Source organism: Phalangium opilio, unplaced genomic scaffold, assembly GCF_054372755.1.
Source record: "Phalangium opilio isolate 3A_F unplaced genomic scaffold, DU_Popi_V2 ptg001170l_1, whole genome shotgun sequence".
NCBI classification, from domain to species: Eukaryota; Metazoa; Arthropoda; class Arachnida; order Opiliones; family Phalangiidae; genus Phalangium; species Phalangium opilio.
Window position 1 is genome coordinate 5,110,743 of NW_028324255.1, and position 138,302 is coordinate 5,249,044.

The window sequence follows — 138,302 nt, forward strand, 5'->3', positions numbered from 1 at the left end:
ATATGTTCCAAGCTCTTTGTTACTTATAACACTTCACACTAACGCTCCAGCGTGGGCTCTAACCACCAACCTTTCAGTTAACAGCCGAACGCGCTAACCATCGCGCCAGGAAGCCTAAAAATTAAATGGTCGTCAGGTATTGTGGAAAAACTTTTATATTTTGGGTTACATCTGACACCTCACAACACTGCTCCCGGGTGGGCTCGAACCAACAACCTTTCGGATAACAGCCGAACTAGCTAAAAATGCGCCACAGAAGCCCGAAAATTAAATGGTCGTCTGGTATTGTGTAAAAACTTTGGCTTTTTACCTTACATCTGAAACCTCACAACACCGCTCCCGGGTGGGCTCGAACCACCAACCTTTTAAATAACAGCTGAGCGCGCTAACCATTGCACCACGGAAGCCCAAAAATTAAACGGTCGTCAGGTATTGTGGAAAAACTTTGACTTTTTACGTCACATCGGAGACCTCACAACACCGCTCCCGGATGGGCTCGAACCACCAACCTTTCGGTTAACAGCCGAACGCGCTAACCATTGCGCCACGGAAGCCCAAAAATTAAATGGTCGTCAGGTATTGTGAAAAAACTTATGACTTTTTACGCTACATCTGAGACCCCACAACATCTCACCCGGGTGGGCTCGAACCACCAACCTTTCGGTTAACAGCTTAACGCGAGGTTTCAGATGTTACGTAAGAAGTCAAAGTTTTTCCACAATGCCTGACGATCATTTAATTTTAGAGCTTCCGTGGCTCAATGGTTAGCGCGTTCAGCTTTTAACCGATAGTTTGGTCGTTCAAGCCCATCCAAGAGCGTTGTTGTGAGGTCTCAGATGTAACGTAAAAAGTCAGTGTTTTTCCACAATACCTGACGAACGTTTAATTTTTGGGCTTCCGTGGCGCAATGCTTAGCGCGTTCAGCTGTTAACCGAAAGGTTGGTGGTTCGAGCCCACCCGGGAGAGATGTTGTGGGGTCTCAGATGTAGCGTTAAAAGTCATAAGTTTTCCACAATTCCTGAAAACCATTTAATTTCTGAGCTTCCGTGGCTCAATGGTTAGCGCGTTCGGCTGTTAACCGAAAGGTTGGTGGTTCGAGCCCATCCGGGAGCGGTGTTGTGAGGTCTCAGATGTAACGTAAAAAGTCGGTGTTTTTCCACAATGCCTGATGATCACCTAATTTTCGGGCTTCCGTGGCGCAATGGTTAGCTCGTTCAGCTGTTAACCGAAAGGTTGGTGGTTCGAGCCCACCCAGGAGCGGTGCTGTGAGGTTTCAGATGTTTTTCTCAATAATAAATCGTTTTTATTATGTTATTAAACGTTTAAAAACTATATTTAAACATGTAGTGTATTAAACTAAAAGCACTTTGAAAATGTTTCATTTTCGCGCAAAAAATCAAATATAGAAAATTCTAGTTATGCGCCACACACATAGATGGCGCTACCGACGAATGATAAAGTATACTTGTTGAAAAAACCGGGCGCGCGAAGCGTAGATTTGATGTGTAATTCTAGGGGCTTATATGTTCCAAGCTCTTTGTTACTTGTAACACTTCACACTAACGCTCCAGCGTGGGCTCTAACCACCAACCTTTCAGTTAACAGCCGAACGCGCTAACCATCGCGCCAGGAAGCCTAAAAATTAAATGGTCGTCAGGTATTGTGGAAAAACTTTTATATTTTGGGTTACATCTGACACCTCACAACACTGCTCCCGGGTGGGCTCGAACCAACAACCTTTCGGATAACAGCCGAACTAGCTAAAAATGCGCCACAGAAGCCCGAAAATTAAATGGTCGTCTGGTATTGTGTAAAAACTTTGGCTTTTTACCTTACATCTGAAACCTCACAACACCGCTCCCGGGTGGGCTCGAACCACCAACCTTTTAAATAACAGCTGAGCGCGCTAACCATTGCACCACGGAAGCCCAAAAATTAAACGGTCGTCAGGTATTGTGGAAAAACTTTGACTTTTTACGTCACATCTGGGACCTTACATCACCGCTCCCGGATGGGCTCGAACCACCAACCTTTCGGTTAACAGCCGAACGCGCTAACCATTGCGCCACGGAAGCCTAAAAATTAAATGGTCGTCAGGTACTGTGGAAAAACTTTGGCTTTTTACGTCACATCTGAGATCTCATAATACCGCTCCCGGGTGGTCTCGAACCACCAACCTTTCGGTTAACAGCCCAACGCGCTAACCATCGAGCCACGGAAGCTCAGAAATTAAATGGTTGTCAGGTATAGTAGAAAACTTATGACTTTTTTACGTTACATCTGAGACCCCCACACCTCTCCAAGTTGGGCTCGAACCACCAACCTTTCGAATAACAGCTGAACGCGCTAACCATTGCACCACAGAAGCCCAAAAATTAAATGGTCGTCAAGTAATGTATAAAAACTTTGGCTTTTTACGTCACATCTGAGACCTCACAACACCGCTCCCGGGTGGGCTCGAACCCTGGTCTCAGATGTTACGTAAAAAGTCAGTGTTTTTCAACCATACCTGACGACCGTTTAATTTTTGGCCTTCCGTGGCGCAATGGTTAGCGCGTTCATCTGTTAACCGAAAGGTTGGTGGTTCCAGCCCACCCGGGAGAGGTGTTGTGGGGTGGGGTCTCAGATGTAGCGTAAAAAGTCATAAGTTTTCCACAATACCTGACGACCATTTAATTTTTGGGCTTCCGTGGTGCAATGGTTAGCGCGTTCAGCTGTTATTCAAAAGGTTGGTGGTTCGAGCCCACCCGGGAGCGGTGTTGTGAGGTCTCAGATGTAACATAAAAAGCCAAAGTTTTTACACAATACCTGACGACCATTAAATTTTCGGGCTTCTGTGGTGCATTTTTTAGCGCGTTCGGCTGTTATTCGAAAGGTTGGTGGTTCGAGCCCACCCGGGAGAGGATTTGTGAGGTCTCAGATGCAACGTAAAAAGTCACAGTTTTTCCACAATACCTGACGAACATTTAATTTTTGTGCTTCCGTGGCGCAATGGTTAGCGCGTTCAGCTGTTAACCGAAAGGTTGGTGGTTCCAGCCCACCCGGGAGAGGTGTTGTGGGGTCTCAGATATAGCGTAAAAAGTCAAAGTTTTTCCACAATACCTGACGACCATTTAATTTTTGGGCTTCCGTGGTGCAATGGTTAGCGCGTTCAGCTGTTATTCAAAAGGTTGGTGGTTCGAGCCCACCCGGGAGCGGTGTTGTGAGGTCTCAGATGTAACATAAAAAGCCAAAGTTTTTACACAATACCTGACGACCATTAAATTTTCGGGCTTCTTTGGTGCATTTTTTAGCGCGTTCGGCTGTTATTCGAAAGGTTGGTGGTTCTAGCCCACCCGGGAGAGGATTTGTGAGGTCTCAGCTGCAACGTAAAAAGTCACAGTTTTTCCACAATACCTGACGAACATTTAATTTTTGTGCTTCCGTGGCGCAATGGTTAGCGCGTTCAGCTGTTAACCGAAAGGTTAGTGGTTCCAGCCCACCCGGGAGAGGTGTTGTGGGGTCTCAGATGTAGCGTAAAAAGTCATAAGTTTTCCACAATACCTAACAACCATTTAATTTTTGGGCTTCCGTGGTGCAATGGTTAGCGCGGTCAGCTGTTATTCAAAAGGTTGGTGGTTCGAGCCCACCCGGGAGCGGTGTTGTGAGGTGTCAGATGTAACATAAAAAGCCAAATTTTTACACAATACCTGACGACCATTAAATTTTCGGGCTTCTGTGGTGCATTTTTTAGCGCGTTCGGCTGTTATTCGAAAGGTTGGTGGTTCAAGCCCACCCGGGAGCGGTGATGTGAAATCTCAGATGTAACGTAAAAAGTCAGAGTTTTTCCACAATACCTGACGACCGTTTAATTTTTGGGCTTCCGTGGCGCAATGGTTTGCGCGTTCGGCTGTTAACCGAAAGGTTGGTGGTTCGGGCCCATCCGGGAGCGGTGTTGTGAGGTCTAAGATGTGACGTAAAAAGTCAAAGTTTTTCCACAATACCTGACGACCATTTAATTTTTGGGCTTCCGTGGCGTAATGGTTAGCTTGTTCGGCTGTTATCCGATAGGTTGGCGGCTCAAGCCCAACCGGGAACGTTGGTGTTAAGTTTTATAAGAAACGTAAAAAGTCAAAGTTTCAAAGTTTCAAAGTTTATTTGGTATTTCCATGATACCTGACGACCATTTAATTTTTGGGCTTGCGTGGCGCAATGGTTAGCGCGTTCAGCTGTTAACCGAAAGGTTGGTGGTTCGGGCCCATCCGGGAGCGGTGTTGTGAGGTCTAAGACGTGACGTAAAAAGTCAAAGTTTTTCCACAATACCTGACGACCATATAATTTTTGGCTTTCCGTGGTGCAATGGTTAGCGAGTTTAGCTGTTATTCAAAAGGTTGGTGGTTCGAGCCCACCCGGGAGAGGATTTGTGAGGTCTCAGATGCAACGTAAAAAGTCACAGTTTTTCCACAATACCTGACGAACATTTAATTTTTGTGCTTCCGTGGCGCAATGGTTAGCGCGTTCAGCTGTTAACCGAAAGGTTGGTGGTTCCAGCCCACCCGGGAGAGGTGTTGTGGGGTCTCAGATATAGCGTAAAAAGTCAAAGTTTTTCCACAATACCTGACGACCATTTAATTTTTGGGCTTCCGTGGTGCAATGGTTAGCGCGTTCAGCTGTTATTCAAAAGGTTGGTGGTTCGAGCCCACCCGGGAGCGGTGTTGTGAGGTGTCAGATGTAACATAAAAAGCCAAAGTTTTTACACAATACCTGACGACCATTAAATTTTCGGGCTTCTGTGGTGCATTTTTTAGCGCGTTCGGCTGTTATTCGAAAGACTGGTGGTTCAAGCCCACCCGGGAGCGGTGTTGTGAAATATCAGATGTAACGTAAAAAGTCAGAGTTTTTCCACAATACCTGACGAACATTTAATTTTTGGGCTTCCGTAGCGCAATGGTTAGCGCGTTCAGCTGTTAACCGAAAGGTTGGTGGTTCGGGCCCATCCGGGAGCGGTGTTGTGAGGTCTAAGATGTGACGTAAAAAGTCAAAGTTTTTCCACAATACCTGACGACCATTTAATTTTGGGCTTCCGTGGCGCAATGGTTAGCTTGTTCGGCAGTTATCCGATAGGTTGGCGGCTCAAGCCCAACCGGGAACGTTGGTGTTAAGTTTTATAAGAAACGTAAAAAGTCAAAGTTTCAAAGTTTCAAAGTTTATTTGGTATTTCCATGATACCTGACGACCATTTAATTTTTGGGCTTGCGTGGCGCAATGGTTAGCGCGTTCAGCTGTTAACCGAAAGGTTGGTGGTTCGGGCCCATCCGGGAGCGGTGTTGTGAAGTCTCAGATGTAACGTAAAAAGTCAGAGTTTTTCCACAATACCTAACGAACATTTAATTTTTGGGCTTCCGAGGCGCAATGGTTAGCGCGTTCAGCTGTTAACCGAAAGGTTGGTGGTTCGAGCCCATCCGGGAGCGGTGTTGTGAGGTCTAAGACGTGACGTAAAAAGTCAAAGTTTTTCCACAATACCTGACGACCATATAATTTTTGGGCTTCCGTGGTGCAATGGTTAGCGAGTTTAGCTGTTATTCAAAAGGTTGGTGGTTCGAGCCCACCCGGGAGAGGATTTGTGAGGTCTCAGATGCAACGTAAAAAGTCACAGTTTTTCCACAATACCTGACGAACATTTAATTTTTGTGCTTCCGTGGCGCAATGGTTAGCGCGTTCAGCTGTTAACCGAAAGGTTGGTGGTTCCAGCCCACCCGGGAGAGGTGTTGTGGGGTCTCAGATATAGTGTAAAAAGTCAAAGTTTTTCCACAATACCTGACGACCATTTAATTTTTGGGCTTCCGTGGTGCAATGGTTAGCGCGTTCAGCTGTTATTCAAAAGGTTGGTGGTTCGAGCCCACCCGGGAGCGGTGTTGTGAGGTGTCAGATGTAACATAAAAAGCCAAAGTTTTTACACAATACCTGACGACCATTAAATTTTCGGGCTTCTGTGGTGCATTTTTTAGCGCGTTCGGCTGTTATTCGAAAGACTGGTGGTTCAAGCCCACCAGGGAGCGGTGTTGTGAAATATCAGATGTAACGTAAAAAGTCAGAGTTTTTCCACAATACCTGACGAACATTAAATTTTTGGGCTTCCGTAGCGCAATGGTTAGCGCGTTCAGCTGTTAACCGAAAGGTTGGTGGTTCGGGCCCATCCGGGAGCGGTGTTGTGAGGTCTAAGATGTGACGTAAAAAGTCAAAGTTTTTCCACAATACCTGACGACCATTTAATTTTGGGCTTCCGTGGCGCAATGGTTAGCTTGTTCGGCAGTTATCCGATAGGTTGGCGGCTCAAGCCCAACCGGGAACGTTGGTGTTAAGTTTTATAAGAAACGTAAAAAGTCAAAGTTTCAAAGTTTCAAAGTTTATTTGGTATTTCCATGATACCTGACGACCATTTAATTTTTGGGCTTGCGTGGCGCAATGGTTAGCGCGTTCATCTGTTAACCGAAAGGTTGGTGGTTCAAGCCCACCCGGGAGCGGTGTTGTGAGGTCTCAGATGTAACGTAAAAAGTCAGAGTTTTTCCACAATACCTAACGAACATATAATTTTTGGGCTTCCGAGGCGCAATGGTTAGCGCGTTCAGCTGTTAACCGAAAGGTTGGTGGTTCGAGCCCATCCGGGAGCGGTGTTGTGAGGTCTAAGACGTGACGTAAAAAGTCAAAGTTTTTCCACAATACCTGACGACCATTTAATTTTTGGGCTTCCGTGGTGCAATTGTTAGCGAGTTCAGCTGTTATTCAAAAGGTTGGTGGTTCGAGCCCACCCGGGAGCGGTGTTGTGAGGTCTCAGATGTAACATAAAAAGCCAAAGTTTTTACACAATACCTGACGACCATTAAATTTTCGGGCTTCTGTGGTGCATTTTTTAGCGCGTTCGGCTGTTATTCGAAAGGTTGGTGGTTCGAGCCCACCCGGGAGAGGATTTGTGAGGTCTCAGATGCAACGTAAAAAGTCACAGTTTTTCCACAATACCTGACGAACATTTAATTTTTGTGCTTCCGTGGCGCAATGGTTAGCGCGTTCAGCTGTTAACCGAAAGGTTGGTGGTTCCAGCCCACCCGGGAGAGGTGTTGTGGGGTCTCAGATATAGCGTAAAAAGTCAAAGTTTTTCCACAATACCTGACGACCATTTAATTTTTGGGCTTCCGTGGCGTAATGGTTAGCTTGTTCGGCTGTTATCCGATAGGTTGACGGCTCAAGCCCAACCGGGAACGTTGGTGTTAAGTTTTATAAGAAACGTAAAAGTCATAAGTTTTTCCACAATACATAACAACCATTTAATTTTTGGGCTTCCGTGGCGCAATGGTTAGCGCGTTCATCTGTTAACCGAAAGGTTGTTGGTTCAAGCCCACCCGGGAGCGGTGTTGTGAGGTCTCAGATGTAACGTAGAAAAGTCCGAGTTTTTACACAATACCTGACGAACTTTTAATTTTTGGGCTTCCGTGGCGCAATGGTTAGCGCGTTCAGCTGTTAACCGAAATGTTGGTGGTTCCAGCCCACCCGGGAGAGGTGTTGTGGGGTCTCAGATGTAGCGTAAAAAGTCATAAGTTTTCCACAATACCTAACAACCATTTAATTTTTGGGCTTCCGTGGTGCAATGGTTAGCGCGTTCAGCTGTTATTCAAAAGGTTGGTGGTTCGAGCTCACCCGGGAGCGGTGTTGTGAGGTGTCAGATGTAACATAAAAAGCCAAAGTTTTTACACAATACCTGACGACCATTAAATTTTCGGGCTTCTGTGGTGCATTTTTTAGCGCGTTCGGCTGTTATTCGAAAGGTTGGTGGTTCAAGCCCACCCGGGAGCGGTGTTGTGAAATCTCAGATGTAACGTAAAAAGTCAGAGTTTTTAAACAATACCTGACGAACATTTAATTTTTGTGCTTCCGTGGCGCAATGGTTAGCGCGTTCAGCTGTTAACCGAAAGGTTGGTGGTTCCAGCCCACCCGGGAGAGGTGTTGTGGGGTCTCAGATATAGCGTAAAAAGTCAAAGTTTTTCCACAATACCTGACGACCATTTAATTTTTGGGCTTCCGTGGTGCAATGGTTAGCGCGTTCAGCTGTTATTCAAAAGGTTGGTGGTTCGAGCCCACCCGGGAGCGGTGTTGTGAGGTCTTGATGTAACATAAAAAGCCAAAGTTTTTACACAATACCTGACGACCATTAAATTTTCGGGCTTCTTTGGTGCATTTTTAGCGCGTTCGGCTGTTATTCGAAAGGTTGGTGGTTCGAGCCCACCCGGGAGAGGATTTGTGAGGTCTCAGCTGCAACGTAAAAAGTCACAGTTTTTCCACAATACCTGACGAACATTTAATTTTTGGGCTTCCGAGGCGCAATGGTTAGCGCGTTCAGCTGTTAACCGAAAGGTTGGTGGTTCGAGCCCATCCGGGAGCGGTGTTGTGAGGTCTAAGACGTGACGTAAAAAGTCAAAGTTTTTCCACAATACCTGACGACCATTTAATTTTGGGGCTTCCGTGGTGCAATTGTTAGCGAGTTCAGCTGTTATTCAAAAGGTTGGTGGTTCGAGCCCACCCGGGAGCGGTGTTGTGAGGTCTCAGATGTAACATAAAAAGCCAAAGTTTTTACACAATACCTGACGACCATTAAATTTTCGGGCTTCTGTGGTGCATTTTTTAGCGCGTTCGGCTGTTATTCGAAAGGTTGGTGGTTCGAGCCCACCCGGGAGAGGATTTGTGAGGTCTCAGATGCAACGTAAAAAGTCACAGTTTTTCCACAATACCTGACGAACATTTAATTTTTGTGCTTCCGTGGCGCAATGGTTAGCGCGTTCAGCTGTTAACCGAAAAGTTGGTGGTTCCAGCCCACCCGGGAGAGGTGTTGTGGGGTCTCAGATATAGCGTAAAAAGTCAAATTTTTACCACAATACCTGACGACCATTTAATTTTTGGGCTTCCGTGGTGCAATGGTTAGCGCGTTCAGCTGTTATTCAAAAGGTTGGTGGTTCGAGCCCACCCGGGAGCGGTGTTGTGAGGTCTCAGATGTAACATAAAAAGCCAAAGTTTTTACACAATACCTGACGACCATTAAATTTTCGGGCTTCTTTGGTGCATTTTTTAGCGCGTTCGGCTGTTATTCGAAAGGCTGGTGGTTCGAGCCCACCCGGGAGAGGATTTGTGAGGTCTCAGCTGCAACGTAAAAAGTCACAGTTTTTCCACAATACCTGACGAACATTTAATTTTTGTGCTTCCGTGGCGCAATGGTTAGCGCGTTCAGCTGTTAACCGAAAGGTTGGTGGTTATAGCCCACCCGGGAGAGGTTTTGTGGGGTCTCAGATGTAGCGTAAAAAGTCATAAGTTTTCCACAATACCTAACAACCATTTAATTTTTGGGCTTCCGTGGTGCAATGGTTAGCGCGGTCAGCTGTTATTCAAAAGGTTGGTGGTTCGAGCCCACCCGGGAGCGGTGTTGTGAGGTGTCAGATGTAACATAAAAAGCCAAAGTTTTTACACAATACCTGACGACCATTAAATTTTCGGGCTTCTGTGGTGCATTTTTTAGCGCGTTCGGCTGTTATTCGAAAGGTTGGTGGTTCAAGCCCACCCGGGAGCGGTGTTGTGAAATCTCAGATGTAACGTAAAAAGTCAGAGTTTTTCCACAATACCTGACGACCGTTTAATTTTTGGGCTTCCGTGGCGCAATGGTTTGCGCGTTCGGCTGTTAACCGAAAGGTTGGTGGTTCGGGCCCATCCGGGAGCGGTGTTGTGAGGTCTAAGATGTGACGTAAAAAGTCAAAGTTTTTCCACAATACCTGACGACCATTTAATTTTTGGGCTTCCGTGGCGTAATGGTTAGCTTGTTCGGCTGTTATCCGATAGGTTGGCGGCTCAAGCCCAACCGGGAACGTTGGTGTTAAGTTTTATAAGAAACGTAAAAGTCATAAGTTTTTCCACAATACATAACAACCATTTAATTTTTGGGCTTCCGTGGCGCAATGGTTAGCGCGTTCATCTGTTAACCGAAAGGTTGGTGGTTCAAGCCCACCCGGGAGCGGTGTTGTGAGGTCTCAGATGTAACGTAGAAAAGTCCGAGTTTTTCCACAATACCTGACAACCATTTAATTTCTGAGCTTCCGTGGCTCAATGGTTAGCGCGTTCGGCTGTTATCCGAAAAGTTGGTGGTTCCAGCCCACCCGGGAGCGGTGTTGTGAGGTATCAAATGTAACGTAAAAAGCCAAAGTTTTCCACAGTACTTGACTACCATTTAATTTTTGGGCTTCCGTGGTGCAATGGTTAGCGCGTTCAGCTGTTAACCGAAAGGTTGTTAGTTCGAGCCCATCCGGGAGCGGTGTTGTGAGGTCTCAGATGTAACGTAAAAATTCAGGGTTTTTCCACAATACCAGGCGAACATTTAATATTTGGGCTTCCGTTGCGCAATGGTTATCGCGTTCGGCTGTTAACCGAAAGGTTGGTGGTTCGAGCCCACCCGGGAGCGGTGTTGTGAGATATCAAATGTAACGTAAAAAGCCAAAGTTTTTCAACAATACTTGACGATCATTTAATTTTTGGGCTTCCGTGGTGCAATGGTTAGCGCGTTCGGCTGTTAACCGAAAGGTTGTTAGTTCGAGCCCATCCGGGAGCGGTGTTGTGAGGTCTCAGATGTAACGTAAAAAGTCATTGTTTTTCCACAATACCTGACGAACATCTAATTTTTGGCTTCCGTGGCCCAATGGTTAGCGCGTTCAGCTGTTAACCGAAAGGTTGGTGGTTCAAGCTCACCCAGGACAGGTGTTGTGGGGTCTCAGATGTAGCGTAAAAAGTCATAAGTTTTCCACAATACCTGACAGCCATTGAATTTCTGAGCTTCCGTGGCGCAATGGTTAGCGCGTTCGGCTGTTAACCGAAAGGTTGGTGGTTCGAGCCCACCCGGGAGCGGTGTTGTGACGTCTCAGATGTAACGTAAAAAGTCAGTGTTTTTGCACAATACCAGACGAACATTTAATTTTTGGGCTTCCGTGGCGCAATGGTTAGCGCGTTCGGCTGTTAACCGAAAGGTTGGTGGTTCGAGCCCATCCGGGAGCGGTGTTGTGAGGTCTCAGATGTGACGTAAAAAGTCTTTGTTTTTCCACAATGCCTGACGAATATCTAATTTTTGGGCTTCCGTGGCGTAAAGGTTAGCGCGTTCAGCTCTTAACCGAAAGGTTGGTGGTTCGAGCCCATCCGGGAGCGGTGTTGTGGGGTCTCAGATGTAGCGTAAAAAGTCATAAGTTTTCCACAATACCTGACAACCATTTAATTTCTGAGCTTCCGTGGCTCAATGGTTAGCGCGTTCGGCTATTAACCGAAAGGTTGGTGGGTCAAGCCCACCCGGGAGAGATGTTGTGGGGTCTCAGATGTAGCGTAAAAAGTCATAAGTTTTCCACAATACCTGACAACCATTTAATTTCTGAGCTTCCGTGGCTCAATGGTTAGCGCGTTCGGCTGTTAACCGAAAAGTTGGTGGTTCGAGCCCACCCGGGAGCGGTGTTGTGAGATATCAAATGTAACGTAAAAAGCCAAAGTTTTCAACAATACTAGACGACCATTTAATTTTTGGGCTTCCGTGGTGCAATGGTTAGCGCGTTCGGCTGTTAACCGAAAGGTTGTTAGTTCGAGCCCATCCGGGAGCGGTGTTATGAGGTCTCAGATGTAACGTAAAAATTCAGGGTTTTTCCACAATACCAGGCGAACATTTAATATTTGGGCTTCCGTTGCGCAATGGTTATCGCGTTCGGCTGTTAACCGAAAGGTTGGTGGTTCGAGCCTTCCCGGGAGCGGTGTTGTGAGGTATCAGATGTAACGTAAAAAGTCAGTGTTTTTGCACAATACCTGACGAACGTTTAATTTTTGGGCTTCCGTGGCGCAATGGTTAGTGCGTTCGGCTGTTAACCGAATGTTCGGTAGTTCGAAACCACCCGGGAGCGGTGTTGTGAGGTCTCAGATGTGACGTAAAAAGTCAAAGTTTTTCCACAATACCTGACGACGATATAATTTTTGGGCTTCCGTTGCGCAATGGTTATCGCGTTCATCTGTTAACCGAAAGGTTGTTGGTTCGAGCCCACCAAGGAGCGGTGTTGTGAGATCTCAAAAGTAACGTAAAAAGCCAAAGTTTTTCCACAATACCTGACGAACATCTAATTTTTGGGCTTCCGTGGCGCAATGGTTAGCGCGTTCAGCTGTTAACCGAAAGGTTGGTGGTTCAAGCTCACCCAGGACAGGTGTTGTGGGGTCTCAGATGTAGCGTAAAAAGTCACAAGTTTTCCACAATACCTGACAGCCATTGAATTTCTGAGCTTCCGTGGCACAATGGTTAGCGTGTTCGGCTGTTAACCGAAAGGTTGGTGGTTCGAGTCCATCCGGGAGCGGTGTTGTGAGGTCTCAGATGTAACGTAAAAAGTCAGTGTTTTTGCACAATGCCTGACGAACATCTAATTTTTGGGCTTCCGTGGCGTAAAGTTTAGCGCGTTCAGCTGTTAACCGAAAGGTTGGTGGTTCGAGCCCACCCGGGAGCGGTGTTGTGAGATATCAAATGTAACGTAAAAAGCCAGAGTTTTTCAACAATACTTGACGACCATTTAATTTTTGGGCTTCCGTGGTGCAATGGTTAGTGCGTTCGGCTGTTAACCGAAAGGTTGTTAGTTCGAGCCCATCCGGGAGCGGTGTTGTGAGGTCTCAGATGTAACGTAAAAATTCAGGGTTTTTCCACAATACCAGGCGAACATTTAATATTTGGGCTTCCGTTGCGCAATGGTTATCGCGTTCGGCTGTTAACCGAAAGGTTGGTGGTTCGAGCCCACCCGGGAGCGGTGTTCTGAGGTCTCAGATGTAACGTAAAAAGTCAGTGTTTTTGCACAATACCTGACGAACGTTTAATTTTTGGGCTTCCGTGGCGCAATGGTTAGCGCGTTCGGCTGTTAATCGAAAGATTGGTGGTTCGAGCCCACCCGGGAGAGATGTTGTGGGGTCTCAGATGTAGCGTAAAAAGTCATAAGTTTTCCACAATACCTGACAATTATTTATTTTCTGAGCTTCCGTGGCTCAATGGTTAGCGCGTTCGGATGTTAACCGAAAAGTTGGTGGTTCGATTCCACCCGGGAGCGGTGTTGTGAGATATCAAATGTAACGTAAAAAGCCAAAGTTTTCAACAATACTAGACGACCATTTAATTTTTGGGCTTCCGTGGTGCAATGGTTAGCGCGTTCGGCTGTTAACCGAAAGGTTGTTAGTTCGAGCCCATCCGGGAGCGGTGTTATGAGGTCTCAGATGTAACGTAAAAATTCAGGGTTTTTCCACAATACCAGGCGAACATTTAATATTTGGGCTTCCGTTGCGCAATGGTTATCGCGTTCGGCTGTTAACCGAAAGGTTGGTGGTTCGAGCCTTCCCGGGAGCGGTGTTGTGAGGTATCAGATGTAACGTAAAAAGTCATTGTTTTTGCACAATACCTGACGAACGTTTAATTTTTGGGCTTCCGTGGCGCAATGGTTAGTGCGTTCGGCTGTTAACCGAATGTTCGGTAGTTCGAAACCACCCGGGAGCGGTGTTGTGAGGTCTCAGATGTGACGTAAAAAGTCAAAGTTTTTCCACAATACCTGACGACGATATAATTTTTGGGCTTCCGTTGCGCAATGGTTATCCCGTTCATCTGTTAACCGAAAGGTTGTTGGTTCGAGCCCACCAAGGAGCGGTGTTGTGAGATCTCAAAAGTAACGTAAAAAGCCAAAGTTTTTCCACAATACCTGACGAACATCTAATTTTTGGGCTTCCGTGGCGCAATGGTTAGCGCGTTCAGCTGTTAACCGAAAGGTTGGTGGTTCAAGCTCACCCAGGACAGGTGTTGTGGGGTCTCAGATGTAGCGTAAAAAGTCACAAGTTTTCCACAATACCTGACAGCCATTGAATTTCTGAGCTTCCGTGGCACAATGGTTAGCGTGTTCGGCTGTTAACCGAAAGGTTGGTGGTTCGAGCCCATCCGGGAGCGGTGTTGTGAGGTCTCAGATGTAACGTAAAAAGTCAGTGTTTTTGCACAATGCCTGACGAACATCTAATTTTTGGGCTTCCGTGGCGTAAAGTTTAGCGCGTTCAGCTGTTAACCGAAAGGTTGGTGGTTCGAGCCCACCCGGGAGCGGTGTTGTGAGATATCAAATGTAACGTAAAAAGCCAAAGTTTTTCAACAATACTTGACGACCATTTAATTTTTGGGCTTCCGTGGTGCAATTGGTTAGCGCGTTCGGCTGTTAACCGAAAGGTTGGTGGTTCGAGCCCATCCGGGACCGGTGTTGTGAGGTCTCAGATGTGACGTAAAAAGTCAAAGTTTTTCCACAATACCAGACAACCATTTAATTTCTGAGCTTCCGTGGCTCAATGGTTAGCGCGTTCGGCTGTTAACCAAAAGGTTGGTGGTTCGAGCCCACCCGGGAGCGGTGTTGTGACGTCTCAGATGTAACGTAAAAAGTCAGTGTTTTTGCACAATACCAGACGAACATTTAATTTTTGGGCTTCCGTGGCGCAATGGTTAGCGCGTTCGGCTGTTAACCGAAAGGTTGGTGGTTCGAGCCCATCCGGGAGCGGTGTTATGAGATCTCAGATGTGACGTAAAAAGTCGGTGTTTTTCCACAATACCTGACGAATATTTAATTTTTGGGCTTCCGTGGCGTAAAGGTTAGCGCGTTCAGCTGTTAACCGAAAGGTTGGTGGTTCGAGCCCATCCGGGAGCGGTGTTGTGAGGTCTCAGATGTAACGTAAAAATTCAGGGTTTTTCCACAATACCAGGCGAACATTTAATATTTGGGCTTCCGTTGCGCAATGGTTATCGCGTTCGGCTGTTAACCGAAAGGTTGGTGGTTCGAGCCCATCCGGGAGCGGTGTTATGAGATCTCAGATGTGACGTAAAAAGTCGGTGTTTTTCAACAATACTTGACTACCATTTAATTCTTGGGCTTCCGTGGTGCAATGGTTAGCGCGTTCGACTGTTAACCGAAAGGTTGTTAGTTCGAGCCCATCCGGGAGCGGTGTTGTGAGGTCTCAGATGTAACGTAAAAATTCAGGGTTTTTCCACAATACCAGGCGAACATTTAATATTTGGGCTTCCGTTGCGCAATGGTTATCGCGTTCGGCTGTTAACCAAAAGGTTGGTGGTTCGAGCCCACCCGGGAGCGTTGTTGTGAGATATCAAATGTATCGTAAAAAGCCAAAGTTTTTCAACAATACTTGACGATCATTTAATTTTTGGGCTTCCGTGGTGCAATGGTTAGCGCGTTCGGCTGTTAACCGAAAGGTTGTTAGTTCGAGCCCATCCGGGAGCGGTGTTGTGAGGTCTCAGATGTAACGTAAAAAGTCATTGTTTTTCCACAATACCTGACGAACATCTAATTTTTGGCTTCCGTGGCGCAATGGTTAGCGCGTTCAGCTGTTAACCGAAAGGTTGGTGGTTCAAGCTCACCCAGGACAGGTGTTGTGGGGTCTCAGATGTAGCGTAAAAATTCATAAGTTTTCCACAATACCTGACAGCCATTGAATTTCTGAGCTTCCGTGGCGCAATGGTTAGCGCGTTCGGCTGTTAACCAAAAGGTTGGTGGTTCGAGCCCACCCGGGAGCGGTGTTGTGACGTCTCAGATGTAACGTAAAAGGTCAGTGTTTTTGCACAATACCAGACGAACATTTAATTTTTGGGCTTCCGTGGCGCAATGGTTAGCGCGTTCGGCTGTTAACCGAAAGGTTGGTGGTTCGAGCCCATCCGGGAGCGGTGTTATGAGATCTCAGATGTGACGTAAAAAGTCGGTGTTTTTCCACAATACCTGACGAATATCTAATTTTTGGGCTTCCGTGGCGTAAAGGTTAGCGCGTTCAGCTGTTAACCGAAAGGTTGGTGGTTCGAGCCCATCCGGGAGCGGTGTTGTGGGGTCTCAGATGTAGCGTAAAAAGTCATAAGTTTTCCACAATACCTGACAACCATTTAATTTCTGAGCTTCCGTGGCTCAATGGTTAGCGCGTTCGGCTGTTAACCGAAAAGTTGGTGGTTCGAGCCCACCCGGGAGCGGTGTTGTGAGATATCAAATGTAACGTAAAAAGCCAAAGTTTTCAACAATACTAGACGACCATTTAATTTTTGGGCTTCCGTGGTGCAATGGTTAGCGCGTTCGGCTGTTAACCGAAAGGTTGTTAGTTCGAGCCCATCCGGGAGCGGTGTTGTGAGGTCTCAGATGTAACGTAAAAATTCAGGGTTTTTCCACAATACCAGGCGAACATTTAATATTTGGGCTTCCGTTGCGCAATGGTTATCGCGTTCGGCTGTTAACCGAAAGGTTGGTGGTTCGAGCCTTCCCGGGAGCGGTGTTGTGAGGTATCAGATGTAACGTAAAAAGTCAGTGTTTTGCACAATACCTGACGAACGTTTAATTTTTGGGCTTCCGTGGCGCAATGGTTAGTGCGTTCGGCTGTTAACCGAATGTTCGGTAGTTCGAAACCACCCGGGAGCGGTGTTGTGAGGTCTCAGATGTGACGTAAAAAGTCAAAGTTTTTCCACAATACCTGACAACCATTGAATTTCTGAGCTTCCGTGGCTAAATAGTTAGCGCGTTCGGCTGTTAACCGAAAGGTTGGTGGTTCGAGCCCATCCAGGAGCGGTGTTGTGAGGTCTCAGATGTAACGTAAAAAGCCAAAGTTTTTCAACAATACTTGACGACCATTTAATTTTTGGGCTTCCGTGGTGCAATGATTAGCGCGTTCGGCTGTTAACCGAAAGGTTGTTAGTTCGAGCCCATCCGGGAGCGGTGTTGTGAGGTCTCAGATGTAACGTAAAAAGTCATTGTTTTTCCACAATACCTGACGAACATCTAATTTTTGGGCTTCCGTGGCGCAATGGTTAGCGCGTTCAGCTGTTCACCGAAAGGTTGGTGGTTCAAGCTCACCCAGGACAGGTGTTGTGGGGTCTCAGATGTAGCGTAAAAAGTCACAAGTTTTCCACAATACCTGACAGCCATTGAATTTCTGAGCTTCCGTGGCACAATGGTTAGCGTGTTCGGCTGTTAACCGAAAGGTTGGTGGTTCGAGCCCATCCGGGAGCGGTGTTGTGAGGTCTCAGATGTAACGTAAAAAGTCGGTGTTTTTCCACAATGCCTGACGAACATCTAATTTTTGGGCTTCCGTGGCGTAAAGTTTAGCGCGTTCAGCTGTTAACCGAAAGGTTGGTGGTTCGAGCCCACCCGGGAGCGGTGTTGTGAGATATCAAATGTAACGTAAAAAGCCAGAGTTTTTCAACAATACTTGACGAACATTTAATTTTTGGGCTTCCGTGGTGCAATGGTTAGCGCGTTCGGCTGTTAACCGAAAGGTTGTTAGTTCGAGCCCATCCGGGAGCGGTGTTGTGAGGTCTCAGATGTAACGTAAAAAGTCGGTGTTTTTCCACAATGCCTGACGAACATCTAATTTTTGGGCTTCCGTGGCGTAAAGGTTAGCGCGTTCAGCTGTTAACCGAAAGGTTGGTGGTTCGAGCCCATTTGGGAGCGATGTTGTGGGGTCTCAGATGTAGCGTAAAAAGTCATAAGTTTTCCACAATACCTGACAACCATTTAATTTCTGAGCTTCCATGGCTCAATGGTTAGCGCGTTCGGCTGTTAACCGAAAAGTTGGTGGTTCAAGCCCACCCGGGAGCGGTGTTGTGAGATATCAAATGTAACGTAAAAAGCCAAAGTTTTTCAACAATACTTGACGACCATTTAATTTTTGGGCTTCCGTGGTGCAATGGTTAGCGCGTTCGGCTGTTAACCGAAAGGTTGTTAGTTCGAGCCCATCCGGGAGCGGTGTTGTGAGGTCTCAGATGTAACGTAAAAATTCATTGTTTTTCCACAATACCCGACGAACATCTAATTTTTGCTTCCGTGGCGCAATGGTTAGCGCGTTCAGCTGTTAACCGAAAGGTTGGTGGTTCAAGCTCACCCAGGACAGGTGTTGTGGGGTCTCAGATGTAGCGTAAAAAGTCATAAGTTTTCAACAATACCTGACAGCCATTGAATTTCTGAGCTTCCGTGGCGCAATGGTTAGCGCGTTCGGCTGTTAACCGAAAGGTTGGTGGTTCGAGCCCACCCGGGAGCGGTGTTGTGAGGTCTCAGATGTAACGTAAAAAGTCAGTGTTTTTGCACAATACCAGACGAACATTTAATTTTTGGGCTTTCGTTGCGCAATGGTTAGCGCGTTCGGCTGTTAACCGAAAGGTTGGTGGTTCGAGCCCATCCGGGAGCGGTGTTGTGAGGTCTCAGATGTAACGTAAAAAGTCGGTGTTTTTCCACAATGCCTGACGAACATCTAATTTTTGGGCTTCCGTGGCGTAAAGGTTAGCGCGTTCAGCTGTTAACCGAAAGGTTGGTGGTTCGAGCCCAACCGGGAGCGGTGTTGTGGGGTCTCAGATGTAGCGTAAAAAGTCATAAGTTTTCCACAATACCTGACAACCATTTAATTTCTGAGCTTCCGTGGCTCAATGGTTAGCGCGTTCGGCTATTAACCGAAAGGTTGGTGGGTCAAGCCCACCCGGGAGAGATGTTGTGGGGTCTCAGATGTAGCGTAAAAGTCATATGTTTTCCACAATACCTGACAACCATTTAATTTCTGAGCTTCCGTGGCTCAATGGTTAGCGCGTTCGGCTGTTAACCGAAAAGTTGGTGGTTCGAGCCCACCCGGGAGCGGTGTTGTGAGATATCAAATGTAACGTAAAAAGCCAAAGTTTTTCAACAATACTTGACGATCATTTAATTTTTGGGCTTCCGTGGTGCAATGGTTAGCGCGTTCGGCTGTTAACCGAAAGGTTGTTAGTTCGAGCCCATCCGGGAGCGGTGTTGTGAGGTCTCAGATGTAACGTAAAAAGTCATTGTTTTTCCACAATACCTGACGAACATCTAATTTTTGGCTTCCGTGGCGCAATGGTTAGCGCGTTCAGCTGTTAACCGAAAGGTTGGTGGTTCAAGCTCACCCAGGACAGGTGTTGTGGGGTCTCAGATGTAGCGTAAAAAGTCATAAGTTTTCCACAATACCTGACAGCCATTGAATTTCTGAGCTTCCCTGGCGCAATGGTTACCGCGTTCGGCTGTTAACCGAAAGGTTGGTGGTTCGAGCCCACCCGGGAGCGGTGTTGTGACGTCTCAGATGTAACGTAAAAAGTCAGTGTTTTTGCACAATACCAGACGAACATTTAATTTTTGGGCTTCCGTGGCGCAATGGCTAGCGCGTTCGGCTGTTAACCGAAAGGTTGGTGGTTCGAGCCCATCCGGGAGCGGTGTTGTGAGGTCTCAGATGTGACGTAAAAAGTCTTTGTTTGTCCACAATGCCTGACGAATATCTAATTTTTGGGCTTCCGTGGCGTAAAGGTTAGCGCGTTCAGCTGTTAACCTAAAGGTTGGTGGTTCGAGCCCACCCGGGAGCGGTGTTGTGAGATATCAAATGTAACGTAAAAAGCCAGAGTTTTTCAACAATACTTGACGACCATTTAATTTTTGGGCTTCCGTGGTGCAATGGTTAGCGCGTTCGGCTGTTAACCGAAAGGTTGTTAGTTCGAGCCCATCCGGGAGCGATGTTGTGGGGTCTCAGATGTAGCGTAAAAAGTCATAAGTTTTCCACAATACCTGACAACCATTTAATTTCTGAGCTTCCATGGCTCAATGGTTAGCGCGTTCGGCTGTTAACCGAAAAGTTGGTGGTTCAAGCCCACCCGGGAGCGGTGTTGTGAGATATCAAATGTAACGTAAAAAGCCAAAGTTTTTCAACAATACTTGACGACCATTTAATTTTTGGGCTTCCGTGGTGCAATGGTTAGCCCGTTCGGCTGTTAACCGAAAGGTTGTTAGTTCGAGCCCATCCGGGAGCGGTGTTGTGAGGTCTCAGATGTAACGTAAAAAGTCATTGTTTTTCCACAATACCTGACGAACATCTAATTTTTGCTTCCGTGGCGCAATGGTTAGCGCGTTCAGCTGTTAACCAAAAGGTTGGTGGTTCAAGCTCACCCAGGACAGGTGTTGTGGGGTCTCAGATGTAGCGTAAAAAGTCATAAGTTTTCAACAATACCTGACAGCCATTGAATTTCTGAGCTTCCGTGGCGCAATGGTTAGCGCGTTCGGCTGTTAACCGAAAGGTTGGTGGTTCGAGCCCACCCGGGAGCGGTGTTGTGAGGTCTCAGATGTAACGTAAAAAGTCAGTGTTTTTGCACAATACCAGACGAACATTTAATTTTTGGGCTTTCGTGGCGCAATGGTTAGCGCGTTCGGCTGTTAACCGAAAGGTTGGTGGTTCGAGCCCATCCGGGAGCGGTGTTGTGAGGTCTCAGATGTAACGTAAAAAGTCGGTGTTTTTCCACAATGCCTGACGAACATCTAATTTTTGGGCTTCCGTGGCGTAAAGGTTAGCGCGTTCAGTTGTTAACCGAAAGGTTGGTGGTTCGAGCCCAACCGGGAGCGGTGTTGTGGGGTCTCAGATGTAGCGTAAAAAGTCATAAGTTTTCCACAATACCTGACAACCATTTAATTTCTGAGCTTCCGTGGCTCAATGGTTAGCGCGTTCGGCTATTAACCGAAAGGTTGGTGGGTCAAGCCCACCCGGGAGAGATGTTGTGGGGTCTCAGATGTAGCGTAAAAGTCATATGTTTTCCACAATACCTGACAACCATTTAATTTCTGAGCTTCCGTGGCTCAATGGTTAGCGCGTTCGGCTGTTAACCGAAAAGTTGGTGGTTCGAGCCCACCCGGGAGCGGTGTTGTGAGATATCAAATGTAACGTAAAAAGCCAAAGTTTTTCAACAATACTTGACGATCATTTAATTTTTGGGCTTCCGTGGTGCAATGGTTAGCGCGTTCGGCTGTTAACCGAAAGGTTGTTAGTTCGAGCCCATCCGGGAGCGGTGTTGTGAGGTCTCAGATGTAACGTAAAAAGTCATTGTTTTTCCACAATACCTGACGAACATCTAATTTTTGGCTTCCGTGGCGCAATGGTTAGCGCGTTCAGCTGTTAACCGAAAGGTTGGTGGTTCAAGCTCACCCAGGACAGGTGTTGTGGGGTCTCAGATGTAGCGTAAAAAGTCATAAGTTTTCCACAATACCTGTATGCCATTGAATTTCTGAGCTTCCCTGGCGCAATGGTTACCGCGTTCGGCTGTTAACCGAAAGGTTGGTGGTTCGAGCCCACCCGGGAGCGGTGTTGTGACGTCTCAGATGTAACGTAAAAAGTCAGTGTTTTTGCACAATACCAGACGAACATTTAATTTTTGGGCTTCCGTGGCGCAATGGCTAGCGCGTTCGGCTGTTAACCGAAAGGTTGGTGGTTCGAGCCCATCCGGGAGCGGTGTTGTGAGGTCTCAGATGTGACGTAAAAAGTCTTTGTTTTTCCACAATGCCTGACGAATATCTAATTTTTGGGCTTCCGTGGCGTAAAGGTTAGCGCGTTCAGCTGTTAACCTAAAGGTTGGTGGTTCGAGCCCATCCGGGAGCGGTGTTGTGGGGTCTCAGATGTAGCGTAAAAAGTCATAAGTTTTCCACAATACCTGACAACCATTTAATTTCTGAGCTTCCGTGGCTCAATGGTTAGCGCGTTCGGCTATTAACCGAAAGGTTGGTGGGTCAAGCCCACCCGGGAGAGATGTTGTGGGGTCTCAGATGTAGCGTAAAAAGTCATAAGTTTTCCACAATACCTGACAACCATTTAATTTCTGAGCTTCCGTGGCTCAATGGTTAGCGCGTTCGGCTGTTAACCGAAAAGTTGGTGGTTCGAGCCCACCCGGGAGCGGTGTTGTGAGATATCAAATGTAACGTAAAAAGCCAAAGTTTTCAACAATACTGGACGACCATTTAATTTTTGGGCTTCCGTGGTGCAATGGTTAGCGCGTTCGGCTGTTAACCGAAAGGTTGGTGGTTCGAGCCCACCCGGGAGCGGTGTTGTGAGATATCAAATGTAACGTAAAAAGCCAAAGTTTTTCAACAATACTTGACGATCATTTAATTTTTGGGCTTCCGTGGTGCAATGGTTAGCGCGTTCGGCTGTTAACCGAAAGGTTGTTAGTTCGAGCCCATCCGGGAGCGGTGTTGTGAGGTCTCAGATGTAACGTAAAAAGTCATTGCTTTTCCACAATACCTGACGAACATCTAATTTTTGGCTTCCGTGGCGCAATGGTTAGCGCGTTCAGCTGTTAACCGAAAGGTTGGTGGTTCAAGCTCACCCAGGACAGGTGTTGTGGGGTCTCAGATGTAGCGTAAAAAGTCATAAGTTTTCCACAATACCTGACAGCCATTGAATTTCTGAGCTTCCGTGGCGCAATGGTTAGCGCGTTCGGCTGTTAACCGAAAGGTTGGTGGTTCGAGCCCACCCGGGAGCGGTGTTGTGACGTCTCAGATGTAACGTAAAAAGTCAGTGTTTTTGCACAATACCAGACGAACATTTAATTTTTGGGCTTCCGTGGCGCAATGGTTAGCGCGTTCGGCTGTTAACCGAATGGTTGGTGGTTCGAGCCCATCCGGGAGCGGTGTTGTGAGGTCTCAGATGTGACGTAAAAAGTCTTTGTTTTTCCACAATGCCTGACGAATATCTAATTTTTGGGCTTCCGTGGCGTAAAGGTTAGCGCGTTCAGCTGTTAACCGAAAGGTTGGTGGTTCGAGCCCATCCGGGAGCGGTGTTGTGGGGTCTCAGATGTAGCGTAAAAAGTCATAAGTTTTCCACAATACCTGACAACCATTTAATTTCTGAGCTTCCGTGGCTCAATGGTTAGCGCGTTCGGCTATTAACCGAAAGGTTGGTGGGTCAAGCCCACCCGGGAGAGATGTTGTGGGGTCTCAGATGTAGCGTAAAAAGTCATATGTTTTCCACAATACCTGACAACCATTTAATTTCTGAGCTTCCGTGGCTCAATGGTTAGCGCGTTCGGCTGTTAACCGAAAAGTTGGTGGTTCGAGCCCACCCGGGAGCGGTGTTGTGAGATATCAAATGTAACGTAAAAAGCCAAAGTTTTCAACAATACTTGACTACCATTTAATTTTTGGGCTTCCGTGGTGCAACGGTTAGCGCGTTCGGCTGTTAACCGAAAGGTTGTTAGTTCGAGCCCATCCGGGAGCGGTGTTGTGAGGTCTCAGATGTAACGTAAAAATTCAGGGTTTTTCCACAATACCAGGCGAACATTTAATATTTGGGCTTCCGTTGCGCAATGGTTATCGCGTTCGGCTGTTAACCGAAATGTTGGTGGTTCGAGCCCACCCGGGAGCGGTGTTGTGAGATATCAAATGTAACGTAAAAAGCCAAAGTTTTTCAACAATACTTGACGATCATTTAGTTTTTGGGCTTCCGTGGTGCAATGGTTAGCGCGTTCGGCTGTTAACCGAAAGGTTGTTAGTTCGCAAGGTTCTTAAACTCGCATCCGCTTATATAGGTTGGCTTATAATGGGGGGTAATTTTTCGGAGTTTTGGAACGGATGGTGGGGGGGCACGACACCTATGTTTTCCCTAGGAGAGACGTCACTGAATGTCTTAAAAAATAAAACAAGACGTAGCGTTTTTGCCCTAGATTTTTTTCCATTCCCCTCTCCTCGCCTCTCCCATCCTCTTCCCGAGAGTCTCGAGTAGAGTACCCGTCAGCTTTGGGCCTTCGGCTCGGCCGCCGCTCGGGTTCAAGTCCGTTGCATTTCATATTTATTAAAAATTGATTCACAGCGTTCAACCAACGTAAATAAATAAATAAATAAGTATATTATTTAGTATTTAAATATGAACTTTTCACACTGTCCATGTCACGTTAATTTTAGACTGACAACCAATGTAATCTAATTTCTAAAGTGTAGTTAACCAAGGCTTAATTCTTACAGGTTGATATTTTGTATTTGATTGGGAATTTCCTAAGGCAAATAATGCCGAGTTTACACTGCGCTGTTTAGCAAACCTCAGTTAAACAAATAAATTTTTAAAATATCCTATGGTTGTGTTTTATTTAATATAGTAAGGTATCAATTCACTTTTAATATCTCAGTTTAAGCAAACACCCTTTTTAAGTCCTAAGTTCAATAGAGACAGACAAAGTCATACATACTATGGGCCCGCCTTACACGTTTTGGAGCTAATCCTAGACATTCAGCTACGTCACTCACCCCGTGCAGGCTCGAGTGCGACGAATTTCGGAAGAAAGCCCAAAGTTTGAGAGAGATAGTCCCCCCTTGGTTAGTTCGAGCCCATCCGGGAGTGGTGTTGTGAGGTCTCAGATGTAACGTAAAAAGTCATTGTTTTTCCACAATACCTGACGAACATCTAATTTTTGGCTTCCGTGGCGCAATGGTTAGCGCGTTCAGCTGTTAACCGAAAGGTTGGTGGTTCAAGCTCACCCAGGACAGGTGTTGTGGGGTCTCAGATGTAGCGTAAAAAGTCATAAGTTTTCCACAATACCTGACAGCCATTGAATTTCTGAGCTTCCGTGGCGCAATGGTTAGCGCGTTCGGCTGTTAACCGAAAGGTTGGTGGTTCGAGCCCACCCGGGAGCGGTGTTGTGACGTCTCAGATGTAACGTAAAAAGTCAGTGTTTTAGCACAATACCAGACGAACATTTAATTTTTGGGCTTCCGTGGCGCAATGGTTAGCGCGTTCGGCTGTTAACCGAAAGGTTGGTGGTTCGAGCCCATCCGGGAGCGGTGTTGTGAGGTCTCAGATGTGACGTAAAAAGTCTTTGTTTTTCCACAATGCCTGACGAATATCTAATTTTTGGGCTTCCGTGGCGTAAAGGTTAGCGCGTTCAGCTGTTAACCGAAAGGTTGGTGGTTCGAGCCCATCCGGGAGCGGTGTTGTGGGGTCTCAGATGTAGCGTAAAAAGTCATAAGTTTTCCACAATACCTGACAACCATTTAATTTCTGAGCTTCCGTGGCTCAATGGTTAGCGCGTTCGGCTATTAACCGAAAGGTTGGTGGGTCAAGCCCACCCGGGAGAGATGTTGTGGGGTCTCAGATGTAGCGTAAAAAGTCATAAGTTTTCCACAATACCTGACAACCATTTAATTTCTGAGCTTCCGTGGCTCAATGGTTAGCGCGTTCGGCTGTTAACCGAAAAGTTGGTGGTTCGAGCCCACCCGGGAGCGGTGTTGTGAGATATCAAATGTAACGTAAAAAGCCAAAGTTTTCAACAATACTAGACGACCATTTAATTTTTGGGCTTCCGTGGTGCAATGGTTAGCGCGTTCGGCTGTTAACCGAAAGGTTGTTAGTTCGAGCCCATCCGGGAGCGGTGTTGTGAGGTCTCAGATGTAACGTAAAAAGTCATTGTTTTTCCACAATACCTGACGAACATCTAATTTTTGGCTTCCGTGGCGCAATGGTTAGCGCGTTCAGCTGTTAACCGAAAGGTTGGTGGTTCAAGCTCACCCAGGACAGGTGTTGTGGGGTCTCAGATGTAGCGTAAAAAGTCATAAGTTTTCCACAATACCTGACAGCCATTGAATTTCTGAGCTTCCGTGGCGCAATGGTTAGCGCGTTCGGCTGTTAACCGAAAGGTTGGTGGTTCGAGCCCACCCGGGAGCGGTGTTGTGACGTCTCAGATGTAACGTAAAAAGTCAGTGTTTTTGCACAATACCAGACGAACATTTAATTTTTGGGCTTCCGTGGCGCAATGGTTAGCGCGTTCGGCTGTTAACCGAATGGTTGGTGGTTCGAGCCCATCCGGGAGCGGTGTTGTGAGGTCTCAGATGTGACGTAAAAAGTCTTTGTTTTTCCACAATGCCTGACGAATATCTAATTTTTGGGCTTCCGTGGCGTAAAGGTTAGCGCGTTCAGCTGTTAACCGAAAGGTTGGTGGTTCGAGCCCATCCGGGAGCGGTGTTGTGGGGTCTCAGATGTAGCGTAAAAAGTCATAAGTTTTCCACAATACCTGACAACCATTTAATTTCTGAGCTTCCGTGGCTCAATGGTTAGCGCGTTCGGCTATTAACCGAAAGGTTGGTGGGTCAAGCCCACCCGGGAGAGATGTTGTGGGGTCTCAGATGTAGCGTAAAAAGTCATATGTTTTCCACAATACCTGACAACCATTTAATTTCTGAGCTTCCGTGGCTCAATGGTTAGCGCGTTCGGCTGTTAACCGAAAAGTTGGTGGTTCGAGCCCACCCGGGAGCGGTGTTGTGAGATATCAAATGTAACGTAAAAAGCCAAAGTTTTCAACAATACTTGACTACCATTTAATTTTTGGGCTTCCGTGGTGCAACGGTTAGCGCGTTCGGCTGTTAACCGAAAGGTTGTTAGTTCGAGCCCATCCGGGAGCGGTGTTGTGAGGTCTCAGATGTAACGTAAAAATTCAGGGTTTTTCCACAATACCAGGCGAACATTTAATATTTGGGCTTCCGTTGCGCAATGGTTATCGCGTTCGGCTGTTAACCGAAATGTTGGTGGTTCGAGCCCACCCGGGAGCGGTGTTGTGAGATATCAAATGTAACGTAAAAAGCCAAAGTTTTTCAACAATACTTGACGATCATTTAGTTTTTGGGCTTCCGTGGTGCAATGGTTAGCGCGTTCGGCTGTTAACCGAAAGGTTGTTAGTTCGAGCCCATCCGGGAGTGGTGTTGTGAGGTCTCAGATGTAACGTAAAAAGTCATTGTTTTTCCACAATACCTGACGAACATCTAATTTTTGGCTTCCGTGGCGCAATGGTTAGCGCGTTCAGCTGTTAACCGAAAGGTTGGTGGTTCAAGCTCACCCAGGACAGGTGTTGTGGGGTCTCAGATGTAGCGTAAAAAGTCATAAGTTTTCCACAATACCTGACAGCCATTGAATTTCTGAGCTTCCGTGGCGCAATGGTTAGCGCGTTCGGCTGTTAACCGAAAGGTTGGTGGTTCGAGCCCACCCGGGAGCGGTGTTGTGACGTCTCAGATGTAACGTAAAAAGTCAGTGTTTTAGCACAATACCAGACGAACATTTAATTTTTGGGCTTCCGTGGCGCAATGGTTAGCGCGTTCGGCTGTTAACCGAAAGGTTGGTGGTTCGAGCCCACCCGGGAGCGGTGTTGTGACGTCTCAGATGTAACGTAAAAAGTCAGTGTTTTTGCACAATACCAGACGAACATTTAATTTTTGGGCTTCCGTGGCGCAATGGTTAGCGCGTTCGGCTGTTAACCGAATGGTTGGTGGTTCGAGCCCATCCGGGAGCGGTGTTGTGAGGTCTCAGATGTGACGTAAAAAGTCTTTGTTTTTCCACAATGCCTGACGAATATCTAATTTTTGGGCTTCCGTGGCGTAAAGGTTAGCACGTTCAGCTGTTAACCGAAAGGTTGGTGGTTCGAGCCCATCCGGGAGCGGTGTTGTGGGGTCTCAGATGTAGCGTAAAAAGTCATAAGTTTTCCACAATACCTGACAACCATTTAATTTCTGAGCTTCCGTGGCTCAATGGTTAGCGCGTTCGGCTATTAACCGAAAGGTTGGTGGGTCAAGCCCACCCGGGAGAGATGTTGTGGGGTCTCAGATGTAGCGTAAAAAGTCATATGTTTTCCACAATACCTGACAACCATTTAATTTCTGAGCTTCCGTGGCTCAATGGTTAGCGCGTTCGGCTGTTAACCGAAAAGTTGGTGGTTCGAGCCCACCCGGGAGCGGTGTTGTGAGATATCAAATGTAACGTAAAAAGCCAAAGTTTTCAACAATACTTGACTACCATTTAATTTTTGGGCTTCCGTGGTGCAACGGTTAGCGCGTTCGGCTGTTAACCGAAAGGTTGTTAGTTCGAGCCCATCCGGGAGCGGTGTTGTGAGGTCTCAGATGTAACGTAAAAATTCAGGGTTTTTCCACAATACCAGGCGAACATTTAATATTTGGGCTTCCGTTGCGCAATGGTTATCGCGTTCGGCTGTTAACCGAAATGTTGGTGGTTCGAGCCCACCCGGGAGCGGTGTTGTGAGATATCAAATGTAACGTAAAAAGCCAAAGTTTTTCAACAATACTTGACGATCATTTAGTTTTTGGGCTTCCGTGGTGCAATGGTTAGCGCGTTCGGCTGTTAACCGAAAGGTTGTTAGTTCGAGCCCATCCGGGAGTGGTGTTGTGAGGTCTCAGATGTAACGTAAAAAGTCATTGTTTTTCCACAATACCTGACGAACATCTAATTTTTGGCTTCCGTGGCGCAATGGTTAGCGCGTTCAGCTGTTAACCGAAAGGTTGGTGGTTCAAGCTCACCCAGGACAGGTGTTGTGGGGTCTCAGATGTAGCGTAAAAAGTCATAAGTTTTCCACAATACCTGACAGCCATTGAATTTCTGAGCTTCCGTGGCGCAATGGTTAGCGCGTTCGGCTGTTAACCGAAAGGTTGGTGGTTCGAGCCCACCCGGGAGCGGTGTTGTGACGTCTCAGATGTAACGTAAAAAGTCAGTGTTTTAGCACAATACCAGACGAACATTTAATTTTTGGGCTTCCGTGGCGCAATGGTTAGCGCGTTCGGCTGTTAACCGAAAGGTTGGTGGTTCGAGCCCATCCGGGAGCGGTGTTGTGAGGTCTCAGATGTGACGTAAAAAGTCTTTGTTTTTCCACAATGCCTGACGAATATCTAATTTTTGGGCTTCCGTGGCGTAAAGGTTAGCGCGTTCAGCTGTTAACCGAAAGGTTGGTGGTTCGAGCCCATCCGGGAGCGGTGTTGTGGGGTCTCAGATGTAGCGTAAAAAGTCATAAGTTTTCCACAATACCTGACAACCATTTAATTTCTGAGCTTCCGTGGCTCAATGGTTAGCGCGTTCGGCTATTAACCGAAAGGTTGGTGGGTCAAGCCCACCCGGGAGAGATGTTGTGGGGTCTCAGATGTAGCGTAAAAAGTCATAAGTTTTCCACAATACCTGACAACCATTTAATTTCTGAGCTTCCGTGGCTCAATGGTTAGCGCGTTCGGCTGTTAACCGAAAAGTTGGTGGTTCGAGCCCACCCGGGAGCGGTGTTGTGAGATATCAAATGTAACGTAAAAAGCCAAAGTTTTCAACAATACTAGACGACCATTTAATTTTTGGGCTTCCGTGGTGCAATGGTTAGCGCGTTCGGCTGTTAACCGAAAGGTTGTTAGTTCGAGCCCATCCGGGAGCGGTGTTGTGAGGTCTCAGATGTAACGTAAAAAGTCATTGTTTTTCCACAATACCTGACGAACATCTAATTTTTGGCTTCCGTGGCGCAATGGTTAGCGCGTTCAGCTGTTAACCGAAAGGTTGGTGGTTCAAGCTCACCCAGGACAGGTGTTGTGGGGTCTCAGATGTAGCGTAAAAAGTCATAAGTTTTCCACAATACCTGACAGCCATTGAATTTCTGAGCTTCCGTGGCGCAATGGTTAGCGCGTTCGGCTGTTAACCGAAAGGTTGGTGGTTCGAGCCCACCCGGGAGCGGTGTTGTGACGTCTCAGATGTAACGTAAAAAGTCAGTGTTTTAGCACAATACCAGACGAACATTTAATTTTTGGGCTTCCGTGGCGCAATGGTTAGCGCGTTCGGCTGTTAACCGAAAGGTTGGTGGTTCGAGCCCATCCGGGAGCGGTGTTGTGAGGTCTCAGATGTGACGTAAAAAGTCTTTGTTTTTCCACAATGCCTGACGAATATCTAATTTTTGGGCTTCCGTGGCGTAAAGGTTAGCGCGTTCAGCTGTTAACCGAAAGGTTGGTGGTTCGAGCCCATCCGGGAGCGGTGTTGTGGGGTCTCAGATGTAGCGTAAAAAGTCATAAGTTTTCCACAATACCTGACAACCATTTAATTTCTGAGCTTCCGTGGCTCAATGGTTAGCGCGTTCGGCTATTAACCGAAAGGTTGGTGGGTCAAGCCCACCCGGGAGAGTGGTTGTGGGGTCTCAGATGTAGCGTAAAAAGTCATAAGTTTTCCACAATACCTGACAACCATTTAATTTCTGAGCTTCCGTGGCTCAATGGTTAGCGCGTTCGGCTGTTAACCGAAAAGTTGGTGGTTCGAGCCCACCCGGGAGCGGTGTTGTGAGATATCAAATGTAACGTAAAAAGCCAAAGTTTTCAACAATACTAGACGACCATTTAATTTTTGGGCTTCCGTGGTGCAATGGTTAGCGCGTTCGGCTGTTAACCGAAAGGTTGTTAGTTCGAGCCCATCCGGGAGCGGTGTTGTGAGGTCTCAGATGTAACGTAAAAAGTCATTGTTTTTCCACAATACCTGACGAACATCTAATTTTTGGCTTCCGTGGCGCAATGGTTAGCGCGTTCAGCTGTTAACCGAAAGGTTGGTGGTTCAAGCTCACCCAGGACAGGTGTTGTGGGGTCTCAGATGTAGCGTAAAAAGTCATAAGTTTTCCACAATACCTGACAGCCATTGAATTTCTGAGCTTCCGTGGCGCAATGGTTAGCGCGTTCGGCTGTTAACCGAAAGGTTGGTGGTTCGAGCCCACCCGGGAGCGGTGTTGTGACGTCTCAGATGTAACGTAAAAAGTCAGTGTTTTAGCACAATACCAGACGAACATTTAATTTTTGGGCTTCCGTGGCGCAATGGTTAGCGCGTTCGGCTGTTAACCGAAAGGTTGGTGGTTCGAGCCCATCCGGGAGCGGTGTTGTGAGGTCTCAGATGTGACGTAAAAAGTCTTTGTTTTTCCACAATGCCTGACGAATATCTAATTTTTGGGCTTCCGTGGCGTAAAGGTTAGCGCGTTCAGCTGTTAACCGAAAGGTTGGTGGTTCGAGCCCATCCGGGAGCGGTGTTGTGGGGTCTCAGATGTAGCGTAAAAAGTCATAAGTTTTCCACAATACCTGACAACCATTTAATTTCTGAGCTTCCGTGGCTCAATGGTTAGCGCGTTCGGCTATTAACCGAAAGGTTGGTGGGTCAAGCCCACCCGGGAGAGATGTTGTGGGGTCTCAGATGTAGCGTAAAAATCATAAGTTTTCCACAATACCTGACAACCATTTAATTTCTGAGCTTCCGTGGCTCAATGGTTAGCGCGTTCGGCTGTTAACCGAAAAGTTGGTGGTTCGAGCCCACCCGGGAGCGGTGTTGTGAGATATCAAATGTAACGTAAAAAGCCAAAGTTTTCAACAATACTAGACGACCATTTAATTTTTGGGCTTCCGTGGTGCAATGGTTAGCGCGTTCGGCTGTTAACCGAAAGGTTGTTAGTTCGAGCCCATCCGGGAGCGGTGTTGTGAGGTCTCAGATGTAACGTAAAAATTCAGGGTTTTTCCACAATACCAGGCGAACATTTAATATTTGGGCTTCCGTTGCGCAATGGTTATCGCGTTCGGCTGTTAACCGAAAGGTTGGTGGTTCGAGCCTTCCCGGGAGCGGTGTTGTGAGGTATCAGATGTAACGTAAAAAGTCAGTGTTTTTGCACAATACCTGACGAACGTTTAATTTTTGGGCTTCCGTGGCGCAATGGTTAGTGCGTTCGGCTGTTAACCGAATGTTCGGTAGTTCGAAACCACCCGGGAGCGGTGTTGTGAGGTCTCAGATGTGACGTAAAAAGTCAAAGTTTTTCCACAATACCTGACAACCATTGAATTTCTGAGCTTCCGTGGCTCAATGGTTAGCGCGTTCGGCTGTTAACCGAAAAGTTGGTGGTTCGAGCCCATCCAGGAGCGGTGTTGTGAGGTCTCAGATGTGACGTAAAAAGTCAAAGTTTTTCCACAATACCTGACGACGATATAATTTTTGGGCTTCCGTTGCGCAATGGTTATCGCGTTCATCTGTTAACCGAAAGGTTGTTGGTTCGAGCCCACCAAGGAGCGGTGTTGTGAGATCTCAAAAGTAACGTAAAAAGCCAAAGTTTTTCCACAATACCTGACAACATTTTAAATTCTAAGCTTCCGTGGCGCAATGCTTAGTGCGTTCGGCTGTTAACCGAAAGGTCGGTGGTTCGAAACCACCCGGGAGCGGTGTTGTGAGGTCTGAGATGTGACGTAAAAAGTCAAAGTTTTTCCACAATACCTGACAACCATTGAATTTCTGAGCTTCCTTGGCTCAATGGTTAGCGCGTTCGGCTGTTAACCGAAAAGTTGGTGGTTTGAGCCCACCCGGAAGCGGTGTTGTGAGATATCAAATGTAACGTAAAAAGCCAAAGTTTTTCAACAATACTTGACGACCATTTAATTTTTGGGCTTCCGTGGTGCAATGATTAGCGCGTTCGGCTGTTAACCGAAAGGTTGTTAGTTCGAGCCCATCCGGGAGCGGTGTTGTGAGGTCTCAGATGTAACGTAGAAAGTCATTGTTTTTCCACAATACCTGACGAACATCTAATTTTTGGGCTTCCGAGGCGCAATGGTTAGCGCGTTCAGCTGTTAACCGAAAGGTTGGTGGTTCAAGCTCACCCAGGACAGGTGTTGTGGGGTCTCAGATGTAGCGTAAAAAGTCACAAGTTTTCCACAATACCTGACAGCCATTGAATTTCTGAGCTTCCGTGGCACAATGGTTAGCGTGTTCGGCTGTTGACCGAAAGGTTGGTGGTTCGAGCCCATCCGGGAGCGGTGTTGTGAGGTCTCAGATGTAAAGTAAAAAGTTGGTGTTTTTCCACAATGCCTGACGAACATCTAATTTTTGGGCTTCCGTGGCGTAAAGTTTAGCGCGTTCAGCTGTTAACCGAAAGGTTGGTGGTTCGAGCAAACCCGGGAGCGGTGTTGTGAGATATCAAATGTAACGTAAAAAGCCAAAGTTTTTCAACAATACTTGACGACCATTTAATTTTTGGGCTTCCGTGGTGCAATGGTTAGCGCGTTCGGCTGTTAACCGAAAGGTTGTTAGTTCGAGCCCATCCGGGAGCGGTGTTGTGAGGTCTCAGATGTAACGTAAAAATTCAGGGTTTTTCCACAATACCAGGCGAACATTTAATATTTGGGCTTCCGTTGCGCAATGGTTATCGCGTTCGGCTGTTAACCGAAAGGTTGGTGGTTCGAGCCCACCCGGGAGCGGTGTTGTGAGGTCTCAGATGTAACGTAAAAAGTCAGTGTTTTTGCACAATACCTGACGAACGTTTAATTTTTGGGCTTCCGTGGCGCAATGCTTAGCGCGTTCGGCTGTTAACCGAAAGGTTGGTGGTTCGAGCACACCCGGGAGAGATGTTGTGGGGTCTCAGATGTAGCGTAAAAAGTCAAAGTTTTTCCACAATACCTGACGTCCATTTAATTTTTGGGCTTCCGTTGCGCAATGGTTATCGCGTTCGCCTGTTAACCGAAAGGTTGTTGGTTCGAGCCCATCCGGGAGCGGTGTTGTGAGGTCTCAGATGTAGCGTAAAAAGCCAAAGTTTTTCAGCAATACTTGACGACCATTTAATTTTTGGGCTTCCGTGGTGCAATGGTTAGCGCGTTCGGCTGTTAACCGAAAGGTTGTTAGTTCGAGCCCATCCGGGAGAGGTGTTGTGGGTCTCAGATGTAGCTTAAATTGTCTAGGGTTTTCCAAAATACCTGACAACCATTGAATTTCTGAGCTTCCGTGGCGCAATGGTTAGCGCGTTCGGCTATTATCCGAAAGGTTGTTAGTTCGAGCCCATCCCGGAGCGGTGGCGTGAGGGTATCAGGTCAAAATATCGAAAATAAAATGTCGAATGCTGAAAATGCGTGTTGATTTCGTCGAAACACACAATAGCGAAATGCAATAATAGCGAAAACAACAACAGTGAAATGCAATAATAGCGATAGCAAGGTTAGCGAAGTGCAACAATATCGAGAACAAAAACAACGAAATGAAATATTGAAGAGAAAAACAATAGCGAATTTCATACGGTACCTTAAAATATTTTTAACAATGCATACGTACTCTATACTAAAAGATAAAACACCGAATAATCCCCCGTAACAGGAAATGCAAAAAAGAGGGTATACGGACTAAATACCCCCAAGACAAAAGAACCCCGGTCATAATCCCCCATTTTTGAAAACTTACAAAATCCCCGCTCTCTCATGACAAAATCCCCCGGTCATTTTTCCCCCTATTCGAGGAAAGAGTACAAATTGTTCGTCAGGTATTGTGGGAAAACTTTGACTTTTTACGTCACATCTGAGGCCTCACAACTCCGCTCCCGGGTGGGCTCGAACCACCGACCTTTCGGTTAACAGCCGAACGCACTAAGCATTGCGCCATGGAAGCTTAGAATTTAAAATGTGGTCAGGTATTGTGGAAAAACTTTGGCTTTTTACGTTACTTTTGAGATCTCACGACACCGCTCCTGGGTGGGCTCGAACCGCCAACCTTTCGGTTAACAGATGAACGCGATAACCGTTGCGCAACGGAAGCCCAAAAATTATATCGTCGTCAGGTATTGTGGAAAAACTTTGACTTTTTACGTCACATCTGAGACCTCAAAACACCGCTCCCGGATGGGCTCGAACCACCAACCTTTCAGTTAACAGCCGAACGCGCTAACCATTGAGCCACGGAAGCTCAGAAATTCAATGGTTGTCAGGTATTGTGGAAAAACTTTGACCTTTTACGACACATCTGAGACCTCACAACACCGCTCCCGGATGGGCTTGAACCACCAACCTTTCGGTTAACAGCCGAACGCACTAAGCATTGCGCCACGGAAGCTTAGAATTTAAAATGTTGTCAGGTATTGTAGAAAAACTTTGACTTTTCACGTTACATTTCAGATCTCACAACACCGCTCCCGGGTGGGCTCGAAAGACCAACCTTTCGGTTAACAGCCGAACGCGCTAACCATTGACCCACGGAAGCTCAGAAATTAAATGGTTGTCAGGTATTGTGGAAAAACTTTGACTTTTTACGTCACATCTGAGGCCTCACAACACCGCTCCCGGTTGGGCTCGAACCACCGACCTTTCGGTTAACAGCCGAACGCACTAAGCATTGCGCCATGGAAGCTTAGAATTTAAAATGTTGTCAGGTATTGTGGAAAAACTTTGGCTTTTTACGTTACTTTTGAGATCTCACAACACCGCTCCTGGGTGGGCTCGAACCACCAACCTTTTGGTTAACAGATGAACGCGATAACCATTGCGCAACGGAAGCCCAAAAATTATATCGTCGTCAGGTATTGTGGAAAAACTTTGACTTTTTACCTCTCCGAGTGACGTATGTCACGGAGAGGTTCTGTAACGATCGTGTGTGTCCGTGTGTGTGTGTGGGTGTGTGTGTGTGTGTGTGTGTCTGTTGTTACACCCACGTGACCGCGTTCGCAGTTTCCAAATCGGAGCAAACGTGTTCGCCATTTCCGAACTGCTTTCACAGTCACGGAAATGGCTCCTCTACTTGAGTTCTCACACCACCATCTTCTGGTCTTTGTCCATTCCACACGGACACCAGTCTGTACTTACTGGCTACTCTACATGAGTTCTCACACCACCATCTTCTGGTCTTTGTCCATCCCACACGGACACCAGTCTGTACTTACTGGCTTCTAACACCACCATCTTCTGGTCATTGTCCACCCCGCATGGACACCAGTCTGAACACACTGGCTTCTAACACCACCATCTTCTGGTCTTTGTTTTGTCCATCCCACATGGACACCAGTCTGTACTTACTGGCTTCTAACACCACCATCTTCTGGTCATTGTCCATCCCACATGGACACCAGTCTGTACACACTGGCTTCTAACACCACCATCTTCTGGTCCTTGTTTTTGTCCATCCCACATGGATACCAGTCTGTTCACCTGGCTTCTACACCACCATCTTCTGGTCTTTGTTTTTGTCCATTCCACTTGGACACCAGTCTGTACACCTGGCTTCTACTCCATCGTCATCGTTTGGCTTAAGACATTCGCGGCGATCAGCTAGGGTTACGAGAAACGTCTAGCCTCCCTAGGGTGGGTTGTCCACGATAGGTTTTCGCAATTGCGGTTGTTCTTGCTTTTAGCTGTAGTTCGACACCCTTATATACTACCTATTTGATTAAGGCGAAGCAACCGGCGTATGCTTCATTTCAAACGCCAATATTAGTCAAGTCTCTCAAGAATGTTTAATTGTTCTTTTTTAAAACGATGTAACGTTCAATAAGGCGAATAACTAACGAAGAAAATATTAAATATTAATTATATTTATTTTAATATTTAAGATAATCTTGTTTCTCAATTCAAAATTAATACGGAAAGAGTTAAAAAGCAGTCTATGTTTTGTCTGTGTGTGTCCGTCCGTTGTTACAGTAGTGCGCTGGTTAAAAGTTCGTTTTGTTTTGATGTGTAAAGAAATCCTACAGAACCATAATATTCCCTTTATCCTTAATATAAAGTGAATATGTGGAAATATTTTTCGTAATTATGCTGCATTTAGTACTTTTGTAGCTTTAAAGCTCTATTTCATTTTGATATTCCAAAGATTTTTTTTAATATTATTATTTAAAATGGATGATTATATATTACTTAAGCTATACTACATCTGTTTATAGCATAATCCTTTCTTAAGTGAATACAAGCACAACGCTACTATATTGGTCAAATGAACTTTTATTTGTCAATAGGCTTAGTGAACCAAAAAGTAAACGCTTGGGTTTGGTTTTCGTTTCTGTGATGCAGAGACATTAACGGTTCAGAGTGAGCCGAAAGTTAAATACACTTTTAAATAATTAGGCTTGGATTTTATAATCATGGTGGAAATCTGGGCCGCGTTCAGCAGAGCCCAGCGCTGTTAGCATAACGGGATTTTGTTTTTGAATTTTGACGTCACGGTGTTTAGCGCTGAGCTAGCGCGGTCTTCAAAGAAAATAGTCGGCTTTTTGGATAACGTGACGTAAAACGCGTAGTTCTCAGCTTGGCGAAAAAACTATGGAGGAATTAATACAAATAGCTCTATGGGACTATAGCTATTTAATTGGCGTGAAACCAGTTGATCACGCGAGAACATGGCAACCCTGTTGTGAATATGGCTTTGAACATAGAGAGCATACAGTTGAGGAGTAGAAAATTGGGCCTTTACAAACAGGTAAAGGTATATATCTCTCCAAAGTTATATCTCTTCATTTCCCGTTTTTCCCCCATCGGATGATTTTAATGTGTACAAGTATATCATTATTGGATGTAAAATGTCGTCTGATTTACAGTATATTTGCTATGCTTTGCATACTGCTTTAATATTTCATAAATTTTAACTTAAGAAACAATTCCATATCTGGGTAAATAAGTTTGTAAGTAGTCGTCTTGACTCGGAGAGGTAATATTTTGGTTTTCCCAACTTGTTACGTCTTATCTGAGATCTCATAACACCGCTCCGGGATGGGCTCGAACCACCAACCTTTCGGTTAACAGCCGAATGCGCTAACCATTGCGCCACGGAAGCCGAAAAAATAAATGTTCGTCAGGTATTGTGGAAAAACTTTGACTTTTTACGTTACATTTGAGATCTCACAACACCGCTCCCGGGTGGGCTCGAACCACACACCTTTCGGTTAACAGCCGAACGCACTAAGCATTGCGCCATGGAAGCTTAGAATTTAAAATGTTGTCAGGTATTGTGGAAAAACTTTGGCTTTTTACGTTACTTTTGAGATCTCACAACACCGCTCCTGGGTGGGCTCGAACCACCAACCTTTCGGTTAACAGATGAACGCGATAACCATTGCGCAACGGAAGCCCAAAAATTATATCGTCGTCAGGTATTGTGGAAAAACTTTGACTTTTTACGTCTTATCTGAGATCTCATAACACCGCTCCGGGATGGGCTCGAACCACCAACCTTTCGGTTAACAGCCGAATGCGCTAACCATTGCGCCACGGAAGCCGAAAAAATAAATGTTCGTCAGGTATTGTGGAAAAACTTTGACTTTTTACGTTACATTTGAGATCTCACAACACCGCTCCCGGGTGGGCTCGAACCACACACCTTTCGGTTAACAGCCGAACGCACTAAGCATTGCGCCATGGAAGCTTAGAATTTAAAATGTTGTCAGGTATTGTGGAAAAACTTTGGCTTTTTACGTTACTTTTGAGATCTCACAACACCGCTCCTGGGTGGGCTCGAACCACCAACCTTTCGGTTAACAGATGAACGCGATAACCATTGCGCAACGGAAGCCCAAAAATTATATCGTCGTCAGGTATTGTGGAAAAACTTTGACTTTTTACGTCACATCTGAGATCTCATAACACCACTCCGGGATGGGCTCGAACCACCAAACTTTCGGTTAACAGCCGAATGCGCTAACCATTGCGCCACGGAAGCCGAAAAAATAAATGTTCGTCAGGTATTGTGGGAAAACTTTGACTTTTTACGTCACATCTGAGGCCTCACAACTCCGCTCCCGGGTGGGCTCGAACCACCGACATTTCGGTTAACAGCCGAACGCACTAAGAATGCGCCATGGAAGCTTAGAATTTAAAATGTGGTCAGGTATTGTGGAAAAACTTTGGCTTTTTACGTTACGTTTGAGATCTCACAACACCGCTCCCGGGTGGGCTCGAACCACCAACCTTTCGGTTAACAGATGAACGCGATAACCGTTGCGCAACGGAAGCCCAAAAATTATATCGTCGTCAGGTATTGTGGAAAAACTTTGAATTTTTACGTCACATCTGAGACCTCAAAACACCGCTCCCGGATGGGCTCGAACCACCAACCTTTCGGTTAACAGCCGAACGCACTAAGCATTGCGCCACGGAAGCTTAGAATTTAAAATCATGTCAGGTATTGTAGAAAAACTTTGACTTTTCACGTTACATTTCAGATCTCACAACACCGCTCCCGGGTGGGCTCGAAAGACCAACCTTTCGGTTAACAGCCGAACGCGCTAACCATTGAGCCACGGAAGCTCAGAAATTCAATGGTTGTCAGGTATTGTGGAAAAACTTTGACTTTTTACGACACATCTGAGACCTCACAACACCGCTCCCGGATAGGCTCGAACCACCAACCTTTCGGTTAACAGCCGAACGCACTAAGCATTGCGCCACGGAAGCTTAGAATTTAAAATGTTGTCAGGTATTGTGGAAAAACTTTGGCTTTATACGTTACTTTTGAGATCTCACAACACCGCTCCCGGGAGGGCTCGAACCACCAACCTTTCGGTTAACAGATGAACGCGATAACCATTGCGCAACGGAAGCCCAAAAATTATATCGTCGTCAGGTATTGTGGAAAAACTTTGACTTTTTACGTCACATCTGAGATCTCACAACACCGCTCCGGGATGGGCTCGAACCACCAACCTTTCGGTTAACAGCCGAATGCGCTAACCATTGCGCCACGGAAGCCCAAAAAATAAACGTTCGTCAGGTATTGTGGGAAAACTTTGACTTTTCACGTCACATCTGAGGCCTCAAAACACCGCTCCCGGATGGGCTCGAACCACCGACCTTTCGGATAACAGCCGAACGCACTAAGCATTGCAAAATGGAAGCTTAGAATTTAAAATGTTGTCAGGTATTGTGGAAAAAGTTTGGCTTTTTACGTTACTTTTGAGATCTCACAACACCGCTCCCGGGTGGGCTCGAACCACCAACCTTTCGGTTAACAGATGAACGCGATAACCATTGCGCAACGGAAGCCCAAAATTATATCGTCGTCAGGTATTCTGGAAAAAATTTGACTTTTTACGTCACATCTGAGACTTCACAACACCGCTCCCGGATGGGCTCGAACCACCAACCTTTCAGTTAACAGCCGAACGCGCTAACCATTGAGCCACGGAAGCTCAGAAATTCAATGGTTGTCAGGTATTATGGAAAAACTTTGACTTTTTACGTCACATCTGAGACCTCACAACACCGCTCCCGGATGGGCTCGAACCACCAACCTTTCGGTTAACAGCCGAACGCACTAAGCATTGCGCCACGGAAGCTTAGAATTTAAAATGTTGTCAGGTATTGTGGAAAAACTTTGGCTTTATACGTTACTTTTGAGATCTCACAACACCGCTCCCGGGAGGGCTCGAACCACCAACCTTTCGGTTAACAGATGAACGCGATAACCATTGCGCAACGGAAGCCCAAAAATTATATCGTCGTCAGGTATTGTGGAAAAACTTTGACTTTTTACGTCACATCTGAGATCTCACAACACCGCTCCGGGGTGGGCTCGAACCACCAACCTTTCGGTTAACAGCCGAATGCGCTAACCATTGCGCCACGGAAGGGCAAAAAATAAACGTTCGTCAGGTATTGTGGGAAAACTTTGACTTTTCACGTCACATCTGAGGCCTCAAAACACCGCTCCCGGATATGCTCGAACCACCGACCTTTCGGATAACAGCCGAACGCACTAAGCATTGCAAAATGGAAGCTTAGAATTTAAAATGTTGTCAGGTATTGTGGAAAAAGTTTGGCTTTTTACGTTACTTTTGAGATCTCACAACACCGCTCCCGGGTGGGCTCGAACCACCCACCTTTCGGTTAACAGATGAACGCGATAACCATTGCGCAACGGAAGCCCAAAATTATATCGTCGTCAGGTATTCTGGAAAAACTTTGACTTTTTACGTCACATCTGAGACTTCACAACACCGCTCCCGGATGGGCTCGAACCACCAACCTTTCAGTTAACAGCCGAACGCGCTAACCATTGAGCCACGGAAGCTCAGAAATTCAATGGTTGTCAGGTATTATGGAAAAACTTTGACTTTTTACGTCACATCTGAGACCTCACAACACCGCTCCCGGATGGGCTCGAACCACCAACCTTTCGGTTAACAGCCGAGCGCACTAAGCATTGCGCCAAGGAAGCTTAGAATTTAAATTGTTGTCAGGTATTGTGGAAAAACTTTGGCTTTTTACGTTACTTTTGAGATATCACAACACCGCTCCCGGAAGGGCTCGAACCACCAACCTTTCGGTTAACAGATGAACGCACTAAGCATTGCGTCAAGGAAGCTTAGAATTTAAATTGTTGTCAGGTATTGTGGAAAAACTTTGACTTTTCACGTTACATTTGAGATCTCACAACACCGCTCCCGGATGGGCTCGAACCACCAACCTTTCAGTTAACAGCCGAACGCGCTAACCATTGAGCCACATAAGCTCAGAAATTCAATGGTTGTCAGGTATTGTGGAAAAACTTTGACTTTTTACGTCACATCTGAGACCTCACAACACCGCTCCCGGATGGGCTCGAACCACCAACCTTTCAGTTAACAGCCGAACGCACTAAGCATTGCGTCAAGGAAGCTTAGAATTTAAATTGTTGTCAGGTATTGTGGAAAAACTTTGACTTTTCACGTTACATTTGAGATCTCACAACACCGCTCCCGGGTGGGCTCGAACGACCAACCTTTCGGTTTACAGCCGAACGCGCTAACCATTGAGCCACGGAAGCTCAGAAATTAAATGGTTGTCAGGTATTGTGGAAAAACTTTGACTTTTTACGTCACATCTGAGACCTCACAACACCGCTCCCGGATTGGCTCGAACCACCAACCTTTCGGTTAACAGCCGAACGCACTAAGCATTGCGCCACGGAAGCTTAGAATTTAAAATGTTGTCAGGTATTGTGGAAAAACTTTGGCTTTATACGTTACTTTTGAGATCTCACAACACCGCTCCCGGGAGGGCTCGAACCACCAACCTTTCGGTTAACAGATGAACGCGATAACCATTGCGCAACGGAAGCCCAAAAATTATATCGTCGTCAGGTATTGTGGAAAAACTTTGACTTTTTACGTCACATCTGAGATCTCACAACACCGCTCCGGGATGGGCTCGAACCACCAACCTTTCGGTTAACAGCCGAATGCGCTAACCATTGCGCCACGGAAGCCCAAAAAATAAACGTTCGTCAGGTATTGTGGGAAAACTTTGACTTTTCACGTCACATCTGAGGCCTCAAAACACCGCTCCCGGATGGGCTCGAACCACCGACCTTTCGGATAACAGCCGAACGCACTAAGCCTTGCAAAATGGAAGCTTAGAATTTAAAATGTTGTCAGGTATTGTGGAAAAAGTTTGGCTTTTTACGTTACTTTTGAGATCTCACAACACCGCTCCCGGGTGGGCTCGAACCACCAACCTTTCGGTTAACAGATGAACGCGATAACCATTGCGCAACGGAAGCCCAAAATTATATCGTCGTCAGGTATTCTGGAAAAACTTTGACTTTTTACGTCACATCTGAGACTTCACAACACCGCTCCCGGATGGGCTCGAACCACCAACCTTTCAGTTAACAGCCGAACGCGCTAACCATTGAGCCACGGAAGCTCAGAAATTCAATGGTTGTCAGGTATTATGGAAAAACTTTGACTTTTTACGTCACATCTGAGACCTCACAACACCGCTCCCGGATGGGCTCGAACCACCAACCTTTCGGTTAACAGCCGAACGCACTAAGCATTGCGCCACGGAAGCTTAGAATTTAAAATGTTGTCAGGTATTGTGGAAAAACTTTGGCTTTATACGTTACTTTTGAGATCTCACAACACCGCTCCCGGGAGGGCTCGAACCACCAACCTTTCGGTTAACAGATGAACGCGATAACCATTGCGCAACGGAAGCCCAAAATTATATCGTCGTCAGGTATTGTGGAAAAACTTTTACTTTTTACGTCACATCTGAGATCTCACAACACCGCTCCGGGATGGGCTCGAACCACCAACCTTTCGGTTAACAGCCGAATGCGCTAACCATTGCGCCACGGAAGCCCAAAAAATAAACGTTCGTCAGGTATTGTGGGAAAACTTTGACTTTTTACGTCACATCTGAGGCCTCAAAACACCGCTCCCGGATGGGCTCGAACCACCGACCTTTCGGATAACAGCCGAACGCACTAAGCATTGCGCAATGGAAGCTTAGAATTTAAAATGTTGTCAGGTATTGTGGAAAAAGTTTGGCTTTTTACGTTACTTTTGAGATCTCACAACACCGCTCCCGGGTGGGCTCGAACCACCAACCTTTCGGTTAACAGATGAACGCGATAACCATTGCGCAACGGAAGCCCAAAATTATATCGTCGTCAGGTATTCTGGAAAAACTTTCACTTTTTACGTCACATCTGAGACTTCACAACACCGCTCCCGGATGGGCTCGAACCACCAACCTTTCAGTTAACAGCCGAACGCGCTAACCATTGAGCCACGGAAGCTCAGAAATTCAATGGTTGTCAGGTATTGTGGAAAAACTTTGACTTTTTACGTCACATCTGAGACCTCACAACACCGCTCCCGGATGGGCTCGAACCACCAACCTTTCGGTTAACAGTCGAGCGCACTAAGCATTGCGCCAATGAAGCTTAGAATTTAAATTGTTGTCAGCTATTGTGGAAAAACTTTGGCTTTTTACGTTACTTTTGAGATATCACAACACCGCTCCCGGAAGGGCTCGAACCACCAACCTTTCGGTTAACAGATGAACGCACTAAGCATTGCGTCAAGGAAGCTTAGAATTTAAATTGTTGTCAGGTATTGTGGAAAAACTTTGACTTTTCACGTTACATTTGAGATCTCACAACACCGCTCCCGGATGGGCTCGAACCACCAACCTTTCAGTTAACAGCCGAACGCGCTAACCATTGAGCCACGGAAGCTCAGAAATTCAATGGTTGTCAGGTATTGTGGAAAAACTTTGACTTTTTACGTCACATCTGAGACCTCACAACACCGCTCCCGGATGGGCTCGAACCACCAACCTTTCGGTTAACAGCCGAACGCACTAAGCATTGCGTCAAGGAAGCTTAGAATTTAAATTGTTGTCAGGTATTGTGGAAAAACTTTGACTTTTCACGTTACATTTGAGATCTCACAACACCGCTCCCGGGTGGGCTCGAACGACCAACCTTTCGGTTTACAGCCGAACGCGCTAACCATTGAGCCACGGAAGCTCAGAAATTAAATGGTTGTCAGGTATTGTGGAAAAACTTTGACTTTTTACGTCACATCTGAGACCTCACAACACCGCTCCCGGATTGGCTCGAACCACCAACCTTTCGGTTAACAGCCGAACGCACTAAGCATTGCGCCACGGAAGCTTAGAATTTAAAATGTTGTCAGGTATTGTGGAAAAACTTTTGCTTTATACGTTACTTTTGAGATCTCACAACACCGCTCCCGGGAGGGCTCGAACCACCAACCTTTCGGTTAACAGATGAACGCGATAACCATTGCGCAACGGAAGCCCAAAAATTATATCGTCGTCAGGTATTGTGGAAAAACTTTGACTTTTTACGTCACGTCTGAGATCTCACAACACCGGTCCGGGATGGGCTCGAACCACCAACCTTTCGGTTAACAGCCGAATGCGCTAACCATTGCGCCACGGAAGCCCAAAAAATAAACGTTCGTCAGGTATTGTGGGAAAACTTTGACTTTTTACGTCACATCTGAGGCCTCAAAACACCGCTCCCGGATGGGCTCGAACCACCGACCTTTCGGATACCAGCCGAACGCACTAAGCATTGCGCAATGGAAGCTTAGAATTTAAAATGTTGTCAGGTATTGTGGAAAAAGTTTGGCTTTTTACGTTACTTTTGAGATCTCACAACACCGCTCCCGGGTGGGCTCGAACCACCAACCTTTCGGTTAACAGATGAACGCGATAACCATTGCGCAACGGAAGCCCAAAATTATATCGTCGTCAGGTATTGTGGAAAAACTTTGACTTTTTACGTCACATCTGAGACTTCACAACACCGCTCCCGGATGGGCTCGAACCACCAACCTTTCAGTTAACAGCCGAACGCGCTAACCATTGAGCCACGGAAGCTCAGAAATTCAATGGTTGTCAGGTATTGTGGAAAAACTTTGACTTTTTACGTCACATCTGAGACCTCACAACACCGCTCCCGGATGGGCTCGAACCACCAACCTTTTGGTTAACAGCCGAACGCACTAAGCATTGCGTCAAGGAAACTTAGAATTTAAATTGTTGTCAGGTATTGTGGAAAAACTTTGACTTTTTACGTTACTTTTGAGATCTCACAACACCGCTCCCGGGTGGGCTCGAACCACCAACCTTTCGGTTAACAGATGAACGCGATAACCATTGCGCAACGGAAGCCCAAAATTATATCGTCGTCAGGTATTGTGGAAAAACTTTGACTTTTTACGTCACATCTGAGACTTCACAACACCGCTCCCGGATGGGCTCGAACCACCAACCTTTCGGTTAACAGCCGAACGCACTAAGCATTGCGTCAAGGAAGCTTAGAATTTAAATTGTTGTCAGGTATTGTGGAAAAACTTTGACTTTTCACGTTACATTTGAGATCTCACAACACCGCTCCCGGGTGGGCTCGAACGACCAACCTTTCGGTTTACAGCCGAACGCGCTAACCATTGAGCCACGGAAGCTCAGAAATTAAATGGTTGTCAGGTATTGTGGAAAAACTTTGACTTTTTACGTCACATCTGAGACCTCACAACACCGCTCCCGGATTGGCTCGAACCACCAACCTTTCGGTTAACAGCCGAACGCACTAAGCATTGCGCCACGGAAGCTTAGAATTTAAAATGTTGTCAGGTATTGTGGAAAAACTTTTGCTTTATACGTTACTTTTGAGATCTCACAACACCGCTCCCGGGAGGGCTCGAACCACCAACCTTTCGGTTAACAGATGAACGCGATAACCATTGCGCAACGGAAGCCCAAAAATTATATCGTCGTCAGGTATTGTGGAAAAACTTTGACTTTTTACGTCACGTCTGAGATCTCACAACACCGGTCCGGGATGGGCTCGAACCACCAACCTTTCGGTTAACAGCCGAATGCGCTAACCATTGCGCCACGGAAGCCCAAAAAATAAACGTTCGTCAGGTATTGTGGGAAAACTTTGACTTTTTACGTCACATCTGAGGCCTCAAAACACCGCTCCCGGATGGGCTCGAACCACCGACCTTTCGGATACCAGCCGAACGCACTAAGCATTGCGCAATGGAAGCTTAGAATTTAAAATGTTGTCAGGTATTGTGGAAAAAGTTTGGCTTTTTACGTTACTTTTGAGATCTCACAACACCGCTCCCGGGTGGGCTCGAACCACCAACCTTTCGGTTAACAGATGAACGCGATAACCATTGCGCAACGGAAGCCCAAAATTATATCGTCGTCAGGTATTGTGGAAAAACTTTGACTTTTTACGTCACATCTGAGACTTCACAACACCGCTCCCGGATGGGCTCGAACCACCAACCTTTCAGTTAACAGCCGAACGCGCTAACCATTGAGCCACGGAAGCTCAGAAATTCAATGGTTGTCAGGTATTGTGGAAAAACTTTGACTTTTTACGTCACATCTGAGACCTCACAACACCGCTCCCGGATGGGCTCGAACCACCAACCTTTTGGTTAACAGCCGAACGCACTAAGCATTGCGTCAAGGAAACTTAGAATTTAAATTGTTGTCAGGTATTGTGGAAAAACTTTGACTTTTTACGTTACTTTTGAGATCTCACAACACCGCTCCCGGGTGGGCTCGAACCACCAACCTTTCGGTTAACAGATGAACGCGATAACCATTGCGCAACGGAAGCCCAAAATTATATCGTCGTCAGGTATTGTGGAAAAACTTTGACTTTTTACGTCACATCTGAGACTTCACAACACCGCTCCCGGATGGGCTCGAACCACCAACCTTTCAGTTAACAGCCGAACGCGCTAACCATTGAGCCACGGAAGCTCAGAAATTCAATGGTTGTCAGGTATTGTGGAAAAACTTTGACTTTTTACGTCACATCTGAGACCTCACAACACCGCTCCCGGATGGGCTCGAACCACCAACCTTTTGGTTAACAGCCGAACGCACTAAGCATTGCGTCAAGGAAACTTAGAATTTAAATTGTTGTCAGGTATTGTGGAAAAACTTTGACTTTTTACGTCACATCTGAGACCTCACAACACCGCTCCCGGATTGGCTCGAACCACCAACCTTTCGGTTAACAGCCGAACGCACTAAGCATTGCGCCACGGAAGCTCAGAAATTCAATGGTTGTCAGGTATTGTGGAAAAACTTTGACTTTTTACGTCACAACTGAGACCTCACAACACCGCTCCCGGATGGGCTCGAACCACCAACCTTTCGGTTAACAGCCGAACGCACTAAGCATTGCGTCAAGGAAGCTTAGAATTTAAATTGTTGTCAGGTATTGTGGAAAAACTTTGGCTTTTTACGGTACTTTTGAGATCTCACAACACCGCTCCCGGGAGGGCTAGAACCACCAACCTTTCGGTTAACAGATGAACGCGATAACCATTGCGCAACGGAAGCCCAAAATTATACCGTCGTCAGGTATTGTGGAAAAACTTTTACTTTTTACGTCACATCTGAGACTTCACAACACGGCTCCCGGATGGGCTCGAACCACTAACCTTTCAGTTAAAAGCCGAACGCGCTAACCATTGAGCCAGGGAAGCTCAGAAATTCAATGGTTGTCAGGTATTGTGGAAAAACTTTGACTTTTTACGTCACATCTGAGACCTCACAACACCGCTCCCGGATGGGCTCGAACCACCAACCTTTCGGTTAACAGCCAAACGCACTAAGCATTGCGTCAAGGAAGCTTAGAATTTAAATTGTTGTCAGGTATTGTGGAAAAACTTTGACTTTTCACGTTACATTTGAGATCTCACAACACCGCTCCCGGGTGGGCTCGAACGACCAACCTTTCGGTTAACAGCCGAACGCGCTAACCATTGAGCCACGGAAGCTCAGAAATTAAATGGTTGTCAGGTATTGTGGAAAAACTTTGACTTTTTACGTCACATCTGAGACCTCACAACACCGCTCCCGGATTGGCTCGAACCACCAACCTTTCGGTAAACAGATGAACGCGATAACCATTGAGCCACGGAAGCTCAGAAATTAAATGGTTGTCAGGTATTGTGGAAAAACTTTGACTTTTTACGTCACGTCTGAGATCTCACAACACCGCTCCGGGATGGGTTCGAACCACCAACCTTTCGGTTAACAGCCGAATGCGCTAACCATTGCGCCACGGAAGCCCAAAAAATAAACGTTCGTTGGTATTGTGGGAAAAATTTGACTTTTTACGTCACATTTGAGGCCTCACCACACCGCTCCCGGATGGGCTCGAACCACCGACCATTCGGTTAACAGCCGAACGCACTAAGCATTGCGCAATGGAAGCTTAGAATTTAAAATGTTGTCAGGTATTGTGGAAAAACTTTGGCTTTATACGTTACTTTTGAGATCTCACAACACCGCTCCCGGGAGGGCTCGAATCACCAACCTTTCGGTTAACAGATGAACGCGATAACCCTTGCGCAACGGAAGCTCAAAAATTATATCGTCGTCAGGTATTGTGGGAAAACTTTGACTTTTTACGTCACATCTGAGATCTCATAACACCGCTCCGGGATAGGCTCGAACCACCAACCTTTCGGTTAGCAGCCGAATGCGCTAACCATTGCGCCACGGAAGCCGAAAAAATAAATGTTCGTCAGGTATTGTGGGAAAACTTTGACTTTTTACGTCACATCTGAGGCCTCACAACACCGCTCCCGGATGGGCTCGAACCACCGACCTTTCGGTTAACAGCCGAACGCACAAAGCATTGCGCCATGGAAGCTTAGAATTTAAAATGTTGTCAGGTATTGTGGAAAAACTTTGGCTTTTTACGTTACTTTTGAGATCTCACAACACCGCTCCCGGGTGGGCTCGAGCCACCAACCATTCGGTTAACAGATGAACGCGATAACCGTTGCGCAACGGAAGCCCAAAAATTGTAACGTCGTCAGGTATTATGGAAAAACTTTGACTTTTTACGTCACATCTGAGACCTCACAACACCGCTCCCGCATGGGCTCGAACCACCAACCTTTCAGTTAACAGCCGAACGCGCTAGCCATTGAGCCACGGAAGCTCAGAAATTCAATGGTTGTCAGGTATTGTGGAAAAACTTTGACTTTTTACGACACATCTGAGACCTCACAACACCGCTCCCGGATGGGCTCGAACCACCAACCTTTCGGTTAACAGCCGAACGCACTAAGCATTGCGCCACGGAAGCTTAGAATTTAAAATGTTGTCAGGTATTGTGGAAAAACTTTGACTTTTCACGTTACATTTGAGATCTCACAACACCGCTCCGGGATGGGTTCGAACCACCAACCTTTCGGTTAACAGCCGAATGCGCTAACCATTGCGCCACGGAAGCCCAAAAAATAAACGTTCGTTGGTATTGTGGGAAAAATTTGACTTTTTACGTCACATTTGAGGCCTCACCACACCGCTCCCGGATGGGCTCGAACCACCGACCTTTCGGTTAACAGCCGAACGCACTAAGCATTGCGCCACGGAAGCTTAGAATTTAAAATGTTGTCAGGTATTGTGGAAAAACTTTGGCTTTATACGTTACTTTTGAGATCTCACAACACCGCTCCCGGGAGGGCTCGAACCACCAACCTTTCGGTTAACAGATGAACGCGATAACCATTGAGCCACGGAAGCTCAGAAATTAAATGGTTGTCAGGTATTGTGGAAAAACTTTGACTTTTTACGTCACGTCTGAGATCTCACAACACCGCTCCGGGATGGGTTCGAACCACCAACCTTTCGGTTAACAGCCGAATGCGCTAACCATTGCGCCACGGAAGCCCAAAAAATAAACGTTCGTTGGTATTGTGGGAAAAATTTGACTTTTTACGTCACATTTGAGGCCTCACCACACCGCTCCCGGATGGGCTCGAACCACCGACCTTTCGGTTAACAGCCGAACGCACTAAGCATTGCGCAATGGAAGCTTAGAATTTAAAATGTTGTCAGGTATTGTGGAAAAACTTTGGCTTTATACGTTACTTTTGAGATCTCACAACACCGCTCCCGGGAGGGCTCGAATCACCAACCTTTCGGTTAACAGATGAACGCGATAACCCTTGCGCAACGGAAGCTCAAAAATTATATCGTCGTCAGGTATTGTGGGAAAACTTTGACTTTTTACGTCACATCTGAGATCTCATAACACCGCTCCGGGATAGGCTCGAACCACCAACCTTTCGGTTAGCAGCCGAATGCGCTAACCATTGCGCCACGGAAGCCGAAAAAATAAATGTTCGTCAGGTATTGTGGGAAAACTTTGACTTTTTACGTCACATCTGAGGCCTCACAACACCGCTCCCGGATGGGCTCGAACCACCGACCTTTCGGTTAACAGCCGAACGCACAAAGCATTGCGCCATGGAAGCTTAGAATTTAAAATGTTGTCAGGTATTGTGGAAAAACTTTGGCTTTTTACGTTACTTTTGAGATCTCACAACACCGCTCCCGGGTGGGCTCGAGCCACCAACCATTCGGTTAACAGATGAACGCGATAACCGTTGCGCAACGGAAGCCCAAAAATTGTAACGTCGTCAGGTATTATGGAAAAACTTTGACTTTTTACGTCACATCTGAGACCTCACAACACCGCTCCCGCATGGGCTCGAACCACCAACCTTTCAGTTAACAGCCGAACGCGCTAGCCATTGAGCCACGGAAGCTCAGAAATTCAATGGTTGTCAGGTATTGTGGAAAAACTTTGACTTTTTACGACACATCTGAGACCTCACAACACCGCTCCCGGATGGGCTCGAACCACCAACCTTTCGGTTAACAGCCGAACGCACTAAGCATTGCGCCACGGAAGCTTAGAATTTAAAATGTTGTCAGGTATTGTGGAAAAACTTTGACTTTTCACGTTACATTTGAGATCTCACAACACCGCTCCCGGGTGGGCTCGAACGACCAACCTTTCGGTTAACAGCCGAACGCGCTAACCATTGAGCCACGGAAGCTCAGAAATTAAATGGTTGTCAGGTATTGTGGAAAAACTTTGACTTTTTACGTCACATCTGAGACCTCACAACACCGCTCCCGCATGGGCTCGAACCACCAACCATTCGGTTAACAGCCGAACGCACTAAGCATTGCGCCACGGAAAATTAGAATTTAAAATGTTGTCATGTATTGTGGAAAACTTATGACTTTTTACGCTACATCTGAGACCTCACAACACCTCTCCCGGGTGGGCTGGAACCACCAACCTTTCGATTAACAGCCGAACGCGCTAACCATTGCGCCACGGAAGCCCAAAAATTAAATGGCCGTCAGGTATTGTGGAAAAACTTTGACTTTTTACGTCACATCTGAGGCCTCACAACACCGATCCCGGGTGGGCTCGAACCACCGACCTTTCGGTTAACAGCCGAACGCACTAAGCATTGCGCCGTGGAAGCTTAGAATTTAAAATGTTGTCAGGTATTGTGGAAAAACTTTGGCTTTTTACGTTACTTTTGAGATCTCACAACACCGCTCCAGGGTGGGGTCGAACCACCAACCTTTCGGTTAACAGATGAACGCGATAACCATTGCGCAACGGAAGCCCAAAAATTATATCGTCGTCAGGTATTGTGGAAAAACTTTGACTTTTTACGCTACATCTGAGACCTCACAACACCTCTCCCGGGTGGGCTGGAACCACCAACCTTTCGATTAACAGCCGAACGCGCTAACCATTGCGCCACAGAAGCCCAAAAATTAAATGGCCGTCAGGTATTGTGGAAAAACTTTGACTTTTTACGTCACATCTGAGACCTCACAACACCGCTCCCGGATGGGCTCGAACCACCAACCTTTCGGTTAACAGCCGAACGCACTAAGCATTGCACCAAGGAAGCTTAGAATTTAAATTGTTGTCAGGTATTGTGGAAAAACTTTGGCTTTTTACGTTACTTTTGAGATCTCACAACACCGCTCTCGGGAGGGCTCGAATCACCAACCTTTCGGTTAACAGATGAACGCGATAACCCTTGTGCAACGGAAGCCCAAAAATTATATCGTCGTCAGGTATTGTGGAAAAACTTTGACTTTTTACGTCACATCTGAGATCTCATAACACCGCTCCGGGATGGGCTCGAACCACCAACCATTCGGTTAACAGCCGAACGCACTAAGCATTGCGCCACGGAAAATTAGAATTTAAAATGTTGTCATGTATTGTGGAAAACTTATGACTTTTTACGCTACATCTGAGACCTCACAACACCTCTCCCGGGTGGGCTGGAACCACCAACCTTTCGATTAACAGCCGAACGCGATAGCCATTGCGCCACGGAAGCCCAAAAATTAATTGGCCGTCAGGTATTGTGGAAAAACTTTGGCTTTTTACGTTACTTTTGAGATCTCACAACACCGCTCCTGGGTGGACTCGAACCACCAACCTTTCGGTTAACAGATGAACGCGATAACCATTGCGCAACGGAAGCCCAAAAATTATATCGTCGTCAGGTATTGTGGAAAAACTTTGACTTTTTACGTCACATCTGAGACCTCACAACACCGCTCCCGCATGGGCTCGAACCACCAACCATTCGGTTAACAGCCGAACGCACTAAGCATTGCGCCACGGAAAATTAGAATTTAAAATGTTGTCATGTATTGTGGAAAACTTATGACTTTTTACGCTACATCTGAGACCTCACAACACCTCTCCCGGGTGGGCTGGAACCGCCAACCTTTCGATTAACAGCCGAACGCGCTAACCATTGCGCCACGGAAGCCCAAAAATTAAATGGCCGTCAGGTATTGTGGAAAAACTTTGACTTTTTACGTCACATCTGAGGCCTCACAACACCGATCCCGGGTGGGCTCGAACCACCGACCTTTCGGTTAACAGCCGAACGCACTAAGCATTGCGCCGTGGAAGCTTAGAATTTAAAATGTTGTCAGGTATTGTGGAAAAACTTTGGCTTTTTACGTTACTTTTGAGATCTCACAACACCGCTCCAGGGTGGGGTCGAACCACCAACCTTTCGGTTAACAGATGAACGCGATAACCATTGCGCAACGGAAGCCCAAAAATTATATCGTCGTCAGGTATTGTGGAAAAACTTTGACTTTTTACGCTACATCTGAGACCTCACAACACCTCTCCCGGGTGGGCTGGAACCACCAACCTTTCGATTAACAGCCGAACGCGCTAACCATTGCGCCACAGAAGCCCAAAAATTAAATGGCCGTCAGGTATTGTGGAAAAACTTTGACTTTTTACGCTACATCTGAGACCTCACAACACCTCTCCCGGGTGGGCTGGAACCACCAACCTTTCGGTTAACAGCCGAACGCACTAAGCATTGCACCAAGGAAGCTTAGAATTTAAATTGTTGTCAGGTATTGTGGAAAAACTTTGGCTTTTTACGTTACATTTGAGATCTCACAACACCGCTCCCGGGTGGGCTCGAACGACCTACCTTTCGGTTAACAGCCGAACGCGCTAACCATTGAGCCACGGAAGCTCAGAAATTAAATGGTTGTCAGGTATTGTGGAAAAACTTAGACTTTTTACGTCACATCTGAGACCTCACAACACCGCTTCCGCATGGGCTCGAACCACCAACCATTCGGTTAACAGCCGAACGCACTAAGCATTGCGCCACGGAAAATTAGAATTTAAAATGTTGTCATGTATTGTGGAAAACTTATGACTTTTTACGCTACATCTGAGACCTCACAACACCTCTCCCGGGTGGGCTGGAACCACCAACCTTTCGATTAACAGCCGAACGCGATAGCCATTGCGCCACGGAAGCCCAAAAATTAATTGGCCGTCAGGTATTGTGGAAAAACTTTGGCTTTTTACGTTACTTTTGAGATCTCACAACACCGCTCCTGGGTGGACTCGAACCACCAACCTTTCGGTTAACAGATGAACGCGATAACCATTGCGCAACGGAAGCCCAAAAATTATATCGTCGTCAGGTATTGTGGAAAAACTTTGACTTTTTACGTCACATCTGAGATCTCATAACACCGCTCCGGGATGGGCTCGAACCACCAACCTTTCGGTTAACAGCCGAATGCGCTAACCATTGCGCCACGGAAGCCGAAAAAATAAATGTTCGTCAGGTATTGTGGGAAAACTTTGACCTTTTACATCACATCTTAGGCCTCACAAAACCGCTCCCGGATGGGCTCGAACCACCGACCTTTCGGTTAACAGCCGAACGAACTAAGCATTGCGGCATGGAAGCTTAGAATTTAAAATGTTGTCAGGTATTGTGGAAAAACTTTGGCTTTTTACGTTACTTTTGAGATCTCACAACACCGCTCCCGGGTGGGCTCGAACCACCAACCTTTCGGTTAACAGATGAATGCGATAACCGTTGCGCAACGGAAGCCCAAAAATTATATCGTCGTCAGGTATTGTGGAAAAACTTTGACTTTTTACGTCATATCTGAGACCTCACAACACCGCTCCCGGATGGGCTCGAACCACCAACCTTTCGGTTAACAGCCGAACGCACTAAGCATTGCGCCACGGAAGCTTAGAATTTAAAATGTAGTCAGGTATTGTGGAAAAACTTTGACTTTTCACGTTACATTTGAGATCTCACAACACCGCTCCCGGGTGGGCTCGAACGACCAACCTTTCGGTTAACAGCCGAACGCGCTAACCATTGAGCCACGGAAGCTCAGAAATTAAATGGTTGTCAGGTATTGTGGAAAAACTTTGACTTTTTACGTCGTATCTGAGACCTCACAACACCGCTCCCGGATTGGCTCGAACCACCAACCTTTCGGTTAACAGCCGAACGCACTAGGCATTGCGCCACGGAAGCTTAGAATTTAAAATGTTGTCAGATATTGTGGAAAAACTTTGGCTTTATACGTTACTTTTGAGATCTCACAACACCGCTCCCGGGAGGGCTCGAACCACCAACCTTTCGGTTAACAGATGAACGCGATAACCATTGCGCAACGGAAGCCCAAAAATTATATCGTCGTCAGGTATTGCTGAAAAACTTATGACTTTTTACGCTACATCTGAGACCCCACAACATCTCTCCCGGGTGGGCTCGAACCACCAACCTTTCAGTTAACAGCTGAACGCGCTAAACTTTACGCCACGGAAGCCCAAAAATTAGATTTTCGTCAGGCATTGTGGAAAAGCTCCGACGTTTTACGTTACATCTGAGACCTCACAACACCGCTCCCGGGTGGGCTCGACCCACCAACCTTTCGGTTAATAGCCGAACGCGCTAACCATTGAGCCACGGAAGCTCAGAAATTAAATGGTTGTCAGGTATTGTGGAAAACTTATGACTTTTTACGCTACATCTGAGACCCCACAACATCTCTCCCGGATGGGCTCGAACCACCAACCTTTCGGTTAACAGCCGAACGCGCTAACCATTGCGCCACGGAAGCCCAAAAATTAAATGTTCGTCTGCTATTGTGCAAAAACACTGACTTTTTACGTTACATCTGAGACCTCACAACACCGCTCCCGGGTGGGCTCGAACCACCAACCTTTCGGTTAAGAGCCGAACGCGCTAACCATTGCACCACGGAAGCCCAAAAATTAAATGGTCGTCAAGTATTGTTGAAAAACTTTGGCTTTTTACGTTACATTTGAAATCTCACAACACCGCTCCCGGGTGGGCTCGAACCAACAACCTTTCGGTTAACAGCCGAACGCGCTAACCATTGAGCCACGGAAGCTCAGAAATTAAATGGTTGTCAGGTATTGTGGAAAACTTATGACTTTTTACGCTACATCTGAGACCCCACAACATCTCTCCCGGGTGGGCTCGAACCACCAACCTTTCGGTTAACAGCTGAACGCGCTTAACTTTACGCCACGGAAGCCCAAAAATTAGATTTTCGTCAGGCATTGTGGAAAAGCTCCGACGTTTTACGTTACGTCTGAGACCTCACAACACCGCTCCCGTATGGGCTCGAACCACCAACCTTTCGGTTAACAGCCGAACGCGCTAACCATTGCGCCACGGAAGCCCAAAAATTAAATGTTCGTCTGGTATTGTGCAAAAACACTGACTTTTTACGTTACATCTGAGACCTCACAACACCGCTCCCGGGTGGGCTCGAACCACCAACCTTTCGGTTAAGAGCCGAACGCGCTAACCATTGCACCACGGAAGCCCAAAAATTAAATGGTCGTCAAGTATTGTTGAAAAACTTTGGCTTTTTACGTTACATTTGATATCTCACAACACCGCTCCCGGGTGGGCTCGAACCACCAACCTTTCGGTTAACAGCCGAACGCGCTAACCATTGCGCCACGGAAGCTCAGAATTTCAATGGTTGTCCGGTATTGTGGAAAACTTATGACTTTTTACGCTACATCTGAGACCCCACAACACCTCTCCTGGGTGAGCTTGAACCACCAACCTTTCGGTTAACAGATAAACGCGATAACCATTGCGCAACGGAAGCCCAAAAATTATATCGTCGTCAGGTATTGTGGAAAAACTTTGACTTTTTACGTCACATCTGAGATCTCACAACACCGCTCCGGGATGGGCTCGAAGCACCAACCTGTCGGTTAACAGCCGAATGCGCTAACCATTGCGCCACGGAAGCCCAAAAAATAAACGTTCGTCAGGTATTGTGGGAAAACTTTGACTTTTTACGTCACATCTGAGGCCTCACAACACCGCTCCCGGATGGGCTCGAACCACCGACCTTTCGGTTAACAGCCGAACGCACTAAGCATTGCGCAATGGAAGCTTTAATTTAAAATGTTGTCAGGTATTGTGGAAAAAGTTTGGCTTTTTACGTTACTTTTGAGATCTCACAACACCGCTCCCGGGTGGGCTCGAACCACCAACCTTTCGGTTAACAGATGAACGCGATAACCATTGCGCAACGGAAGCCCAAAATTATATCGTCGTCAGTAATTCTGGAAAAACTTTGACTTTTTACGTCACATCTGAGACTTCACAACACCGCTCCCGGATGGGCTCGAACCACCAACCTTTCAGTTAACAGCCGAACGCGCTAACCATTGAGCCACGGAAGCTCAGAAATTCAATGGTTGTCAGGTATTGTGGAAAAACTTTGACTTTTTACGTTACATTTGAGATCTCGCAACACCGCTCCCGGGTGGGCTCGACCCACCAACCTTTCGGTTAATAGCCGAACGCGCTAACCATTGAGCCACGGAAGCTCAGAAATTAAATGGTTGTCAAGTATTTTGGAAAACTTATGACTTTTTACGCTACATCTGAGACCCCACAACATCTCTCCCGGGTGGGCTCGAACCACCAACCTTTCAATTAACAGCTGAACGCGCTAAACTTTACGCCACGGAAGCCCAAAAATTAGATTTTCGTCAGGCATTGTGGAAAAGCTCCGACGTTTTACGTTACATCTGAGACCTCACAACACCGCTCCCGGATGGGCTCGAACCACCAACCTTTCGGTTAACAGCCGAACGCGCTAACCATTGCGCCACGGAAGCCCAAAAATTAGATTTTCGTCAGGCATTGTGGAAAAGCTCCGACGTTTTACGTTACATCTGAGACCTCACAACACCGCTCCCGGATGGGCTCGAACCACCAACCTTTCAGTTAACAGCCGAACGCGCTAACCATTGCGCCACGGAAGCCCAAAAATTAAATGTTCGTCTGGTATTGTGCAAAAACACTGACTTTTTACGTTACATCTGAGACCTCACAACACCGCTCCCGGGTGGGCTCGAACCACCAACCTTTCGGTTAAGAGCCGAACGCGCTAACCATTGCACCACGGAAGCCCAAAAATTAAATGGTCGTCAAGTATTGTTGAAAAACTTTGGCTTTTTATGTTACATTTGAAATCTCACAACACCGCTCCCGGGTGGGCTCGAACCACCAACCTTTCGGTTAACAGCCGAACGCGCTAACCATTGCACCACGGAAGCTCAGAAATTCAATGGTTGTCCGGTATTGTGGAAAACTTATGACTTTTTACGCTACATCTGAGACCCCACAACACCTCTCCTGGGTGAGCTTGAACCCCCAACCTTTCGGTTAACAGATGAACGCGATAACCATTGCGCAACGGAAGCCCAAAAATTATATCGTCGTCAGGTATTGTGGAAAAACTTTGACTTTTTACGTCACATCTGAGATCTCACAACACCGCTCCGGGATGGGCTCGAACCACCAACCTGTCGGTTAACAGCCGAATGCGCTAACCATTGCGCCACGGAAGCCCAAAAAATAAACGTTCGTCAGGTATTGTGGGAAAACTTTGACTTTTTACGTCACATCTGAGGCCTCACAACACCGCTCCCGGATGGGCTCGAACCACCGACCTTTCGGTTAACAGCCGAACGCACTAAGCATTGCGCAATGGAAGCTTAGAATTTAAAATGTTGTCAGGTATTGTGGAAAAAGTTTGGCTTTTTACGTTACTTTTGAGATCTCACAACACCGCTCCCGGGTGGGCTCGAACCACCAACCTTTCGGTTAACAGATGAACGCGATAACCATTGCGCAACGGAAGCCCAAAATTATATCGTCGTCAGTAATTCTGGAAAAACTTTGACTTTTTACGTCACATCTGAGACTTCACAACACCGCTCCCGGATGGGCTCGAACCACCAACCTTTCAGTTAACAGCCGAACGCGCTAACCATTGAGCCACGGAAGCTCAGAAATTCAATGGTTGTCAGGTATTGTGGAAAAACTTTGACTTTTTACGTTACATTTGAGATCCCGCAACACCGCTCCCGGGTGGGCTCGACCCACCAACCTTTCGGTTAATAGCCGAACGCGCTAACCATTGAGCCACGGAAGCTCAGAAATTAAATGGTTGTCAGGTATTGTGGAAAACTTATGACTTTTTACGCTACATCTGAGACCCCACAACATCTCTCCCGGGTGGGCTCGAACCACCGACCTTTCGGTTAACAGCCGAACGCACTAAGCATTGCGCAATGGAAGCTTAGAATTTAAAATGTTGTCAGGTATTGAGGAAAAAGTTTGGCTTTTTACGTTACTTTTGAGATCTCACAACACCGCTCCCGGGTGGGCTCGAACCACCAACCTTTCGGTTAACAGATGAACGCGATAACCATTGCGCAACGGAAGCCCAAAATTATATCGTCGTCAGTAATTCTGGAAAAACTTTGACTTTTTACGTCACATCTGAGACTTCACAACACCGCTCCCGGATGGGCTCGAACCACCAACCTTTCAGTTAACAGCCGAACGCGCTAACCATTGAGCCACGGAAGCTCAGAAATTCAATGGTTGTCAGGTATTGTGGAAAAACTTTGACTTTTTACGTCACATCTGAGACCTCACAACACCGCTCCCGGATGGGCTCGAACCACCAACCTTTCGGTTAACAGCCGAACGCACTAAGCATTGCGTCAAGGAAGCTTAGAATTTAAATTGTTGTCAGGTATTGTGGAAAAACTTTGACTTTTCACGTTACATTTGAGATCTCACAACACCGCTCCCGGGTGGGCTCGACCCACCAACCTTTCGGTTAATAGCCGAACGCGCTAACCATTGAGCCACGGAAGCTCAGAAATTAAATGGTTGTCAGGTATTGTGGAAAACTTATGACTTTTTACGCTACATCTGAGACCCCACAACATCTCTCCCGGGTGGGCTCGAACCACCAACCTTTCGGTTAACAGCTGAACGCGCTAAACTTTACGCCATGGAAGCCCAAAAATTAGATTTTCGTCAGGCATTGTGGAAAAGCTCCGACGTTTTACGTTACATCTGAGACCTCACAACACCGCTCCCGGATGGGCTCGAACCACCAACCTTTCGGTTAACAGCCGAACGCGCTAACCATTGCGCCACGGAAGCCCAAAAATTAGATTTTCGTCAGGCATTGTGGAAAAGCTCCGACGTTTTACGTTACATCTGAGACCTCACAACACCGCTCCCGGGTGGGCTCGAACCACCAACCTTTCGGTTAAGAGCCGAACGCGCTAACCATTGCACCACGGAAGCCCAAAAATTAAATGGTCGTCAAGTATTGTTGAAAAACTTTGGCTTTTTACGTTACATTTGAAATCTCACAACACCGCTCCCGGGTGGGCTCGAACCACCAACCTTTCGGTTAACAGCCGAACGCGCTAACCATTGCGCCACGGAAGCTCAGAAATTCAATGGTTGTCCGGTATTGTGGAAAACTTATGACTTTTTACGCTACATCTGAGACCCCACAACACCTCTCCTGGGTGAGCTTGAACCACCAACCTTTCGGTTAACAGATGAACGCGATAACCATTGCGCAACGGAAGCCCAAAAATTATATCGTCGTCAGGTATTGTGGAAAAACTTTGACTTTTTACGTCACATCTGAGATCTCACAACACCGCTCCGGGATGGGCTCGAACCACCAACCTGTCGGTTAACAGCCGAATGCGCTAACCATTGCGCCACGGAAGCCCAAAAAATAAACGTTCGTCAGGTATTGTGGGAAAACTTTGACTTTTTACGTCACATCTGAGGCCTCACAACACCGCTCCCGGATGGGCTCGAACCACCGAACTTTCGGTTAACAGCCGAACGCACTAAGCATTGCGCAATTGAAGCTTAGAATTTAAAATGTTGTCAGGTATTGTGGAAAAAGTTTGGCTTTTTACGTTACTTTTGAGATCTCACAACACCGCTCCCGGGTGGGCTCGAACCACCAACCTTTCGGTTAACAGATGAACGCGATAACCATTGCGCAACGGAAGCCCAAAATTATATCGTCGTCAGTAATTCTGGAAAAACTTTGACTTTTTACGTCACATCTGAGACTTCACAACACCGCTCCCGGATGGGCTCGAACCACCAACCTTTCAGTTAACAGCCGAACGCGCTAACCATTGAGCCACGGAAGCTCAGAAATTCAATGGTTGTCAGGTATTGTGGAAAAACTTTGACTTTTTACGTTACATTTGAGATCCCGCAACACCGCTCCCGGGTGGGCTCGACCCACCAACCTTTCGGTTAATAGCCGAACGCGCTAACCATTGAGCCACGGAAGCTCAGAAATTAAATGGTTGTCAGGTATTGTGGAAAACTTATGACTTTTTACGCTACATCTGAGACCCCACAACATCTCTCCCGGGTGGGCTCGAACCACCGACCTTTCGGTTAACAGCCGAACGCACTAAGCATTGCGCAATGGAAGCTTAGAATTTAAAATGTTGTCAGGTATTGAGGAAAAAGTTTGGCTTTTTACGTTACTTTTGAGATCTCACAACACCGCTCCCGGGTGGGCTCGAACCACCAACCTTTCGGTTAACAGATGAACGCGATAACCATTGCGCAACGGAAGCCCAAAATTATATCGTCGTCAGTAATTCTGGAAAAACTTTGACTTTTTACGTCACATCTGAGACTTCACAACACCGCTCCCGGATGGGCTCGAACCACCAACCTTTCAGTTAACAGCCGAACGCGCTAACCATTGAGCCACGGAAGCTCAGAAATTCAATGGTTGTCAGGTATTGTGGAAAAACTTTGACTTTTTACGTCACATCTGAGACCTCACAACACCGCTCCCGGATGGGCTCGAACCACCAACCTTTCGGTTAACAGCCGAACGCACTAAGCATTGCGTCAAGGAAGCTTAGAATTTAAATTGTTGTCAGGTAATGTGGAAAAACTTTGACTTTTCACGTTACATTTGAGATCTCACAACACCGCTCCCGGGTGGGCTCGACCCACCAACCTTTCGGTTAATAGCCGAACGCGCTAACCATTGAGCCACGGAAGCTCAGAAATTAAATGGTTGTCAGGTATTGTGGAAAACTTATGACTTTTTACGCTACATCTGAGACCCCACAACATCTCTCCCGGGTGGGCTCGAACCACCAACCTTTCGGTTAACAGCTGAACGCGCTAAACTTTACGCCATGGAAGCCCAAAAATTAGATTTTCGTCAGGCATTGTGGAAAAGCTCCGACGTTTTACGTTACATCTGAGACCTCACAACACCGCTCCCGGATGGGCTCGAACCACCAACCTTTCGGTTAACAGCCGAACGCGCTAACCATTGCGCCACGGAAGCCCAAAAATTAGATTTTCGTCAGGCATTGTGGAAAAGCTCCGACGTTTTACGTTACATCTGAGACCTCACAACACCGCTCCCGGGTGGGCTCGAACCACCAACCTTTCGGTTAAGAGCCGAACGCGCTAACCATTGCGCCACGGAAGCTCAGAAATTCAATGGTTGTCCGGTATTGTGGAAAACTTATGACTTTTTACGCTACATCTGAGACCCCACAACACCTCTCCTGGGTGAGCTTGAACCACCAACCTTTCGGTTAACAGATGAACGCGATAACCATTGCGCAACGGAAGCCCAAAAATTATATCGTCGTCAGGTATTGTGGAAAAACTTTGACTTTTTACGTCACATCTGAGATCTCACAACACCGCTCCGGGATGGGCTCGAACCACCAACCTGTCGGTTAACAGCCGAATGCGCTAACCATTGCGCCACGGAAGCCCAAAAAATAAACGTTCGTCAGGTATTGTGGGAAAACTTTGACTTTTTACGTCACATCTGAGGCCTCACAACACCGCTCCCGGATGGGCTCGAACCACCGAACTTTCGGTTAACAGCCGAACGCACTAAGCATTGCGCAATTGAAGCTTAGAATTTAAAATGTTGTCAGGTATTGTGGAAAAAGTTTGGCTTTTTACGTTACTTTTGAGATCTCACAACACCGCTCCCGGGTGGGCTCGAACCACCAACCTTTCGGTTAACAGATGAACGCGATAACCATTGCGCAACGGAAGCCCAAAATTATATCGTCGTCAGTAATTCTGGAAAAACTTTGACTTTTTACGTCACATCTGAGACTTCACAACACCGCTCCCGGATGGGCTCGAACCACCAACCTTTCAGTTAACAGCCGAACGCGCTAACCATTGAGCCACGGAAGCTCAGAAATTCAATGGTTGTCAGGTATTGTGGAAAAACTTTGACTTTTTACGTTACATTTGAGATCCCGCAACACCGCTCCCGGGTGGGCTCGACCCACCAACCTTTCGGTTAATAGCCGAACGCGCTAACCATTGAGCCACGGAAGCTCAGAAATTAAATGGTTGTCAGGTATTGTGGAAAACTTATGACTTTTTACGCTACATCTGAGACCCCACAACATCTCTCCCGGGTGGGCTCGAACCACCGACCTTTCGGTTAACAGCCGAACGCACTAAGCATTGCGCAATGGAAGCTTAGAATTTAAAATGTTGTCAGGTATTGAGGAAAAAGTTTGGCTTTTTACGTTACTTTTGAGATCTCACAACACCGCTCCCGGGTGGGCTCGAACCACCAACCTTTCGGTTAACAGATGAACGCGATAACCATTGCGCAACGGAAGCCCAAAATTATATCGTCGTCAGTAATTCTGGAAAAACTTTGACTTTTTACGTCACATCTGAGACTTCACAACACCGCTCCCGGATGGGCTCGAACCACCAACCTTTCAGTTAACAGCCGAACGCGCTAACCATTGAGCCACGGAAGCTCAGAAATTCAATGGTTGTCAGGTATTGTGGAAAAACTTTGACTTTTTACGTCACATCTGAGACCTCACAACACCGCTCCCGGATGGGCTCGAACCACCAACCTTTCGGTTAACAGCCGAACGCACTAAGCATTGCGTCAAGGAAGCTTAGAATTTAAATTGTTGTCAGGTATTGTGGAAAAACTTTGACTTTTCACGTTACATTTGAGATCTCACAACACCGCTCCCGGGTGGGCTCGACCCACCAACCTTTCGGTTAATAGCCGAACGCGCTAACCATTGAGCCACGGAAGCTCAGAAATTAAATGGTTGTCAGGTATTGTGGAAAACTTATGACTTTTTACGCTACATCTGAGACCCCACAACATCTCTCCCGGGTGGGCTCGAACCACCAACCTTTCGGTTAACAGCTGAACGCGCTAAACTTTACGCCATGGAAGCCCAAAAATTAGATTTTCGTCAGGCATTGTGGAAAAGCTCCGACGTTTTACGTTACATCTGAGACCTCACAACACCGCTCCCGGATGGGCTCGAACCACCAACCTTTCGGTTAACAGCCGAACGCGCTAACCATTGCGCCACGGAAGCCCAAAAATTAGATTTTCGTCAGGCATTGTGGAAAAGCTCCGACGTTTTACGTTACATCTGAGACCTCACAACACCGCTCCCGGATGGGCTCGAACCACCAACCTTTCAGTTAACAGCCGAACGCGCTAACCATTGCGCCACGGAAGCCCAAAAATTAAATGTTCGTCTGGTATTGTGCAAAAACACTGACTTTTTACGTTACATCTGAGACCTCACAACACCGCTCCCGGGTGGGCTCGAACCACCAACCTTTCGGTTAAGAGCCGAACGCGCTAACCATTGCACCACGGAAGCCCAAAAATTAAATGGTCGTCAAGTATTGTTGAAAAACTTTGGCTTTTTACGTTACATTTGAAATCTCACAACACCGCTCCCGGGTGGGCTCAAACCACCAACCTTTCGGTTAACAGCCGAACGCGCTAACCATTGCGCCACGGAAGCTCAGAAATTCAATGGTTGTCCGGTATTGTGGAAAACTTATGACTTTTTACGCTACATCTGAGACCCCACAACACCTCTCCTGGGTGAGCTTGAACCACCAACCTTTCGGTTAACAGATGAACGCGATAACCATTGCGCAACGGAAGCCCAAAAATTATATCGTCGTCAGGTATTGTGGAAAAACTTTGACTTTTTACGTCACATCTGAGATCTCACAACACCGCTCCGGGATGGGCTCGAACCACCAACCTGTCGGTTAACAGCCGAATGCGCTAACCATTGCGCCACGGAAGCCCAAAAAATAAACGTTCGTCAGGTATTGTGGGAAAACTTTGACTTTTTACGTCACATCTGAGGCCTCACAACACCGCTCCCGGATGGGCTCGAACCACCGACCTTTCGGTTAACAGCCGAACGCACTAAGCATTGCGCAATGGAAGCTTAGAATTTAAAATGTTGTCAGGTATTGTGGAAAAAGTTTGGCTTTTTACGTTACTTTTGAGATCTCACAACACCGCTCCCGGGTGGGCTCGAACCACCAACCTTTCGGTTAACAGATGAACGCGATAACCATTGCGCAACGGAAGCCCAAAATTATATCGTCGTCAGTAATTCTGGAAAAACTTTGACTTTTTACGTCACATCTGAGACTTCACAACACCGCTCCCGGATGGGCTCGAACCACCAACCTTTCAGTTAACAGCCGAACGCGCTAACCATTGAGCCACGGAAGCTCAGAAATTTAATGGTTGTCAGGTATTGTGGAAAAACTTTGACTTTTTACGTTACATTTGAGATCCCGCAACACCGCTCCCGGGTGGGCTCGACCCACCAACCTTTCGGTTAATAGCCGAACGCGCTAACCATTGAGCCACGGAAGCTCAGAAATTAAATGGTTGTCAGGTATTGTGGAAAACTTATGACTTTTTACGCTACATCTGAGACCCCACAACATCTCTCCCGGGTGGGCTCGAACCACCGACCTTTCGGTTAACAGCCGAACGCACTAAGCATTGCGCAATGGAAGCTTAGAATTTAAAATGTTGTCAGGTATTGAGGAAAAAGTTTGGCTTTTTACGTTACTTTTGAGATCTCACAACACCGCTCCCGGGTGGGCTCGAACCACCAACCTTTCGGTTAACAGATGAACGCGATAACCATTGCGCAACGGAAGCCCAAAATTATATCGTCGTCAGTAATTCTGGAAAAACTTTGACTTTTTACGTCACATCTGAGACTTCACAACACCGCTCCCGGATGGGCTCGAACCACCAACCTTTCAGTTAACAGCCGAACGCGCTAACCATTGAGCCACGGAAGCTCAGAAATTCAATGGTTGTCAGGTATTGTGGAAAAACTTTGACTTTTTACGTTACATTTGAGATCCCGCAACACCGCTCCCGGGTGGGCTCGACCCACCAACCTTTCGGTTAATAGCCGAACGCGCTAACCATTGAGCCACGGAAGCTCAGAAATTAAATGGTTGTCAGGTATTGTGGAAAACTTATGACTTTTTACGCTACATCTGAGACCCCACAACATCTCTCCCGGGTGGACTCGAACCACCGACCTTTCGGTTAACAGCCGAACGCACTAAGCATTGCGCAATGGAAGCTTAGAATTTAAAATGTTGTCAGGTATTGAGGAAAAAGTTTGGCTTTTTACGTTACTTTTGAGATCTCACAACACCGCTCCCGGGTGGGCTCGAACCACCAACCTTTCGGTTAACAGATGAACGCGATAACCATTGCGCAACGGAAGCCCAAAATTATATCGTCGTCAGTAATTCTGGAAAAACTTTGACTTTTTACGTCACATCTGAGACTTCACAACACCGCTCCCGGATGGGCTCGAACCACCAACCTTTCGGTTAACAGCCGAACGCACTAAGCATTGCGTCAAGGAAGCTTAGAATTTAAATTGTTGTCAGGTATTGTGGAAAAACTTTGACTTTTCACGTTACATTTGAGATCTCACAACACCGCTCCCGGGTGGGCTCGACCCACCAACCTTTCGGTTAATAGCCGAACGCGCTAACCATTGAGCCACGGAAGCTCAGAAATTCAATGGTTGTCAGGTATTGTGGAAAAACTTTGACTTTTTACGTTACATTTGAGATCCCGCAACACCGCTCCCGGGTGGGCTCGACCCACCAACCTTTCGGTTAATAGCCGAACGCGCTAACCATTGAGCCACGGAAGCTCAGAAATTAAATGGTTGTCAGGTATTGTGGAAAACTTATGACTTTTTACGCTACATCTGAGACCCCACAACATCTCTCCCGGGTGGACTCGAACCACCGACCTTTCGGTTAACAGCCGAACGCACTAAGCATTGCGCAATGGAAGCTTAGAATTTAAAATGTTGTCAGGTATTGAGGAAAAAGTTTGGCTTTTTACGTTACTTTTGAGATCTCACAACACCGCTCCCGGGTGGGCTCGAACCACCAACCTTTCGGTTAACAGATGAACGCGATAACCATTGCGCAACGGAAGCCCAAAATTATATCGTCGTCAGTAATTCTGGAAAAACTTTGACTTTTTACGTCACATCTGAGACTTCACAACACCGCTCCCGGATGGGCTCGAACCACCAACCTTTCAGTTAACAGCCGAACGCGCTAACCATTGAGCCACGGAAGCTCAGAAATTCAATGGTTGTCAGGTATTGTGGAAAAACTTTGACTTTTTACGTCACATCTGAGACCTCACAACACCGCTCCCGGATGGGCTCGAACCACCAACCTTTCGGTTAACAGCCGAACGCACTAAGCATTGCGTCAAGGAAGCTTAGAATTTAAATTGTTGTCAGGTATTGTGGAAAAACTTTGACTTTTCACGTTACATTTGAGACCCCACAACATCTCTCCCGGGTGGGCTCGAACCACCAACCTTTCGGTTAACAGCTGAACGCGCTAAACTTTACGCCATGGAAGCCCAAAAATTAGATTTTCGTCAGGCATTGTGGAAAAGCTCCGACGTTTTACGTTACATCTGAGACCTCACAACACCGCTCCCGGATGGGCTCGAACCACCAACCTTTCGGTTAACAGCCGAACGCGCTAACCATTGCGCCACGGAAGCCCAAAAATTAGATTTTCGTCAGGCATTGTGGAAAAGCTCCGACGTTTTACGTTACATCTGAGACCTCACAACACGGCTCCCGGATGGGCTCGAACCACCAACCTTTCAGTTAACAGCCGAACGCGCTAACCATTGCGCCACGGAAGCCCAAAAATTAAATGTTCGTCTGGTATTGTGCAAAAACACTGACTTTTTACGTCACATCTGAGACCTCACAACACCGCTCCCGGATGGGCTCGAACCACCAACCTTTCGGTTAACAGCCGAACGCGCTAACCATTGCGCCACGGAAGCCCAAAAATTAAATGGTCGTCAGGTATTGCTGAAAAACTTTGGCTTTTTACGTTACATTTGAGATCTCGCAACACCGCTCCCGGGTGGGCTCGACCCACCAACCTTTCGGTTAATAGCCGAACGCGCTAACCATTGAGCCACGGAAGCTCAGAAATTAAATGGTTGTCAGGTATTGTGGAAAACTTATGACTTTTTACGCTACATCTGAGACCCCACAACATCTCTCCCGGATGGGCTCGAACCACCAACCTTTCGGTTAACAGCCGAACGCGCTAACCATTGCGCCACGGAAGCCCAAAAATTAAATGTTCGTCTGCTATTGTGCAAAAACACTGACTTTTTACGTTACATCTGAGACCTCACAACACCGCTCCCGGGTGGGCTCGAACCACCAACCTTTCGGTTAAGAGCCGAACGCGCTAACCATTGCACCACGGAAGCCCAAAAATTAAATGGTCGTCAAGTATTGTTGAAAAACTTTGGCTTTTTACGTTACATTTGAAATCTCACAACACCGCTCCCGGGTGGGCTCGAACCACCAACCTTTCGGTTAACAGCCGAACGCGCTAACCATTGCGCCACGGAAGCTCAGAAATTCAATGGTTGTCCGGTATTGTGGAAAACTTATGACTTTTTACGCTACATCTGAGACCCCACAACACCTCTCCTGGGTGAGCTTGAACCACCAACCTTTCGGTTAACAGATGAACGCGATAACCATTGCGCAACGGAAGCCCAAAAATTATATTGTCGTCAGGTATTGTGGAAAAACTTTGACTTTTTACGTCACATCTGAGATCTCACAACACCGCTCCGGGATGGGCTCGAACCACCAACCTGTCGGTTAACAGCCGAATGCGCTAACCATTGCGCCACGGAAGCCCAAAAAATAAACGTTCGTCAGGTATTGTGGGAAAACTTTGACTTTTTACGTCACATCTGAGGCCTCACAACACCGCTCCCGGATGGGCTCGAACCACCGACCTTTCGGTTAACAGCCGAACGCACTAAGCATTGCGCAATGGAAGCTTAGAATTTAAAATGTTGTCAGGTATTGTGGAAAAAGTTTGGCTTTTTACGTTACTTTTGAGATCTCACAACACCGCTCCCGGGTGGGCTCGAACCACCAACCTTTCGGTTAACAAATGAACGCGATAACCATTGCGCAACGGAAGCCCAAAATTATATCGTCGTCAGTAATTCTGGAAAAACTTTGACTTTTTACGTCACATCTGAGACTTCACAACACCGCTCCCGGATGGGCTCGAACCACCAACCTTTCAGTTAACAGCCGAACGCGCTAACCATTGAGCCACGGAAGCTCAGAAATTCAATGGTTGTCAGGTATTGTGGAAAAACTTTGACTTTTTACGTCACATCTGAGACCTCACAACACCGCTCCCGGATGGGCTCGAACCACCAACCTTTCGGTTAACAGCCGAACGCGCTAACCATTGCGCCACGGAAGCCCAAAAATTAAATGGTCGTCAGGTATTGCTGAAAAACTTTGGCTTTTTACGTTACATTTGAGATCTCGCAACACCGCTCCCGGGTGGGCTCGACCCACCAACCTTTCGGTTAATAGCCGAACGCGCTAACCATTGAGCCACGGAAGCTCAGAAATTAAATGGTTGTCAGGTATTGTGGAAAACTTATGACTTTTTACGCTACATCTGAGACCCCACAACATCTCTCCCGGGTGGGCTCGAACCACCAACCTTTCGGTTAACAGCTGAACGCGCTTAACTTTACGCCACGGAAGCCCAAAAATTAGATTTTCGTCAGGCATTGTGGAAAAGCTCCGACGTTTTACGTTACATCTGAGACCTCACAACACCGCTCCCGGATGGGCTCGAACCACCAACCTTTCGGTTAACAGCCGAACGCGCTAACCATTGCGCCACGGAAGCCCAAAAATTAAATGTTCGTCTGGTATTGTGCAAAAACACTGACTTTTTACGTTACATCTGAGACCTCACAACACCGCTCCCGGGTGGGCTCGAACCACCAACCTTTCGGTTAAGAGCCGAACGCGCTAACCATTGCACCACGGAAGCCCAAAAATTAAATGGTCGTCAAGTATTGTTGAAAAACTTTGGCTTTTTACGTTACATTTGATATCTCACAACACCGCTCCCGGGTGGGCTCGAACCACCAACCTTTCGGTTAACAGCCGAACGCGCTAACCATTGCGCCACGGAAGCTCAGAATTTCAATGGTTGTCCGGTATTGTGGAAAACTTATGACTTTTTACGCTACATCTGAGACCCCACAACACCTCTCCTGGGTGAGCTTGAACCACCAACCTTTCGGTTAACAGATAAACGCGATAACCATTGCGCAACGGAAGCCCAAAAATTATATCGTCGTCAGGTATTGTGGAAAAACTTTGACTTTTTACGTCACATCTGAGATCTCACAACACCGCTCCGGGATGGGCTCGAAGCACCAACCTGTCGGTTAACAGCCGAATGCGCTAACCATTGCGCCACGGAAGCCCAAAAAATAAACGTTCGTCAGGTATTGTGGGAAAACTTTGACTTTTTACGTCACATCTGAGGCCTCACAACACCGCTCCCGGATGGGCTCGAACCACCGACCTTTCGGTTAACAGCCGAACGCACTAAGCATTGCGCAATGGAAGCTTAGAATTTAAAATGTTGTCAGGTATTGTGGAAAAAGTTTGGCTTTTTACGTTACTTTTGAGATCTCACAACACCGCTCCCGGGTGGGCTCGAACCACCAACCTTTCGGTTAACAGATGAACGCGATAACCATTGCGCAACGGAAGCCCAAAATTATATCGTCGTCAGTAATTCTGGAAAAACTTTGACTTTTTACGTCACATCTGAGACTTCACAACACCGCTCCCGGATGGGCTCGAACCACCAACCTTTCAGTTAACAGCCGAACGCGCTAACCATTGAGCCACGGAAGCTCAGAAATTCAATGGTTGTCAGGTATTGTGGAAAAACTTTGACTTTTTACGTTACATTTGAGATCTCGCAACACCGCTCCCGGGTGGGCTCGACCCACCAACCTTTCGGTTAATAGCCGAACGCGCTAACCATTGAGCCACGGAAGCTCAGAAATTAAATGGTTGTCAAGTATTTTGGAAAACTTATGACTTTTTACGCTACATCTGAGACCCCACAACATCTCTCCCGGGTGGGCTCGAACCACCAACCTTTCAATTAACAGCTGAACGCGCTAAACTTTACGCCACGGAAGCCCAAAAATTAGATTTTCGTCAGGCATTGTGGAAAAGCTCCGACGTTTTACGTTACATCTGAGACCTCACAACACCGCTCCCGGATGGGCTCGAACCACCAACCTTTCGGTTAACAGCCGAACGCGCTAACCATTGCGCCACGGAAGCCCAAAAATTAGATTTTCGTCAGGCATTGTGGAAAAGCTCCGACGTTTTACGTTACATCTGAGACCTCACAACACCGCTCCCGGGTGGGCTCGAACCACCAACCTTTCAGTTAACAGCCGAACGCGCTAACCATTGCGCCACGGAAGCCCAAAAATTAAATGTTCGTCTGGTATTGTGCAAAAACACTGACTTTTTACGTTACATCTGAGACCTCACAACACCGCTCCCGGGTGGGCTCGAACCACCAACCTTTCGGTTAAGAGCCGAACGCGCTAACCATTGCACCACGGAAGCCCAAAAATTAAATGGTCGTCAAGTATTGTTGAAAAACTTTGGCTTTTTACGTTACATTTGAAATCTCACAACACCGCTCCCGGGTGGGCTCGAACCACCAACCTTTCGGTTAACAGCCGAACGCGCTAACCATTGCGCCACGGAAGCTCAGAAATTCAATGGTTGTCCGGTATTGTGGAAAACTTATGACTTTTTACGCTACATCTGAGACCCCACAACACCTCTCCTGGGTGAGCTTGAACCACCAACCTTTCGGTTAACAGATGAACGCGATAACCATTGCGCAACGGAAGCCCAAAAATTATATCGTCGTCAGGTATTGTGGAAAAACTTTGACTTTTTACGTCACATCTGAGATCTCACAACACCGCTCCGGGATGGGCTCGAACCACCAACCTGTCGGTTAACAGCCGAATGCGCTAACCATTGCGCCACGGAAGCCCAAAAAATAAACGTTCGTCAGGTATTGTGGGAAAACTTTGACTTTTTACGTCACATCTGAGGCCTCACAACACCGCTCCCGGATGGGCTCGAACCACTGACCTTTCGGTTAACAGCCGAACGCACTAAGCATTGCGCAATGGAAGCTTAGAATTTAAAATGTTGTCAGGTATTGTGGAAAAAGTTTGGCTTTTTACGTTACTTTTGAGATCTCACAACACCGCTCCCGGGTGGGCTCGAACCACCAACCTTTCGGTTAACAGATGAACGCGATAACCATTGCGCAACGGAAGCCCAAAATTATATCGTCGTCAGTAATTCTGGAAAAACTTTGACTTTTTACGTCACATCTGAGACTTCACAACACCGCTCCCGGATGGGCTCGAACCACCAACCTTTCAGTTAACAGCCGAACGCGCTAACCATTGAGCCACGGAAGCTCAGAAATTCAATGGTTGTCAGGTATTGTGGAAAAACTTTGACTTTTTACGTTACATTTGAGATCCCGCAACACCGCTCCCGGGTGGGCTCGACCCACCAACCTTTCGGTTAATAGCCGAACGCGCTAACCATTGAGCCACGGAAGCTCAGAAATTAAATGGTTGTCAGGTATTGTGGAAAACTTATGACTTTTTACGCTACATCTGAGACCCCACAACATCTCTCCCGGGTGGGCTCGAACCACCGACCTTTCGGTTAACAGCCGAACGCACTAAGCATTGCGCAATGGAAGCTTAGAATTTAAAATGTTGTCAGGTATTGAGGAAAAAGTTTGGCTTTTTACGTTACTTTTGAGATCTCACAACACCGCTCCCGGGTGGGCTCGAACCACCAACCTTTCGGTTAACAGATGAACGCGATAACCATTGCGCAACGGAAGCCCAAAATTATATCGTCGTCAGTAATTCTGGAAAAACTTTGACTTTTTACGTCACATCTGAGACTTCACAACACCGCTCCCGGATGGGCTCGAACCACCAACCTTTCAGTTAACAGCCGAACGCGCTAACCATTGAGCCACGGAAGCTCAGAAATTCAATGGTTGTCAGGTATTGTGGAAAAACTTTGACTTTTTACGTCACATCTGAGACCTCACAACACCGCTCCCGGATGGGCTCGAACCACCAACCTTTCGGTTAACAGCCGAACGCACTAAGCATTGCGTCAAGGAAGCTTAGAATTTAAATTGTTGTCAGGTATTGTGGAAAAACTTTGACTTTTCACGTTACATTTGAGATCTCACAACACCGCTCCCGGGTGGGCTCGACCCACCAACCTTTCGGTTAATAGCCGAACGCGCTAACCATTGAGCCACGGAAGCTCAGAAATTAAATGGTTGTCAGGTATTGTGGAAAACTTATGACTTTTTACGCTACATCTGAGACCCCACAACATCTCTCCCGGGTGGGCTCGAACCACCAACCTTTCGGTTAACAGCTGAACGCGCTAAACTTTACGCCATGGAAGCCCAAAAATTAGATTTTCGTCAGGCATTGTGGAAAAGCTCCGACGTTTTACGTTACATCTGAGACCTCACAACACCGCTCCCGGATGGGCTCGAACCACCAACCTTTCGGTTAACAGCCGAACGCGCTAACCATTGCGCCACGGAAGCCCAAAAATTAGATTTTCGTCAGGCATTGTGGAAAAGCTCCGACGTTTTACGTTACATCTGAGACCTCACAACACCGCTCCCGGGTGGGCTCGAACCACCAACCTTTCGGTTAAGAGCCGAACGCGCTAACCATTGCACCACGGAAGCCCAAAAATTAAATGGTCGTCAAGTATTGTTGAAAAACTTTGGCTTTTTACGTTACATTTGAAATCTCACAACACCGCTCCCGGGTGGGCTCGAACCACCAACCTTTCGGTTAACAGCCGAACGCGCTAACCATTGCGCCACGGAAGCTCAGAAATTCAATGGTTGTCCGGTATTGTGGAAAACTTATGACTTTTTACGCTACATCTGAGACCCCACAACACCTCTCCTGGGTGAGCTTGAACCACCAACCTTTCGGTTAACAGATGAACGCGATAACCATTGCGCAACGGAAGCCCAAAAATTATATCGTCGTCAGGTATTGTGGAAAAACTTTGACTTTTTACGTCACATCTGAGATCTCACAACACCGCTCCGGGATGGGCTCGAACCACCAACCTGTCGGTTAACAGCCGAATGCGCTAACCATTGCGCCACGGAAGCCCAAAAAATAAACGTTCGTCAGGTATTGTGGGAAAACTTTGACTTTTTACGTCACATCTGAGGCCTCACAACACCGCTCCCGGATGGGCTCGAACCACCGACCTTTCGGTTAACAGCCGAACGCACTAAGCATTGCGCAATGGAAGCTTAGAATTTAAAATGTTGTCAGGTATTGTGGAAAAAGTTTGGCTTTTTACGTTACTTTTGAGATCTCACAACACCGCTCCCGGGTGGGCTCGAACCACCAACCTTTCGGTTAACAGATGAACGCGATAACCATTGCGCAACGGAAGCCCAAAATTATATCGTCGTCAGTAATTCTGGAAAAACTTTGACTTTTTACGTCACATCTGAGACTTCACAACACCGCTCCCGGATGGGCTCGAACCACCAACCTTTCAGTTAACAGCCGAACGCGCTAACCATTGAGCCACGGAAGCTCAGAAATTCAATGGTTGTCAGGTATTGTGGAAAAACTTTGACTTTTTACGTTACATTTGAGATCCCGCAACACCGCTCCCGGGTGGGCTCGACCCACCAACCTTTCGGTTAATAGCCGAACGCGCTAACCATTGAGCCACGGAAGCTCAGAAATTAAATGGTTGTCAGGTATTGTGGAAAACTTATGACTTTTTACGCTACATCTGAGACCCCACAACATCTCTCCCGGGTGGGCTCGAACCACCGACCTTTCGGTTAACAGCCGAACGCACTAAGCATTGCGCAATGGAAGCTTAGAATTTAAAATGTTGTCAGGTATTGAGGAAAAAGTTTGGCTTTTTACGTTACTTTTGAGATCTCACAACACCGCTCCCGGGTGGGCTCGAACCACCAACCTTTCGGTTAACAGATGAACGCGATAACCATTGCGCAACGGAAGCCCAAAATTATATCGTCGTCAGTAATTCTGGAAAAACTTTGACTTTTTACGTCACATCTGAGACTTCACAACACCGCTCCCGGATGGGCTCGAACCACCAACCTTTCAGTTAACAGCCGAACGCGCTAACCATTGAGCCACGGAAGCTCAGAAATTCAATGGTTGTCAGGTATTGTGGAAAAACTTTGACTTTTTACGTCACATCTGAGACCTCACAACACCGCTCCCGGATGGGCTCGAACCACCAACCTTTCGGTTAACAGCCGAACGCACTAAGCATTGCGTCAAGGAAGCTTAGAATTTAAATTGTTGTCAGGTATTGTGGAAAAACTTTGACTTTTCACGTTACATTTGAGATCTCACAACACCGCTCCCGGGTGGGCTCGACCCACCAACCTTTCGGTTAATAGCCGAACGCGCTAACCATTGAGCCACGGAAGCTCAGAAATTAAATGGTTGTCAGGTATTGTGGAAAACTTATGACTTTTTACGCTACATCTGAGACCCCACAACATCTCTCCCGGGTGGGCTCGAACCACCAACCTTTCGGTTAACAGCTGAACGCGCTAAACTTTACGCCATGGAAGCCCAAAAATTAGATTTTCGTCAGGCATTGTGGAAAAGCTCCGACGTTTTACGTTACATCTGAGACCTCACAACACCGCTCCCGGATGGGCTCGAACCACCAACCTTTCGGTTAACAGCCGAACGCGCTAACCATTGCGCCACGGAAGCCCAAAAATTAGATTTTCGTCAGGCATTGTGGAAAAGCTCCGACGTTTTACGTTACATCTGAGACCTCACAACACCGCTCCCGGATGGGCTCGAACCACCAACCTTTCAGTTAACAGCCGAACGCGCTAACCATTGCGCCACGGAAGCCCAAAAATTAAATGTTCGTCTGGTATTGTGCAAAAACACTGACTTTTTACGTTACATCTGAGACATCACAACACCGCTCCCGGGTGGGCTCGAACCACCAACCTTTCGGTTAAGAGCCGAACGCGCTAACCATTGCACCACGGAAGCCCAAAAATTAAATGGTCGTCAAGTATTGTTGAAAAACTTTGGCTTTTTACGTTACATTTGAAATCTCACAACACCGCTCCCGGGTGGGCTCGAACCACCAACCTTTCGGTTAACAGCCGAACGCGCTAACCATTGCGCCACGGAAGCTCAGAAATTCAATGGTTGTCCGGTATTGTGGAAAACTTATGACTTTTTACGCTACATCTGAGACCCCACAACACCTCTCCTGGGTGAGCTTGAACCACCAACCTTTCGGTTAACAGATGAACGCGATAACCATTGCGCAACGGAAGCCCAAAAATTATATCGTCGTCAGGTATTGTGGAAAAACTTTGACTTTTTACGTCACATCTGAGATCTCACAACACCGCTCCGGGATGGGCTCGAACCACCAACCTGTCGGTTAACAGCCGAATGCGCTAACCATTGCGCCACGGAAGCCCAAAAAATAAACGTTCGTCAGGTATTGTGGGAAAACTTTGACTTTTTACGTCACATCTGAGGCCTCACAACACCGCTCCCGGATGGGCTCGAACCACCGACCTTTCGGTTAACAGCCGAACGCACTAAGCATTGCGCAATGGAAGCTTAGAATTTAAAATGTTGTCAGGTATTGTGGAAAAAGTTTGGCTTTTTACGTTACTTTTGAGATCTCACAACACCGCTCCCGGGTGGGCTCGAACCACCAACCTTTCGGTTAACAGATGAACGCGATAACCATTGCGCAACGGAAGCCCAAAATTATATCGTCGTCAGTAATTCTGGAAAAACTTTGACTTTTTACGTCACATCTGAGACTTCACAACACCGCTCCCGGATGGGCTCGAACCACCAACCTTTCAGTTAACAGCCGAACGCGCTAACCATTGAGCCACGGAAGCTCAGAAATTTAATGGTTGTCAGGTATTGTGGAAAAACTTTGACTTTTTACGTTACATTTGAGATCCCGCAACACCGCTCCCGGGTGGGCTCGACCCACCAACCTTTCGGTTAATAGCCGAACGCGCTAACCATTGAGCCACGGAAGCTCAGAAATTAAATGGTTGTCAGGTATTGTGGAAAACTTATGACTTTTTACGCTACATCTGAGACCCCACAACATCTCTCCCGGGTGGGCTCGAACCACCGACCTTTCGGTTAACAGCCGAACGCACTAAGCATTGCGCAATGGAAGCTTAGAATTTAAAATGTTGTCAGGTATTGAGGAAAAAGTTTGGCTTTTTACGTTACTTTTGAGATCTCACAACACCGCTCCCGGGTGGGCTCGAACCACCAACCTTTCGGTTAACAGATGAACGCGATAACCATTGCGCAACGGAAGCCCAAAATTATATCGTCGTCAGTAATTCTGGAAAAACTTTGACTTTTTACGTCACATCTGAGACTTCACAACACCGCTCCCGGATGGGCTCGAACCACCAACCTTTCAGTTAACAGCCGAACGCGCTAACCATTGAGCCACGGAAGCTCAGAAATTCAATGGTTGTCAGGTATTGTGGAAAAACTTTGACTTTTTACGTTACATTTGAGATCCCGCAACACCGCTCCCGGGTGGGCTCGACCCACCAACCTTTCGGTTAATAGCCGAACGCGCTAACCATTGAGCCACGGAAGCTCAGAAATTAAATGGTTGTCAGGTATTGTGGAAAACTTATGACTTTTTACGCTACATCTGAGACCCCACAACATCTCTCCCGGGTGGACTCGAACCACCGACCTTTCGGTTAACAGCCGAACGCACTAAGCATTGCGCAATGGAAGCTTAGAATTTAAAATGTTGTCAGGTATTGAGGAAAAAGTTTGGCTTTTTACGTTACTTTTGAGATCTCACAACACCGCTCCCGGGTGGGCTCGAACCACCAACCTTTCGGTTAACAGATGAACGCGATAACCATTGCGCAACGGAAGCCCAAAATTATATCGTCGTCAGTAATTCTGGAAAAACTTTGACTTTTTACGTCACATCTGAGACTTCACAACACCGCTCCCGGATGGGCTCGAACCACCAACCTTTCAGTTAACAGCCGAACGCGCTAACCATTGAGCCACGGAAGCTCAGAAATTCAATGGTTGTCAGGTATTGTGGAAAAACTTTGACTTTTTACGTCACATCTGAGACCTCACAACACCGCTCCCGGATGGGCTCGAACCACCAACCTTTCGGTTAACAGCCGAACGCACTAAGCATTGCGTCAAGGAAGCTTAGAATTTAAATTGTTGTCAGGTATTGTGGAAAAACTTTGACTTTTCACGTTACATTTGAGATCTCACAACACCGCTCCCGGGTGGGCTCGACCCACCAACCTTTCGGTTAATAGCCGAACGCGCTAACCATTGAGCCACGGAAGCTCAGAAATTAAATGGTTGTCAGGTATTGTGGAAAACTTATGACTTTTTACGCTACATCTGAGACCCCACAACATCTCTCCCGGGTGGGCTCGAACCACCAACCTTTCGGTTAACAGCTGAACGCGCTAAACTTTACGCCATGGAAGCCCAAAAATTAGATTTTCGTCAGGCATTGTGGAAAAGCTCCGACGTTTTACGTTACATCTGAGACCTCACAACACCGCTCCCGGATGGGCTCGAACCACCAACCTTTCGGTTAACAGCCGAACGCGCTAACCATTGCGCCACGGAAGCCCAAAAATTAGATTTTCGTCAGGCATTGTGAAAAAGCTCCGACGTTTTACGTTACATCTGAGACCTCACAACACCGCTCCCGGATGGGCTCGAACCACCAACCTTTCAGTTAACAGCCGAACGCGCTAACCATTGCGCCACGGAAGCCCAAAAATTAAATGTTCGTCTGGTATTGTGCAAAAACACTGACTTTTTACGTTACATCTGAGACCTCACAACACCGCTCCCGGGTGGGCTCGAACCACCAACCTTTCGGTTAAGAGCCGAACGCGCTAACCATTGCACCACGGAAGCCCAAAAATTAAATGGTCGTCAAGTATTGTTGAAAAACTTTGGCTTTTTACGTTACATTTGAAATCTCACAACACCGCTCCCGGGTGGGCTCGAACCACCAACCTTTCGGTTAACAGCCGAACGCGCTAACCATTGCGCCACGGAAGCTCAGAAATTCAATGGTTGTCCGGTATTGTGGAAAACTTATGACTTTTTACGCTACATCTGAGACCCCACAACACCTCTCCTGGGTGAGCTTGAACCACCAACCTTTCGGTTAACAGATGAACGCGATAACCATTGCGCAACGGAAGCCCAAAAATTATATCGTCGTCAGGTATTGTGGAAAAACTTTGACTTTTTACGTCACATCTGAGATCTCACAACACCGCTCCGGGATGGGCTCGAACCACCAACCTGTCGGTTAACAGCCGAATGCGCTAACCATTGCGCCACTGAAGCCCAAAAAATAAACGTTCGTCAGGTATTGTGGGAAAACTTTGACTTTTTACGTCACATCTGAGGCCTCACAACACCGCTCCCGGATGGGCTCGAACCACCGACCTTTCGGTTAACAGCCGAACGCACTAAGCATTGCGCAATGGAAGCTTAGAATTTAAAATGTTGTCAGGTATTGTGGAAAAAGTTTGGCTTTTTACGTTACTTTTGAGATCTCACAACACCGCTCCCGGGTGGGCTCGAACCACCAACCTTTCGGTTAACAGATGAACGCGATAACCATTGCGCAACGGAAGCCCAAAATTATATCGTCGTCAGTAATTCTGGAAAAACTTTGACTTTTTACGTCACATCTGAGACTTCACAACACCGCTCCCGGATGGGCTCGAACCACCAACCTTTCAGTTAACAGCCGAACGCGCTAACCATTGAGCCACGGAAGCTCAGAAATTCAATGGTTGTCAGGTATTGTGGAAAAACTTTGACTTTTTACGTTACATTTGAGATCCCGCAACACCGCTCCCGGGTGGGCTCGACCCACCAACCTTTCGGTTAATAGCCGAACGCGCTAACCATTGAGCCACGGAAGCTCAGAAATTAAATGGTTGTCAGGTATTGTGGAAAACTTATGACTTTTTACGCTACATCTGAGACCCCACAACATCTCTCCCGGGTGGGCTCGAACCACCGACCTTTCGGTTAACAGCCGAACGCACTAAGCATTGCGCAATGGAAGCTTAGAATTTAAAATGTTGTCAGGTATTGAGGAAAAAGTTTGGCTTTTTACGTTACTTTTGAGATCTCACAACACCGCTCCCGGGTGGGCTCGAACCACCAACCTTTCGGTTAACAGATGAACGCGATAACCATTGCGCAACGGAAGCCCAAAATTATATCGTCGTCAGTAATTCTGGAAAAACTTTGACTTTTTACGTCACATCTGAGACTTCACAACACCGCTCCCGGATGGGCTCGAACCACCAACCTTTCAGTTAACAGCCGAACGCGCTAACCATTGAGCCACGGAAGCTCAGAAATTCAATGGTTGTCAGGTATTGTGGAAAAACTTTGACTTTTTACGTCACATCTGAGACTTCACAACACCGCTCCCGGATGGGCTCGAACCACCAACCTTTCAGTTAACAGCCGAACGCGCTAACCATTGAGCCACGGAAGCTCAGAAATTCAATGGTTGTCAGGTATTGTGGAAAAACTTTGACTTTTTACGTCACATCTGAGACCTCACAACACCGCTCCCGGATGGGCTCGAACCACCAACCTTTCGGTTAACAGCCGAACGCACTAAGCATTGCGTCAAGGAAGCTTAGAATTTAAATTGTTGTCAGGTATTGTGGAAAAACTTTGACTTTTCACGTTACATTTGAGATCTCACAACACCGCTCCCGGGTGGGCTCGACCCACCAACCTTTCGGTTAATAGCCGAACGCGCTAACCATTGAGCCACGGAAGCTCAGAAATTAAATGGTTGTCAGGTATTGTGGAAAACTTATGACTTTTTACGCTACATCTGAGACCCCACAACATCTCTCCCGGGTGGGCTCGAACCACCAACCTTTCGGTTAACAGCTGAACGCGCTAAACTTTACGCCATGGAAGCCCAAAAATTAGATTTTCGTCAGGCATTGTGGAAAAGCTCCGACGTTTTACGTTACATCTGAGACCTCACAACACCGCTACCGGATGGGCTCGAACCACCAACCTTTCGGTTAACAGCCGAACGCGCTAACCATTGCGCCACGGAAGCCCAAAAATTAAATGTTCGTCTGGTATTGTGCAAAAACACGGACTTTTTACGTTACATTTGATATCTCACACCACCGCTCCCGGGTGGGCTCGAACCACCAACCTTTCGGGTAACAGCCGAACGCGCTAACCATTGCGCCACGGAAGCTCAGAAATTCGATGGTTGTCCGGTATTGTGGAAAACTTATGACTTTTTACGCTACATCTGAGACCCCACAACACCTCTCCTGGGTGAGCTTGAACCACCAACCTTTCGGTAAACAGATGAACGCGATAACCATTGCGCAACGGAAGCCCAAAAATTATATCGTCGTCAGGTATTGTGGAAAAACTTTTACTTTTTACGTCACATCTGAGATCTCACAACACCGCTCCGGGATGGGCTCGAACCACCAACCTTTCGGTTAACAGCCGAATGCGCTAACCATTGCGCCACGGAAGCCCAGAAAATAAACGTTCGTCAGGTATTGTGGGAAAACTTTGACCTTTTACGTCACATCTGAGGCCTCACAACACCGCTCCCGTAAAAAGTCAGTGTTTTTGCACAATACCAGACGAACATTTAATTTTTGGGCTTCCGTGGCGCAATGGTTAGCGCATTCGGCTGTTAACCGAAAGGTTGGTGGTTCGAGCCCATCCCGGAGCGGTGTTGCGAGATCTCAGATGTGACGTAAAAAGTCAAAGTTTTTCCACAATACCTGACGACGATATAATTTTTGGGCTTCCGTTGCGCAATGGTTATCGCGTTCATCTGTTAACCGAAAGGTTGGTGGTTCGAGCCCATCCCGGAGCGGTGTTGTGAGATCTCAGATGTGACGTAAAAAGTCAAAGTTTTTCCACAATACCTGACGACGATATAATTTTTGGGCTTCCGTTGCGCAATGGTTATCGCGTTCATCTGTTAACCGAAAGGTTGGTGGTTCGAGCCCTCCCGGGAGCGGTGTTGTGAGATCTCAAAAGTAACGTATAAAGCCAAAGTTTTTCCACAATACATGACAACATTTTAAATTCTAATTTTCCGTGGCGCAATGCTTAGTGCGTTCGGCTGTTAACCGAATGGTTGGTGGTTCGAGCCCATGCGGAAGCGGTGTTGTGAGGTCTCAGATGTGACGTAAAAAGTCAAAGTTTTTCCACAATACCTGACAACCATTTAATTTCTGAGCTTCCGTGGCTCAATGGTTAGCGCGTTCGGCTGTTAACCGAAAGGTAGGTCGTTCGAGCCCACCCGGGAGCGGTGTTGTGAGATCTCAAATGTAACGTGAAAAGTCAAAGTTTTTCCACAATACCTGACAACATTTTAAATTCTAAGCTTCCGTGGCGCAATGCTTAGTGCGTTCGGCTGTTAACCGAAAGGTCGGTGGTTCGAGCCCATCCGGGAGCGGTTTTGTGAGGCCTAAGATGTGACGTAAAAGGTCAAAGTTTTCCCACAATACCTGACGAACATTTATTTTTTCGGCTTCCGTGGCGCAATGGTTAGCGCATTCGGCTGTTAACCGAAAGGTTGGTGGTTCGAGCCCATCCCGGAGCGGTGTTATGAGATCTCAGATGTGACGTAAAAAGTCAAAGTTTTTCCACAATACCTGACGACGATATAATTTTTGGGCTTCCGTTGCGCAATGGTTATCGCGTTCGGCTGTTAATCGAAAGGTTGGTGGTTCCAGCCCACCCGGGAGAGGTGTTGTGAGGTCTCAGATGTAGCGTAAAAAGTCATAAGTTTTCCACAATACATGACAACATTTTAAATTCTAATTTTCCGTGGCGCAATGCTTAGTGCGTTCGGCTGTTAACCGAAAGGTCGGTGGTTCGAGCCCACCCGGGAGCGGTGTTGTGAGGCCTCAGATGTGACGTAAAAAGTCAAAGTTTTCCCACAATACCTGACGAACATTTATTTTTTGGGCTTCCGTGGCGCAGAGGTTAGCGCATTCGGCTGTTAACCGAAAGGTTGGTGGTTCGAGCCCATCCCGGAGCGGTGTTGTGGAGTCCCAGATGTGACGTAAAAAGTCAAAGTTTTTCCACAATACCTGACAACCATTTAATTTCTGAGCTTCCGTGGCTCAATGGTTAGCGCGTTCGGCTGTTAACCGAAAGGTAGGTCGTTCGAGCCCACCCGGGAGCGGTGTTGTGAGATCTCAAATGTAACGTGAAAAGTCAAAGTTTTTCCACAATACCTGACAACATTTTAAATTCTAAGCTTCCGTGGCGCAATGCTTAGTGCGTTCGGCTGTTAACCGAAAGGTTGGTGGTTCGAGCCCATCCAGGAGCGGTGTTGTGAGGTCTCAGATGTGTCGTAAAAAGTCAAAGTTTTTCCACAATACCTGACAACCATTGAATTTCTGAGCTTCCGTGGCTCAATGGTTAGCGCGTTCGGCTGTTAACTGAAAGGTTGGTGGTTCGAGCCCATGCGGGAGCGGTGTTGTGAGGTCTCAGATGTGACGTAAAAAGTCAAAGTTTTTCCATAATACCTGACGACCTTACAATTTTTGGGCTTCCGTTGCGCAACGGTTATCGCGTTCATCTGTTAACCGAAAGGTTGGTGGCTCGAGCCCACCCGGGAGCGGTGTTGTGAGATCTCAAAAGTAACGTAAAAAGCCAAAGTTTTTCCACAATACCTGACATCATTTTAAATTCTAAGCTTCCATGGCGCAATGCTTTGTGCGTTCGGCTGTTAACCGACAGGTCGGTGGTTCGAGCCCATCCGGGAGCGGTGTTGTGAGGCCTCAGATGTGACGTAAAAAGTCAAAGTTTTCCCACAATACCTGACGAACATTTATTTTTTCGGCTTCCGTGGCGCAATGGTTAGCGCATTCGGCTGTTAACCGAAAGGTTGGTGGTTCAAGCCCATCCCGGAGTGGTGTTATGAGATCTCAGATGTGACGTAAAAAGTCAAAGTTTTTCCACAATACCTGACGACGATATAATTTTTGGGCTTCCGTTGCACAAGGGTTATCGCGTTCATCTGTTAACCGAAAGGTTGGTGATTCGAGCCCTCCCGAGAGCGGTGTTGTGAGATCTCAAAAGTAACGTAAAAAGCCAAAGTTTTTCCACAATACCTGACAACAATTTAAATTCTAAGCTTCCTTGGTGCAATGCTTAGTGCGTTCGGCTGTTAACCGAAAGGTTGGTGGTTCGAGCCCATCCGGGAGCGGTGTTGTGAGGTCTCAGATGTGACGTAAAAAGTCAAAGTTTTTCCACAATACCTGACGGCCATTTAATTTTTGGGCTTCTGTGGCGCAATGGTTAGCGCGTTCGGCTGTTAATCGAAAGGTTGGTGGTTCCAGCCCACCCGGGAGAGGTGTTGTGAGGTCTCAGATGTAGCGTAAAAAGTCATAAGTTTTCCACAGTACATGACAACATTTTAAATTCTAATTTTCCGTGGCGCAATGCTTAGTGCGTTCGGCTGTTAACCGAATGGTTGGTGGTTCGAGCCCATGCGGAAGCGGTGTTGTGAGGTCTCAGATGTGACGTAAAAAGTCAAAGTTTTTCCACAATACCTGACGACGATATAATTTTTGGGCTTCCGTTGCGCAATGGTTATCGCGTTCGGCTGTTAATCGAAAGGTTGGTGGTTCCAGCCCACCCGGGAGAGGTGTTGTGAGGTCTCAGATGTAGCGTAAAAAGTCATAAGTTTTCCACAATACATGACAACATTTTAAATTCTAATTTTCCGTGGCGCAATGCTTAGTGCGTTCGGCTGTTAACCGAAAGGTCGGTGGTTCGAGCCCACCCGGGAGCGGTGTTGTGAGGCCTCAGATGTGACGTAAAAAGTCAAAGTTTTCCCACAATACCTGACGAACATTTATTTTTTGGGCTTCCGTGGCGCAGAGGTTAGCGCATTCGGCTGTTAACCGAAAGGTTGGTGGTTCGAGCCCATCCCGGAGCGGTGTTGTGGAGTCCCAGATGTGACGTAAAAAGTCAAAGTTTTTCCACAATACCTGACAACCATTTAATTTCTGAGCTTCCGTGGCTCAATGGTTAGCGCGTTCGGCTGTTAACCGAAAGGTAGGTCGTTCGAGCCCACCCGGGAGCGGTGTTGTGAGATCTCAAATGTAACGTGAAAAGTCAAAGTTTTTCCACAATACCTGACAACATTTTAAATTCTAAGCTTCCGTGGCGCAATGCTTAGTGCGTTCGGCTGTTAACCGAAAGGTTGGTGGTTCGAGCCCATCCAGGAGCGGTGTTGTGAGGTCTCAGATGTGTCGTAAAAAGTCAAAGTTTTTCCACAATACCTGACAACCATTGAATTTCTGAGCTTCCGTGGCTCAATGGTTAGCGCGTTCGGCTGTTAACTGAAAGGTTGGTGGTTCGAGCCCATGCGGGAGCGGTGTTGTGAGGTCTCAGATGTGACGTAAAAAGTCAAAGTTTTTCCATAATACCTGACGACCTTACAATTTTTGGGCTTCCGTTGCGCAACGGTTATCGCGTTCATCTGTTAACCGAAAGGTTGGTGGCTCGAGCCCACCCGGGAGCGGTGTTGTGAGATCTCAAAAGTAACGTAAAAAGCCAAAGTTTTTCCACAATACCTGACATCATTTTAAATTCTAAGCTTCCATGGCGCAATGCTTTGTGCGTTCGGCTGTTAACCGACAGGTCGGTGGTTCGAGCCCATCCGGGAGCGGTGTTGTGAGGCCTCAGATGTGACGTAAAAAGTCAAAGTTTTCCCACAATACCTGACGAACATTTATTTTTTCGGCTTCCGTGGCGCAATGGTTAGCGCATTCGGCTGTTAACCGAAAGGTTGGTGGTTCAAGCCCATCCCGGAGTGGTGTTATGAGATCTCAGATGTGACGTAAAAAGTCAAAGTTTTTCCACAATACCTGACGACGATATAATTTTTGGGCTTCCGTTGCACAAGGGTTATCGCGTTCATCTGTTAACCGAAAGGTTGGTGATTCGAGCCCTCCCGAGAGCGGTGTTGTGAGATCTCAAAAGTAACGTAAAAAGCCAAAGTTTTTCCACAATACCTGACAACAATTTAAATTCTAAGCTTCCTTGGTGCAATGCTTAGTGCGTTCGGCTGTTAACCGAAAGGTTGGTGGTTCGAGCCCATCCGGGAGCGGTGTTGTGAGGTCTCAGATGTGACGTAAAAAGTCAAAGTTTTTCCACAATACCTGACGGCCATTTAATTTTTGGGCTTCTGTGGCGCAATGGTTAGCGCGTTCGGCTGTTAATCGAAAGGTTGGTGGTTCCAGCCCACCCGGGAGAGGTGTTGTGAGGTCTCAGATGTAGCGTAAAAAGTCATAAGTTTTCCACAGTACATGACAACATTTTAAATTCTAATTTTCCGTGGCGCAATGCTTAGTGCGTTCGGCTGTTAACCGAATGGTTGGTGGTTCGAGCCCATGCGGAAGCGGTGTTGTGAGGTCTCAGATGTGACGTAAAAAGTCAAAGTTTTTCCACAATACCTGACAACCATTTAATTTCTGAGCTTCCGTGGCTCAATGGTTAGCGCGTTCGGCTGTTAACCGAAAGGTAGGTCGTTCGAGCCCACCCGGGAGCGGTGTTGTGAGATCTCAAATGTAACGTGAAAAGTCAAAGTTTTTCCACAATACCTGACAACATTTTAAATTCTAAGCTTCCGTGGCGCAATGCTTAGTGCGTTCGGCTGTTAACCGAAAGGTCGGTGGTTCGAGCCCATCCCGGAGCGGTGTTATGAGATCTCAGATGTGACGTAAAAAGTCAAAGTTTTTCCACAATACCTGACGACGATATAATTTTTGGGCTTCCGTTGCGCAATGGTTATCGCGTTCGGCTGTTAATCGAAAGGTTGGTGGTTCCAGCCCACCCGGGAGAGGTGTTGTGAGGTCTCAGATGTAGCGTAAAAAGTCATAAGTTTTCCACAATACATGACAACATTTTAAATTCTAATTTTCCGTGGCGCAATGCTTAGTGCGTTCGGCTGTTAACCGAAAGGTCGGTGGTTCGAGCCCACCCGGGAGCGGTGTTGTGAGGCCTCAGATGTGACGTAAAAAGTCAAAGTTTTCCCACAATACCTGACGAACATTTATTTTTTGGGCTTCCGTGGCGCAGAGGTTAGCGCATTCGGCTGTTAACCGAAAGGTTGGTGGTTCGAGCCCATCCCGGAGCGGTGTTGTGGAGTCCCAGATGTGACGTAAAAAGTCAAAGTTTTTCCACAATACCTGACAACCATTTAATTTCTGAGCTTCCGTGGCTCAATGGTTAGCGCGTTCGGCTGTTAACCGAAAGGTAGGTCGTTCGAGCCCACCCGGGAGCGGTGTTGTGAGATCTCAAATGTAACGTGAAAAGTCAAAGTTTTTCCACAATACCTGACAACATTTTAAATTCTAAGCTTCCGTGGCGCAATGCTTAGTGCGTTCGGCTGTTAACCGAAAGGTTGGTGGTTCGAGCCCATCCAGGAGCGGTGTTGTGAGGTCTCAGATGTGTCGTAAAAAGTCAAAGTTTTTCCACAATACCTGACAACCATTGAATTTCTGAGCTTCCGTGGCTCAATGGTTAGCGCGTTCGGCTGTTAACTGAAAGGTTGGTGGTTCGAGCCCATGCGGGAGCGGTGTTGTGAGGTCTCAGATGTGACGTAAAAAGTCAAAGTTTTTCCATAATACCTGACGACCTTACAATTTTTGGGCTTCCGTTGCGCAACGGTTATCGCGTTCATCTGTTAACCGAAAGGTTGGTGGCTCGAGCCCACCCGGGAGCGGTGTTGTGAGATCTCAAAAGTAACGTAAAAAGCCAAAGTTTTTCCACAATACCTGACATCATTTTAAATTCTAAGCTTCCATGGCGCAATGCTTTGTGCGTTCGGCTGTTAACCGACAGGTCGGTGGTTCGAGCCCATCCGGGAGCGGTGTTGTGAGGCCTCAGATGTGACGTAAAAAGTCAAAGTTTTCCCACAATACCTGACGAACATTTATTTTTTCGGCTTCCGTGGCGCAATGGTTAGCGCATTCGGCTGTTAACCGAAAGGTTGGTGGTTCAAGCCCATCCCGGAGTGGTGTTATGAGATCTCAGATGTGACGTAAAAAGTCAAAGTTTTTCCACAATACCTGACGACGATATAATTTTTGGGCTTCCGTTGCACAAGGGTTATCGCGTTCATCTGTTAACCGAAAGGTTGGTGATTCGAGCCCTCCCGAGAGCTGTGTTGTGAGATCTCAAAAGTAACGTAAAAAGCCAAAGTTTTTCCACAATACCTGACAACAATTTAAATTCTAAGCTTCCTTGGTGCAATGCTTAGTGCGTTCGGCTGTTAACCGAAAGGTTGGTGGTTCGAGCCCATCCGGGAGCGGTGTTGTGAGGTCTCAGATGTGACGTAAAAAGTCAAAGTTTTTCCACAATACCTGACGGCCATTTAATTTTTGGGCTTCTGTGGCGCAATGGTTAGCGCGTTCGGCTGTTAATCGAAAGGTTGGTGGTTCCAGCCCACCCGGGAGAGGTGTTGTGAGGTCTCAGATGTAGCGTAAAAAGTCATAAGTTTTCCACAATACATGACAACATTTTAAATTCTAATTTTCCGTGGCGCAATGCTTAGTGCGTTCGGCTGTTAACCGAATGGTTGGTGGTTCGAGCCCATGCGGAAGCGGTGTTGTGAGGTCTCAGATGTGACGTAAAAAGTCAAAGTTTTTCCACAATACCTGACAACCATTTAATTTCTGAGCTTCCGTGGCTCAATGGTTAGCGCGTTCGGCTGTTAACCGAAAGGTAGGTCGTTCGAGCCCACCCGGGAGCGGTGTTGTGAGATCTCAAATGTAACGTGAAAAGTCAAAGTTTTTCCACAATACCTGACAACATTTTAAATTCTAAGCTTCCGTGGCGCAATGCTTAGTGCGTTCGGCTGTTAACCGAAAGGTCGGTGGTTCGAGCCCATCCGGGAGCGGTTTTGTGAGGCCTAAGATGTGACGTAAAAGGTCAAAGTTTTCCCACAATACCTGACGAACATTTATTTTTTCGGCTTCCGTGGCGCAATGGTTAGCGCATTCGGCTGTTAACCGAAAGGTTGGTGGTTCGAGCCCATCCCGGAGCGGTGTTATGAGATCTCAGATGTGACGTAAAAAGTCAAAGTTTTTCCACAATACCTGACGACGATATAATTTTTGGGCTTCCGTTGCGCAATGGTTATCGCGTTCGGCTGTTAATCGAAAGGTTGGTGGTTCCAGCCCACCCGGGAGAGGTGTTGTGAGGTCTCAGATGTAGCGTAAAAAGTCATAAGTTTTCCACAATACATGACAACATTTTAAATTCTAATTTTCCGTGGCGCAATGCTTAGTGCGTTCGGCTGTTAACCGAAAGGTCGGTGGTTCGAGCCCACCCGGGAGCGGTGTTGTGAGGCCTCAGATGTGACGTAAAAAGTCAAAGTTTTCCCACAATACCTGACGAACATTTATTTTTTGGGCTTCCGTGGCGCAGAGGTTAGCGCATTCGGCTGTTAACCGAAAGGTTGGTGGTTCGAGCCCATCCCGGAGCGGTGTTGTGGAGTCCCAGATGTGACGTAAAAAGTCAAAGTTTTTCCACAATACCTGACAACCATTTAATTTCTGAGCTTCCGTGGCTCAATGGTTAGCGCGTTCGGCTGTTAACCGAAAGGTAGGTCGTTCGAGCCCACCCGGGAGCGGTGTTGTGAGATCTCAAATGTAACGTGAAAAGTCAAAGTTTTTCCACAATACCTGACAACATTTTAAATTCTAAGCTTCCGTGGCGCAATGCTTAGTGCGTTCGGCTGTTAACCGAAAGGTTGGTGGTTCGAGCCCATCCAGGAGCGGTGTTGTGAGGTCTCAGATGTGTCGTAAAAAGTCAAAGTTTTTCCACAATACCTGACAACCATTGAATTTCTGAGCTTCCGTGGCTCAATGGTTAGCGCGTTCGGCTGTTAACTGAAAGGTTGGTGGTTCGAGCCCATGCGGGAGCGGTGTTGTGAGGTCTCAGATGTGACGTAAAAAGTCAAAGTTTTTCCATAATACCTGACGACCTTACAATTTTTGGGCTTCCGTTGCGCAACGGTTATCGCGTTCATCTGTTAACCGAAAGGTTGGTGGCTCGAGCCCACCCGGGAGCGGTGTTGTGAGATCTCAAAAGTAACGTAAAAAGCCAAAGTTTTTCCACAATACCTGACATCATTTTAAATTCTAAGCTTCCATGGCGCAATGCTTTGTGCGTTCGGCTGTTAACCGACAGGTCGGTGGTTCGAGCCCATCCGGGAGCGGTGTTGTGAGGCCTCAGATGTGACGTAAAAAGTCAAAGTTTTCCCACAATACCTGACGAACATTTATTTTTTCGGCTTCCGTGGCGCAATGGTTAGCGCATTCGGCTGTTAACCGAAAGGTTGGTGGTTCAAGCCCATCCCGGAGTATTGTTATGAGATCTCAGATGTGACGTAAAAAGTCAAAGTTTTTCCACAATACCTGACGACGATATAATTTTTGGGCTTCCGTTGCACAAGGGTTATCGCGTTCATCTGTTAACCGAAAGGTTGGTGATTCGAGCCCTCCCGAGAGCGGTGTTGTGAGATCTCAAAAGTAACGTAAAAAGCCAAAGTTTTTCCACAATACCTGACAACAATTTAAATTCTAAGCTTCCTTGGTGCAATGCTTAGTGCGTTCGGCTGTTAACCGAAAGGTTGGTGGTTCGAGCCCATCCGGGAGCGGTGTTGTGAGGTCTCAGATGTGACGTAAAAAGTCAAAGTTTTTCCACAATACCTGACGGCCATTTAATTTTTGGGCTTCTGTGGCGCAATGGTTAGCGCGTTCGGCTGTTAATCGAAAGGTTGGTGGTTCCAGCCCACCCGGGAGAGGTGTTGTGAGGTCTCAGATGTAGCGTAAAAAGTCATAAGTTTTCCACAATACATGACAACATTTTAAATTCTAATTTTCCGTGGCGCAATGCTTAGTGCGTTCGGCTGTTAACCGAATGGTTGGTGGTTCGAGCCCATGCGGAAGCGGTGTTGTGAGGTCTCAGATGTGACGTAAAAAGTCAAAGTTTTTCCACAATACCTGACAACCATTTAATTTCTGAGCTTCCGTGGCTCAATGGTTAGCGCGTTCGGCTGTTAACCGAAAGGTAGGTCGTTCGAGCCCACCCGGGAGCGGTGTTGTGAGATCTCAAATGTAACGTGAAAAGTCAAAGTTTTTCCACAATACCTGACAACATTTTAAATTCTAAGCTTCCGTGGCGCAATGCTTAGTGCGTTCGGCTGTTAACCGAAAGGTCGGTGGTTCGAGCCCATCCGGGAGCGGTTTTGTGAGGCTTAAGATGTGACGTAAAAGGTCAAATTTTCCCACAATACCTGACGAACATTTATTTTTTCGGCTTCCGTGGCGCAATGGTTAGCGCATTCGGCTGTTAACCGAAAGGTTGGTGGTTCGAGCCCATCCCGGAGCGGTGTTATGAGATCTCAGATGTGACGTAAAAAGTCAAAGTTTTTCCACAATACCTGACGACGATATAATTTTTGGGCTTCCGTTGCGCAATGGTTATCGCGTTCGGCTGTTAATCGAAAGGTTGGTGGTTCCAGCCCACCCGGGAGAGGTGTTGTGAGGTCTCAGATGTAGCGTAAAAAGTCATAAGTTTTCCACAATACATGACAACATTTTAAATTCTAATTTTCCGTGGCGCAATGCTTAGTGCGTTCGGCTGTTAACCGAAAGGTCGGTGGTTCGAGCCCACCCGGGAGCGGTGTTGTGAGGCCTCAGATGTGACGTAAAAAGTCAAAGTTTTCCCACAATACCTGACGAACATTTATTTTTTGGGCTTCCGTGGCGCAGAGGTTAGCGCATTCGGCTGTTAACCGAAAGGTTGGTGGTTCGAGCCCATCCCGGAGCGGTGTTGTGGAGTCCCAGATGTGACGTAAAAAGTCAAAGTTTTTCCACAATACCTGACAACCATTTAATTTCTGAGCTTCCGTGGCTCAATGGTTAGCGCGTTCGGCTGTTAACCGAAAGGTAGGTCGTTCGAGCCCACCCGGGAGCGGTGTTGTGAGATCTCAAATGTAACGTGAAAAGTCAAAGTTTTTCCACAATACCTGACAACATTTTAAATTCTAAGCTTCCGTGGCGCAATGCTTAGTGCGTTCGGCTGTTAACCGAAAGGTTGGTGGTTCGAGCCCATCCAGGAGCGGTGTTGTGAGGTCTCAGATGTGTCGTAAAAAGTCAAAGTTTTTCCACAATACCTGACAACCATTGAATTTCTGAGCTTCCGTGGCTCAATGGTTAGCGCGTTCGGCTGTTAACTGAAAGGTTGGTGGTTCGAGCCCATGCGGGAGCGGTGTTGTGAGGTCTCAGATGTGACGTAAAAAGTCAAAGTTTTTCCATAATACCTGACGACCTTACAATTTTTGGGCTTCCGTTGCGCAACGGTTATCGCGTTCATCTGTTAACCGAAAGGTTGGTGGCTCGAGCCCACCCGGGAGCGGTGTTGTGAGATCTCAAAAGTAACGTAAAAAGCCAAAGTTTTTCCACAATACCTGACATCATTTTAAATTCTAAGCTTCCATGGCGCAATGCTTTGTGCGTTCGGCTGTTAACCGACAGGTCGGTGGTTCGAGCCCATCCGGGAGCGGTGTTGTGAGGCCTCAGATGTGACGTAAAAAGTCAAAGTTTTCCCACAATACCTGACGAACATTTATTTTTTCGGCTTCCGTGGCGCAATGGTTAGCGCATTCGGCTGTTAACCGAAAGGTTGGTGGTTCGAGCCCATCCCGGAGTGGTGTTATGAGATCTCAGATGTGACGTAAAAAGTCAAAGTTTTTCCACAATACCTGACGACGATATAATTTTTGGGCTTCCGTTGCACAAGGGTTATCGCGTTCATCTGTTAACCGAAAGGTTGGTGATTCGAGCCCTCCCGAGAGCGGTGTTGTGAGATCTCAAAAGTAACGTAAAAAGCCAAAGTTTTTCCACAATACCTGACAACAATTTAAATTCTAAGCTTCCTTGGTGCAATGCTTAGTGCGTTCGGCTGTTAACCGAAAGGTTGGTGGTTCGAGCCCATCCGGGAGCGGTGTTGTGAGGTCTCAGATGTGACGTAAAAAGTCAAAGTTTTTCCACAATACCTGACGGCCATTTAATTTTTGGGCTTCTGTGTCGCAATGGTTAGCGCGTTCGGCTGTTAATCGAAAGGTTGGTGGTTCCAGCCCACCCGGGAGAGGTGTTGTGAGGTCTCAGATGTAGCGTAAAAAGTCATAAGTTTTCCACAATACATGACAACATTTTAAATTCTAATTTTCCGTGGCGCAATGCTTAGTGCGTTCGGCTGTTAACCGAATGGTTGGTGGTTCGAGCCCATGCGGGAGCGGTGTTGTGAGGTCTCAGATGTGACGTAAAAAGTCAAAGTTTTTCCACAATACCTGACGACGATATAATTTTTGGGCTTCCGTTGCGCAATGGTTATCGCGTTCATCTGTTAACCGAAAGGTTGGTGGCTCGAGCCCACCCGGGAGCGGTGTTGTGAGATCTCAAAAGTAACGTAAAAAGCCAAAGTTTTTCCACAATATCTGACAACATTTTAAATTCTAAGCTTCCATGGCGCAATGCTTTGTGCGTTCGGCTGTTAACCGACAGGTCGGTGGTTCGAGCCCATCCGGGAGCGGTGTTGTGAGGCCTCAGATGTGACGTAAAAAGTCAAAGTTTTCCCACAATACCTGACGAACATTTATTTTTTCGGCTTCCGTGGCGCAATGGTTAGCGCATTCGGCTGTTAACCGAAAGGTTGGTGGTTCAAGCCCATCCCGGAGTGGTGTTATGAGATCTCAGATGTGACGTAAAAAGTCAAAGTTTTTCCACAATACCTGACGACGATATAATTTTTGGGCTTCCGTTGCACAAGGGTTATCGCGTTCATCTGTTAACCGAAAGGTTGGTGATTCGAGCCCTCCCGAGAGCGGTGTTGTGAGATCTCAAAAGTAACGTAAAAAGCCAAAGTTTTTCCACAATACCTGACAACAATTTAAATTCTAAGCTTCCTTGGTGCAATGCTTAGTGCGTTCGGCTGTTAACCGAAAGGTTGGTGGTTCGAGCCCATCCGGGAGCGGTGTTGTGAGGTCTCAGATGTGACGTAAAAAGTCAAAGTTTTTCCACAATACCTGACGGCCATTTAATTTTTGGGCTTCTGTGGCGCAATGGTTAGCGCGTTCGGCTGTTAATCGAAAGGTTGGTGGTTCCAGCCCACCCGGGAGAGGTGTTGTGAGGTCTCAGATGTAGCGTAAAAAGTCATAAGTTTTCCACAATACATGACAACATTTTAAATTCTAATTTTCCGTGGCGCAATGCTTAGTGCGTTCGGCTGTTAACCGAATGGTTGGTGGTTCGAGCCCATGCGGAAGCGGTGTTGTGAGGTCTCAGATGTGACGTAAAAAGTCAAAGTTTTTCCACAATACCTGACAACCATTTAATTTCTGAGCTTCCGTGGCTCAATGGTTAGCGCGTTCGGCTGTTAACCGAAAGGTAGGTCGTTCGAGCCCACCCGGGAGCGGTGTTGTGAGATCTCAAATGTAACGTGAAAAGTCAAAGTTTTTCCACAATACCTGACAACATTTTAAATTCTAAGCTTCCGTGGCGCAATGCTTAGTGCGTTCGGCTGTTAACCGAAAGGTCGGTGGTTCGAGCCCATCCGGGAGCGGTTTTGTGAGGCCTAAGATGTGACGTAAAAGGTCAAAGTTTTCCCACAATACCTGACGAACATTTATTTTTTCGGCTTCCGTGGCGCAATGGTTAGCGCATTCGGCTGTTAACCGAAAGGTTGGTGGTTCGAGCCCATCCCGGAGCGGTGTTATGAGATCTCAGATGTGACGTAAAAAGTCAAAGTTTTTCCACAATACCTGACGACGATATAATTTTTGGGCTTCCGTTGCGCAATGGTTATCGCGTTCGGCTGTTAATCGAAAGGTTGGTGGTTCCAGCCCACCCGGGAGAGGTGTTGTGAGGTCTCAGATGTAGCGTAAAAAGTCATAAGTTTTCCACAATACATGACAACATTTTAAATTCTAATTTTCCGTGGCGCAATGCTTAGTGCGTTCGGCTGTTAACCGAAAGGTCGGTGGTTCGAGCCCACCCGGGAGCGGTGTTGTGAGGCCTCAGATGTGACGTAAAAAGTCAAAGTTTTCCCACAATACCTGACGAACATTTATTTTTTGGGCTTCCGTGGCGCAGAGGTTAGCGCATTCGGCTGTTAACCGAAAGGTTGGTGGTTCGAGCCCATCCCGGAGCGGTGTTGTGGAGTCCCAGATGTGACGTAAAAAGTCAAAGTTTTTCCACAATACCTGACAACCATTTAATTTCTGAGCTTCCGTGGCTCAATGGTTAGCGCGTTCGGCTGTTAACCGAAAGGTAGGTCGTTCGAGCCCACCCGGGAGCGGTGTTGTGAGATCTCAAATGTAACGTGAAAAGTCAAAGTTTTTCCACAATACCTGACAACATTTTAAATTCTAAGCTTCCGTGGCGCAATGCTTAGTGCGTTCGGCTGTTAACCGAAAGGTTGGTGGTTCGAGCCCATCCAGGAGCGGTGTTGTGAGGTCTCAGATGTGTCGTAAAAAGTCAAAGTTTTTCCACAATACCTGACAACCATTGAATTTCTGAGCTTCCGTGGCTCAATGGTTAGCGCGTTCGGCTGTTAACTGAAAGGTTGGTGGTTCGAGCCCATGCGGGAGCGGTGTTGTGAGGTCTCAGATGTGACGTAAAAAGTCAAAGTTTTTCCATAATACCTGACGACCTTACAATTTTTGGGCTTCCGTTGCGCAACGGTTATCGCGTTCATCTGTTAACCGAAAGGTTGGTGGCTCGAGCCCACCCGGGAGCGGTGTTGTGAGATCTCAAAAGTAACGTAAAAAGCCAAAGTTTTTCCACAATACCTGACATCATTTTAAATTCTAAGCTTCCATGGCGCAATGCTTTGTGCGTTCGGCTGTTAACCGACAGGTCGGTGGTTCGAGCCCATCCGGGAGCGGTGTTGTGAGGCCTCAGATGTGACGTAAAAAGTCAAAGTTTTCCCACAATACCTGACGAACATTTATTTTTTCGGCTTCCGTGGCGCAATGGTTAGCGCATTCGGCTGTTAACCGAAAGGTTGGTGGTTCGAGCCCATCCCGGAGTGGTGTTATGAGATCTCAGATGTGACGTAAAAAGTCAAAGTTTTTCCACAATACCTGACGACGATATAATTTTTGGGCTTCCGTTGCACAAGGGTTATCGCGTTCATCTGTTAACCGAAAGGTTGGTGATTCGAGCCCTCCCGAGAGCGGTGTTGTGAGATCTCAAAAGTAACGTAAAAAGCCAAAGTTTTTCCACAATACCTGACAACAATTTAAATTCTAAGCTTCCTTGGTGCAATGCTTAGTGCGTTCGGCTGTTAACCGAAAGGTTGGTGGTTCGAGCCCATCCGGGAGCGGTGTTGTGAGGTCTCAGATGTGACGTAAAAAGTCAAAGTTTTTCCACAATACCTGACGGCCATTTAATTTTTGGGCTTCTGTGGCGCAATGGTTAGCGCGTTCGGCTGTTAATCGAAAGGTTGGTGGTTCCAGCCCACCCGGGAGAGGTGTTGTGAGGTCTCAGATGTAGCGTAAAAAGTCATAAGTTTTCCACAATACATGACAACATTTTAAATTCTAATTTTCCGTGGCGCAATGCTTAGTGCGTTCGGCTGTTAACCGAATGGTTGGTGGTTCGAGCCCATGCGGGAGCGGTGTTGTGAGGTCTCAGATGTGACGTAAAAAGTCAAAGTTTTTCCACAATACCTGACGACGATATAATTTTTGGGCTTCCGTTGCGCAATGGTTATCGCGTTCATCTGTTAACCGAAAGGTTGGTGGCTCGAGCCCACCCGGGAGCGGTGTTGTGAGATCTCAAAAGTAACGTAAAAAGCCAAAGTTTTTCCACAATACCTGACAACATTTTAAATTCTAAGCTTCCATGGCGCAATGCTTTGTGCGTTCGGCTGTTAACCGAAAGGTCGGTGGTTCGAGCTAATCCGGGAGCGGTGTTGTGAGGCCTCAGATGTGACGTAAAAAGTCAAAGTTTTCCCACAATACCTGACGAACATTTATTTTATCGGCTTCCGTGGCGCAATGGTTAGCGCATTCGGCTGTTAACCGAAAGGTTGGTGGTTCGAGCCCATCCCGGAGCGGTGTTATGAGTTCTCAGATGTGACGTAAAAAGTCAAAGTTTTTCCACAATACCTGACGACGATATAATTTTTGGGCTTCCGTTGCGCAATGGTTATCGCGTTCATCTGTTAACCGAAAGGTTGGTGGTTCGAGCCCACCCAGGAGCGGTGTTGTGAGATCTCAAAAGTAACGTAAAAAGCCAAAGTTTTTCCACAATACCTGACAACATTTTAAATTCTAAGCTTCCATGGCGCAATGCTTAGGGCGTTCGGCTGTTAACCGAAAGGTCGGTGGTTCGAGCCCACCCGGGAGCGGTGTTGTGAGGCCTCAGATGTGACGTAAAAAGTCAAAGTTTTCCCACAATACCTGTCGAACATTTATTTTTTGGGCTTCCGTGGCGCAAAGGTTAGCGCATTCGGCTGTTAACCGAAAGGTTGGTGGTTCGAGCCCATCCCGGAGCGGTGTTGTGGAGTCCCAGATGTGACGTAAAAAGTCAAAGTTTTTCCACAATACCTGACGGCCATTTAATTTTTGGGCTTCCGTGGCGCAATGGTTAGCGCGTTCGGCTGTTAATCGAAAGGTTGGTGGTTCCAGCCCATCCGGGAGCGGTGTTGTGAGGTCTCAGATGTGACGTAAAAAGCCAAAGTTTTTCCACAATACCTGACAACCATTGAATTTCTGAGCTTCCGTGGCTCAATGGTTAGCGCGTTCGGCTTTTAACTGAAAGGTTAGTGGTTCGAGCCCATCCGGGAGCGGTGTTGTGAAGTCTCAGATGTGACGTAAAAAGTAAAAGTTTTTCCACAATACCTGACGACGGTATAATTTTGGGCTTCCGTTGCGCAATGGTTATCGCGATCATCTGTTAACCGAAAGGTTGGTGGTTCTAGCCCTCCCGGGAGCGGTGTTGTGAGATCTCAAAAGTACCGTAGAAAGCCAAAGTTTTTCCACAATACCTGACAACAATTTAAATTCTAAGCTTCCTTGGCGCAAAGCTTAGTGCGCTCGGCTGTTAACCGAAAGGTTGGTGGTTCGAGCCCATCCGGGAGCGGTGTTGTGAGGTCTCAGATGTGACGTAAAAAGTCAAAGTTTTTCCATAATACCTGACGACGTTACAATTTTTGGGCTTCCGTTGCGCAACGGTTATCGCGTTCATCTGTTAACCGAAAGGTTGGTGGCTCGAGCCCACCCAGGAGCGGTGTTGTGAGATCTCAAAAGTAACGTAAAAAGCCAAAGTTTTTCCACAATACCTGACAACATTTTAAATTCTAAGCTTCCATGGCGCAATGCTTAGGGCGTTCGGCTGTTAACCGAAAGGTCGGTGGTTCGAGCCCACCCGGGAGCGGTGTTGTGAGGCCTCAGATGTGACGTAAAAAGTCAAAGTTTTCCCACAATACCTGTCGAACATTTATTTTTTGGGCTTCCGTGGCGCAAAGGTTAGCGCATTCGGCTGTTAACCGAAAGGTTGGTGGTTCGAGCCCATCCCGGAGCGGTGTTGTGGAGTCCCAGATGTGACGTAAAAAGTCAAAGTTTTTCCACAATACCTGACGGCCATTTAATTTTTGGGCTTCCGTGGCGCAATGGTTAGCGCGTTCGGCTGTTAATCGAAAGGTTGGTGGTTCCAGCCCATCCGGGAGCGGTGTTGTGAGGTCTCAGATGTGACGTAAAAAGCCAAAGTTTTTCCACAATACCTGACAACCATTGAATTTCTGAGCTTCCGTGGCTCAATGGTTAGCGCGTTCGGCTTTTAACTGAAAGGTTAGTGGTTCGAGCCCATCCGGGAGCGGTGTTGTGAAGTCTCAGATGTGACGTAAAAAGTAAAAGTTTTTCCACAATACCTGACGACGGTATAATTTTGGGCTTCCGTTGCGCAATGGTTATCGCGATCATCTGTTAACCGAAAGGTTGGTGGTTCTAGCCCTCCCGGGAGCGGTGTTGTGAGATCTCAAAAGTACCGTAGAAAGCCAAAGTTTTTCCACAATACCTGACAACAATTTAAATTCTAAGCTTCCTTGGCGCAAAGCTTAGTGCGCTCGGCTGTTAACCGAAAGGTTGGTGGTTCGAGCCCATCCGGGAGCGGTGTTGTGAGGTCTCAGATGTGACGTAAAAAGTCAAAGTTTTTCCATAATACCTGACGACGTTACAATTTTTGGGCTTCCGTTGCGCAACGGTTATCGCGTTCATCTGTTAACCGAAAGGTTGGTGGCTCGAGCCCACCCGGGAGCGGTGTTGTGAGATCTCAAAAGTAACGTAAAAAGCCAAAGTTTTTCCACAATACCTGACAACATTTTAAATTCTAAGCTTCCATGGCGCAATGCTTTGTGCGTTCGGCTGTTAACCGAAAGGTCGGTGGTTCGAGCCCATCCGGGAGCGGTGTTGTGAGGCCTCAGATGTGACGTAAAAAGTCAAAGTTTTCCCACAATACCTGACGAACATTTATTTTATCGGCTTCCGTGGCGCAATGGTTAGCGCATTCGGTTGTTAACCGAAAGGTTGGTGGTTCGAGCCCATCCCGGAGCGGTGTTATGAGATCTCAGATGTGACGTAAAAAGTCAAAGTTTTTCCACAATACCTGACGACGATATAATTTTTGGGCTTCCGTTGCGCAATGGTTATCGCGTTCATCTGTTAACCGAAAGGTTGGTGGTTCGAGCCCACCCAGGAGCGGTGTTGTGAGATCTCAAAAGTAACGTAAAAAGCCAAAGTTTTTCCACAATACCTGACAACATTTTAAATTCTAAGCTTCCATGGCGCAATGCTTAGGGCGTTCGGGTGTTAACCGAAAGGTCGGTGGTTCGAGCCCACCCGGGAGCGGTGTTGTGAGGCCTCAGATGTGACGTAAAAAGTCAAAGTTTTCCCACAATACCTGACGAACATTTATTTTTTGGGCTTCCGTGGCGCAAAGGTTAGCGCATTCGGCTGTTAACCGAAAGGTTGGTGGTTCGAGCCCATCCCGGAGCGGTGTTGTGGAGTCCCAGATGTGACGTAAAAAGTCAAAGTTTTTCCACAATACCTGACGGCCATTTAATTTTTGGGCTTCCGTGGCGCAATGGTTAGCGCGTTCGGCTGTTAATCGAAAGGTTGGTGATTCCAGCCCATCCGGGAGCGGTGTTGTGAGGTCTCAGATGTGACGTAAAAAGCCAAAGTTTTTCCACAATACCTGACAACCATTGAATTTCTGAGCTTCCGTGGCTCAATGGTTAGCGCGTTCGGCTTTTAACTGAAAGGTTAGTGGTTCGAGCCCATCCGGGAGCGGTGTTGTGAAGTCTCAGATGTGACGTAAAAAGTAAAAGTTTTTCCACAATACCTGACGACGGTATAATTTTGGGCTTCCGTTGCGCAATGGTTATCGCGATCATCTGTTAACCGAAAGGTTGGTGGTTCTAGCCCTCCCGGGAGCGGTGTTGTGAGATCTCAAAAGTACCGTAGAAAGCCAAAGTTTTTCCACAATACCTGACAACAATTTAAATTCTAAGCTTCCTTGGCGCAATGCTTAGTGCGCTCGGCTGTTAACCGAAAGGTTGGTGGTTCGAGCCCATCCGGGAGCGGTGTTGTGAGGTCTCAGATGTGACGTAAAAAGTCAAAGTTTTTTTACAATACCTGACAACCATTGAATTTCTGAGCTTCCGTGGCTCAATGGTTAGCGCGTTCGGCTGTTAACTGAAAGGTTGGTGGTTCGAGCCCATGCGGGAGCGGTGTTGTGAGGTCTCAGATGTGACGTAAAAAGTCAAAGTTTTTCCATAATACCTGACGACGTTACAATTTTTGGGCTTCCGTTGCGCAACGGTTATCGCGTTCATCTGTTAACCGAAAGGTTGGTGGCTCGAGCCCACCCGGGAGCGGTGTTGTGAGATCTCAAAAGTAACGTAAAAAGCCAAAGTTTTTCCACAATACCTGACAACATTTTAAATTCTAAGCTTCCATGGCGCAATGCTTTGTGCGTTCGGCTGTTAACCGAAAGGTCGGTGGTTCGAGCCCATCCGGGAGCGGTGTTGTGAGGCCTCAGATGTGACGTAAAAAGTCAAAGTTTTCCCACAATACCTGACGAACATTTATTTTATCGGCTTCCGTGGCGCAATGGTTAGCGCATTCGGCTGTTAACCGAAAGGTTGGTGGTTCGAGCCCATCCCGGAGCGGTGTTATGAGATCTCAGATGTGACGTAAAAAGTCAAAGTTTTTCCACAATACCTGACGACGATATAATTTTTGGGCTTCCGTTGCGCAAGGGTTATCGCGTTCATCTGTTAACCGAAAGGTTGGTGATTCGAGCCCTCCCGAGAGCGGTGTTGTGAGATCTCAAAAGTAACGTAAAAAGCCAAAGTTTTTCCACAATACCTGACAACAATTTAAATTCAAAGCTTCCTTGGTGCAATGCTTAGTGCGTTTGGCTGTTAACCGAAAGGTTGGTGGTTCGAGCCCATCCGGGAGCGGTGTTGTGAGGTCTCAGATGTGACGTAAAAAGTCAAAGTTTTTCCACAATACCTGACAACCATTGAATTTCTGAGCTTCCGTGGCTCAATGGTTAGCGCGTTCGGCTTTTAACTGAAAGGTTAGTGGTTCGAGCCCATCCGGGAGCGGTGTTGTGAAGTCTCAGATGTGACGTAAAAAGTAAAAGTTTTTCCACAATACCTGACGACGGTATAATTTTGGGCTTCCGTTGTTCAATGGTTATCGCGTTCATCTGTTAACCGAAAGGTTGGTGGTTCGAGCCCACCCAGGAGCGGTGTTGTGAGATCTCAGAAGTAATGTAAAAAGCCAAAGTTTTTCCACAATACCTGACAACATTTTAAATTCTATGCTTCCATGGCGCAATGCTTAGGGCGTTCGGCTGTTAACCGAAAGGTCGGTGGTTCGAGCCCACCCGGGAGCGGTGTTGTGAGGCCTCAGATGTGACGTAAAAAGTCAAAGTTTTCCCACAATACCTGACGAACATTTATTTTTTGGGCTTCCGTGGCGCAAAGGTTAGCGCATTCGGCTGTTAACCGAAAGGTTGGTGGTTCGAGCCCATCCCGGAGCGGTGTTGTGGAGTCCCAGATGTGACGTAAAAAGTCAAAGTTTTTCCACAATACCTGACGGCCATTTAATTTTTGGGCTTCCGTGGCTCAATGGTTAGCGCGTTCGGCTTTTAACTGAAAGGTTAGTGGTTCGAGCCCATCCGGGAGCGGTGTTGTGAAGTCTCAGATGTGACGTAAAAAGTAAAAGTTTTTCCACAATACCTGACGACGGTATAATTTTGGGCTTCCGTTGCGCAATGGTTATCGCGATCATCTGTTAACCGAAAGGTTGGTGGTTCTAGCCCTCCCGGGAGCGGTGTTGTGAGATCTCAAAAGTACCGTAGAAAGCCAAAGTTTTTCCACAATACCTGACAACAATTTAAATTCTAAGCTTCCTTGGCGCAATGCTTAGTGCGCTCGGCTGTTAACCGAAAGGTTGGTGGTTCGAGCCCATCCGGGAGCGGTGTTGTGAGGTCTCAGATGTGACGTAAAAAGTCAAAGTTTTTTTACAATACCTGACAACCATTGAATTTCTGAGCTTCCGTGGCTCAATGGTTAGCGCGTTCGGCTGTTAACTGGAAGGTTGGTGGTTCGAGCCCATCCGGGAGCGGTGTTGTGAAGTCTCAGATGTGACGTAAAAAGTCAAAGTTTTTCCAGAATACCTGACGACGATATAATTTTGGGCTTCCGTTGCGCAATGGTTATCGCGTTCATCTGTTAACCGAAAGGTTGGTGGTTCGAGCCCACCCGGGAGCAGTGTTGTGAGATCTCAAAAGTAACGTAAAAAGCCAAACTTTTTCCACAATACCTGACAACATTTTAAATTCTAAGCTTCCATTGCGCAATGCTTAGTGCGTTCGGCTGTTAACCGAAAGGTCGGTGGTTCGAGCCAATCCGGGAGCGGTGTTGTGAGGTCTCAGATGTGACGTAAAAAGTCAAAGTTTTCCCACAATACCTGACGAACCTTTATTTTTTGGGCTTCCGTGGCGCAATGGTTAGCGCATTCGGCTGTTAACCGAAAGGTTGGTGGTTCGAACCCATCCCGGAGCGGTGTTGTGAGATCTCAGACGTGACGTAAAAAGTCAAAGTTTTTCCACAATACCTGACGACGATATAAATTTTGGGCTTCCGTTGCGCAATGGTTATCGCGTTCATCTGTTAACCGAAAGGTTGGTGGTTCGAGCCCTCCCGGGAGCGGTGTTGTGAGATCTCAAAAGTAACGTATAAAGCCAAAGTTTTTCCACAATACCTGACAACATTTTAAATTCTAAGCTTCCGTGGCGCAATGCTTAGAGCGTTCGGCTGTTAACCGAAAGGTTGGTGGTTCGAGCCAATCCGGGAGCGGTGTTGTGAGGTCTCAGATGTGACGTAAAAAGTCAAAGTTTTTCCACAATACCTGACAACCATTTAATTTCTGAGCTTCCGTGGCTCAATGGTTAGCGCGTTCGGCTGTTAACCGAAAGGTTGGTCGTTCGAGCCCACCCGGGAGCGGTGTTGTGAGATCTCAAATGTAACGTGAAAAGTCAAAGTTTTTCCACAATACCTGACAACAATTTAAATTCTAAGCTTCCTTGACGCAATGCTTAGTGCGTTCGGCTGTTAACCGAAAGGTTGGTGGTTCGAGCCCATCCGGGAGCGGTGTTGTGAGGTCTCAGATGTGACGTAAAAAGTCAAAGTTTTTCCACAATACCTGACAACCATTGAATTTCTGAGCTTCCGTGGCTCAATGGTTAGCGCGTTCGGCTGTTAACTGAAAGGTTGGTGGTTCGAGCCCATCCGGGAGCGGTGTTGTGAAGTCTCAGATATGACGTAAAAAGTCAAAGTTTTTCCACAATACCTGACGACGATATAATTTTGGGCTTCCGTTGCGCAATGGTTATCGCGTTCATCTGTTAACCGAAAGGTTGGTGGTTCGAGCCCTTCCGGGAGCGGTGTTGTGAGATCTCAAAAGTAACGTAAAAAGCCAAAGTTTTTCCACAATACCTGACATCAATTTAAATTCTAAGCTTCCTTGGCGCAATGCTTAGTGCGCTCGGCTGTTAACCGAAAGGTTGGTGGTTCGAGCCCATCCGGGAGCGGTGTTGTGAGGTGTCAGATGTGACGTAAAAAGTCAAAGTTTTTCCACAATACATGACGACGATATAATTTTGGGCTTCCGTTGCGCAATGGTTATCGCGTTCATCTGTTAACCGAAAGGTTGGTGGTTCGAGCCCACCCGGGAGCGGTGTTGTGAGATCTCAAAAGTAACGTAAAAAGCCAAACTTTTTCCACAATACCTGACAACATTTTAAATTCTAAGCTTCCATTGCGCAATGCTTAGTGCGTTCGGCTGTTATCCGAAAGGTCGGTGGTTCGAGCCCATCCGGGAGCGGTGTTTTGAGGCCTCAGATGTGACGTAAAAAGTCAAAGTTTTCCCACAATACCTGACGAACGTTTATTTTTTGGGCTTCCGTGGCGCAATGGTTAGCGCATTCGGCTGTTAACCGAAAGGTTGGTGGTTCGAGCCCATCCCGGACCGGTGTTGTGAGATCTCAGACGTGACGTAAAAAGTCAAAGTTTTTCCACAATAGCTGACGACGATATAATTTTTGGGCTTCCGTTGCGCAATGGTTATCGCGTTCATCTGTTAACCGAAAGGTTGGTGGTTCGAGCCCACCCGGGGGCGGTGTTGTGAGATCTCAAAAGTAACGTAAAAAGCCAAACTTTTTCCACAATACCTGACAACAATTTAAATTCTAAGCTTCCTTGGCGCAATGCTTAGTGCGCTCGGCTGTTAACCGAAAGGTTGGTGGTTCGAGCCCATCCGGGAGCGGTGTTGTGAGGTCTCAGATGTGACGTAAAAAGTCAAAGTTTTTCCACAATACCTGACAACCATTGAATTTCTGAGCTTCCGTGGCTCAATGGTTAGCGCGTTCGGCTGTTAACTGAAAGGTTGGTGGTTCGAGCCCATCCGGGAGCGGTGTTGTGAAGTCTCAGATGTGACGTAAAAAGTCAAAGTTTTTCCAGAATACCTGACGACGATATAATTTTGGGCTTCCGTTGCGCAATGGTTATCGCGTTCATCTGTTAACCGAAAGGTTGGTGGTTCGAGCCCACCCGGGAGCGGTGTTGTGAGATCTCAAAAGTAACGTAAAAAGCCAAACTTTTTCCACAATACCTGACAACATTTTAAATTCTAAGCTTCCATGGCGCATTCTTAGTGCGTTCGGCTGTTATCCGAAAGGTCGGTGGTTCGAGCCCATCCGGGAGCGGTGTTTTGAGGCCTCAGATGTGACGTAAAAAGTCAAAGTTTTCCCACAATACCTGACGAACGTTTATTTTATGGGCTTCCGTGGCGCAATGGTTAGCGCATTCGGCTGTTAACCGAAAGGTTGGTGGTTCGAGCCCATCCCGGAGCGGTGTTGTGAGATCTCAGATGTGACGTAAAAAGTCAAAGTTTTTCCACAATACCTGACGACGATATAATTTTTGGGCTTCCGTTGCGCAATGGTTATCGCGTTCATCTGTTAACCGAAAGGTTGGTGGTTCTAGCCCTCCCGGGAGCGGTGTTGTGAGATCTCAAAATTAACGTATAAAGCCAAAGTTTTTCCACAATACCTGACAACATTTTAAATTCTAAGCTTCCGTGGCGCAATGCTTAGTGCGTTCGGCTGTTAACCGAAAGGTTGTTGGTTCGAGCCTATCCGGGAGCGGTGTTGTGAGGTCTCAGATGTGACGTAAAAATTCAAAGTTTTTCCACAATACCTGACAACCATTGAATTTCTGAACTTCCGTGGCTCAATGGTTAGCGCGTTCGGCTGTTAACTGAAAGGTTGGTGGTTCGAGCCCATCCGGGAGCGGTGTTGTGAAGTCTCAGATGTGACGTAAAAAGTCAAAGTTTTTCCACAATACCTGACGACGATATAATTTTGGGCTTCCGTTGCGCAATGGTTATCGCGTTCATCTGTTAACCGAAAGGTTGGTGGTTCGAGCCCTTCCGGGAGCGGTGTTGTGAGATCTCAAAAGTAACGTAAAAAGCCAAAGTTTTTCCACAATACCTGACAACAATTTAAATTCTAAGCTTCCTTGGCGCAATGCTTAGTGCGCTCGGCTGTTAACCGAAAGGTTGGTGGTTCGAGCCCATCCGGGAGCGGTGTTGTGAGGTCTTAGATGTGACGTAAAAAGTCAAAGTTTTTCCACAATACCTGACAACCATTGAATTTCTGAGCTTCCGTGGCTCAATGGTTAGCGCGTTCGGCTGTTAACTGAAAGGTTGGTGGTTCGAGCCCATCCGGGAGCGGTGTTGTGAAGTCTCAGATGTGACGTAAAAAGTCAAAGTTTTTCCAGAATACCTGACGACGATATAATTTTGGGCTTCCGTTGCGCAATGGTTATCGCGTTCATCTGTTAACCGAAAGGTTGGTGGTTCGAGCCCACCCGGGAGCGGTGTTGTGAGATCTCAAAAGTAACGTAAAAAGCCAAACTTTTTCCACAATACCTGACAACATTTTAAATTCTAAGCTTCCATTTTGCAATGCTTAGTGCGTTCGGCTGTTATCCGAAAGGTCGGTGGTTCGAGCCCATCCGGGAGCGGTGTTTTGAGGCCTCAGATGTGACGTAAAAAGTCAAAGTTTTCCCACAATACCTGACGAACGTTTATTTTTTGGGCTTCCGTGGCGCAATGGTTAGCGCATTCGGCTGTTAACCGAAAGGTTGGTGGTTCGAGCCCATCCCGGAGCGGTGTTGTGAGATCTCAGATGTGACGTAAAAAGTCAAAGTTTTTCCACAATACCTGACGACGATATAATTTTTGGGCTTCCGTTGCGCAATGGTTATCGCGTTTATCTGTTAACCGAAAGGTTGGTGGTTCGAGCCCTCCCGGGAGCGGTGTTGTGAGATCTCAAAAGTAACGTATAAAGCCAAAGTTTTTCCACAATACCTGACAACATTTTAAATTCTAAGCTTCCGTGGCGCAATGCTTAGTGCGCTCGGCTGTTAACCGAAAGGTTGGTGGTTCGAGCCCATCCGGGAGCGGTGTTGTGAGGTCTCAGATGTGACGTAAAAAGTCAAAGTTTTTCCACAATACCTGACGACGATATAATTTTGGGCTTCCGTTGCGCAATGGTTATCGCGTTCATCTGTTAACCGAAAGGTTGGTGGTTCGAGCCAACCCGGGAGCGGTGTTGTGAGATCTCAAAAGTAACGTAAAAAGCCAAACTTTTTCCACAATACCTGACAACAATTTAAATTCTAAGCTTCCTTGGCGCAATGCTTAGTGCGCTCGGCTGTTAACCGAAAGGTTGGTGGTTCGAGCCCATCCGGGAGCGGTGTTGTGAGGTCTCAGATGTGACGTAAAAAGTCAAAGTTTTTCCACAATACCTGACGACGATATAATTTTGGGCTTCCGTTGCGCAATGGTTATCGCGTTCATCTGTTAACCGAAAGGTTGGTGGTTCGAGCCAACCCGGGAGCGGTGTTGTGAGATCTCAAAAGTAACGTAAAAAGCCAAACTTTTTCCACAATACCTGACAACAATTTAAATTCTAAGCTTCCTTGGCGCAATGCTTAGTGCGCTCGGCTGTTAACCGAAAGGTTGGTGGTTCGAGCCCATCCGGGAGCGGTGTTGTGAAGTCTCAGATGTGACGTAAAAAGTCAAAGTTTTTCCAGAATACCTGACGACGATATAATTTTGGGCTTCCGTTGCGCAATGGTTATCGCGTTCATCTGTTAACCGAAAGGTTGGTGGTTCGAGCCCACCCGGGAGCGGTGTTGTGAGATCTCAAAAGTAACGTAAAAAGCCAAACTTTTTCCACAATACCTGACAACATTTTAAATTCTAAGCTTCCATTGCGCAATGCTTAGTGCGTTCGGCTGTTATCCGAAAGGTCGGTGGTTCGAGCCCATCCGGGAGCGGTGTTTTGAGGCCTCAGATGTGACGTAAAAAGTCAAAGTTTTCCCACAATACCTGACGAACGTTTATTTTTTGGGCTTCCGTGGCGCAATGGTTAGCGCATTCGGCTGTTAACCGAAAGGTTGGTGGTTCGAGCCCATCCCGGAGCGGTGTTGTGAGATCTCAGATGTGACGTAAAAAGTCAAAGTTTTTCCACAATACCTGACGACGATATAATTTTTGGGCTTCCGTTGCGCAATGGTTATCGCGTTTATCTGTTAACCGAAAGGTTGGTGGTTCGAGCCCTCCCGGGAGCGGTGTTGTGAGATCTCAAAAGTAACGTATAAAGCCAAAGTTTTTCCACAATACCTGACAACATTTTAAATTCTAAGCTTCCGTGGCGCAATGCTTAGTGCGCTCGGCTGTTAACCGAAAGGTTGGTGGTTCGAGCCCATCCGGGAGCGGTGTTGTGAGGTCTCAGATGTGACGTAAAAAGTCAAAGTTTTTCCACAATACCTGACGACGATATAATTTTGGGCTTCCGTTGCGCAATGGTTATCGCGTTCATCTGTTAACCGAAAGGTTGGTGGTTCGAGCCAACCCGGGAGCGGTGTTGTGAGATCTCAAAAGTAACGTAAAAAGCCAAACTTTTTCCACAATACCTGACAACAATTTAAATTCTAAGCTTCCTTGGCGCAATGCTTAGTGCGCTCGGCTGTTAACCGAAAGGTTGGTGGTTCGAGCCCATCCGGGAGCGGTGTTGTGAGGTCTCAGATGTGACGTAAAAAGTCAAAGTTTTTCCACAATACCTGACAACCATTGAATTTCTGAGCTTCTGTGGCTCAATGGTTAGCGCGTTCGGCTGTTAACTGAAAGGTTGGTGGTTCGAGCCCATCCGGGAGCGGTGTTGTGAAGTCTCAGATGTGACGTAAAAAGTCAAAGTTTTTCCAGAATACCTGACGACGATATAATTTTGGGCTTCCGTTGCGCAATGGTTATCGCGTTCATCTGTTAACCGAAAGGTTGGTGGTTCGAGCCCACCCGGGAGCGGTGTTGTGAGATCTCAAAAGTAACGTAAAAAGCCAAACTTTTTCCACAATACCTGACAACATTTTAAATTCTAAGCTTCCATTGCGCAATGCTTAGTGCGTTCGGCTGTTATCCGAAAGGTCGGTGGTTCGAGCCCATCCGGGAGCGGTGTTTTGAGGCCTCAGATGTGACGTAAAAAGTCAAAGTTTTCCCACAATACCTGACGAACGTTTATTTTTTGGGCTTCCGTGGCGCAATGGTTAGCGCATTCGGCTGTTAACCGAAAGGTTGGTGGTTCGAGCCCATCCCGGAGCGGTGTTGTGAGATCTCAGATGTGACGTAAAAAGTCAAAGTTTTTCCACAATACCTGACGACGATATAATTTTTGGGCTTCCGTTGCGCAATGGTTATCGCGTTTATCTGTTAACCGAAAGGTTGGTGGTTCGAGCCCTCCCGGGAGCGGTGTTGTGAGATCTCAAAAGTAACGTATAAAGCCAAAGTTTTTCCACAATACCTGACAACATTTTAAATTCTAAGCTTCCGTGGCGCAATGCTTAGTGCGCTCGGCTGTTAACCGAAAGGTTGGTGGTTCGAGCCCATCCGGGAGCGGTGTTGTGAGGTCTCAGATGTGACGTAAAAAGTCAAAGTTTTTCCACAATACCTGACGACGATATAATTTTGGGCTTCCGTTGCGCAATGGTTATCGCGTTCATCTGTTAACCGAAAGGTTGGTGGTTCGAGCCCTTCCGTGAGCGGTGTTGTGAGATCTCAAAAGTAACGTAAAAAGCCAAAGTTTTTCCACAATACCTGACAACAATTTAAATTCTAAGCTTCCTTGGCGCAATGCTTAGTGCGCTCGGTTGTTAACCGAAAGGTTGGTGGTTCGAGCCCATCCGGGAGCGGTGTTGTGAGGTCTCAGATGTGACGTAAAAAGTCAAATTTTTTCCACAATACCTGACATCCATTGAATTTCTGAGCTTCTGTGGCTCAATGGTTAGCGCGTTCGGCTGTTAACTGAAAGGTTGGTGGTTCGAGCCCATCCGGGAGCGGTGTTGTGAAGTCTCAGATGTGACGTAAAAAGTCAAAGTTTTTCCAGAATACCTGACGACGATATAATTTTGGGCTTCCGTTGCGCAATGGTTATCGCGTTCATCTGTTAACCGAAAGGTTGGTGGTTCGAGCCCACCCGGGAGCGGTGTTGTGAGATCTCAAAAGTAACGTAAAAAGCCAAACTTTTTCCACAATACCTGACAACATTTTAAATTCTAAGCTTCCATTTTGCAATGCTTAGTGCGTTCGGCTGTTATCCGAAAGGTCGGTGGTTCGAGCCCATCCGGGAGCGGTGTTTTGAGGCCTCAGATGTGACGTAAAAAGTCAAAGTTTTCCCACAATACCTGACGAACGTTTATTTTTTGGGCTTCCGTGGCGCAATGGTTAGCGCATTCGGCTGTTAACCGAAAGGTTGGTGGTTCGAGCCCATCCCGGAGCGGTGTTATGAGATCTCAGATGTGACGTAAAAAGTCAAAGTTTTTCCACAATACCTGACGACGATATAATTTTTGGGCTTCCGTTGCGCAATGGTTATCAAGTTCATCTGTTAACCGAAAGGTTGGTGGTTCGAGCCCACCCAGGAGCGGTGTTGTGAGATCTCAAAAGTAACGTAAAAATCCAAAGTTTTTCCACAATACCTGACAACATTTTAAATTCTAAGCTTACATGGCGCAATGCTTAGTGCGTTCGGCTGTTAACCGAAAGGTGTGTGGTTCGAGCCCACCCGGGAGCGGTGTTGTGAGATCTCAAATGTAACGTAAAAAGTCAAAGTTTTTCCACAATACCTAACAACATTTTAAATTCTAAGCTTCCGTGGCGCAATGCTTAGTGCGTTCGGCTGTTAACCGAAAGGTTGGTGGTTCGAGCCTATCCGGGAGCGGTGTTGTGAGGTCTCAGATGTGACGTAAAAAGTCAAAGTTTTTGCACAATACCTGACAACCATTTAATTTCTGAGCTTCCGTGGCTCAATGGTTAGCGCGTTCGGCTGTTAACCGAAAGGTTGGTCTTTCGAGCCCACCCGGGAGCGGTGTTGTGAGATCTGAAATGTAACGTGAAAAGTCAAAGTTTTTCTACAATACCTGACAATATTTTAAATTCTAAGCTTCCGTGGCGCAATGCTTAGTGCGTTCGGCTGTTAACCGAAAGGTTGGTGGTTCAAGCCCATCCGGGAGCGGTGTTGTGAGGTCTCAGATGTGTCGCAAAAAGTCAAAGTTTTTCCACAATACCTGACAACCATTGAATTTCTGAGCTTCCGTGGCTCAATGGTTAGCGCGTTCGGCTGTTAACTGAAAGGTTGGTGGTTCGAGCCCATCCGGGAGCGGTGTTTTGAGGTCTCAGATGTGACGTAAAAAGTCAAAGTTTTTCCACAATACCTGACGACGATATAATTTTTGGGCTTCCGTTGCGCAACGGTTATCGCGTTCATCTGTTAACCGAAAGGTTGGTGGTTCGAGCCCACCCGGGAGCGGTGTTGTGAGTTCTCAAACGTACCGTAAAAAGCCAAAGTTTTTCCAATATACCTGACCACATTTTAAATTCTAAGCTTCCATGGCGCATTCTTAGTGCGTTCGGCTGTTAACCGAAATGTCGGTGGTTCGAGCCCACCTGGGAGCGGAGTTGTGAGGCCTCAGATGTGACGTAAAAAGTCAAAGTTTTCCCACAATACCTGACGAACATTTATTTTTTCGGCTTCCGTGGCGCAATGGTTAGCGCATTCGGCTGTTAACCGAAAGGTTGGTGGTTCGAGCCCATCCCGGAGTGGTGTTATGAGATCTCAGATGTGACGTAAAAAGTCAAAGTTTTTCCACGATACCTGACGACGATATAATTTTTGGGCTTCCGTTGCGCAATGGTTATCAAGTTCATCTGTTAACCGAAAGGTTGGTGGTTCGAGCCCACCCAGGAGCGGTGTTGTGAGATCTCAAAAGTAACGTAAAAAGCCAAAGTTTTTCCACAATACCTGACAACATTTTAAATTCTAAGCTTACATGGCGCAATGCTTAGTGCGTTCGGCTGTTAACCGAAAGGTGTGTGGTTCGAGCCCACCCGGGAGCGGTGTTGTGAGATCTCAAATGTAACGTAAAAAGTCAAAGTTTTTCCACAATACCTGACGAACATTTATTTTTTCGGCTTCCGTGGCGCAATGGTTAGCGCATTCGGCTGTTAACCGAAAGGTTGGTGGTTCGAGCCCATCCCGGAGCGGTGTTATGAGATCTCAGATAAGACGTAAAAAGTCAAAGTTTTTCCACAATACCTGACGACGATATAATTTTTGGGCTTCCGTTGCGCAATGGTTATCGCGTTCATCTGTTAACCGAAAGGTTGGTGGTTCGAGCCCACCCAGGAGCGGTGTTGTGAGATCTCAAAAGTAACGTAAAAAGCCAAAGTTTTTCCACAATACCTGACAACATTTTAAATTCTAAGCTTCCATGGCGCAATGCTTAGTGCGTTCGGCTGTTAACCGAAAGGTCGGTGGTTCGAGCCCACCCGGGAGCGGTGTTGTGAGGCCTCAGATGTGACGTAAAAAGTCAAAGTTTTTCCACAATACCTGACAACCATTTAATTTCTGAGCTTCCGTGGCTCAATGGTTAGCGCGTTCGGCTGTTAACCGAAAGGTTGGTCTTTCGAGCCCACCCGGGAGCGGTGTTGTGAGATCTGAAATGTAACGTGAAAAGTCAAAGTTTTTCTACAATACCTGACAACATTTTAAATTCTAAGCTTCCGTGGCGCAATGCTTAGTGCGTTCGGCTGTTAACCGAAAGGTTGGTGGTTCAAGCCCATCCGGGAGCGGTGTTGTGAGGTCTCAGATGTGTCGTAAAAAGTCAAAGTTTTTCCACAATACCTGACAACCATTGAATTTCTGAGCTTCCGTGGCTCAATGGTTAGCGCGTTCGGCTGTTAACTGAAAGGTTGGGGGTTCGAGCCCATCCGGGAGCGGTGTTTTGAGGTCTCAGATGTGACGTAAAAAGTCAAAGTTTTTCCACAATACCTGACGACGATATAATTTTTGGGCTTCCGTTGCGCAATGGTTATCGCGTTCATCTGTTAACCGAAAGGTTGGTGGTTCGAGCCCACCCAGGAGCGGTGTTGTGAGATCTCAAAAGTAACGTAAAAAGCCAAAGTTTTTCCACAATACCTGACAACATTTTAAATTCTAAGCTTCCATGGCGCAATGCTTAGTGCGTTCGGCTGTTAACCGAAAGGTGTGTGGTTCGAGCCCACCCGGGAGCGGTGTTGTGAGATCTCAAATGTAACGTAAAAAGTCAAAGTTTTTCCACAATACCTGACGAACATTTATTTTTTCGGCTTCCGTGGCGCAATGGTTAGCGCATTCGGCTGTTAACCGAAAGGTTGGTGGTTCGAGCCCATCCGGGAGCGGTGTTGTGAGGTCTCAGATGTGACGTAAAAAGTCAAAGTTTTTCCACAATACCTGACAACCATTTAATTTCTGAGCTTCCGTGGCTCAATGGTTAGCGCGTTCGGCTGTTAACCGAAAGGTTGGTCGTTCGAGCCCATCCCGGAGCGGTGTTATGTGATCTCAGATGTGACGTAAAAAGTCAAAGTTTTTCCACAATACCTGACGACGATATAATTTTTGGGCTTCCGTTGCGCAATGGTTATCGCGTTCATCTGTTAACCGAAAGGTTGGTGGTTCGAGCCCACCCAGGAGCGGTGTTGTGAGATCTCAAAAGTAACGTAAAAAGCCAAAGTTTTTCCACAATACCTGACAACATTTTAAATTCTAAGCTTCCATGGCGCAATGCTTAGTGCGTTCGGCTGTTAACCGAAAGGTCGGTGGTTCGAGCCCACCCGGGAGCGGTGTTGTGAGGCCTCAGATGTGACGTAAAAAGTCAAAGTTTTCCCACAATACCTGACGAACAATTTGTACTCTTTCCTCGAATAGGGGGAAAAATGACCGGGGGATTTTGTCATGAGAGAGCGGGGATTTTGTAAGTTTTCAAAAATGGGGGATTATGACCGGGGTTCTTTTGTCTTGGGGGTATTTAGTCCGTATACCCTCTTTTTTGCATTTCCTGTTACGGGGGATTATTCGGTGTTTTATCTTTTAGTATAGAGTACGTATGCATTGTTAAAAATATTTTAAGGTACCGTATGAAATTCGCTATTGTTGTTCTCTTCAATATTTCATTTCGTTGTTTTTGTTCTCGATATTGTTGCACTTCGCTAACCTTGCTATCGCTATTATTGCATTTCACTGTTGTTGTTTTCGCTATTATTGCATTTCGCTATTGTGTGTTTCGACGAAATACCCACGCATTTTCAGCATTCGACATTTTATTTTCGATATTTTGACCTGATACCCTCACGCCACCGCTCCGGGATGGGCTCCAACTAACAACCTTTCGGATAATAGCCGAACGCGCTAACCATTGCGCCACGGAAGCTCAGAAATTCAATGGTTGTCAGGTATTTTGGAAAACCCTAGACTATTTAAGCTACATCTGAGACCCACAACACCTCTCCCGGATGGGCTCGAACTAACAACCTTTCGGTTAACAGCCGAACGCGCTAACCATTGCACCACGGAAGCCCAAAAATTAAATGGTCGTCAAGTATTGCTGAAAAACTTTGGCTTTTTACGCTACATCTGAGACCTCACAACACCGCTCCCGGATGGGCTCGAACCACCAACCTATCGGTTAACAGCCGAACGCGCTAACCATTGCGCCGAGGAAGCCCAAAAATTAAATGTTCGTCTGGTATTGTGCAAAAACACTGACTTTTTACGTTACATCTGAGACCTCACAACACCGCTCCCGGGTGGGCTCAAACCACCAACCTTTCGGTTAACAGCCGAACGCGCTAACCATTGCATCACGGAAGCTCAGAAATTAAATGGGTTTCAGGTATTGTGGAAAACTTATGACTTTTTACGCTACATCTGAGACCCCACAACACCGCTCCCGGATTTGCTCGAACCACCAACCTTTCGGTTAACAGCTGAACGCGCTAACCTTTACGCCACGGAAGCCCAAAAATTAGATGTTCGTCAGGCATTGTGGAAAAACACCGACTTTTTACGTTACATCTGAGACCTCACAACACCGCTCCCGGATGGACTCGAACCACCAACCTATCGGTTAACAGCCGAACGCGCTAACCATTGCGCCACGGAAGCCCAAAAATTAAATGTTCGTCTGGTATTGTGCAAAAACACTGACTTTTTACGTTACATCTGAGACCTCACAACACCGCTCCCGGGTGGGCTCGAACCACCAACCTTTCGGTTAACAGCCGAACGCGCTAACCATTGCTTCACGGAAGCTCAGAAATTAAATGGTTGTCAGGTATTGTGGAAAACTTATGACTTTTTACGCTACATCTGAGACCCCACAACACCGCTCCCGGATGGGCTCGAACCACCAACCTTTCGGTTAACAGCCGAACGCGATAACCATTGCGCAAGGGAAGCCCAAAAATTAAATGGTCGTCAAGTATTGTTGAAAAACTTTGGCTTTTTACGTTACAATTGATATCTCACAACAACGCTCCCGGGTGGGCTCGAACCACCAACTTTTCGGTTAACATCCGAACGCGCTAACCATTGAGCCACGGAAGCTAAGAAAATAAATAATTGTCAGGTATTGTGGAAAACTTATGACTTTTTACGCTACATCTGAGACCCCACAACATCTCTCCCGGGTGGGCTCGAACCACCAACCTTTCGGTTACCAGCCGAACGCGCTAACCTTTACGCCACGGAAGCCCAAAAATTAGATGTTCGTCAGGCATTGTGGAAAAACACCGACTTTTTACGTTACATCTGAGACCTCACAACACCGCTCCCGGATGGACTCGAACCACCAACCTATCGGTTAACAGCCGAACGCGCTAACCATTGCGCCACGGAAGCCCAAAAATTAAATGTTCGTCTGGTATTGTGCAAAAACACTGACTTTTTACGTTACATCTGAGACCTCACAACACCGCTCCCGGGTGGGCTCGAACCACCAACCTTTCGGTTAACAGCCGAACGCGCTAACCATTGCTTCACGGAAGCTCAGAAATTAAATGGTTGTTAGGTATTGTGGAAATCTTATGACTTTTTACGCTACATCTGAGACCCCACAACATCTCTCCCGGGTGGGCTCGAACCACCAACCTTTCGGTTACCAGCCGAACGCGCTAACCATTGCGCCACGGAAGCCCAAAAATTAAACGTTCGTCAGGTATTGTGCAAAAACACTGACTTTTTACGTTACATCTGAGACCTCACAACACCGCTCCCGGGTGGGCTCGAACCACCAACCTTTCGGTTAACAGCCGAACGCGATAACCATTGCGCAACAGAAGCCCAAATATTAAATGTTCGTCTGGTATTGTGGAAAAACCCTGACTTTTTACGTTACATCTGAGGACTCACAACACCGCTCCCGGGTGGGCTCGAACCACGAACTTTTCGGTTAACAGCCGAACGCGTTAACCATTGAGCCACGGAAGCTCAGAAATTAAATGTTTGTCAGGTATTGTGCAAAAACACTGACTTTTTACGTTACATCTGAGACCTCACAACACCGCTCCCGGTTGGGCTCGAACCACCAACCTTTCGGTTAACAGCCGAACGCGCTAACCATTGCGCCACTTAAGCTCAGAAATTCAATGGCTGTCAGGTATTGTGGAAAACTTATGACTTTTTACGCTACATCTGAGACCCCACAACACCTGTCCTGGGTGAGCTTGAACCACCAACCTTTCGGTTAACAGCTGAACGAGCTAACCATTGCGCCACGGAAGCTTAGAACTTAAAATGTTGTCAGGTCTTGTGGAAAACCTTTGAATTTTACGTTACTTATAACACTTCACACTAACCCTCCAGTGTGGGCTCTAACCACCTGCCTTTCGGTTAACAGCCGAACGCGCTAACCATCGTGCCAGGGAAGCCTAAAAATTAAATGGTCGTCAGGTATTGTTTAAAAACATTGACTTTTTACGTCACATCTGACATCTCACAACACCGCTCCCGGTTGCGGTTGAACCACCAACCTTTCGGTTAACAGATGAACGCGATAACCATTGCGCCCCGGAAGCCCAAAAATTAAATGGACGTCAGGTATTGTGGAAAAACATTGACTTTTTACGTCACATCTGAGACCTCACAACACCGCTCCCGGATGGGCTTGAACCACCAAACTTTCGGTTAACAAATGAACGTGATAATCATTGCGCAACGGAAGCCCAAAAATGAAATGGTCGTCAGGTTTTGAGGAAAACCTTTGACTTTTTACGTCACATCTGAGACCTCACAACACCGCTCCCGAATGGGCTCGAACCAACAACCTTTCGGATAACAGCTGAACGCGCTAACCATTGAGCCACGGAAGCTCTGAAATTAAATGGTCGTCAGGTATTGTGGAAAAACTTTGACTTTTTACGTCACAACTGAGACCTCACAACACCGCTCCCGAATGGGCTCGAACCAACAACCTTTCGTTTAACAGCCGAACTTGCTAACCATTAAGCCACGGAAGCTTAGAAATTAAATGGATGTCAGGTATTGTGGAAAACTTATGACATTTACGCTACATCTGAGACCCCACAACACCTCTCCCGGGTGGGCTCAAACCACCAACCTTTCGAATAACAGCCGAACGTGCTAAAAATGCGCAACTGAAGCCCAAAAATTGAATGGTCTTCAGTTATTGTGGAAAAACTTTGGCTTTTTACGTTACATTTGAGATCTCACAACACCACTCCCGGTTTGACTCGAAATACCAACCTTTCGGTTAACAGCCGAACGCGCTAACCATTGAGCCACGGAAGCCCAAAAATTAAATGGTCTTCAGGTATTGTGGAAAAACTTATGACTTTTTACGCTACATCTGAGACCTCACAACACCTCTCCCGGGTGGGCTGGAACCACCAACCTTTCGATTAACAGCCGAACGCGCTAACCATTGCGCCACGGAAGCCCAAAAATTAAATGGCCGTCAGGTATTGTGGAAAAACTTTGACTTTTTACGTCACATCTGGGACTCCACAACACCGCTCCGGGATGGGCTCGAACCACCAACCTTTCGGTTAACAGCCGAATGCGCTAACCTTTGCGCCACGGAAGCCCAAAAAATAAATGTTCATCAGGTATTGTGGGAAAACTTTGACTTTTTACGTCACATCTGAGGCCTCACAACACCGCTCCCGGGTGGGCTCGAACCAACGACCTTTCGGTTAACAGCCGAACGCACTAAGCATTGCGCCATAGAAGCTTAGAATTTAAAATGTTGTCAGGTATTGTGGAAAAACTTTGGCTTTTTACGTTACTTTTGAGATCTCACAACACCGCTCTCGGGAGGGCTCGAATCACCAACCTTTCGGTTAACAGATGAACGCGATAACCCTTGTGCAACGGAAGCCCAAAAATTATATCGTCGTCAGGTATTATGGAAAAACTTTGACTTTTTACGTCACATCTGAGATCTCATAACACCGCTCCGGGATGGGCTCGAACCACCGACCTTTCGGTTAACAGCCGAACGCACTAAGCATTGAGCAATGGAAGCTTAGAATTTAAAATGTTGTCAGGTATTGTGGAAAAAGTTTGGCTTTTTACGTTACTTTTGAGACCTCACAACACCGCTCCCGGGTGGGCTCGAACCACCAACCTTTCGGTTAACAGCCGAATGCGCTAACCATTGCGCCACGGAAGCCCAAAAAATAAACGTTCGTCAGGTATTGTGGGAAAACTTTGACTTTTTACGTCACATTGAGGCCTCACAACACCGCTCCCGGATGGGCTCGAACCACCAACCTTTCAGTTAACAGCCGAACGCGCTAACCATTGAGCCACGGAAGCTCAGAAATTCAATGGTTGTCAGGTATTGTGGAAAAACTTTGACTTTTTACGTCACATCTGAGACCTCACAACACCGCTCCCGGATGGGCTCGAACCACCAACCTTTCGGTTAACAGCCGAACGCGCTAACCATTGCGCCACGGAAGCCCAAAAATTAAATGGTCGTCAGGTATTGCTGAAAAACTTTGGCTTTTTACGTTACATTTGAGATCTCGCAACACCGCTCCCGGGTGGGCTCGACCCACCAACCTTTCGGTTAATAGCCGAACGCGCTAACCATTGAGCCACGGAAGCTCAGAAATTAAATGGTTGTCAGGTATTGTGGAAAACTTTTGACTTTTTACGCTACATCTGAGACCCCACAACATCTCTCCCGGGTGGGCTCGAACCACCAACCTTTCGGTTAACAGCTGAACGCGCTAAACTTTACGCCACGGAAGCCCAAAAATTTGATTTTCGTCAGGCATTGTGGAAAAGCTCCGACGTTTTACGTTACATCTGAGACCTCACAACACCGCTCCCGGATGGGCTCGAACCACCAACCTTTCGGTTAAGAGCCGAACGCGCTAACCATTGCACCACGGAAGCCCAAAAATTAAATGGTCGTCAAGTATTGTTGAAAAACTTTGGCTTTTTACGTTACATTTGATATCTCACAACACCGCTCCCGGGTGGGCTCGAACCACCAACCTTTCGGTTAACAGCCGAACGCGCTAACCATTGCGCCACGGAAGCTCGGAAATTCAATGGTTGTCCGGTATTGTGGAAAACTTATGACTTTTTACGCTACATCTGAGACCCCACAACACCTCTCCTGGGTGAGCTTGAACCACCAACCTTTCGGTTAACAGATGAACGCGATAACCATTGCGCAACGGAAGCCCAAAAATTATATCGTCGTCAGGTATTGTGGAAAAACTTTTACTTTTTACGTCACATCTGAGATCTCACAACACCGCTCCGGGATAGGCTCGAACCACCAACCTTTCGGTTAACAGCCGAATGCGCTAACCATTGCGCCACGGAAGCCCAAAAAATAAACGTTCGTCAGGTATTGTGGGAAAACTTTGACTATTTACGTCACATCTGAGGCCTCACAACACCGCTCCCGGATGGGCTCGAACCACCGACCTTTCGGTTAACAGCCGAACGCACTAAGCATTGCGCAATGGAAGCTTAGAATTTAAAATGTTGTCAGGTATTGTGGAAAAAGTTTGGCTTTTTACGTTACTTTTGAGATCTCACAACACCGCTCCCGGGTGGGCTCGAACCACCAACCTTTCGGTTAACAGATGAACGCGATAACCATTGCGCAACGGAAGCCCAAAATTATATCGTCGTCAGGTATTGTGGAAAAACTTTGACTTTTTACGTCACATCTGAGACCTCACAACACCGCTCCCGGATGGGCTCGAATATTTTACTAGCAATGAAGCTAAACCAGTTAATGTTAAATCACTAAACTTTCTCGAACTTAACCCCAACACAATGGCTCTGTACGAAACCGACGAAGCAGAACTTGTAACCATAATTAACTCTCTCCAAAATAACTCATCATCTGGCTTTGACGGCATAAAAGCTAAGCCGCTGAAAATAGTGATAGAAAGCATAATAACCCCTCTTAAATACCTAATTAACTTATCCTTCAATCTAGGTATCTATCCAGAAAATCTAAAAAAAACCATAATAGTTCCAATTTTTAAAAAAGACGACCCAAAAACTCCGTCAAATTATCGCCCTATTTCCCTTCTATCTATTATAGCAAAAATATTTGATAAAGCCTTTCACGTGCGACTCAACTCGTTCGTGGAGAAATTTAACATATTATCGGAATTTCAATTTGGTTTCCGTAGTGGGAATGGTACAATGGAAGCATTAGGGGGAGCATACAAATATATACTAGAGGCATTTGATCAAAGTGAAATCTGTGTGGGCGTTTTTCTGGATCTCCGAAAAGCTTTCGATAGTGTAGATCATGAACATCTACTAAACAAACTATACAAACAAGGGATCAGAGGAACTGCAAGTGCGTGGCTAAAAAGCTACCTAGAAAATAGACAATGCTACACTAGAGTGGGAAAGGATTTATCGGCGCCAAGTCAATTAATATCTGGAGTTCCCCAGGGCTCTATAATATCACCACTCTTATTTAATCTATTTATAAATGACCTCATTAAACAGGCACCGTCTGGTAACATGTTCATGTACGCAGATGACGCGCTCCTTTTATGTAAATCCGCAAACACAATAAATGCAATAGATCAAACAAACTACTACCTAGATAAAATATTTAAGTGGATCACAAATAACGGGCTTCTCCTTAATATAAAAAAAACGGAATGCATAATATTCCATAATAGAGGTAAAGATGTCAGTAGGGTACTAAATGGTATCGAACTAAATAAGGAAAAAATTAAAATAGTAGATAAATACAAATATCTAGGCCTATACTTTGATAAACACCTGACCTGGGACAGCCATGTTAATATAATTAGCTCAAAATTAGCCCGAGTGAATGGATTACTTTACCATTGTAGTAAAATGGTACCCAGAAATATTCTAATTGAAATATACCACGCATTATTTAATTCGGTGCTATCTTATGGAATACAATTCTGGGGCAACACAACAAAAGCTAATCAAAACAGGATACATATCCTACAAAAAAGGGCAATTAGATCAATATATAACTTATCATTTAGAGACCATACCCAAGAGTACTTTACTAGGGCAAAAATTCTAAACATACAAGAGAGTATACAGTATAATAGCTTATCTTTCATACACACAAACATTAAGCGTGAAAATAGCCTAGTAAAGATAAACCAGAAAAATAGACATACAAGATCATTAGATCTATTAGATTTACCTAAATGTAACACTTCAAAAAAATTCACGTCTATCTTTTATTCGGGAATATAATTATATAACACAATATCACCAGAAATTCAAGCCAAACCGAATTTATTTAGATTTAAAAAGACTATAAAATCACTAATATTGGAAAAAAATAACAAAACCTTTACTTTTTTATTTAATTTGTTTTTATAAAGCCACCTTTGGCATAACCCATTGTTAAATTTTTTATGTTATACCATGCCATTGTTTAATTTCAAGTGGATATAACATATATACATTAAGTTTTTTCACGAATCTTTAACATTATTTATTATAAGACACAGTTGTTAAATCTATTTTTATTTGATTAAATTAAAATTGTTATATTAAATTAAACAGATAGGCACGGGGCTTACAAGTCACAATGTGACTTAGCCCCGTGGTATACTGTATCTGTAATGCAAATAAAATAAACATTTTGAATTGAATTGAATTGAACCACCAACCTTTCAGTAAACAGCCGAACGCGCTAACCATTGAGCCAAGGAAGCTCAGAAATTCAATGGTTGTCAGGTATTGTGGAAAAACTTTGACTTTTTACGACACATCCGAGACCTCACAACACCGCTCCCGGATGGGCTCGAACCACCAACCTTTCGGTTAACAGCCGAACGCACTAAGCATTGCGCCACGGAAGCTTAGAATTTAAAATGTTGTCAGGTATTGTGGAAAAACTTTGACTTTTCACGTTACATTTGAGATCTCACAACACCGCTCCCGGGTGGGCTCGAACGACCAACCTTTCGGTTAACAGCCAAACGCGCTAACCATTGAGCCACGGAAGCTCAGAAATTAAATGGTTGTCAGGTATTGTGGAAAAACTTTGACTTTTTACGTCACATCTGAGACCTCACAACACCGCTCCCGGATGGGCTGGAACCACCAACCATTCGGTTAACAGCCGAACGCACTAAGCATTGCGCCACGGAAAATTAGAATTTGAAAGGTTGTCATGTATTGTGGAAAACTTATGACTTTTTACGCTACATCTGAGACCCCACAACACCTCTCCCGGGTGGGCTGGAACCACCAACCTTTCGGTTAACAGATGAACGCGATAACCATTGCGCAACGGAAGCCCAAATATTAAACGTTCGTCAGGTATTGTGGAAAAACTTTGACTTTTTACGTTACATTTGAGATCTCACAACACCGCTCCCGGGTGGGCTCGAACAGCCAACCGTTCGGTTAACAGATGAACGCGATAACCATTGCGCAAAGGAAGCCCAAAAATTAAATGGTCTTCAGGTATTGTGGAAAAACTTTTATATTCTGGGTTACAGCTGACGCCTCACAACACCGCTCCCGGATGGGCTCGAACCACCACCCTTTTGGTTAACAGCCGAACGCACTAAGCATTGCGCCACGGAAGCTTAAAATTTAAAATGTTGTCAGGTATTGTAGAAAACTTATGACTTTTTACGTCACATCTGAGACTCCACAACAACGCCCCGGGATGGGCTCGAACCACCAACCTTTCGGTTAACAGCCGAATAAGCTAACCATTGCGCCACGGAACCCCAAAAATTAAATGTTCGTCTGGTATTGTGCAAAAACACTGACTTTTTACGTTACATCTGAGACCTCACAACACCGCTCCCGGATGGGCTCGAACCACCAACCTTTCGGTTAACAGCCGAACGCGCTAACCATTGCGCCACGGAACCCCAAAAATTAAATGTTCGTCTGGTATTGTGCAAAAACACTGACTTTTTACGTTACATCTGAGACCTCACAACACCGCTCCCTGGTGGGCTCGAACCACCAACCTTTCGGTTAACAGCCGAACGCGCTAACCATTGCACAAACGGAAGCCCAAAAATTAAATGGTCGTCAAGTATTGTTGAAAAACTTTGGCTTTTTACGTTACATTTGATATCTCACAACACCGCTCCCGGGTGGGCTCGAACCACCAACCTTTCGGTTAACAGCCGAACGCGCTAACCATTGCGCCACGGAAGCTCAGAAATTCAATGGTTGTCCGGTATTGTGGAAAACGTATGACTTTTTACGCTACATCTGAGACCCCACAACACCTCTCCTGGGTGGGTTTGAACCACCAATTTTTCGGTTAACAACTGAACGCGCTAACCATTGCGCACCGGAAGCCCAAAAATTAAACGGATGTCAGGTATTGTGGAAATCTTATGACTTTTTACGCTACATCTGAGACCCTACAACACCTCTCATGGGTGGGCTCGAACCACCAACCTTTCGGTTAACAGCTGAACGAGCAAACCAATGCGCCACGGAAGCCCGAAAATTAGGTGATCGTCAGGCATTGTGGAAAAACACCGACTTTTTACGTTACATCTGAGACCTCACAACACCGCTCCCGGATGGGCTCGAACCACCAACCTTTCGGTTAACAGCCGAACGCGCTAACCATTGCGCCACGGAAGCCCAAAAATTAAATGGTTGTCAGGTATTGTGGAAAAACTCTGACTTTTTACGTTACATCTGACACCTCACAACACCGCTCCCGGGTAGGCTTGAACCACCAACCTTTCGGTTAACAGATGAACGCGCTAACAATTGCGCCACGGAAGCCTAAAAATTAAATGTCGTCAGGTATTGTTGACAAACTTTGTCTTTTGACGTTACATTTGAGACCTCACAACACCGCTCCCAGGTGGGCTCGAACCACCAACCTTTCGAATAACAGCGTAACGCGCTTACCATTGCGCCACGGAAGCCCAAAAATTAAATGGTCGTCAGGTATTGTGGAAAACTTATGACTTTTTACGCTACATCTGAGACCCCACCCCACAACACCTCTCCCGGGTGGGCTGGAACCACCAACCTTTCGGTTAACAGATGAACGCGCTAACCATTGCGCCACGGAAGGCCAAAAATTAAATGGTCGTCAGGTATGGTTGAAAAACACTGACTTTTTACGTAACATCTGAGACCAGGGTACGAGCCCACCCGGGAGCGGTGTTGTGAGGTCTCAGATGTGACGTAAAAAGCCAAAGTTTTTATACATTACTTGACGACCATTTAATTTTTGGGCTTCTGTGGTGCAATGGTTAGCGCGTTCAGCTGTTATTCGAAAGGTTGGTGGTTCGAGCCCAACTTGGAGAGGTGTGGAGTTCTCAGATGTAACGTAAAAAAGTCATAAGTTTTCTACTATACCTGACAACCATTTAATTTCTGAGCTTCCGTGGCTCGATGGTTAGCGCGTTGGGCTGTTAACCGAAAGGTTGGAGGTTCGAGACCACCCGGGAGCGGTATTGTGAGATCTCAGATGTGACGTAAAAAGCCAAGTTTTTCCACAGTACCTGACGACCATTTAATTTTTAGGCTTCCGTGGCGCAATGGTTAGCGCGTTCGGCTGTTAACCGAAAGGTTGGTGGTTCGAGCCCATCCGGGAGCGGTGTTGTGAGGTCTCAGATGTGACGTAAAAAGTAAAAGTTTTTCCACAATACCTGACGACCATTTAATTTCAGAGCTTCCGTGGCTCAATGGTTAGCGCGTTCAGCTGTTATCCGAAAGGTTGTTGGTTCGAGCCCATTCGGGAGCGGTGTTGTGAGGTCTCAGATGTGACGTAAAAAGTCAAAGGTTTTCCTCAAAACCTGACGACCATTTCATTTTTGGGCTTCCGTTGCGCAATGATTATCACGTTCATTTGTTAACCGAAAGTTTGGTGGTTCAAGCCCATCCGGGAGAGGTGTTGTGGGGTCTCAGATGTAGCGTAAAAATTCATAAGTTTTTCCACAATACCTGAAGACCATTTAATTTTTGGGCTTCCGTGGCTCAATGGTTAGCGCGTTCGGCTGTTAACCGAAAGGTTGGTATTTCGAGTCAAACCGGGAGTGGTGTTATGAGATCTCAAATGTAACGTAAAAAGCCAAAGTTTTTCAACAATACTTGACGACCATTTAATTTTTCGGCTTCCGTGGTGCAATGGTTAGCGCGTACGGCTGTTAACCGAAAAGTTGTTAGTTCGAGTCCATCCGGGAGCGGTGTTGTGAGTCCTCAGATGTAACGTAAAAAGTCAGGGTTTTTCCACAATACCAGACGAACATTTAATATTTGGGCTTCTGTTTGCGCAATGGTTATCGAGTTCGGCTGTTAACCGAAAGGTTGGTGGTTCGAGCCCACCCGGGAGCGGTGTTGTGAGGTCTCAGATGTAACGTAAAAAGTCAGTGTTTTTGCACAATACCTGACGAACGTTTAATTTTTGGGCTTCCGTGGCGCAATGGTTAGCGCGTTCGGCTGGTAACCGAAAGGTTGGTGGTTCGAGCCCACCCGGGAGGGATGTTGTGGGGTCTCAGATGTAGCGTAAAAAGTCATAAGTTTTCCACAATACCTGACAATTATTTATTTTCTTAGCTTCCGTGGCTCAATGGTTAGCGCGTTCGGATGTTAACCGAAAAGTTGGTGGTTCGAGCCCACCCGGGAGCGGTGTTGTGAGATATCAATTGTAACGTAAAAAGCCAAAGTTTTTCAACAATACTTGACGACCATTTAATTTTTGGGCTTCCGTGGTGCAATGGTTAGCGCGTTCGGCTGTTAACCGAAAGGTTGTTAGTTCGAGCCCATCCGGGAGCGGTGTTGTGAGGTCTCAGATGTAATGCAAAAAGTCAAAGTTTTTCCACAATACCTGACGTCCATTTAATTTTTGGGCTTCCGTTGCGCAATGGTTATCGCGTTCGGCTGTTAACCGAAATTTTGGTGGTTCGAGCCCATCCGGGAGCGGTGTTGTGGGGTCTCAGATGTAGCGTAAAAAGTCATAAGTTTTCCACAATACCTGACAACCATTTAATTTCTGAGCTTCCGTGAAGCAATGGTTAGCGCGTTCGGCTGTTAACCGAAAGGTTGGTGGTTCGAGCCCACCCGGGAGAGATGTTGTGGGGTCTCAGATGTAGCGTAAAAAGTCATAAGTTTTCCACAATACCTGACAATTATTTATTTTCTTAGCTTCCGTGGCTCAATGGTTAGCTTGTTCGGATGTTAACCGAAAAGTTGGTGGTTCGAGCACACCCGGGAGCGGTGTTGTGAGATATCAAATGTAACGTAAAAAGCCAAAGTTTTTCAACAATACTTGACGACCATTTTATTTTTGGGCTTCCGTGGTGCAATGGTTAGCGCGTACGGCTGTTAACCGAAAGGTTGTTAGTTCGAGTCCATCCGGGAGCGGTGTTGTGAGTCCTCAGATGTAACGTAAAAAGTCAGGGTTTTTCCACAATACCAGACGAACATTTAATATTTGGGCTTCTGTTGCGCAATGGTTATCGAGTTCGGCTGTTAACCGAAAGGTTGGTGGTTCGAGCCCACCCGGGAGCGGTGTTGTGAGGTCTCAGATGTAACGTAAAAAGTCAGTGTTTTTGAACAATACCTGACGAACGTTTAATTTTTGGGCTTCCGTGGCGCAATGGTTAGCGCGTTCGGATGGTAACCGAAAGGTTGGTGGTTCGAGCCCACCCGGGAGCGGTGTTGTGAGGTCTCAGATGTAACGTAAAAAGTCAGTGTTTTTGCACAATACCAGACGAACATTTAATTTTTGGGCTTCCGTGGCGCAATGGTTAGCGCGTTCGGCTGTTAACCGAAAGGTTGGTGGTTCGAGCCCATCCGGGAGCGGTGTTGTGGGGTCTCAGATGTAGCGTAAAAAGTCATAAGTTTTCCACAATACCTGACAACCATTTAATTTCTGAGCTTCCGTGGCTCAATGGTTAGCGTGTTCGTCTATTAACCGAAAGGTTGGTGGGTCAAGCCCACCCGGGAGCGGTGGTGCGAGATCTCAAATGTAACGTAAAAAGCCAAAGTTTTTCAGCAATACCTGACGACCATTTAATTTTTGGGCTTCCGTGGCGCAATGGTTAGCTCGTTCGGCTGTTAACCGAAAAGTTGGTGGTTCGAGCCCACCCGGGAGCGGTGTTGTGAGATATCAATTGTAACGTAAAAAGTCAAAGTTTTTCAACAATACTTGACGACCATTTAATTTTTGGGCTTCCGTGGTGCAATGGTTAGCGCGTTCGGCTGTTAACCGAAATTTTGGTGGTTCGAGCCCATCCGGGAGCGGTGTTGTGGGGTCTCAGATGTAGCGTAAAAAGTCATAAGTTTTCCACAATACCTGACAACCATTTAATTTCTGAGCTTCCGTGAAGCAATGGTTAGCGCGTTCGGCTGTTAACCGAAAGGTTGGTGGTTCGAGCCCACCCGGGAGAGATGTTGTGGGGTCTCAGATGTAGCGTAAAAAGTCATAAGTTTTCCACAATACCTGACAATTAATGATTTTCTTAGCTTCCGTGGCTCAATGGTTAGCGCGTTCGGATGTTAACCGAAAAGTTGGTGGTTCGAGCCCACCCGGGAGCGGTGCTGTGAGATATCAATTGTAACGTAAAAAGCCAAAGTTTTTCAATAATACTTGACGACCATTTAATTTTTGGGCTTCCGTGGTGCAATGGTTATCGCGTTCGGGTGTTAACCGAAAGGTTGGTGGTTCGAGCCCATCCGGGAGCGGTGTTGTGGGGTCTCAGATGTAGCGTAAAAAGTCATAAGTTTTCCACAATACCTGACAACCATTTAATTTCTGAGCTTCCGTGAAGCAATGGTTAGCGCGTTCGGCTGTTAACCGAAAGGTTGGTGGTTCGAGCCCACCCGGGAGAGATGTTGTGGGGTCTCAGATGTAGCGTAAAAAGTCATAAGTTTTCCACAATACCTGACAATTATTTATTTTCTTAGCTTCCGTGGCTCAATGGTTAGCGCGTTCGGCTGTTAACCGAAAGGTTGTTAGTTCGAGCCCATCCGGGAGCGGTGTTGTGAGGTCTCAGATGTAACGCAAAAAGTCAAAGTTTTTCCACAATACCTGACGTCCATTTAATTTTTGGGCTTCCGTTGCGCAATGGTTATCGCGTTCGGGTGTTAACCGAAAGGTTGGTGGTTCGAGCCCATCCGGGAGCGGTGTTGTGGGGTCTCAGATGTAGCGTAAAAAGTCATAAGTTTTCCACAATACCTGACAACCATTTAATTTCTGAGCTTCCGAGAAGCAATGGTTAGCGCGTTCGGCTGTTAACCGAAAGGTTGGTGGTTCGAGCCCACCCGGGAGCGGTGTTGTGAGGTCTCAGATGTAACGTAAAAAGTCAGTGTTTTTGCACAATACCAGACGAACATTTAATTTTTGGGCTTCCGTGGCGCAATGGTTAGCGCGTTCGGCTGTTAACCGATAGGTTGGTGGTTCGAGCCCATCCGGGAGCGGTGTTGTGAGGTCTCAGATGTAACGTAAAAAGTCGGTGTTTTTCCACAATGCCTGACGAACATCTAATTTTTGGGCTTCCGTGGCGCAATGGTTAGCGCGTTCGGATGGTAACAGAAAGGTTGGTGGTTCGAGCCCACCCGGGAGAGATGTTGTGGGGTCTCAGATGTAGCGTAAAAAGTCATAAGTTTTCCACAATACCTGACAATTATTTATTTTCTTAGCTTCCGTGGCTCAATGGTTAGCGCGTTCGGATGTTAACCGAAAAGTTGGTGGTTCGAGCCCACCCGGGAGCGGTGCTGTGAGATATCAATTGTAACGTAAAAAGCCAAAGTTTTTCAATAATACTTGACGACCATTTAATTTTTGGGCTTCCGTGGTGCAATGGTTAGCGCGTTCGGCTGTTAACCGAAAGGTTGTTAGTTCGAGCCCATCCGGGAGCGGTGTTGTGAGGTCTCAGATGTAACGCAAAAAGTCAAAGTTTTTCCACAATACCTGACGTCCATTTAATTTTTGGGCTTCCGTTGCGCAATGGTTATCGCGTTCGGGTGTTAACCGAAAGGTTGGTGGTTCGAGCCCATCCGGGAGCGGTGTTGTGGGGTCTCAGATGTAGCGTAAAAAGTCATAAGTTTTCCACAATACCTGACAACCATTTAATTTCTGAGCTTCCGAGAAGCAATGGTTAGCGCGTTCGGCTGTTAACCGAAAGGTTGGTGGTTCGAGCCCACCCGGGAGCGGTGTTGTGAGGTCTCAGATGTAACGTAAAAAGTCAGTGTTTTTGCACAATACCAGACGAACATTTAATTTTTGGGCTTCCGTGGCGCAATGGTTAGCGCGTTCGGCTGTTAACCGAAAGGTTGGTGGTTCGAGCCCATCCGGGAGCGGTGTTGTGGGGTCTCAGATGTAGCGTAAAAAGTCATAAGTTTTCCACAATACCTGACAACCATTTAATTTCTGAGCTTCCGTGGCTCAATGGTTAGCGTGTTCGTCTATTAACCGAAAGGTTGGTGGGTCAAGCCCACCCGGGAGCGGTGGTGCGAGATCTCAAATGTAACGTAAAAAGCCAAAGTTTTTCAGCAATACCTGACGACCATTTAATTTTTGGGCTTCCGTGGCGCAATGGTTAGCTCGTTCGGCTGTTAACCGAAAAGTTGGTGGTTCGAGCCCACCCGGGAGCGGTGTTGTGAGATATCAATTGTAACGTAAAAAGTCAAAGTTTTTCAACAATACTTGACGACCATTTAATTTTTGGGCTTCCGTGGTGCAATGGTTAGCGCGTTCGGCTGTTAACCGAAATTTTGGTGGTTCGAGCCCATCCGGGAGCGGTGTTGTGGGGTCTCAGATGTAGCGTAAAAAGTCATAAGTTTTCCACAATACCTGACAACCATTTAATTTCTGAGCTTCCGTGAAGCAATGGTTAGCGCGTTCGGCTGTTAACCGAAAGGTTGGTGGTTCGAGCCCACCCGGGAGAGATGTTGTGGGGTCTCAGATGTAGCGTAAAAAGTCATAAGTTTTCCACAATACCTGACAATTAATGATTTTCTTAGCTTCCGTGGCTCAATGGTTAGCGCGTTCGGATGTTAACCGAAAAGTTGGTGGTTCGAGCCCACCCGGGAGCGGTGCTGTGAGATATCAATTGTAACGTAAAAAGCCAAAGTTTTTCAATAATACTTGACGACCATTTAATTTTTGGGCTTCCGTGGTGCAATGGTTATCGCGTTCGGGTGTTAACCGAAAGGTTGGTGGTTCGAGCCCATCCGGGAGCGGTGTTGTGGGGTCTCAGATGTAGCGTAAAAAGTCATAAGTTTTCCACAATAACTGACAATTATTTATTTTCTTAGCTTCCGTGGCTCAATGGTTAGCTTGTTCGGATGTTAACCGAAAAGTTGGTGGTTCGAGCACACCCGGGAGCGGTGTTGTGAGATATCAAATGTAACGTAAAAAGCCAAAGTTTTTCAACAATACTTGACGACCATTTTATTTTTGGGCTTCCGTGGTGCAATGGTTAGCGCGTACGGCTGTTAACCGAAAGGTTGTTAGTTCGAGTCCATCCGGGAGCGGTGTTGTGAGTCCTCAGATGTAACGTAAAAAGTCAGGGTTTTTCCACAATACCAGACGAACATTTAATATTTGGGCTTCTGTTGCGCAATGGTTATCGAGTTCGGCTGTTAACCGAAAGGTTGGTGGTTCGAGCCCACCCGGGAGCGGTGTTGTGAGGTCTCAGATGTAACGTAAAAAGTCAGTGTTTTTGAACAATACCTGACGAACGTTTAATTTTTGGGCTTCCGTGGCGCAATGGTTAGCGCGTTCGGATGGTAACCGAAAGGTTGGTGGTTCGAGCCCACCCGGGAGCGGTGTTGTGAGGTCTCAGATGTAACGTAAAAAGTCAGTGTTTTTGCACAATACCAGACGAACATTTAATTTTTGGGCTTCCGTGGCGCAATGGTTAGCGCGTTCGGCTGTTAACCGAAAGGTTGGTGGTTCGAGCCCATCCGGGAGCGGTGTTGTGGGGTCTCAGATGTAGCGTAAAAAGTCATAAGTTTTCCACAATACCTGACAACCATTTAATTTCTGAGCTTCCGTGGCTCAATGGTTAGCGTGTTCGTCTATTAACCGAAAGGTTGGTGGGTCAAGCCCACCCGGGAGCGGTGGTGCGAGATCTCAAATGTAACGTAAAAAGCCAAAGTTTTTCAGCAATACCTGACGACCATTTAATTTTTGGGCTTCCGTGGCGCAATGGTTAGCTCGTTCGGCTGTTAACCGAAAAGTTGGTGGTTCGAGCCCACCCGGGAGCGGTGTTGTGAGATATCAATTGTAACGTAAAAAGTCAAAGTTTTTCAACAATACTTGACGACCATTTAATTTTTGGGCTTCCGTGGTGCAATGGTTAGCGCGTTCGGCTGTTAACCGAAATTTTGGTGGTTCGAGCCCATCCGGGAGCGGTGTTGTGGGGTCTCAGATGTAGCGTAAAAAGTCATAAGTTTTCCACAATACCTGACAACCATTTAATTTCTGAGCTTCCGTGAAGCAATGGTTAGCGCGTTCGGCTGTTAACCGAAAGGTTGGTGGTTCGAGCCCACCCGGGAGAGATGTTGTGGGGTCTCAGATGTAGCGTAAAAAGTCATAAGTTTTCCACAATACCTGACAATTATTTATTTTCTTAGCTTCCGTGGCTCAATGGTTAGCGCGTTCGGCTGTTAACCGAAAGGTTGTTAGTTCGAGCCCATCCGGGAGCGGTGTTGTGAGGTCTCAGATGTAACGCAAAAAGTCAAAGTTTTTCCACAATACCTGACGTCCATTTAATTTTTGGGCTTCCGTTGCGCAATGGTTATCGCGTTCGGGTGTTAACCGAAAGGTTGGTGGTTCGAGCCCATCCGGGAGCGGTGTTGTGGGGTCTCAGATGTAGCGTAAAAAGTCATAAGTTTTCCACAATACCTGACAACCATTTAATTTCTGAGCTTCCGAGAAGCAATGGTTAGCGCGTTCGGCTGTTAACCGAAAGGTTGGTGGTTCGAGCCCACCCGGGAGCGGTGTTGTGAGGTCTCAGATGTAACGTAAAAAGTCAGTGTTTTTGCACAATACCAGACGAACATTTAATTTTTGGGCTTCCGTGGCGCAATGGTTAGCGCGTTCGGCTGTTAACCGATAGGTTGGTGGTTCGAGCCCATCCGGGAGCGGTGTTGTGAGGTCTCAGATGTAACGTAAAAAGTCGGTGTTTTTCCACAATGCCTGACGAACATCTAATTTTTGGGCTTCCGTGGCGCAATGGTTAGCGCGTTCGGATGGTAACCGAAAGGTTGGTGGTTCGAGCCCACCCGGGAGAGATGTTGTGGGGTCTCAGATGTAGCGTAAAAAGTCATAAGTTTTCCACAATACCTGACAATTATTTATTTTCTTAGCTTCCGTGGCTCAATGGTTAGCGCGTTCGGATGTTAACCGAAAAGTTGGTGGTTCGAGCCCACCCGGGAGCGGTGCTGTGAGATATCAATTGTAACGTAAAAAGCCAAAGTTTTTCAATAATACTTGACGACCATTTAATTTTTGGGCTTCCGTGGTGCAATGGTTAGCGCGTTCGGCTGTTAACCGAAAGGTTGTTAGTTCGAGCCCATCCGGGAGCGGTGTTGTGAGGTCTCAGATGTAACGCAAAAAGTCAAAGTTTTTCCACAATACCTGACGTCCATTTAATTTTTGGGCTTCCGTTGCGCAATGGTTATCGCGTTCGGGTGTTAACCGAAAGGTTGGTGGTTCGAGCCCATCCGGGAGCGGTGTTGTGGGGTCTCAGATGTAGCGTAAAAAGTCATAAGTTTTCCACAATACCTGACAACCATTTAATTTCTGAGCTTCCGTGAAGCAATGGTTAGCGCGTTCGGCTGTTAACCGAAAGGTTGGTGGTTCGAGCCCACCCGGGAGCGGTGTTGTGAGGTCTCAGATGTAACGTAAAAAGTCAGTGTTTTTGCACAATACCAGACGAACATTTAATTTTTGGGCTTCCGTGGCGCAATGGTTAGCGCGTTCGGCTGTTAACCGAAAGGTTGGTGGTTCGAGCCCATCCGGGAGCGGTGTTGTGGGGTCTCAGATGTAGCGTAAAAAGTCATAAGTTTTCCACAATACCTGACAACCATTTAATTTCTGAGCTTCCGTGGCTTAATGGTTAGCGTGTTCGTCTATTAACCGAAAGGTTGGTGGGTCAAGCCCACCCGGGAGCGGTGGTGCGAGATCTCAAATGTAACGTAAAAAGCCAAAGTTTTTCAGCAATACCTGACGACCATTTAATTTTTGGGCTTCCGTGGCGCAATGGTTAGCTCGTTCGGCTGTTAACCGAAAAGTTGGTGGTTCGAGCCCACCCGGGAGCGGTGTTGTGAGATATCAATTGTAACGTAAAAAGTCAAAGTTTTTCAACAATACTTGACGACCATTTAATTTTTGGGCTTCCGTGGTGCAATGGTTAGCGCGTTCGGCTGTTAACCGAAATTTTGGTGGTTCGAGCCCATCCGGGAGCGGTGTTGTGGGGTCTCAGATGTAGCGTAAAAAGTCATAAGTTTTCCACAATACCTGACAACCATTTAATTTCTGAGCTTCCGTGAAGCAATGGTTAGCGCGTTCGGCTGTTAACCGAAAGGTTGGTGGTTCGAGCCCACCCGGGAGAGATGTTGTGGGGTCTCAGATGTAGCGTAAAAAGTCATAAGTTTTCCACAATACCTGACAATTAATGATTTTCTTAGCTTCCGTGGCTCAATGGTTAGCGCGTTCGGATGTTAACCGAAAAGTTGGTGGTTCGAGCCCACCCGGGAGCGGTGCTGTGAGATATCAATTGTAACGTAAAAAGCCAAAGTTTTTCAATAATACTTGACGACCATTTAATTTTTGGGCTTCCGTGGTGCAATGGTTATCGCGTTCGGGTGTTAACCGAAAGGTTGGTGGTTCGAGCCCACCCGGGAGAGATGTTGTGGGGTCTCAGATGTAGCGTAAAAAGTCATAAGTTTTCCACAATACCTGACAATTATTTATTTTCTTAGCTTCCGTGGCTCAATGGTTAGCGCGTTCGGCTGTTAACCGAAAGGTTGTTAGTTCGAGCCCATCCGGGAGCGGTGTTGTGAGGTCTCAGATGTAACGCAAAAAGTCAAAGTTTTTCCACAATACCTGACGTCCATTTAATTTTTGGGCTTCCGTTGCGCAATGGTTATCGCGTTCGGGTGTTAACCGAAAGGTTGGTGGTTCGAGCCCATCCGGGAGCGGTGTTGTGGGGTCTCAGATGTAGCGTAAAAAGTCATAAGTTTTCCACAATACCTGACAACCATTTAATTTCTGAGCTTCCGAGAAGCAATGGTTAGCGCGTTCGGCTGTTAACCGAAAGGTTGGTGGTTCGAGCCCACCCGGGAGCGGTGTTGTGAGGTCTCAGATGTAACGTAAAAAGTCAGTGTTTTTGCACAATACCAGACGAACATTTAATTTTTGGGCTTCCGTGGCGCAATGGTTAGCGCGTTCGGCTGTTAACCGATAGGTTGGTGGTTCGAGCCCATCCGGGAGCGGTGTTGTGAGGTCTCAGATGTAACGTAAAAAGTCGGTGTTTTTCCACAATGCCTGACGAACATCTAATTTTTGGGCTTCCGTGGCGTAAAGGTTAGCGCGTTCAGCTGTTAACCGAAAGGTTGGTGGTTCGAGCCCATCCGGGAGCGGTGTTGTGGGGTCTCAGATGTAGCGTAAAAAGTCATAAATTTTCCACAATACCTGACAACCATTTAATTTCTGAGCTTCCGTGGCTCAATGGTTAGCGTGTTCGTCTATTAACCGAAAGGTTGGTGGGTCAAGCCCACCCGGGAGCGGTGGTGCGAGATCTCAAATGTAACGTAAAAAGCCAAAGTTTTTCAGCAATACCTGACGACCATTTAATTTTTGGGCTTCCGTGGCGCAATGGTTAGCTCGTTCGGCTGTTAACCGAAAAGTTGGTGGTTCGAGCCCACCCGGGAGCGGTGTTGTGAGATATCAATTGTAACGTAAAAAGTCAAAGTTTTTCAACAATACTTGACGACCATTTAATTTTTGGGCTTCCGTGGTGCAATGGTTAGCGCGTTCGGCTGTTAACCGAAATTTTGGTGGTTCGAGCCCATCCGGGAGCGGTGTTGTGGGGTCTCAGATGTAGCGTAAAAAGTCATAAGTTTTCCACAATACCTGACAACCATTTAATTTCTGAGCTTCCGTGAAGCAATGGTTAGCGCGTTCGGCTGTTAACCGAAAGGTTGGTGGTTCGAGCCCACCCGGGAGAGATGTTGTGGGGTCTCAGATGTAGCGTAAAAAGTCATAAGTTTTCCACAATACCTGACAATCATTTAATGTGTGAGCTTCCGTGGCTCAATAGTTAGCGCGTTCGGCTGTTAACCGAAAAGTTGGTGGTTCGAGCCCACCCGGGAGCGGTGTTGTGAGATATCAAATGTAACGTAAAAAGCCAAAGTTTTTCAACAATACTTGACGACCATTTAATTTTTGGGCTTCCGTGGTGCAATGGTTAGCGCGTACGGCTGTTAACCGAAAGGTTGTTAGTTCGAGTCCATCCGGGAGCGGTGTTGTGAGTCCTCAGATGTAACGTAAAAAGTCAGGGTTTTTGCACAATACCTGACGAACGTTTAATTTTTGGGCTTCCGTGGCGCAATGGTTAGCGCGTATAGCTGTTAACCGAAAGGTTGGTGGTTCGAGCCCACCCGGGACAGATGTTGTGGGGTCGCAGATGTAGCGTAAAAACGCATAAGTTTTCCACAATACCTGACAAACATTTAATTTCTGAGCTTCCGTGACTCAATGGTTAGCGCGTTCGGCTGTTAACCGAAAAGTTGGTGGTTCGAGCCCACCCGGGAGCGGTGTTGTGAGATATCAAATGTAACGTAAAAAGCCAAAGTTTTTCAACAATACTTGACGACCATTTAATTTTTGGGCTTCCGTGGTGCAATGGTTAGAGCGTTCGGCTGTTAACCGAAAGGTTGTTAGTTCGAGCCCATCCGGGAGCGGTGTTGTGAGGTCTCAGATGTAACGTAAAAATTCAGGGTTTTTCCACAATACCAGGCGAACATTTAATATTTGGGCTTCCGTTGCGCAATGGTTATCGCGTTCGGCTGTTAACCGAAAGGTTGGTGGTTCGAGCCCACAAGGGAGCGGTGTTGTGAGGTCTCAGATGTAACGTAAAAAGTCAGTGTTTTTGCACAATACCTGACGAACGTTTAATTTTTGGGCTTCCGTGGCGCAATGCTTAGCGCGTTCGGCTGTTAACCGAAAGGTTGGTGGTTCGAGCACACCCGGGAGAGATGTTGTGGGGTCTCAGATGTAGCGTAAAAAGTCAAAGTTTTTCCACAATACCTGACGTCCATTTAATTTTTGGGCTTCCGTTGCGCAATGGTTATCGCGTTCGGCTGTTAACCGAAAGGTTGGTGGTTCGAGCCCATCCGGGAGCGGTGTTGTGAGGTCTCAGATGTAGCGTAAAAAGCCAAAGTTTTTCAGCAATACTTGACGACCATTTAATTTTTGGGCTTCCGTGGTGCAATGGTTAGCGCGTTCGGCTGTTAACCGAAAAGTTGTTAGTTCGAGCCCATCCGGGAGAGGTGTTGTGGGTCTCAGATGTAGCTTAAATAGTCAAGGGTTTTCCAAAATACCTGACAACCATTGAATTTCTGAGCTTCCGTGGCGCAATGGTTAGCGCGTTCGGCTATTATCCGAAAGGTTGTTAGTTCGAGCCCATCCCGGAGCGGTGGCGTGAGGGTATCAGGTCAAAATATCGAAAATAAAATGTCGAATGCTGAAAATGCGTGTTGATTTCGTCGAAACACACAATAGCGAAATGCAATAATAGCGAAAACAACAACAGTGAAATGCAATAATAGCGATAGCAAGGTTAGCGAAGTGCAACAATATCGAGAACAAAAACAACGAAATGAAATATTGAAGAGAACAACAATAGCGAATTTCATACGGTACCTTAAAATATTTTTAACAATGCATACGTACTCTATACTAAAAGATAAAACACCGAATAATCCCCCGTAACAGGAAATGCAAAAAAGAGGGTATACGGACTAAATACCCCCAAGACAAAAGAACCCCGGTCATAATCCCCCATTTTTGAAAACTTACAAAATCCCCGCTCTCTCATGACAAAATCCCCCGGTCATTTTTCCCCCTATTCGAGGAAAGAGTACAAAATCCCCCCACGCTCTAGACAAAATCCTTCGGTCATAATCCCCCGACAGTGTTTAATAAAAAGGTCGTAAAAATACAATATCAAAATTATCTAAAACACTAGCAGAGTCAGCGATCTGGTGGCATAGTGGATAAGGCGTTGAACAGCGGAGTGAAGGATGGTGGGTTCGTTTCGCCGAAGGTAAATAAATATTATTAAAATACAATTTGACTTATTTCAAATTAATTTTTGACTTTCATTCAGTTCTAGGGCAAAAATAGGTGTACGTAAAAGTTATTAGCGTAAATATGGTGAAAATTTGCAAATTCGAAACATTTTTTGCTTTGAATTGGTTAATTGGTAGTGTCAACGACATGCAATATTTACGTTGGATTAGGTTAGGTTTTGTTCGGTTAGGTTGGGTTATGTTAGGTTCGATTGGATTAGGTTAGGTTGGTTAGGTTAGGTTAGTAATATTTCATAAATAACTTTAATATTTTACGCATTTTCCAAAATATTGTATTTTATTTTCATTGACTTCCCAAAATAATATGCCTTTTCCAAAATATTGTTGTTTATCTCCAATGACTTCCCAAAATAATATGCCTTTTCCAAAATATTGTTGTTTATCTTCATTGACTTCCCACAATAATATGCTTTTTCCAAAATAATATGCCTTTTCCAAAATATAGTTTTTTATCTTCATTCACTTCCCAAAATAATATGCATTTTCCAATATATTGTTGTTTATCTTCATTGAGTTCCCAAAATAATATGCCTTTCCAAAATAATATGGTTTATCTTCATTAACTTTCCAAAATAATATGCCTTTTCCAAAATATTGTTGTTTATCTTCATGGACTTCCCAAGATAATATGCCGTTTCCAAAATATTCTTGATTATCTTCATTCACTTTC

General features: G+C 46.6%; 52 non-coding genes across 52 annotated transcripts; 7 read left to right on the plus strand and 45 right to left on the minus strand.

Moving 5' to 3' along the window:
* Positions 1-11,132: 11,132 nt before the first annotated feature.
* Positions 11,133-11,205, plus strand: TRNAK-CUU (transfer RNA lysine (anticodon CUU)). Its single transcript has one exon. It is a non-coding gene; the product is annotated as a tRNA-Lys (tRNA).
* Positions 11,206-33,387: 22,182 nt separating this feature from the next.
* TRNAN-AUU (transfer RNA asparagine (anticodon AUU)) lies at positions 33,388-33,460 on the plus strand. The gene has a single exon. It is a non-coding gene; the product is annotated as a tRNA-Asn (tRNA).
* Positions 33,461-41,087: 7,627 nt separating this feature from the next.
* Positions 41,088-41,160, minus strand: TRNAY-GUA (transfer RNA tyrosine (anticodon GUA)). Its single transcript has one exon. It is a non-coding gene; the product is annotated as a tRNA-Tyr (tRNA).
* Positions 41,161-43,583: 2,423 nt separating this feature from the next.
* On the minus strand, positions 43,584-43,656 carry TRNAY-GUA (transfer RNA tyrosine (anticodon GUA)). The gene has a single exon. It is a non-coding gene; the product is annotated as a tRNA-Tyr (tRNA).
* A 1,395-nt stretch (positions 43,657-45,051) lies between these two features.
* On the minus strand, positions 45,052-45,124 carry TRNAY-GUA (transfer RNA tyrosine (anticodon GUA)). Its single transcript has one exon. It is a non-coding gene; the product is annotated as a tRNA-Tyr (tRNA).
* A 3,010-nt stretch (positions 45,125-48,134) lies between these two features.
* TRNAS-GCU (transfer RNA serine (anticodon GCU)) lies at positions 48,135-48,207 on the minus strand. The gene has a single exon. It is a non-coding gene; the product is annotated as a tRNA-Ser (tRNA).
* Positions 48,208-49,749: 1,542 nt separating this feature from the next.
* Positions 49,750-49,822, minus strand: TRNAS-GCU (transfer RNA serine (anticodon GCU)). The gene has a single exon. It is a non-coding gene; the product is annotated as a tRNA-Ser (tRNA).
* A 4,926-nt stretch (positions 49,823-54,748) lies between these two features.
* TRNAN-AUU (transfer RNA asparagine (anticodon AUU)) lies at positions 54,749-54,821 on the minus strand. Its single transcript has one exon. It is a non-coding gene; the product is annotated as a tRNA-Asn (tRNA).
* A 221-nt stretch (positions 54,822-55,042) lies between these two features.
* Positions 55,043-55,115, minus strand: TRNAK-CUU (transfer RNA lysine (anticodon CUU)). Its single transcript has one exon. It is a non-coding gene; the product is annotated as a tRNA-Lys (tRNA).
* Positions 55,116-55,630: 515 nt separating this feature from the next.
* Positions 55,631-55,703, minus strand: TRNAK-CUU (transfer RNA lysine (anticodon CUU)). The gene has a single exon. It is a non-coding gene; the product is annotated as a tRNA-Lys (tRNA).
* Positions 55,704-56,657: 954 nt separating this feature from the next.
* TRNAN-AUU (transfer RNA asparagine (anticodon AUU)) lies at positions 56,658-56,730 on the minus strand. Its single transcript has one exon. It is a non-coding gene; the product is annotated as a tRNA-Asn (tRNA).
* Positions 56,731-57,245: 515 nt separating this feature from the next.
* TRNAK-CUU (transfer RNA lysine (anticodon CUU)) lies at positions 57,246-57,318 on the minus strand. Its single transcript has one exon. It is a non-coding gene; the product is annotated as a tRNA-Lys (tRNA).
* A 955-nt stretch (positions 57,319-58,273) lies between these two features.
* On the minus strand, positions 58,274-58,346 carry TRNAN-AUU (transfer RNA asparagine (anticodon AUU)). Its single transcript has one exon. It is a non-coding gene; the product is annotated as a tRNA-Asn (tRNA).
* A 661-nt stretch (positions 58,347-59,007) lies between these two features.
* On the minus strand, positions 59,008-59,080 carry TRNAN-AUU (transfer RNA asparagine (anticodon AUU)). Its single transcript has one exon. It is a non-coding gene; the product is annotated as a tRNA-Asn (tRNA).
* Positions 59,081-59,448: 368 nt separating this feature from the next.
* Positions 59,449-59,521, minus strand: TRNAK-CUU (transfer RNA lysine (anticodon CUU)). Its single transcript has one exon. It is a non-coding gene; the product is annotated as a tRNA-Lys (tRNA).
* Positions 59,522-60,476: 955 nt separating this feature from the next.
* TRNAN-AUU (transfer RNA asparagine (anticodon AUU)) lies at positions 60,477-60,549 on the minus strand. The gene has a single exon. It is a non-coding gene; the product is annotated as a tRNA-Asn (tRNA).
* Positions 60,550-61,210: 661 nt separating this feature from the next.
* TRNAN-AUU (transfer RNA asparagine (anticodon AUU)) lies at positions 61,211-61,283 on the minus strand. Its single transcript has one exon. It is a non-coding gene; the product is annotated as a tRNA-Asn (tRNA).
* A 368-nt stretch (positions 61,284-61,651) lies between these two features.
* TRNAK-CUU (transfer RNA lysine (anticodon CUU)) lies at positions 61,652-61,724 on the minus strand. Its single transcript has one exon. It is a non-coding gene; the product is annotated as a tRNA-Lys (tRNA).
* An 808-nt stretch (positions 61,725-62,532) lies between these two features.
* Positions 62,533-62,605, minus strand: TRNAN-AUU (transfer RNA asparagine (anticodon AUU)). Its single transcript has one exon. It is a non-coding gene; the product is annotated as a tRNA-Asn (tRNA).
* A 661-nt stretch (positions 62,606-63,266) lies between these two features.
* Positions 63,267-63,339, minus strand: TRNAN-AUU (transfer RNA asparagine (anticodon AUU)). The gene has a single exon. It is a non-coding gene; the product is annotated as a tRNA-Asn (tRNA).
* Positions 63,340-63,854: 515 nt separating this feature from the next.
* Positions 63,855-63,927, minus strand: TRNAK-CUU (transfer RNA lysine (anticodon CUU)). The gene has a single exon. It is a non-coding gene; the product is annotated as a tRNA-Lys (tRNA).
* Positions 63,928-64,882: 955 nt separating this feature from the next.
* On the minus strand, positions 64,883-64,955 carry TRNAN-AUU (transfer RNA asparagine (anticodon AUU)). The gene has a single exon. It is a non-coding gene; the product is annotated as a tRNA-Asn (tRNA).
* Positions 64,956-65,469: 514 nt separating this feature from the next.
* TRNAN-AUU (transfer RNA asparagine (anticodon AUU)) lies at positions 65,470-65,542 on the minus strand. The gene has a single exon. It is a non-coding gene; the product is annotated as a tRNA-Asn (tRNA).
* A 514-nt stretch (positions 65,543-66,056) lies between these two features.
* On the minus strand, positions 66,057-66,129 carry TRNAN-AUU (transfer RNA asparagine (anticodon AUU)). Its single transcript has one exon. It is a non-coding gene; the product is annotated as a tRNA-Asn (tRNA).
* Positions 66,130-66,203: 74 nt separating this feature from the next.
* Positions 66,204-66,276, minus strand: TRNAN-AUU (transfer RNA asparagine (anticodon AUU)). Its single transcript has one exon. It is a non-coding gene; the product is annotated as a tRNA-Asn (tRNA).
* A 1,249-nt stretch (positions 66,277-67,525) lies between these two features.
* Positions 67,526-67,598, minus strand: TRNAN-AUU (transfer RNA asparagine (anticodon AUU)). The gene has a single exon. It is a non-coding gene; the product is annotated as a tRNA-Asn (tRNA).
* A 221-nt stretch (positions 67,599-67,819) lies between these two features.
* Positions 67,820-67,892, minus strand: TRNAK-CUU (transfer RNA lysine (anticodon CUU)). The gene has a single exon. It is a non-coding gene; the product is annotated as a tRNA-Lys (tRNA).
* Positions 67,893-68,994: 1,102 nt separating this feature from the next.
* TRNAN-AUU (transfer RNA asparagine (anticodon AUU)) lies at positions 68,995-69,067 on the minus strand. The gene has a single exon. It is a non-coding gene; the product is annotated as a tRNA-Asn (tRNA).
* A 368-nt stretch (positions 69,068-69,435) lies between these two features.
* On the minus strand, positions 69,436-69,508 carry TRNAK-CUU (transfer RNA lysine (anticodon CUU)). The gene has a single exon. It is a non-coding gene; the product is annotated as a tRNA-Lys (tRNA).
* A 955-nt stretch (positions 69,509-70,463) lies between these two features.
* Positions 70,464-70,536, minus strand: TRNAN-AUU (transfer RNA asparagine (anticodon AUU)). The gene has a single exon. It is a non-coding gene; the product is annotated as a tRNA-Asn (tRNA).
* A 515-nt stretch (positions 70,537-71,051) lies between these two features.
* On the minus strand, positions 71,052-71,124 carry TRNAK-CUU (transfer RNA lysine (anticodon CUU)). The gene has a single exon. It is a non-coding gene; the product is annotated as a tRNA-Lys (tRNA).
* A 955-nt stretch (positions 71,125-72,079) lies between these two features.
* Positions 72,080-72,152, minus strand: TRNAN-AUU (transfer RNA asparagine (anticodon AUU)). Its single transcript has one exon. It is a non-coding gene; the product is annotated as a tRNA-Asn (tRNA).
* A 661-nt stretch (positions 72,153-72,813) lies between these two features.
* On the minus strand, positions 72,814-72,886 carry TRNAN-AUU (transfer RNA asparagine (anticodon AUU)). The gene has a single exon. It is a non-coding gene; the product is annotated as a tRNA-Asn (tRNA).
* Positions 72,887-73,254: 368 nt separating this feature from the next.
* TRNAK-CUU (transfer RNA lysine (anticodon CUU)) lies at positions 73,255-73,327 on the minus strand. Its single transcript has one exon. It is a non-coding gene; the product is annotated as a tRNA-Lys (tRNA).
* Positions 73,328-74,282: 955 nt separating this feature from the next.
* TRNAN-AUU (transfer RNA asparagine (anticodon AUU)) lies at positions 74,283-74,355 on the minus strand. The gene has a single exon. It is a non-coding gene; the product is annotated as a tRNA-Asn (tRNA).
* A 661-nt stretch (positions 74,356-75,016) lies between these two features.
* Positions 75,017-75,089, minus strand: TRNAN-AUU (transfer RNA asparagine (anticodon AUU)). Its single transcript has one exon. It is a non-coding gene; the product is annotated as a tRNA-Asn (tRNA).
* Positions 75,090-75,604: 515 nt separating this feature from the next.
* Positions 75,605-75,677, minus strand: TRNAK-CUU (transfer RNA lysine (anticodon CUU)). Its single transcript has one exon. It is a non-coding gene; the product is annotated as a tRNA-Lys (tRNA).
* A 955-nt stretch (positions 75,678-76,632) lies between these two features.
* TRNAN-AUU (transfer RNA asparagine (anticodon AUU)) lies at positions 76,633-76,705 on the minus strand. The gene has a single exon. It is a non-coding gene; the product is annotated as a tRNA-Asn (tRNA).
* A 514-nt stretch (positions 76,706-77,219) lies between these two features.
* Positions 77,220-77,292, minus strand: TRNAN-AUU (transfer RNA asparagine (anticodon AUU)). Its single transcript has one exon. It is a non-coding gene; the product is annotated as a tRNA-Asn (tRNA).
* Positions 77,293-77,953: 661 nt separating this feature from the next.
* On the minus strand, positions 77,954-78,026 carry TRNAN-AUU (transfer RNA asparagine (anticodon AUU)). The gene has a single exon. It is a non-coding gene; the product is annotated as a tRNA-Asn (tRNA).
* Positions 78,027-78,541: 515 nt separating this feature from the next.
* Positions 78,542-78,614, minus strand: TRNAK-CUU (transfer RNA lysine (anticodon CUU)). Its single transcript has one exon. It is a non-coding gene; the product is annotated as a tRNA-Lys (tRNA).
* Positions 78,615-79,569: 955 nt separating this feature from the next.
* On the minus strand, positions 79,570-79,642 carry TRNAN-AUU (transfer RNA asparagine (anticodon AUU)). Its single transcript has one exon. It is a non-coding gene; the product is annotated as a tRNA-Asn (tRNA).
* Positions 79,643-80,450: 808 nt separating this feature from the next.
* On the minus strand, positions 80,451-80,523 carry TRNAN-AUU (transfer RNA asparagine (anticodon AUU)). Its single transcript has one exon. It is a non-coding gene; the product is annotated as a tRNA-Asn (tRNA).
* Positions 80,524-115,470: 34,947 nt separating this feature from the next.
* TRNAT-GGU (transfer RNA threonine (anticodon GGU)) lies at positions 115,471-115,543 on the minus strand. The gene has a single exon. It is a non-coding gene; the product is annotated as a tRNA-Thr (tRNA).
* Positions 115,544-115,911: 368 nt separating this feature from the next.
* Positions 115,912-115,984, minus strand: TRNAT-GGU (transfer RNA threonine (anticodon GGU)). The gene has a single exon. It is a non-coding gene; the product is annotated as a tRNA-Thr (tRNA).
* Positions 115,985-118,848: 2,864 nt separating this feature from the next.
* On the minus strand, positions 118,849-118,921 carry TRNAN-AUU (transfer RNA asparagine (anticodon AUU)). The gene has a single exon. It is a non-coding gene; the product is annotated as a tRNA-Asn (tRNA).
* A 221-nt stretch (positions 118,922-119,142) lies between these two features.
* Positions 119,143-119,215, minus strand: TRNAK-CUU (transfer RNA lysine (anticodon CUU)). Its single transcript has one exon. It is a non-coding gene; the product is annotated as a tRNA-Lys (tRNA).
* A 6,497-nt stretch (positions 119,216-125,712) lies between these two features.
* On the plus strand, positions 125,713-125,785 carry TRNAT-GGU (transfer RNA threonine (anticodon GGU)). The gene has a single exon. It is a non-coding gene; the product is annotated as a tRNA-Thr (tRNA).
* A 1,103-nt stretch (positions 125,786-126,888) lies between these two features.
* Positions 126,889-126,961, plus strand: TRNAT-GGU (transfer RNA threonine (anticodon GGU)). The gene has a single exon. It is a non-coding gene; the product is annotated as a tRNA-Thr (tRNA).
* Positions 126,962-131,004: 4,043 nt separating this feature from the next.
* On the plus strand, positions 131,005-131,077 carry TRNAT-GGU (transfer RNA threonine (anticodon GGU)). Its single transcript has one exon. It is a non-coding gene; the product is annotated as a tRNA-Thr (tRNA).
* A 1,397-nt stretch (positions 131,078-132,474) lies between these two features.
* On the plus strand, positions 132,475-132,547 carry TRNAT-GGU (transfer RNA threonine (anticodon GGU)). The gene has a single exon. It is a non-coding gene; the product is annotated as a tRNA-Thr (tRNA).
* A 4,336-nt stretch (positions 132,548-136,883) lies between these two features.
* TRNAN-AUU (transfer RNA asparagine (anticodon AUU)) lies at positions 136,884-136,956 on the plus strand. The gene has a single exon. It is a non-coding gene; the product is annotated as a tRNA-Asn (tRNA).
* Positions 136,957-138,302: the final 1,346 nt, after the last annotated feature.